The 115,993-nt window shown below is 50.4% G+C and overlaps 6 protein-coding genes and 1 long non-coding RNA gene across 9 annotated transcripts in view; 3 read left to right on the top strand and 4 right to left on the bottom strand.

Annotated features, from left to right (window-relative positions):
* Window positions 1-1,863: 1,863 nt before the first annotated feature.
* Window positions 1,864-8,151, top strand: CLN6 (CLN6 transmembrane ER protein). The gene is made up of 7 exons (XM_032122788.1): window positions 1,864-1,967; window positions 2,918-3,032; window positions 3,564-3,662; window positions 5,121-5,309; window positions 5,418-5,473; window positions 6,293-6,415; window positions 7,755-8,151. Exons 1-7 carry the CDS (start codon window positions 1,885-1,887, stop codon window positions 8,041-8,043), a joined length of 954 nt encoding a protein of 317 aa, XP_031978679.1. The 5' UTR covers window positions 1,864-1,884; the 3' UTR covers window positions 8,044-8,151.
* A 1,380-nt stretch (window positions 8,152-9,531) lies between these two features.
* Window positions 9,532-12,681, top strand: CALML4 (calmodulin like 4). Its single transcript, XM_032122789.1, has 5 exons — window positions 9,532-9,642; window positions 9,753-9,783; window positions 11,123-11,263; window positions 11,831-12,019; window positions 12,365-12,681. Exons 1-5 carry the CDS (start codon window positions 9,640-9,642, stop codon window positions 12,460-12,462), a joined length of 462 nt encoding a protein of 153 aa, XP_031978680.1. The 5' UTR covers window positions 9,532-9,639; the 3' UTR covers window positions 12,463-12,681.
* A 7,077-nt stretch (window positions 12,682-19,758) lies between these two features.
* PIAS1 (protein inhibitor of activated STAT 1) lies at window positions 19,759-69,021 on the bottom strand. 2 transcript variants are annotated; one of them, XM_032122785.1, is made up of 14 exons: window positions 68,970-69,021; window positions 47,470-47,914; window positions 35,838-35,922; window positions 35,219-35,266; window positions 34,111-34,201; window positions 33,138-33,272; window positions 30,001-30,106; window positions 28,624-28,697; window positions 24,833-24,993; window positions 23,085-23,215; window positions 22,645-22,822; window positions 21,600-21,742; window positions 21,350-21,387; window positions 19,759-20,294 (listed from the first exon to the last, which is right to left on the bottom strand). In XM_032122785.1, the coding sequence occupies exons 1-14, from the start codon at window positions 68,991-68,993 to the stop codon at window positions 19,998-20,000; spliced, it is 1,956 nt and encodes a 651-aa protein (XP_031978676.1). In that variant the 5' UTR covers window positions 68,994-69,021; the 3' UTR covers window positions 19,759-19,997. The 2 variants fall into 2 exon arrangements, with proteins under 2 accessions (XP_031978676.1, XP_031978677.1); XM_032122786.1 differs by having other exon boundaries at window positions 19,759-20,094; window positions 68,970-68,993.
* Window positions 69,022-79,212: 10,191 nt separating this feature from the next.
* LOC116450739 lies at window positions 79,213-85,759 on the bottom strand. The gene is made up of 3 exons (XR_004242956.1): window positions 85,295-85,759; window positions 83,797-83,896; window positions 79,213-79,548 (listed from the first exon to the last, which is right to left on the bottom strand). It is a non-coding gene; the product is annotated as an uncharacterized LOC116450739 (long non-coding RNA).
* Window positions 85,760-88,311: 2,552 nt separating this feature from the next.
* SKOR1 (SKI family transcriptional corepressor 1) lies at window positions 88,312-93,988 on the bottom strand. The gene is made up of 9 exons (XM_032123406.1): window positions 93,631-93,988; window positions 90,808-92,801; window positions 90,637-90,733; window positions 90,152-90,259; window positions 89,982-90,053; window positions 89,670-89,744; window positions 89,507-89,581; window positions 88,975-89,040; window positions 88,312-88,902 (listed from the first exon to the last, which is right to left on the bottom strand). Exons 2-9 carry the CDS (start codon window positions 92,782-92,784, stop codon window positions 88,805-88,807), a joined length of 2,568 nt encoding a protein of 855 aa, XP_031979297.1. The 5' UTR covers window positions 92,785-92,801; window positions 93,631-93,988; the 3' UTR covers window positions 88,312-88,804.
* A 339-nt stretch (window positions 93,989-94,327) lies between these two features.
* Window positions 94,328-95,460, top strand: LOC116450567 (basic salivary proline-rich protein 2-like). Its single transcript, XM_032123180.1, has 3 exons — window positions 94,328-94,609; window positions 94,788-95,001; window positions 95,132-95,460. Exons 1-3 carry the CDS (start codon window positions 94,328-94,330, stop codon window positions 95,458-95,460), a joined length of 825 nt encoding a protein of 274 aa, XP_031979071.1.
* Window positions 95,461-101,835: 6,375 nt separating this feature from the next.
* Window positions 101,836-115,993, bottom strand: part of MAP2K5 (mitogen-activated protein kinase kinase 5) — a 119,898-nt gene continuing 105,740 nt past the window's right edge. For both annotated transcript variants that reach the window (XM_032122633.1, XM_032122634.1), the window contains one exon: window positions 101,836-102,336. In XM_032122633.1, the coding sequence (XP_031978524.1) occupies window positions 102,235-102,336 (102 nt within the window). In that variant the 3' untranslated portion in view covers window positions 101,836-102,234. The remainder of the gene's footprint in view (window positions 102,337-115,993) is intronic.

Below are 115,993 nucleotides of genomic sequence, written 5' to 3'. Positions count from 1 at the left end.
AACGTGAACCTCAACTGGTGCAGTTTAAGAAAATGTCTTCTAATCCCATCCCCTGTTCCCTGGGAGCAGAGCCCAACCCTCCCTGGCTGCCCCCTCCTGTCAGGGAGGTGTGGAGAGCAAGGGTGGGGTGCGTTGGGTTGGGTTGGAATTTACTCAACTGGATTAGGCTGGGCCGGGCTGGGCTCAGCTGGACTGGGTCGGGCTGAGCTGGCTGGGCAGGGTTTAGTTGGGCTGGGTTGGTTGGGTTGGGCTGGCTTTGGTTCAATTTGGGTTTTTCAGGCCAGACCAGCAGTTGCCATCACCTCGGCCATGCCCTCACCCCACCCAGCCCGTGGTGCCCGTCCCCAGCACACGCAGGACCCTCACCTCTGGTTTTGGGGACACCATCACCTCGTCACACACCTGTCACCTCAACCCCCTGCTGGGCCACCTTCCCTGGCTGCTGGCAGCCCTTCCGGAGGTGCCCCACGCCGGGATGGCCACACGAGCCACCGGCAGTAAGGGGACACCACCCTGGGCCCCGTCTGCCGCCCCATTGTCCTGTGGGGGATCCGGTCTCAGCCCCATTAATTGTTAATTTGGAGTCCTGCAACCGGAGCCGCAGCTCTTTGTGGGATGTGCATTATTCATGGAGCAGCAGCCGGAGCCCAGGGGACACGAGGGGACACGAGGCAGGCTGTGGTCAGCCCTGGCTCCCAGGATCAGCTGTTCAGAGCCACGTACCCGTGTCAGGCACAGGGCAACAAGCAGGGTCCTGGTAAGATTAAGTGGAACCTGGCTCCGTTATCTCGATGATCTCCTCCACTTTCCAGGGATACCTTTCCCAGGTGCCACCCGTGTTCCGCTGCCACTGCTCCTCGTGAGGGACCAAAATCTCAGTTCTGCTGGTTCTGGGAGCCCCCTCAGCTCCAGTGGGACCAACTCCCGGAATTCCAGGCCACAATTCCTCAGTGGAAGACTGAGGCACAGCTCCCAGTGATTGTCCTGTTACCATTCCACGTCACACTGTGCACATCCAAGGGAACGGGGACAGGGAGTGGTCACACAGAACTCCCATCCCAGGGATGCTGGAGCCTCCGTGTCCAAACCAAGCCCTCGAGCTGCCCAGGAGCCAAAAGGATTTGGTGCCTCCAACCTTCTTTACTTGAGGGTGGTGAGGCCCTGGCCGTGGCTGCCACATCCCTGCATGTGTCCAAGGCCAGGCTGGATGGGGCTTGGAGCACCCTGGGATAGCCCTGGGGGAATGTCACTGCCCCTGGTAGGATGCAGCTTCCGATTCAGACCCAAAAATCCCAGGGAGCACAAATTTAGTCCCGAAGGGTGCAAATCCCTCCCTGCCTCCCACTTCCCCTGCCTGTGAGCCACCCCAGCCGGATGGATTTATCCAGCCAAAACCGGGAGCAGGGAACAGAGCAGGGCCCCACTGTCCATGCGCTTTGTGCCGTGATCCAGCGACATGGAAACTCGGGAAAACCAGCGTTCGCTCGCGGCCACCAGCCAGATCCACGGGGAGCTCCACTCCTCATTCCCACTGCACGGAACGCCCTGAGCGTTCCCTGCCAGCCTCTCCCCGCTCTGATCCCAGTCCCGGCACGGGGCCGCGCATCAGAGCCAGGGGCTCCCCACGCCCGGCACACACGGGGTTAAAGGCCGGCCGCCGCTCTCCCGGCGCTGGGGGCGGCGGGGCCGGGCCGGGAGCGCTGCGGGAGCGGGGCCCGCGCTGCCCCCGCCCCGGGGCGGGCCCGGGGCCGCCCCCGCGCAGCCGCCGCTGCTCCGCGGGCCGGGCCGGGAGCGGGAGCGGGGAGCGGCAGCGGCAGCGCCGCCGACACCGGGACAGGCAGCGGGAGCGGCTCCGGGAGCGGGGCCGGAGCCCCGGCCGGGCTCATGCAGGGCTCGGCGCGGCGCCGGCCGTTCCCGGCCGCGGCCCCGGGGTCCCCCCCGCCCGCCGGGCCGCTCTACCCGGGCAGGTGAGCGCGGCCGGGGCTCGGGGGGGCTGGGAACGGGAAAATCCGCCCCTCATTCCCTGCGGATCCTCACCCCATTCCTCCCCCCGGCTCACCCTGCCCCGCGGCCGCAGGACAGCCCAGCCCCATCCCGGGTACCACCGCGGCCGGGATGCGGCGGGGTCCGGTGCATCCCCAGGGTCGGAGTCCCCCAGGGTTCCCCCACTCGGCTTTGTCCAGGACATCCCGGCTTACCTGGGTTGTTCCAGCCGATCCAGGGTTTGACAGCCTCTTCCAGGGAGCCGCAGCATTCCCAGCTCACCCAGGGTACCCCATCCTCACCCTCCAGCTCTCAGGGTTCATTGAACCGTCCCAGAATGGTTTGGGGTGGAAGGGACCCTAAAGATCCTCTCGTTCCATGGGCAGGGACACCTTCCATGGCCTTTGGACCATGGCTCAGGCAGCCCAAGCCCGAGGCTCATCCCGCTGATCCCGTTCTGGTCTCGGCACCAGGAGAGCGATCGATCCGCTTTTCCTGGAGGGACGGGAAGGTGCTGGAGAGGTATTTCATGGAAAGGCTCCAGCGGGGTTGGATCCGGCCTCTGCAGAGGCAGAGGATGTTCGGGGCAGGAGCTGAAGGTGATGGTGCATCCCGAGCATCCCGGTGCTGGAATTCCACCGGGCATGGCTGCATTTTTAGCACTCAGCTCAACTCCTGGGAGTTGGGATTTTGCTTCATCATGCAAAAGTTAAAAATAGTTGCACTTCGTTCAGCACTTTTCACCTTGCTGAAGAGACCAGGAAGAGTCTTCCCACAGGGACGGGTCAGGGATGGCAACAGCTCCGTGCTCCTCTGTCCTGCCTGCTCCTCAGCTTGGTTATCCCGCAGATCCCAGAGCCAGGGAAGCACAGGATAACAGCTCTGCCTCCTCCCAGAGCTGCTCCATGGCTTCGTGTCCCTCTGTCCCCTCCAGGCACGGGGCGGTGAAGGCTGAGGACACCTTCAAGACGTCCCCGTTCCACCTGGACCTGTGGTTCTACTTCACCCTGCAGAACTGGGTGCTGGATTTCGGGCGCCCCATTGCCATGGTGAGTGAGGGCACAGGGCCAGGCAGTCCCCAGGGCTGTCCCTGTCCTGGAGGAGCTGGGACCCTGTTCTGGTGTCACTGGGGCCGAGCCAGCCCCAGTCTCCCGGGAATCCTGTTCCCTGTTGTCTCTCCACACCTTTGTTTTCACACCAAAAGGGACCTGGGAGGTTCCTCCTGCCCTTCCCTGTTCCTTGCCTGGATCCCAGAGCTTCCAGCTGGAGCAGGCAGAAGTGGCCGTTCCATTTAAATGGAATTTTTCTAGCTGGAAGCCAGCAGGAGGTTCAGGAAGATCCACAGCTGCAGGATCCCAAATGCCTTCCTTGGCCCCACAGCTTCCCAGCACCGGGCAGGGATAGGAGTGAAAACTTCCAGAGGGTGGTTTTTGGGAAGTTTGCTCCAAGAAGAGCTGCCCAGCTTGGTCCCTACCAGCCCCCTGAAAGTCAGCTGACCATTCCCAAGCAATCCAGATGTTCTCCCTCTCCCTGTCCCTCACCCATAATCATGGATGTCCTGCTCTTCCCTCTCTCCTCAGATTATCCTCCCTCTGGAATGGTTTCCTCTGAACAAGCCCAGTGCTGGGGATTATTTCCACATGGCTTACAACGTTATCACACCCTTCCTGCTGCTGAAGGTAACCCTGGGAATGTTCAGGCCTTTCCCATTCCCAGTTTTGCAAAGGTTCTGAGGTTTTTAGGATGTTGCTTATTCCCAAACTCCTGCCAGCGAGGAGGAATTCCCCACTCCGGGAAGGATTTGTGATGCCACCTTTTAAAGAGCACCTGGACACCCCTAATTTCCTGCATATCCAAAGCAAATCATTCCCCCCTGGAATTCTGGCTCCAGGAGGAGTCAGAGCCCTTCTCCCAAATGATATTTTTAGGACAACATCCATCCTTGGCTTCAAAGACAGCTGGAAGTGGAGTGGATTTTCTAAATTGTTCAGGGCTTAATTACACTTGGTCTTTGACACTGGAATTGTGGCTGGAGCTGGAATTTATCTGGCTCCAGCTGCCAACCTCTGGATCCCATAAACCATTCATGAGGTTAAGTTCCGTCAGATCGTTAGGAACCTTTCCCTGTGAAACACTTAGGAGAAAGCAATTATAAATATATTTTAACCCTCATTAGCTGGGAATTGAATTATGGCCTGAGACAGAAACGATTCTCTCCCGAGATTCTGGGAGACTTTAAACGCTGCTGGAAAAATGGGAATAGCCAGGATGTGGGAGCTGGCCCTTCCCAGGCGATTTCTGCAGGCTGGGGGCTCCGTTTGCTGCCTGGGAGCTCAGCACCAAGGGCTCATCCACAGAAGAATTCCAGGGGTTATTTGGGATGCGTTTCCCTGGATGTGTCCCACCCTCCAGGACCTTGTGCTCTCCTTGGCCTCCGGTGACGTCCGTGCCGCAGTCACGGGGAAAGGGAAAGTTAAGCCTCAAAATTAAACACAAATAAGGAGCTTTTCCCTGCCTGGGGAGGGCTGCAAAGCTGATTTAGGGACGGGGGGGCCTGGCTGATCCTGATGCTGGGACAATCCCAAACCCCTGGAGCTGGGATCTGGGTTGGGAGAGCTTCCCTGCTTTGCAGGCTGAGTGTGGAGCTGCTTCCTGGAATTCCTGCTCCTGTTGCAAGGCTTGTCCCAGGCCCTGAGCCAGCCTGGGATGGGGCAGGGAGAGCCCAGGACTGGAGGTGCTGCCCAAAAAGTGGCCCCAGCTGGTTTTGTGGCACCCAGCTCCTCCTGGCTGTGGGGTCAAACAGCTCGTCCCGTAGGAGCTGAATGCCTTTCCCTCGGGAAGAAAGTGAAAAGAGCCCCAGAACGTTCACTTGGAGAATCCCAGAGTGTCGGGAAGGGGAGGGAAGTGTGAGGACAGAGTGTGCTGGAGGCTCTCCTGCCACTGGAGGGCACATCCAACCTTCCGATCCTCTCCAGAGCTGGGAAAGCCACGGCCTTTCCTCCCTCATTTATGGGTTTTGCTCATTTATGATCAAAAAACTGCTCTGAGTGCTCTGGCAGAGGCACCAAAGCCCCAAAACTCGGCTGCCGTGTCCCCGCTGCCCCCTCCAGCCGCTCACCCCCTCCCTGTGCCTCCAGCTCATCGAGAGGTCCCCCAAAACCCTGCCCAGGTCCATGGTCTACGTCAGCATCATCACCTTCGTGATGGGCGCCAGCATCCACCTGGTGGGAGACTCGGTGAACCACCGGCTCATCTTCAGCGGGTACCAGCACCACCTGTCCGTCAGGGAGAACCCCATCATCAGGAACCTCAAGCCTGAGACCCTGGTAAGAGGCTGGGCTGGGCTGGGCTGGGCTGGGAGGATGCAGCTGCTGAAAGGTGGAATCGCCGTGCTCGTTGCTAACCCCACGTTTAACCCCTGTGCCCTGCTGCAGATCGACTCCTTCGAGCTGCTCTACTACTACGACGAGTATTTGGGGCACTCCATGTGGTGAGTGGTTCCCAGCAAGTCCAGAGGGCCTGGGGTGGCGCAGGGGGAAGGGCAGAGCATGGCTTAAAGGGGGGGAAAAACGGGAGCCAAAGCTGGCTGGGGATAAAGTTCCACTGGCCAGGGGGATTAGAGTGGATCTGGGCCCTGGAAAATCCCCTCTGGTCAGGGATATTTCTGGGATGGGGCAGCTGTAGGGCCAGAGAACAGCTGGTCCTTCCAGGGGGTGTCCAGGTGGAGAGAAGGTTCCTCTGGCTGCCACCACCCCCGGCTGTGCCCCAAACACCCTGAGACCCCAGGAAGGCCTGGCTGTGCCTTGATCCACTGCCAGGAAATCCCAGGGCTGCTCAGAACACAGGGAAGTCTCTCCCCATCAGGCTTTCCTGGCTGCCTTGCTGTTCCTCGAGTGCTGTGAAGGGAGAAACCCCCTTGTTCTAAAGGAAAAAAGGGCTCGGGGGGGTTTTGCTCCATGTCCTGCTGTCCTGCAGGACCCAGCATGGGGCTCCCAGAGCCGGGGAAGGGAACAACTGGAATTGTTCAGGGTAGCACTGGAGCTCAGCATTTGCCCTGATCAGCAAACTGGGGCTTTTCCTGCCGGAGCCTGGGAGTTCTCCTGATCTGCAGGAGCACTGGGAGCAGCCAGGACAGAGGCAGCCCTCAGCAGGCCCTTTGTGTCTCAGAGCACGAGATTCCCCTGCTGCTCCATCCCCAGATGACTCCCCAGGCTCAGCACAGGAGTTGCTCTGCGTGTGGGTTGGATTTGGGGGGGGTTCAACCCCATTCCAGGCTCCCCCCAGCGCTGGGAATTGTTGATCCTTGCAGGTACATCCCGTTTTTCCTGATCCTCTTCATCTATTTCACCGGCTGCTTCACCCCCGTGGCAGAGCAGAGCAGGATGCCCGTGGCTGCCGTGCTCCTCATGGGGCCCAGCAGCCTCTACTACTGGTGAGTGGCTCCTGTCCCCTCTGCGTGAGGAGGGAACCCCCCAGGGACAGCCAGGAGTATCCCGGGAATACCCCCAGGAGAGCTTCTCCATTCCCCGGGGTTCCCCAGGGCTCTGCAGGGCTGGAAAATCAAATTAAACCTTATGGAAATTTGTAGCCACTTCAATCTCTGGAAGCTGGGACAGAGCCAGGGCCACCCAGGACAGCGCCAGGGCCACCCAGGACAATCCAGGGCCACCCAGGACAGCCCCAGAGCCACCCAGGACAGCGCCAGGGCCACCCAGGACAGCCCCAGAGCCACCCAGGACAACCCCAGAGCCACCCAGGACAACCCCAGAGCCACCCAGGACAATCCAGGGCCACCCAGCCAGATTCCTGTCCATGTCTGGGGGTTCCTGCAGCCACAGCTGCTGTTGCTGGCCCCACTGCAGTGCCGGCTCTGCTCTCGGGCCGTTCCGTGGCGATTTTGGGGTGGTCCCCAGGTGCCTGCAGTGCTCCCACTTGTCCCAGCGGGTCGGGGGCAGTGGGGACGCCCCTGGCAGCTCCCTGGGGGTGCTCAGGCGCTGCCTCCTCTCTCTCTGCCGTGGCCTCAGGAGCGAGGCTGATCCAGTTCCCATTTCCCATTTCCAGCAGCCTCTACCCCCTGCTGAGGCAGCTTTCCCACAGGAAATTCCTTTGGGAGACTCAGAATCAGCCGGGTGATTTGGTCAGCTCCCCTGCACTTCCTTTGGATGGATCAAGGTGGATCTCTGTGGGGTTGGAGAGCCAGGAGTGCAATTCCTCCTTCCCTTGCTGCCTCCCAGGCAGGGCAGAGCAAGGGGGAATTCCCCACTCCGGGAAGGATTTGTGATGCTGCTTTTTAAAGAGCACCTGGACACACCTCAGCTTCCTGCATATCCAAAGCAAATCCCTTCCCCCTGGAATTCTGGCTCCGGGAGGAGTCAGAGCCCTTCTCCCAGATGGTATTTTTAGGACAACATCCATCCTTGGCTTTAAAGACAGCTGGAAGTGGAGTGGATTTTCCATTCCCCAGCAGTGGATTTGGGGCTAAATGAGCACAAGAACCCCAAACTGGAGCCTGAATCCGGCTCTGGCTCTGCCTTGGAGCATCCCAGCCACAAACTGAGCCCAGCAGCTTCTCCCATCTGGGAATGCTTCCCTGTATCCATGCTCTTCCCAAGGCCACAGCTCAGGTCTTCAGTTCCTGATAAGGAATGTGAAAACAAATCAGGGAGAGGAAGCAGCACAGCTTTGTCGGGATGAGGAGCAGATCCCAGGGAAGCTGGGAATGCTGCTCTCCCTGCTCCCCCGGGGTCACCAGAGGTGCTTTTCCTCGGCAGGTACCTGGTGACAGAGGGCCAGATCTTCATCCTCTACATCTTCACCTTCTTCGCCATGATGGCTTTGGTGATGCACCAGAAGCGGAAGGGGCTGGTGCTGGACAGCAACGGGCTCTTCCTCTTCTACTCCTTCATCATCGCCCTTCTCCTCATCGCGGGCTGGGTGGGGTGGCTCTGGAACGACAAAATCCTCAGGAAGAAATATCCCGGCGTGATCTACATCCCCGAGCCCTGGGCCTTCTACACGCTGCACATGAGCAACCTCCACGCGGCCAGGGAGAGCTTCTGAGTTTTGATATTTGAGAGGGGTTTGGAAAGGGGAGGGGAGGGGGGCAATAGAACTCTAGTTTTTCTAATGTAGATTGATGTATTTCGAATAAATTCCTGACCAGCGGTAGCTGCTGTGTCATGACTCCGGGCCACGGACGGGGTTCCCAAAAAAGCCAGGGTTAATTTAACACGGTGGCTTTCCCTGGGTTTGCCCTCCCGATTCCACAGCCCAGCTCCGCGCTGGACTGCCTCAGGTCACCAAATCCCTCCTGGCTCCTGCTGAGTCCTGACATTCCCATCATCATCCCGGCCTGGAATGGGAGTGGTTTCCCGGCACGGAGCCGGAGCTGCTCCTCCCACGGGCGGGGATCCGCGCTCGGAGCTGCTCCCTGCAGCCCAGGGAGCCTCGCGGGGCTGGCCCCGCGCTGCCCCGCACAGGAACGGGGTAGGAGACGCCAATTCCCCAGAAACGGCCCCAAATCCATCAGGCAGGGGCTGAATCCAGGGATCTGTGCAGCAGCACCGTCAGCTCTTGCTCAAAAGATGAGAATTCCTCAGGATTCCTCACAAACGGCCCCAAAATCCATCAGGCAGGGCTGAACTCCAGGGATCTGTGCAGCAGCACCTCCTGCTCTCACAAAAGGGCCAATTCCCCACAAACGGCCTCAAAATCCATCAGGCAGGGGGTGGATTTCAAGGGTCTGTGCAGCAGCACCTCCAGCTCTCGCTCAGACATGAGAATTCCTCAGAATTCCTCAAAAACGCGGCCCAAAAGGAGCATCAGGGAGGGGGTGATGCCTGGGCAGCTCCCCCCTCTCCAGCCGCGGGGATGGAGCTCCCGCAGCTCCCGCTGCATCCCCGGGACCCGCCAGGTCTGAACAATCCCTGTCAGAGCTCGCGTGACGCAGCCCCGGCGGGGGAAGGAGGAAAGCTCCCAGGGAAACACGGAATAAAAACGTGGGAGAAGCTCGGTGACTCACGGGAAGCGCTGGAGGGAGCAGCTCCATCCCAGCGGGTTTAGGGACCTTGGATGGTCACTGGGAAGGGTCCAGTCCGTGTGTGGCCAGTAAATATTTTATCCGTGGGTCTGGCTGTCCACCACGCCTGGCTCCAGGTGCTTCATCCCCCTCTGGGTATTCAATCCTAATAAATAAAACCTCAGAGAGCTTTTAAACCTTCTCCACCTGTCCGTGAGTATTTCAGGGGCACATCCCGACCTCCATCCCCTACAAACCCTCCTGAAGATCCATAAATCCCCCTCACCCTTCCCCAGAGGCCCCAGAAAATTCCAGCGGGGCTGGATTTTCCTCCTTTCCCGGCAGCAAAGCTCAGTGTGGCTCTTTGGGATTACCAAAGCTGTGCCCAAGCAGCGCGGCCCCAAACAACCCCAAAGCCCCATCCCGAGGCTCGGGAAGATCCCTTTTCCCGGGAGGAGCAGGAGCTGCGCTGGGAGCAGCAGGCTCAGGCCCCGTAGCCATGGCAGCGGGTATTTATTACAGCCCGGCCGCCTCCGCCCGGGGCTGCCGGACTTTAGCCCTTAATCAACCGCAGAAGTGGCAGCAGCCGCCTCCGCTCCTGCCAGGAGCCCTAAACCCCGCGGATCGCCCCCAAAATCATGGTGAGTGACGCGCTGCGGGCGGAGCCGACCCTTCTCTCTGCGCCCCTAAATCAGATTTTAAAGCTGTTTGGTTTTTTTCTCTCTCCTCTTTCCTCCCCTTCCTGCTCCAGGCAAAGTTTCTGTCCCAGGATCAAATTAATGGTGAGTGCGGGTTTGTCCTGGGCCGGGGGTTAATTAGCAAGATTAAGATTGTAAATGTATAAAAATGGTATTTCCCTCAAAAATGTCTCAGTCTGGGCTTGTTCTCCCTCACTCCCCCTCCTCCCGGCTCTCCCGGGATCTGCGTGCTCGGAAAACAGGGAAATCTCCCCAGTCCCTCTAAAATATTGCACCGATTGCACTGGGACCAACAGAGAGGGACCGGCCCCTCCCAATCCCACAGGGACCGGGAGAAATTCCAGGTGCCCCATCCCAGTTCCTGGAGGGTTTTGGTGCCGTGGGAGCGGAGGAGGAGGAGGAGGAGGAGGAAGGAGGCGGCACAGGAGATCCAAATTCCCATCGCGACCCACCCTGGGAATGGGGATCCGCGCCGGGGGCTGGGATTGCTCCGGGAATGGCCGAAGAAAGCTGAAATAAGAGTATTATGGCAAATCTGATAATCTGCGGCTCCGCGCAGGGATTGGCGAGGGGAGGAGGAGGCGGCCGGGGCAGGGGAGGCCACGGACCCCGCGGGCACCCCCGGGGCACCCCCGGAGCATCCCCGGGGCACCCACGGGGCACCCCCGGGGCACCCCGACAGCAGCGAGGGCGGGGGGCAGCGGGGACAAGGACGGGGGGTGGCACAGAACCAGGCTGATTTTCCCCGCTCAGCACAACTCGTCCGGCAGCGCCCAGCGGGACCAGGAGGGAGCCGGGAGCGCGGGGAGCGGGGTGGGAAGGGGCGTGAGAGCTCCCGGCCGTATCTAGGTCAGCTGCAAGCCGGGCTTTGCTGCTGGAAAAGTGGGAAGGCCGTGGGCGAGCGGGATGAGAGGGGGAGATGCGGGAGAGCTCGGCGTCCTCCAGCTCCAACATCTTCCCCCTCCAGCATCCTCCCCCTCCAGCATCCTCCCCCTCCAGCATCCTCCTCCTCCAGCATCCTCCCCCTCCAGCATCCTCCTCCTCCAGCATCCTCCCCCTCCAGCATCCTCCCCCTCCAGCATCCTCCCCCTCAGTCCTCGAGGCTTTCCCTCAGCGCCCTCTCCTACCCCCTGAAGGCAGGAAAACCACTTTTCACCAACATCCTCCCGTTTCCCGGTTCCCCTCCCAGCCCTGCTTCCCAAGGCTGGAGGGCCCCAATTAGCGCCGCAATTCCCAAGGCTCGGCTTTAATTGCCCCTGGCACTTGGCGGGGTCCTCCCGCCGTGCCCATCACCCTCCTGGAAAGGAGCCACCCCCGAAGCCGACACCAGATCCCGGCTGGAATCCTGCCAAGGCCGCCGGGCCGCGGGAGCGGGGCTCAATGGGATCTCACATGGCATAACCGAGTTTCGGTTTTTAATTAGAGTTCAAGGAATGTTTTTCCCTGTACGACAAGAAGCAGAAAGGCAAGATCAAAGCCTCGGAGCTGCTGGCCGTGATGAGGTGCCTGGGAGCCAGCCCCACGCCAGGGGAGGTGCAGAGACACCTGCACCTGCACAGGATCGGTGAGCCACGGGCACAGCCACCAAAAACATGGATTAAGGGTGGGAAAACACGGTTTTTCTGGAGTCAGGATGCTCCAGGCACAGCCAGGAGGGAACATCTACCCAGAGCGGTTGGGATGTGCTAAATCCAGCCCACGGGTTAAAACAGTGCCATTAAAATCCCCAAAAATGTGGGAGACAAACATATTAATATGGATTTTGAGGTTGGGAAACTGTCCGGGCCAGGCAGCAGAGGGGGGAGAGCACAGAAGGATGCTCAGCTGCAGGCCTGTCGGAAAAACTCAAAGCACAAAGTCCAAGGAATTGTGAGATCGGATGCGGGGGGGATTAAAAATTCAGGATCCAAGTTTGGAGCACAAACTGAACGAAGTTATAAATGGGATTTGAGGAGAAAAAACCCCAATTGTGGTGTGCCCTGAGCCAGACCAGGCGTGGGGAAAGGAAACCTCAAGGTCAGGGAGAAGAAGCCCCAGGAAAGGGAACTGGGGGGAAGAGGAGGGGGATGCTTAATCCTGGATCCGGCCCCAAATGGAGCCATTCCCAAAGGATCTGCCCTTCCTTTTCCAGACAGGAACGCAGAGCTGGACTTCTCCACCTTCCTGAACATCATGTACAGGCAGATGAAGCAGGAGGAGCCCGAGAAGGAGATCCTGACGGCCCTGGCCATGATCGACCGGCAGAAGAGAGGGGTCATCACCGTGCCCGAGCTCCGGGCCAAGCTCACCCGGCTGGGTGAGAAGCTTTCCGAGGAAGAAGGTATCCTGCAATTCCCACAGGGATCAAATCCATCTTCCCTTCCCTTCCCCTCCCTCCCTTCCTCCCCACACCCATCCAGTTTGTCAGAGATTTGGCTCCAAGGGGCACAATAAACCCCCAAACCCATTTGGATTCATTTGTGACTCTTTCCCCTGAGGAGCTCAGAAAGATGGGTATCTCTGCTCCAGAGAATTTTACATGGAATTAAAATCCGAGTGTTAATTGAGCCAGTTTGAAACTCCCCTGGCTGCCACCTCCTCTTGACCCCAGAGGTGATTTCCAACAAAAACACCCCAGACCCCAAATCCTGGATTTTCCATGCTGACGGTATTTTCCTGCTTTCAGTCGATGACCTGCTGAAAGAGGCCAAAGTTGGGCCAAACGGAACCATCCGATACGAAGAATTTGTGCGCCTCATTTGCCTCCCTTTGGCCGACTACTGAAACCCAGAGTGAGATCAGCTACGAGCAGGACCCCGAAGGGTTTTATTCCTATTTTTCCCAGTTTTCAGCTGGACTCAGGAACCACCATTTGCCTTTTGAAACCTGATTTTGCCTTCATTTAGTGCAGCCACTTCCATAGGCTCTGCCACTTCCACTCCTCCCTCATTCCTGGAGAAACAAGATGTGAGCTGTTACTGGAATAAACGGAATAGAACAACACCTGTCAAGCTGGAAAAAGTTATTTTAAAAAGCATTTAAATCTTGGGCTTGTGGGAGAAGGAACTCGTGGTCGGGGTCTCCTGGTTCTCCAAGAAGTCAGCACGACCCAGCGGGTGTTTGGTGTCCCCACACTCCGGGCTGGGTGCCAGGGACAAGCAGGGCCAGGGAAATTCCCTTTCTCCACGCCAGGAAAAAGCTCCCCAGCTCCAGACCGATTAAAACTCCTCTGGATCCTTACTGTTATCCCACCTGTGTCTCAGAGCAAGTCCACAAAGGGGTGTCTGGAATTCCGAGCAGGTTCTCCCTGGATTCAGCCTGGAAATTTCACAGTGATCATGGCACCAACAGCAACCTGGAAAACTCTCTGGAAGAGCCCATGTTCCCAGAAATCTGCTCTGGCTTCTGCTCCAGGAGCCTCTTCCTCTCCCTCCAGCCCTTTCTTAATCCTGAATCTCCTCTTTGCCCCATCAGTGAAATAAGCAGGAATTAAATCCTGGCAGCCACAGCAGATCCAAGGGATTGGGAAGGAATTCTTCCATGGGAGGGTGGGGAGGGGCTGGGCTGGAACTCCCAGAGAAGTTGTGGCTGCCCCTGGATCCCTGGAATGTCCAAGGCCAGGTTGGACGGGGCTTGGAGCAGCCCCATAGTGGGATAGGGGAAGGTGTCCCTGCCCATGGAATGAGATGGAATCTAAGGTCCTTCCAACCCAAATTATCCCACGATTCCGAGATTCATCCATCCCTGCGGAGCAGCTGGAACACTCCAAGGCCGCCACCCCCCAGGAATGTCACACAAAGCTGGGAAGAAATTGAAAAAACCCCAAAATGTCAGCAAATCCCAACCTTCCAAATCCGTAACAGGGTCCCTGTGAGGGGAAAACAGGGATTATGCTCATGGAATATCACATGGAGGGGGGGAAGGTAGGGAAGATTAAATGACATTGCTGAACTCCACCCGAGCCATGGAAGCAGATCCACGAATTTCAGTCCTGCAGTTAAGGAAAATGCCAGGTTCTGCCCGAGCTCCTGATCCAAGCCCTGATCCCTGCAGTTCTCCCAACGGTCCCAAACCCAGGGAGCTCAGACTGGGATCCATCCCCACATTCCTGGCTCTCTGAACAGCTTCCTTCCAGGGAAAAGGAACTTTGCCCCATGGAATACTGACACCTGCCACACCCCTCAGCTCTTAATCGGCTCTTCCTGCTCCAGTGATAGGAAACATTCCAGAAAGAGCGGAAAATCGCAGCTACAAACAGCTCAGCACTCGGACACCGCTCCAGGAAAGCGGCACACCCGGATCAGAGCCGGGATCCCCTGGGAAAACCAGGAGCAGGCGGAACCCAGAGCCGAAGGTGGGATTTCCCTGCGCGCTCTGTTGCCACCCTCAATTAATCCCAGGGTTTAGATAAAGCTGGGAATGCAGCTCTGCTCACGCTGGAGCTCTCCCGACCCTGGATCCACCAGGAAAGGCCTGGTTTGTGGAGCTGACGGAACAAGGAATTCACGGAGAGCGTTTGTTCCCAGATTCCAACGGATCCCATCCATCCTCAGCCCCATCCCTCCCCATTCCCGGGATTTGACTCCCAAATCCTGGCGGCTGCAGGCGATGGCAGAGCGTGGCACGGGCACTGAGCGACTCCCAGTCACTTGGGATTGCTCCAGAACGGCTCCTGCTGCGAAAATATTCCCAAAGAAAAGCTGGCAGGGAGGAGCCGCCCTTCGCATGCACTGCCGGGACAAAGCAGCGCTGTCACAGCCCCAAATCATCCCCCAAAAAAGCATTCCGGGGTCCAAAAAAACCCGGGAAAAACCCCTCTTCCCACTCCCTCCCCTTTCCCCCGTCAGGAAACACAGAACAGCCGAACGCTTTTTATTCCACCTACAGCTTTCCACAGGAACAGGAAACACTCAGACCAGGCTGCTTTGGGCTTGGCGGTGCTTTTTCCCCGTGCAGATAATCGATATTTTCACTCGGTACTTCTACACAAACTGACACTGGTGTACACCCGTAAAAGCCAGGGGGGGTTGGAATGCCCTATGGAAAGCCAGGAGAAGGGGTTTAAGGCAAGGGATGACAGCTCTCGACTCACGGAATTCACGGCCACTTCTCACACGCCGCTTGTTTACATCTCCCCCTTTGTTAACCCGGGAGCAGCGGCGCTTTCGGGGCCCACCAGCAGCCTGCCCTCGTCAGACACCTACGTTCTGTTAAAAAAGAGTGATTAAACAACACGGAAAAAGCAAACCCGCTTCTGTTTAAAACGTGCTTCAAACCCTGACACGGTCGGTTGCAACAAAGAACGAGTTTTCACCACGTTCTCCTCACACTCCTGGGCCCTGCAGGTCCTCGAGAGCCCAAGGAAACCTTGGGCCATCCCACCTGCAGAACCCAGGGAGAGGAAGGGAAGCCTGGAGCTGCTGTTGGATCACCCTGGGAGTGGCAGGAAGGGTTATGGGGTGGTTTAGGGGCATTTTCCAGCTGCTGAAGGATGGGAGGGGCGCTCAAAGGCACCTGCACCCTGCTCCTGCTGCACGGACACACGGAGCTGTCCTGACAGGTGTGCACATCCCAAATGGGAGAGAACATCCCCAAAACACCCGTGTGCACATCCCAAATGGGAGAGAATGTCCCCAAAACACCCGTGTGCACATCCCAAATGGGAGAGAACGTCCCCAAAACACCCGTGTGCACATCCCAAATGGGAGAGAACGTCCCCAATACACCCGTGTGCACATCCCAAATGGGAGAGAACGTCCCCAAAACACCCGTGTGCACATCTCAGACAGGTGTGTGCACACCCCAAACACGTGTGGATCTCCCAGACACGTGTGTGAATGTCCCCCCCCCACAGAGCAGTGTCCGTATCCCTGTGCATCCCACAGACAGATGTGCACATCCCAGACGTGTCTGCACATCCCACACGTGTGTGCGTCCCCGACACGTGTGAACGTTCCACAGACACGTCTGTGACCACCCCACACACGTGTGCACATCCCAGAGATGTGCACATTCCAGACACGCTGCACACCCCACACGTCTGTGCACACCCCACACATCTGTGCACACCCCACACGTCTGTCTGTGCACACCCCGCAGCCATGTCCGTGCACACCCCACACGTCTGTGCACACCCCACACATCTGTGCACACCCCACACATCTGTGCACACCCCGCAGCCATGTCTGTCTGTGCACACCCCACACATCTGTGCACACCCCGCAGCCATGTCTGTCTGTGCACACCCCACACATCTGTGCACACCCCGCAGCCATGTCTGTCTGTGCACACCCCACACATCTGTGCACACCCTGCAGCCATGTCTGTCTGTGCACACCCCACACGTCTGTGCACACCCCACACGTCTGTGCACACCCCACACGTGTGCCTGTGCACACCCCACACATCTGTGCACACCCCACACATCTGTGCACACCCCACACGTCTGTGCACACCCCACACGTCTGTCTGTGCACACCCCACACATCTGTGCACACCCCACACATCTGTGCACACCCCGCAGCCATGTCTGTCTGTGCACACCCCACACATCTGTGCACACCCCGCAGCCATGTCTGTCTGTGCACACCCCACACATCTGTGCACACCCCACACGTCTGTGCACACCCCACACGTCTGTGCACACCCCACACGTCTGTGCACACCCCACACGTCTGTCTGTGCACACCCCACACGTCTGTGCACACCCCACACATCTGTGCACACCCCGCAGCCATTTCTGTCTGTGCACACCCCACACGTCTGTGCACACCCCACACATCTGTGCACACCCCACACATCTGTGCACACCCCACACGTGTGCCTGTGCACACCCCACACATCTGTGCACACCCCACACATCTGTGCACACCCCACACATCTGTGCACACCCCGCAGCCATTTCTGTCTGTGCACACCCCACACATCTGTGCACACCCCACACGTCTGTGCACAGCCCACACATCTGTGCACACCCCGCAGCCATTTCTGTCTGTGCACACCCCACACGTGTGTGCACACCCCGCAGCCATTTCTGTCTGTGCACACCCCACACGTGTGCCTGTGCACACCCCACACATCTGTGCACACCCCACACATCTGTGCACACCCCACACGTGTGCCTGTGCACACCCCACACATCTGTGCACACCCCACACATCTGTGCACACCCCACACGTGTGCCTGTGCACACCCCACACATCTGTGCACACCCCGCAGCCATTTCTGTCTGTGCACACCCCACACGTGTGTGCACACCCCGCAGCCATGTCCGTGCACACCCCGCTCCTGCCGTGGCACAGCCCGAGGACAAGAAGCCGCAATTCCAAGGATCCGGAGCAGGAGCGCAGCCCAGGCCACCCAGAGGAGAGCTGGGGACGCAAAGAGCCGGGGTTTGGGGAGACCAGACTGAGACTTCTGGCAGGCACCGCTCGCTGTGGTCAGAGGCGCAGAGGAATTCCAGCTGCGGGAATGCCGGAGCGTGGAGCAGGAATACTCACACAGCCCTCGCTGTCCCTCCTGAGCAGAGCACTGAGGTCACGCAGGCCGGCAGTGACCCTGGAGCCTTCCTCCCACCGGGATCACAGGGAATGAGGAACGGCAAGCCGAGCTCCCATTCCCAAAGTGCCAAATCCTGGGATACCAACACCGCCACATTCCGCTTTCCATGGGATTAACATGGTTCCGATCCCGCTGCCACAAGCGGCACAAGCTGTTCTTGGGGTCAAGGCCATGGGAAGGTGGGAAAAGCAGCCATGAGCAATCCCAAATCCCTGCCAGGTGTTCCAGGAGCTCCCGGAAATCCAGGGCACTCCCACTAAAATCGCTCCAGGTTATCCGTGATTAACTGGACAAGAGCTTCTCCTAGCAGAGGTTTAATCACTCCAAAATCAGACTGTTTCAAAAATAAGTCTTTCCCATTTTCTATCCTTTTATTTCTTTTTTAACTGACATTTAATAAATTATAAAATCGGTGTATGGTGAAATATATATATCAGCCAGATATGTATGAAATACACATGCATGGGAAAAACTATTTAACTCACCTGGAACTCACACACACGGATCTATAAATACATATATACACACACATATACATATAAACACAAACAGTTCCGTTTTCCAAAATTCAAGTCAACTATTTAGTGGCAGAGGGATGCTGTAAAAACACTAAAAACAATTTTGATGCCACATAATGTGAACCTTTCAAATAACCATACGACTGATCAGACAGCAATACCTAATGCTACTTGGATTAAAGGTTTTCTTTTTTTTTGCTTTTTTTTTCCTGTTTTTTTATCATTTTTTCCTGTTTTTTTTTTTCCTTTTTTTTTTTTTTAATCAATGCAAGATTCAGTTTTTTGTTTTGAGACGACTTCATAGGCAAAAGGTGGCCCTTGTCAATGCTCGAAGCGACTATTTGCAATCAACAGTTTTTTTGGACATGAAAAAATTCAGACAAGAATCTGCTAATTTTAGTATTCCTTAACTCTCTTTCCTGATAAACTCGTTACCTGCACTTTCAACCAGTTATAAAAATATTTTTCACACCAGAGGAAATATTTACTCTCTCTGACATGGACTTTGGGACACAAGAATCACTTCCTTCCCTCCCCCTTTCTCTGACTTTAAAGAATCTCCTGAAAAAAAACTGCATTCCAGCTATTTACACATTCCACTCCTTAAGAAGAACGGATCAGCCCAAATGACCCAAAAAAAAAAAAAATTTTCCTATGTCATGCACAACTTAAAGAAAAAAAAAAATGAGAAAAGAAACCAGGAAGTAAATACGGCTCCAACAGACTGAAAAAATCCGGGAAATCCAAAGAATTCCAAGGAAAGTGAATTTTGAAAGCCACTACCCCTAAGAGAGCTGGAAAGGGAGCAACACTCTGGGATGTGGGGGTTTTAGTGGTGGGTTTGGGGTTCAGACTCACACTGAACACGGCATATTCATGGGGCGACTGAACTCAGCACAGGGCACCAAGAGCATCACCGGCTGCACAGACCATGCAAGGGTGTGCTGCAGTTTCTATTTGCTTCTTGCAGGCTGGTGACAAGCTCACCTGGAAGCAGCCATTGGATCTACTGCACTAAAATGAGGATTTTCCAGCCAGACAAGCCAGGCCTGGGCTGCCAAGGCCGTCTCTAGGCACGGCTAAGCCAAAGCAGAAGCAGCTCCACGAGGTAACACTGACACATGCTCAGGATTTTGCTGATAAGATTTGAGGTTATCTGAACAGGATTGGAGTTCTTAGAAACAAAACCCCTCCAGCCCAAGTGATGCTTTGATGTGGGGCTCCACTGCACAAAAATGCTCCATCTCGTCCCACAGGTCATTCCTCAGCCTGGGATTAGATGGAGTCAGGCCCTCAGGAGTAACTGAACATGGAGCTGTGGAATATTCTGAGTTGGGAGGGACTCACAAGGATCTAAGTCCTTGCACAGGGCACCCCAAATTCCCACCCTGTGCCTGGGAGTGTTGTCCAAACATTCCTGGAGCTCTGGCAGCCTTGGGAACATCAGCATTCCCTGGGGAGCCTGGTGAGCACCCCAGCACCCTCTGGGGGAAGAACTTTCCCTGATGTCCAACCTGAACCTCCCGCTCAGCTTCGTGTCACTCCCTGGAGCCCTGTCACGGGTGAGTTTGCAACATTCCTGACTAAAGCACGGAATTAAAAAGGAGAATTTGCCTGGATAGAGGGGCACATGGAACCAGAAATGACAAAAAATCCCAAAAAACCAAACCCACTCCTGAAAGGCTCCGGCCTGCAAACAGAGCAGGGTCTGCTCTGCTTCCGGCGTAAGAAAATCTGCACTCAGTATGGGACGGGGAATTAGATTCCACCAGCAAAGGGAAAAAAACCCTCTCCCAAGCTTGAACTTTAGAAGTTCAGCTCCTTTCCTGTTTCTGTAACTGTGAAGAAAATAATGCCATTTGTGTCCGAACTATAGGGGAAAAAAAAAAAAAAAAAGGAAAAGAAACTCACATGACAAATGCACAGGTGTAAAATCTTCAGCATCCAGAAAAATGAACTGAAGCTCCTTGTTTTTGTTAAATTTTTTTTTTTCTCTTTTGTCTTTTTTTTTTCTTATTTTTACCAGTGAGGCCATCTTAGGTTTATATACAAAAGTAAAACTGAAAATAGACTTTTTTTTTGTTCTCTGTACACGTAAATTTTTTTTTTCCCCCTTTTTAAAAAAGGAAAAAAAAACCACCTTGTCTTAATGTTTTTTTTTTTTTTGAACAGAAAGGAAAACCAAGCACAAAGATTTCCTCTGTCCCCCCATTGCCCACCCCCAGAAAAAAAAAAAAAAAATCAGTCCAATGAGATAATGTCTGGTATGATACCAAAGATTGAGGCCGTGTCCGTGCTGCTCCTACTCGCGACGGGGTGCCCGTGATTCTCCCGCAGGCTGTTGGAGGAAACAAGACTGCTGTTACTGCCACTGTTGCTACCATTCGTGGCTGGCAGGGAGCTGCTTCCTCCTGCATTGAGCTGATCCAGAAACATCTGGGATGAAGTGTAGGGAAAAAAACGGGAGTGTAAAAGTTCCTGATCATCGGACGCGGAAACGGCCGCGGCTGCGGCGGCGAGGAGGGAGGTGTTGTAATGCTGGGGGGAGAAACAACAGTTAGATTTCAGATATTGCAGCAGACTTGGCATTCAGAGCAGCACAGAAAGAAGGGATTTTGGTCAAGCTGAGGTTCTGGCAGCTCCTGGGTTTCACAGCAGTTCAGCCAGTGCAAGGATGTAATGAATTTTTAGCTCTGCAGCCCCGCATTCCTGAAGCCAAAAGGAACTGGGAATGCTGGGGTTGAATGACAGGGAATGGGACCAGAGAACCCAAACCAGAAAAAAGGACAAGCAGCAGCACTTCTGGGTTGGTTTTTTTTTTTTTTTTTGCTCTTCAAAAAATTCCTTGGGGGCAAAATTCCCCCAAGTTCATTTTGCCAGCCCCCAAAAGTCAGGGTCAGCCACAGCTGTGCTGATCCCTGCTGGGAGCAAGGCAGAATCCTGGGAAAACGCATGTAGGGACAGCTTGGTCCCATGGGATGGAGCAAGGGATGTCCCACGTTATCCTCTCTGCTGCACCCCTGAAGGGCAGGAGCTTGAGCTGTCAAAAATCCCATTTAAACCAACCTCCCTGCAGGGGGAACTTTGCTCTCCATGCTCCATGCCATTATGATGGAACACCCAGGCTGCCCAGCCTTGTTCCCTATTATCTCTCCACTGGCAGAACCAGAGCAGCACTCCTTGGACCACAGTAATTCTCAGGATCTTGAACACCAAGCCAGGTTTCCTGAATCCAAATTCCACAGCAGGCTCTGCTCTTCATTAGGATCTGAAAGTACCCCTCAACTTTTAATGCAATTTTCCCACTTGGGAGTGCAGAAAGGGCAGGTGAGACATCCCAGCTCTCTTTTTTTTGGAGGGAAAGGGATCAAGCTGCACGTTCAGCCATGGCTGAGGATCCCTGCCAGCCCCTGGCTCCCAAAATGCCTCATGCCACCCCTGTGCTCAGACAATGCTCCTGTTTGCTCCTATGTGTACAAAACAAAGCTGCAGCCTCGCTGTTCTCACACCTCCACCCCACAGCTGCTGCTTCCCACACAGCACATCCTGCCTGGAAGAGTGTTTGCCACAGGACTCGGTTCTCCCTGACTTACCTGATTGTCTCCTGACAGGAAAGGGAAGAAATCTAAACCTGTGAAGAGACAAAAAACACAATTAAGCTTCTCAAAACAACAACAAAAAAGCACCTCTCCATTTTTTCACCATTCATTTTGAAATAAAACCAGCCCAACACTGATAAAACTTCAGGTTCTCTTCACTAACAGAGATACTAAACTAATTTTTTAAAAATTTTAGAATTAATATTAGTGCTTGGAGAGTTGTACAGGTCCAGACAGAACTCACCTTGCAAGTCATAAGGCATGGGTGTCATATGGAATGGATGCCTGTAGTCTTGGATAAGTGATGTGTTGATGTAGCTGGTGTCCACAGCAGGAAGGCTTGGGGTTCTTGACACAGGAGAAGCTTGGTGGGGTAAATTTAAAATGCTGGAAGGAAAAAAAGGCTTTTTAGAAGCATAAAATACACTCCTGGTTTATTGCTGTCCCATCAGGGGATGCTTATTGGCTTATTTTCACACTGAACTTCAATTCAAAATGCGTTCTGAGCTTCTTGAAAGATGCGCAGCAATTTCAAAGCTTTGCATGAGCATCACACATCCCCCAAGCTTTCATCTCCTCACAGTATCTTACCAGGAAAATTAGTTCAGTCCAAGGCAGCTGGAATTTAGGAAAGGAAAGTTCAGTCTCAACCAGCTGAAAGTGTAAATGGTGCTGGGATCTCTATAAAGACGATACAGATATTCCCAAGGCAGGACAAGACAATCCTGAAGGAATATTGAACCCCCACCGCCACAGGAATCTGTGTGACCCCACAGCACCGATACCCTACAAGGTAATTCCAACGGGAGAAAAGGCCGTGAGGGGTTTCAGTGATCACTGAGTCACTCCCATGATGGAGCAGGAACCACTTCACCACGGATCCCTGGATATTTATACACACAAGGAGCTGTTTCCAGCCTGGCTGCTCAGGTAAAGGTGCCCAGGTACTCCTGGCATTCCCCATTCCCGTGCCGCTCCAAACCCCACCCTCCACCCCTGCTCCTCCCTGCTCTCTCCCCGTGTGCTGCTTCGTGCGCAAGAAGAACATCCCCAGACTTGCAGAACCCACACTTTTAGCCACAACCCTTTGCACCATCCCACAAACACAACTAAAATATTTTATTGTGTTCCACACTTAACTCAAAGCTGTGATTCCAACCTTAGGCCTTGTGACCCGAGAGCAAATCCACGAGCTACCGAATGAGGATATAACCCAAGCACAGAACTTTCTAGAGACGATTTATTTTGAAATTTCTGACTTCTCTCTGCATTGTTTGTTTTGTTCTCACCCCTTGTTATTTATTGGTGATGCTGGAGATATGGAGGGACAGCTCCTCTTGGCAGAGGGCTCCTCCTCCTCCTCATCTGACGAGCTGTCGATGGTCAAGTCGATCACTTCCACTTTCTTGTTTTTATTGGACTGCTGGTGAGAGGACACCTGGTGTTCCAAGGAAGAGCTGATGCATCCTGCACAAAGCCAACACGAGAAGCTACAATTAGCAGATCACAGCTCATTAAAAAGCTCTAAGTCATGAAGATAAATAAACTACACAATGGTGGTAGCTTCAAACTTTACCATCAGCCCCAAACAGGTGCTACTCAATTAGCTGATCTCACAAATGAGCAAAGCTGTAAATATACGTTTAAAAATGAGCATTTTCAGAGGTTAAAGGAACATCAATCCTTAGGGGATCCCAGTGTCCTTCACACCCCCCCAACCATGGCTCACCATCAACTCCGTTGTAAGATGCAGTCACCTCCTGCACCTCCTTCTTCGATCTCATGGGAGCCCAGGATCCATCCTCCTTAAACTGGATTTCATCACAATCTGTACAAAACTTCAGGATTTCCATGAACAACCTGTCCATCAAAAATATTTAATATCAGGCCTAAAGAAGAGCTTTTATTAGTCAGTGTAAGTCTGAATTGGTGTGAAACCAAAAGCTTTCATTGTTCTGCTCTTCTCTCAGCTGCTTCCTTGAGAAAAAGGAATCATTGAAAAAATTCCAATCAAATAAAAATCTGCACATTTATTTAAAACCCCTGGGAGCAGAATCCTGCAGAGCTCGTGACACAGAACTCTCCATGTCCCAAAACAAAGGAATTATGTGAATGAGAGTTTAAAAAAAAATCTCCTTCTCACCTCCTCTGACAAAATTTTCCTGAGGAAACCTCTCTTAAAGGGGTCCCTGCAGCTGAGGGTTTAAGGACTTGTATTTCCTGACACTTCCTAACAAATGCTGAGCATGGGAATCTCAACTTGCAGCCTCTTCTCCCACAGGCACCTCCTAAAACTTTGGGATCCTGGCACCACATCACTCCCAGTGGGAATTCCAGCTTCTGACCAGGGCCATTCATGTGGTTCTGCAGGAAAGAGCTTGGCTTTAATTAGAGACAGTTCCCTCTTTCCCAGATTGGAGCATTTTCCAGAAATAACCTTCTCTTTGGGATGCTCTAATTAGATCAGCTCATCTCCAACATCTGCACCTGGCAACACGAGGAGAAATAAGGAAAATGTGGTGTTTGCATTATTCCCACTTTCTGTCTTCACTATTTTAGGCAGAAACCTCGACAAGGAGCCCCCCAGCTCTTTGATCTGAGGTGGAGGACCCATAAATCTGGGCATCCAGGAGTCCAAAACAGACTGAGTGTCTCTTCAAGAGCTTTTTGCAAGGCTCTCAAGGGACCCTGAGTGACCTCATGCTTCACTGGCAAAATGAAGCACACACTCCCTAATAAAGACTCATCATTGATGAGGTGGTTTTCTAAAACTCTGGGGTTTTTTCAGGGTTTTCAGCTTTGCTTTTGGGGTTTTTATTTGTTTGTTTCATCAGTTTTGGGTTTTTTTTTAAATATTGAGAGTATCCTCAGAGGCCTCTACTTGTTCTCTCCCTTTATCACCCTTTAAAAAAACAAGATTCCTCTCTTAAGAAATTAAAATGCAAACCCAGAAATACACACTTGGCACAACAAGAGATTTATTTTTTTTTTTAGTGTTTTGCAAGTAGGCAGTACCAGGGAATCAATCTCTGTGTCACTTTCTATAGATAGCAACTCCCCAAGTGTGAAATTGTACACGGAATTGTACAGGCACTCGGAGGGGTGGCAGGATTTATTTGCTCTAACGTGGCTGTCTCTTATCAACTCTGCCAGATTGGTACAGTTGCTCCATTAAAAGAAAATACAACATGTGCTGTTTTCACCTAGGAATTCAGCACTACGGAACATGGTGGGGGGAAAAAAGCATTTTCAGCAGGATAGCTCAGGAATTTACTGAGGATTGGAAGGAATAGATTTCATTGTTATCAACTTGAACAGTCAGAGAGTCAGAGGAGCACAATTCTTGAATGAGAGGGAGCTGGTCAGGACTTCTTGACCAGCAGCAGGAAGTTAAATATGGGGAGTTAAAAAAGGAGGGAGATCACCTTGATTTCAGACAGGAGGAACATGCTGGAATTTGATCTCAGCTTTACTCACCCATCAATAATGAGATGTTCGTAGGGAGCCTTCTTGTCACACACGGGGCAAACCCAGGTTGGCTTCTTCTCATTCATTTGGATGTAGAGAGTGGCATCAAAACACTGCAGGTGGGAACAAGTCAGGGCCCTGCAGGGGATGGTGAGGCGCATTTTGCCAAGCTGTAAGAGAAAGAAACCAGGATTTTATTACCTCGGTGTGGAACTAACCAACAGGGCTTTTCTGCCTGAAAAGAGAAAAGAGCCAGGTTGAGTTTAATCCAGAAAGAACTCTCAGAAATCCGAGTTTTGATTGAACTATGTCACATACACACTTGCCTCCTTCCTGTAAGTTTGTAGTGGCATAAAAGTGACTAAAAATCACATTTTGAAGTATATTTCATCAAGGGAACCGAAGAACACGTCCTGCCATATTCCCCTAACAACATACAGGGCCCACTGAGCACCCGTAAATACCAGTGTCCTGCACAGAGCACAAACAGAATTATGCTTCATTATCGTGAAAGTATCATTACACTGAGTGGAAAGCAGACAGTGAAAGGAATTTCATCTTAATCTGAAATAAAAATCTCCTCACGAAACCCCCCAGCATTTGGTTTGAGGCCAAGTGCTTACGCTGCAGATCGGGAGGGGCTTGGACTGGCCACACTAAAGGTGAGAAGCAGCAATGTCTAAACAAGACTTTCACCACATGAAAACCCAACAAAACAATCATTTATGGAGAACTGCTTATGCCGGGTAGTTTGAAGTTCGATATTTGACTAAAATATACACAAGGCCTCCATCTGAGCAGCCTCAGCCAATTCCAGTGGTGGCTGGGAGTGGAGCAGGTTGGGAGCGTGCCTCAATCCAGCCCCGTGGCCAGGCTGATCCTGAGCAGTACAAGAAGGATGCCACAGGATGGCACCACAATATCCCCAAAGCAAAAACAACATCAAGAACAAAGGCTCTATTCACAGGCCACCACTTCCTCCATGATGATGATGATGATTTTTATTCCCTGTGAACAGAACCCCTCTGCCCCACTCCTGGCAAATCCAGCGTGGTCTCGCTTCTTTTCCTTCCCTCTGGCTCTCAGTCGCTGTCACCAAGGCCCAGCAGATGGGAGGGGGCAGAGAATTCCCTGGGGAGCCCCAGGCTGGTGGCAGAGGCTCAGCCCACGGCAGGAGATGCTCTGTGTGCCATGTGTTTGGCACCCCCTCCCCCGAATCCGTGACCAAGCACATTATTCCTATCCCAAAATCAACTCCCAGAGCAGCCAGGCCCCCGATCCGTGTCTGTCAGGAATTCTCATCTCCCAGATGGTGGGGCAATGGCTCATTTGTCTTTTGGGCACAGTCCCCCAGCTCAGGGAGCATCAGAGGGAAAACCTGGATGCTTCAAATAAAAAGTAAGGAAGGTCGAAGACAGGTGCTGCAGGAAGGACATAAAAACCCATTTCCTGAGGGAAACAAGCAGAGTTAAAAACCAGGAAGGTTTTCCCAAGGTTTTGGTATAAAACCTCTGCCTGTGACTTCCCTGAGGTGGGATTTAACCACACTCAGAGTTAACAGGTTGATGCTCTTTTCCCATTTTTAGCATTGAACCTCCTGGATAAGCTCTGCCACAACGGCTAAGCTGTGTCAGAACTGACAGAAAAAAGCAGGGATGCATCCCAACTTTGGAAAAGCTGCATTGCCCAACACTGGGACTGTTTGATTCCCGCCTGTTGGCAGCCAAAGAAACACTGCATTAATTTCTTTTACAAGCACACAAAACATTTCTATCTTTCCCTGCTAAAAAACAGGAGTTCAGGATTTGTAAACAAAGCTGCAAAACCTCCAGTAAACCCCTGGATTTGGAATTTTTCTTCAGTTAAATATTTGGTCCGGCTGCAGAGCCTGGAGATTTATTTATTTGTACTTCCAGGGGCAAAAAGGAACATGAATTCAAGTGTGTTCCTGAGCTCCGGGCTCAGAGCAGCCCCTCTGCCTGCTGGATCCTGCATGGGTGCCAAATTCCAAGGAAGCTCTGAGCAGCCTGGAGGGCAGAATTAAAATTATAAAGACTAAACCCACCTCCCTCATTTGTTCTCCTGGATACTCCCAAGGAGAATCACACCCAGGGGAGGGGAGAGCAGCACCCTCCCATTCCCAGAGTGATGCTAAATTCCTTAATTTTCCATTTTGCTGCTGGAGACCAAATCAGCATTTTCAGGGTGCACCTTCAGAGCATTTAAAGCTTAGAAAACAACCACAAAATACAGACAAAAAATTCTCCCTGAGCCAAAGGCTTGCAAATCAAATCAGCAAGTGAAAATACAGGGCTGTAAATGAAATTCCATTCAGACCTGAGGAGAATCAAGGTAAAACCTTTCTGTTGGAAGGTGCAGTCTCTGCCCCAAAGAGCCTGGGATGGATTATTCCAAGAGCTACTGGGAAATCAGGCAGCACTGAAGGAGGAAAAAGTGGAGGAAAAAAAGGAACCCAAAAGCACTGCAGAGGAATTTTATCAGTGATGGAGGCAATCAGGACAAACAAGAAATTCCCATGGAATGATCTATAAAGCAACACCTTGACAAATCAAATAAGCTGAATAAAAATCTGTAATTCCACCAGATGCATGAAGACTGACTTAAAATAATTCATCAATACTTCAGTGTTCCAAAATACGACATGGCAGTTACAGGTTTTTGAGATTATCAGCTCTACAGATCAGGATTTTATCTGGTAAATGCAATCTGTATCTTTCTCACAGATTAATTTTATCTTCCTTAAAAATTCCTTATCTTCCTTAGCTAGAATCAATGCTGATATGGAAAAAGGAATAAAATTGAAGATCATGACAATACCACATTCAAAGATTTACAAGAACGTTATATATATATATATATATATATATATATAAAATAACCACACTGTTAATTGTGCTTTTTATGAAGCAATTACACCTCTAAAAGTTTCTCTTTTTAGAGTTTAAGAACATATTAAATAACCTGAAAAATAAGCTCCAATTTTGCAAGAATAAAGCCAAGTTTTCTTGTTTAGATTTTAAACCTGAGAATTTCGTGTCAAGCCTGAGCAGATTGAGGCAAAGCAGGAAACAGATGTATCCTTAATCTTGACAAGAATTTCAATAGCTGGGCTGCAATAAAGGGACTCTGTCAATCAATACAGAGAGTCAAGGATTCTGAAGGTGCCCTGCACCTGAAACAAGCCCCAGAGATTCAAAGAAGCACATATCACATTAATGTTGGGCATTTACCACTGATAACACAAATCCAGGCAGAAAACAGCGCAGCTACTTGGTTAAAAAACAACAAATAGGTCGAGATACATCTCTGCCACTTGCATGTTCACTGGAATTCTTTTCTCTCACCTCAAATTGGATCAAAACATTTTGTTTGAACAACCTCCAAGACACTGCTTTGTTTTTAAGTGCAGATTATTAAATATTCCAAGCGTACATTTGCACATCACCCATTTCAGATTCAAGGTGCTCAATACCACATTCACCCCCTTTCCCCCTGAGAGAGGTTTTATCAATCCAAGCCCAACCTGCACACTCAGATGATCCAGTGACAGATTTAAATGTGTGCTTACATATATTTTGAGTAACATTTTCAAGCTAATGGAACACTCCTTTTCCCAGGGGTATTTCACAGGCTTTTAAGCACAGTGAGAGAGAATTTCAGCTGCTCTCTGTCCTGACAAAGTTAAACCAGGTAAACACAAGGTAACCTCTCCCACACACATCCCGCAACAGCCACATTTCAATCAGAATCACTTTGGAGGGAATAAAAAACCAACTTACTGGACAAAGAAGAGACACTCTTAAGCTGGTAGTTGCTATTTCACTGTCTGGATCAGCAGTTAGTTTCTCTTTAACTGGTATTTAAAGAAGAAAAAGTTTATTTTAGGTTAATTCAAACATGAATTGGATGAAAAAGAAATAAAACAAGTCTGAAATGTGTGTGGTAAACTTCCAGTTCAAGACCCCTAGAAAATATGTTTATCCAGAGATAAACTCAGGTCTCAACTCTTCTACATGCAACTTTGCACTGATCATTTTTTAATACCTACCAACAGATAAAGCACATTAATTTCACCTCTAACTTCAAGCTGAAGTTGTTCAACTTGTTAACAATTCTCACATGAATAGGCACCACTAAAACCCCCCAAAATCCTCATCAAGCAATCCTGTGACTTAAAACTGAAAAGCAAATTGAGCAGTAGGAAGTCAGAAGTACCATGACAAAATCTGAGATTTAAGTAACTGCAGTGAAATATCAAAGTCTTTCACTTCTGGAGTCTTTCATCCTCTATTTTGGTGTGCAAGGCCTGTTTTATAAGCAGTCATTGGTTAAATGAACGAGTCAGTCCCATTTTATTCCTGCTCTAAGAACTGCACCTACACCCTCATTCTCAACTTGCAGAGCAGCAGCCACCTGGAACTCTCTATATTTTTGGGCATTTAAATCATCAAACTGCATTAGGACAAGTTAATGCCCAGCACTTTTATTTACTGCTGGACTCATTTCTTCCCTTGTGGAGAAGGTACAAGCCCTTATCTGAGCATTACAGAGTAACAACAGCGATCAGGTGGCTGGGATTTCACCCTCTCCCTGAAAACCAAACACGCAGCAGTTTGTGCTGGCATTTTTATGACACAAACTTCCACCAGCTTGTTGTCAGAGCAAACACTAAGGCAGCAAATCTCACACCCGAGTGAGGAGGGGGTTGGGAGGAGCTCTGGGCTGGCCACTCTCTCCAGGCTCACTCCACAGCTCAGTGCCAAGGGAACAGAACCAGCTCGATGGAGCCGTTCCTGCCCAGCATCCAGGTCCAGGGTGAGGCCTTCAGCGCAGCCTGCCCAAGGTACTGAATGAGCACTTCTCTGTAGAAATACAGTTGTGCCATTCTGCACAAACAAAGCCAGGATGGCTGAGCTGAAAGAGATTCTCTTGCATTTTTCCCCTCACAGTGTCAACAGGGTTCCTGGACTGGCTCCTAGTGCAAACAAAGGCCTCTGAGTCTTTGAATTGGAACTGAATACAAAGAACACCACTATCAGATTCCCAAAGCCCAGAAGGCTGTAGGAAGTCCAAAGCTTGGTTAGTACAGTCCTGATTCCAAATGTGCCTTTACAAAAGTGATTTCTCCTTTTTGAACAAGCCCAGCAGACACATACTCAGTGCTCTGGAGTGATCCGGGTTCCGGATTCCCTTGGCCCGCAACCGCTGCAGGAGCACCGTGGAGGAGAGCTGCTTCACCAGGTACACGGCCATGGAATAGTTCTGGAAAACACCAAACACATCAGAGCAAACCCTGGCTGCAGCACAGGCAGCCTGGAGATAGTTTGGTATGGGATTGCAGGTGGCAAAGTTCTCAGAGAAACCCTTCAGGAAATTCACGGGGCTGGAGTTTCAGAGGCAACGAAAGTGACTTCACACTTCACTGAGGCTGAGATGCAAACCAGGCTTTTATAGCAGCATTTAGGACACTTCTGGAAGTTCTACATCTATTTCACACATGCAGCCTATCCCTCTAAACAGGATAATTTTACATGGATAACGTACTGCCCGTGTGTCAGTGCACTGAATTTTATATGGATAATGTTCAGCACTGCACTTGTGGCAGTGGTTTAATTTTATATGGGTAATGTTCAGCACTGCACTCATGGCAGTGCACTGAATTTTACACAGATAATGTTAAATATTGCACTTGTGGCAGTGCATTTAAGGAAAGCTGTCAGTTCAAATATCATTAGAAGTTTTTTTTAATAAAAGCTTATTTTGGTTTCAAAATAGGAAAATGAGCAGTGATGCTTCTTCAAAAGATGCACCATCTGCAGTATCTGGAAGCACTGGTCATCTTCTCTTCCTGCACTCAGCTGTCTCTGAAATGTGAACTGCACCACCAGAGAAGAACAGGAAAAAGGCAGTTCAGGAGTTCAAGGGCTGAGAGGGGCCAAGATGTGCTCTGGAGACCCAGCCCAAGTCCCCACTCCCAGCCTGTCCAAGGGCTGGGTCACTTCCCCACCAGTCTCCACAGATCTGACCATGCCAAAGTTCTTTATCAGGGTCAGGAAAAGCCATGGATGCTCCCTTCTGCCTCTACAGGAAATCCTTTGGGATCCACGCAGGTCAGAGGCAGAACCCAGCTCTGTCAGGTCCCATAACTCAGGTGAGCCTTCCCTCATGGAATGAGCTCTTCCTGCCAGGGAGTTCAATTCATAGCCTGGATTTCTGAAGCTCTCATTTTTCTTAGAATCTCCAAAAAAATCAGGTTATAAATGTCTTTCTAAAAATGTGATTCAGCAGCAACACCTCTCAATCCCCAGAATGGAAAGGACCAAATCTGTCTTCTCACATTAGGGTACATCAATTATTTTTTGATTTAAACATTGGCTAAACCTGGAGCTGCATTCATACAATTTAAATTGAAAAATAAAAGGCTTCCCCCAGCAACTGCCACACGTTTCCACTTAAAAAAATCCATGTAATTGTGACATCTCCCATCCTTTATTTAGGATCTGAAGGCAGGATTTCAGTGATATATCTCACCACAAAATCGCACAAATTGAAATAGCATCAGAAACACCACGTTTTAAATATTTTATTCTCGAAATGAATGCTTCTCACATCGTTAAAAACCACTACTGCTTTAACTTGTTTGTTTAATGCCTCAATTAGGAGAGAAGTTAGAAAAATGCTAATTAACGTTGTGAAATTATTTACCGACAGCTTGAATCTACAAAGGCAGGAACTTGCCCGAGGCATCCTGTACAGAAGGCTCTTGAAACAGATTGTGTAAAAATCACAATGAGGACTCCAGCAAAGGTAGGGAGCACCAGTTGGGACATGCAAGTGATTCTTGAGGGAAGGGGGAGAGAGGAACTCAAATTTTGTGCTGCACAGGCACAGCCAAATAAAAAATAATTCCTCACATTTCACTGTCAAAGTCTCGAAGAATCAGTTTAAGAAGGATTGTGTCTTACAAAATCGGAAGGGATCTTAAAGCTCACCCCATTCCACCCCTGCCATGGGCAGGGACACCTTCCACAGACCAGGCTGCTCCAAGCCCATCCCACCTGGCTTTGGACACTTCTGGGATCTAATGCTTACTTATGCCAGAAGTTATCCAAAATGTTCTTTATAACCGATTTATCTGTGAAACCTGAGAACCAGCCAGTTCCCAAGGGACTAACTCCAACCTGGGGCTCTTCTTGTCCCTAAATCCTGAATTCTGAATCCCTCAGAGCAGCATCCAGGATCCATCCACCTGCATGGAGGCACGTCAGCAGTGTCAACCAAAGCAGGCTGATTTGTAACTGCTTATTTCTGGTACCTGCAGTTCTCATTAGATAAAAGAGGATTTTTTACAAAAATCACTCAGCCATCCTTTATCCCATAATCTGAATGGAGATTGTTTTCCGCTCCACAAGAAATCCATCATGAAATACCATCCTGGTGTTTTATAACTGCCTATTGTGCCTGACTGGAGTGTAAGCATTTTTCCACGCTGGTTCAGGAATCCTGGGCTTTGCACGCTGACAAATTCTTGGACAAAGTTTCACCTCAGGACAATTCTGGGGACTTCTAAAAACAGGATGGGGGCAGTGGCAGCAGCACACGGTGCCTCTGGAATGCCCATCCAGCAGCTTTGCTGCCAGCACTGAAAGCAACTCACTAATTCATGGGCTGATTTATTGAAGTCCCTTTTTGCAGCATGTTCCAGATTTAATTAGTCCAGTGGAACATCAGCAATTTTCTAACACCGGTTGTAACGTTCTCCCCACAGACACAAAAAAGTGATAAAAACATGAGGTTTTAGATCTGAAGGATGAGGAGAGCAGCTGGGAGAGGAGAAATGTAGGAAAGGCCAATGAAATCAGCTGGGCTGTGCTGTTCTGTGCCCACACTCACAGCTCTAATGCGCCACTCTGTGCTCAACGTCACCCGCTCCTTGCAAGTCCAAGCCAAGGTTTGTCAAGCCCCTGAAGTCAGGAAGAGCTTCAAAGTCTGAAGTTTGGCCAAATCAACAAACAAAAGGTTTAGAGGATGCCTTGATCTCTTTATCTGGGCCCTCCCTGAGCCACAAAGATTTGGGGGGGAGGGGGGAGTGAGGAGGGAGAGATCCCACCCCAAACGTGAGGGGGGGATCTGAGGGAGCACGTGAGGGATCTGAGGGAGCACGTCCCGACCGCCCGGCACCACAGAATTCCAGCTGAACAAGGACACTCTGTGGCTACCCCAGCAAGGATCTCCTGCACAGTTAAACCTGCTCATCTCTCAAAGACATACAAGAGACCCCAGAGCCACTCACTCTGCCAATCTCTGCAGTCCAGGACACGACGATGGTGTTGGGGACCGTGGTGGACAAGCGGACGAGTGAGGTAATGTTGATTGGTCGGCTGGGGCGCTTTGGTTCAACACCATTTTTGGTTGGTGGCAGATAGCCCTAAAAACCAAAAGATTTCATCTCTCAGGAAAAAGAATTCAACAGAGCTTTTGCCTCCTGCCCCTCCCACCACAACCCAATACACCTGGACCGGGCTCCATGTTTAATTCAAAGGGAGAAGGATCAGACAATAAAATACCAACTATTCTACAAGATCTTTCTCCTGACAGAAATCCAAAATCCTAACCCTGCCCACAGAATATTGAAGGCAACTTTGCCACCTCTCCTGTCTCAGCAAAACTAAACAAAAAAACCCCTAAACTTTGGACCAGAGGTTCTAAAATGCAATCCTTTTTCCTCTGCTCATGTTAATTTAAGACATTTAAGATTTTAATTAAGACTTATTTTTACTTAATAACAACATGTGATCTTGAAAAGGGAGTTTTCAACTTCCATCTTCATAAAATCACTGAATCATTAAGGCTGGAAAATGCCTCAAAATCCTCAGGTCCAAGTTTTGACTGAATACCACCTTGTCAAGTAAATCCAAAGTCGCTTTTGAACCCTTCCAGGTTTCAATCCTTAACCACTCTCCCAGGGAAGGAATTCTTCCTAATATCCAGCTCCTGCACTGGAGCCTGCCTGGCTCACACTGCCCAGCCCAGCCCAGCCCCTGTGCTGCCCAGGACTGGCAGCTGCTGTTGGGCAAACACCAAAATTTCCTGTCTTTTGGGAATTCATCTTCTGGATCTACTGGCTAAAACAGTTTCCTTGATCTTTCCATTCCAGCGCTCCAGAATATGAAAACAAAGGTAGGGATAAATTTTCAGGCTAATTTCTGGCAGATAATTCCTAATAGTGCATCCCAAAATGTGTATTGAAAGAACATCTTACTTACTGGAAGGCTGCATGGTTTCCCATTTACTTTCACACATAGATTGGGTGGGAAGTGATCTTCTTGTGGACAACTGGTTTCTGATAAACAAAACCTAAAAGCAAAGAGCTGCTATCATCTTTCACTTTTAAAGTGATTTAAAGATTGTCTTTTCCTGCAAGGAATTGTTCTTCCACTGAGCTATGAAATCATGACAAGTCTTGCTAAGCACAGTCTCAAATGATGTCAATTAAGCAGGAAAGCCCCCCAAAATGACAGAGGTTCATTCAAGAAGGCTGTAGGTTCCTCCTCAGATTCCCTGAATTCCTCAGCCTGACTCGTTCCCATAGGCAGGTTCCTGTCACAACAGACAATCCCAATTTCTTTGCTGCCTTTTCTCCAGCCTGACCTCTCCACGGTCAGACCAAGGTGTCACAAGTGACATTTTCCACTGTCCCAGCTGCAGTTCCAGCAAACCAGGCAGCTGCTGAGCACAGCCACGGACTCCTCAGGCCTCTGATGTTGAGTTTATTTACTGAAGTTCAAAGAGGCGCTCTTGCTGCTGGATCCCCAGCAGGACCCACCCTTCCTGCTCCCAGCCCGGCTCACGGACAATGGGCATTCCAAGGAGCAGCAAGAACCTCTCAGCTCCCCTGGATTCCTTCCAGGGACCTGCCCCGTCCATGTCCATATCCCATCAGGGGCTGGATAACCAACCTGCTGCTCCCAAAGAGGGGGAGCTGCCTTCTGGCCCTGTTTTCCCTGATTCCCTCCTCAGCCCTTGGTCCCTCCCACCCCACCCGGCTGAGAGAGAGGATTTCATCAATTTGTGGTACACCTGCCAAAACCCCCAAATTAACCAGGCTGTGATTCCCAAAGTGCCTAAAGAAGCAGACCTCGGGATGCCCATGGAATACTGAGCTTGGCATCCCTGCTAGGAAAAACAACCCTCCCTGCTCATGGATTCTTCAGGCCCAGGCACATGGAATGCAAACGTGGAGTTACAGGAAGGAGGATTCGCTGACAAGAAAATCAACCAGGATGAGGCTCTTCTCCATCCAGGAATTCCCAACCTGCTGGGCAGGATCTGAATCCTAAAATCCAACAGCAGCACAGGCAATAAAATACCTACCTTAGCTGGACCTGTACTGTGAAGTCACATTTGGTCCCAGAAATATCCCTGGAAACAAGAGAACGTGGGTTAAAACATCCTATTTCCACAAGAGATCCCTCAATATTGCAATACAGATTCCTTAAGAGTTTGCTGGAAGTTCAATTTATGGAAAACACTTCTTTTTTACCCCAAAAAAAGTGTAAAACACACACTTTCAGGTGTATGTATAATGTACACCAGACTTTGATACTTGTGCTCAAACCACCACTCTCAAGACAAGCTCAAAGGAACAGTTTTTATTTTTCAAGGTAAACAAATAAATCCTCATCTGACCTATATAATTTCCTTTTTTTTGGTAAACTATGAAGTTCTGAGGGGTAAAGTATCACCTTTATAGTGAATTAACAGAGAAGGAAGGGCTGCAGGAAGCAGAATTCTGGATTTGCAGAGAACTTCGGGCCAGAGAAACCCACCCAAAACTCACTGGCGGTGCTGAATTCTCTCCTCCTCACCCTTTTGCTCCCCATACAAAGGGGAAAAGAGGAAATACCCCCCTCCCATTTCCAAGTTAGGGATATGGAAAGCTGGCTCCTTTGGGTGGTTTATCGGGATTTAAAGGCTGCTGGAGCTCACTCACATGGAACTGCTGATCTGCTGCACTTGCTGTGGCGTCAGCGCGAAGGCAAAGCAGGTTTCTCGAAACCTCTGACTGTTATCTGAGGCTGCAGGAGAACAGAGAGCATCAAAACCAGCCCAGACAATCAGTCAATAATTGAAGAAAGTGTCTACATTTCTAACACACGTTTTTATGGCCAGCCCAGCAGTGTGAGGCACATCTGCTTCTCTGAACAGCTTTAGAGCCAATGAGGAAGTTGCCACTGAAAGCCTCCTGTAAATAAAAATACAATGAACAAACTTTATATGCCTATAAAGTGTACATTAAAATAGGGATGAAGATAACGGCAGAGCTGAGGCAAATCAAGGCTTTTTATCACTGTAATTTAATGTCAAATGTGCTCTGATATTAAAAAAAAAAATATCTTAGGACTTCTCATCAATCACTTTTTTATTTCCCTCACTGCAGCAGATCATGGCTTGGCCTGTAGAAGTTCACAGAGGGGCTGAAGTACAACATGTGGGACATCTCACAGTTCAGTTCAGTATTTTATGGACTGAAAGGCACCAAATATATCTGTAATAAGCCAAGAACTCATGAGATCTGCAACTATAAAATCTGATTTTGAAGCCTTTCCACTCTGCTGAACCAAACACTGCTCAAGAGTAAATGCTCCTGCTGGAAATTAATGTTAAATATCTCTAAAATAGTGCTTTTAGCTAAAACTCAACCCTTCACAGGGCCACTGCAGCAATGAAAAGAGTTTTTTAAATAATAAATTAAAAGAAAGCATCACCTCCCCAGAGAATTACTCCGCACACTCACCAACACACACCCAAGCGCACTTGTGCAAGCAGCTTTCCACTCAATCTCATTATTCTTAATAACTTTATGGGGTTCTGAATAAACATCCAGTGCACTGAACACTCGACAAATTTACCCTTTTTTGGTTTACTATCATGCACTTCTTGACTCATCCCTGAGTGACAGCAGAGTGAACACTTCAGGGTGAGACTTGAGAGATTTTGTTCCAAACAGCGTGTGGTGGGCTGGAACCAACAATAGCGAAGGCACTGCCTGAGTATAAATATTACCAGCAGCAACCTCCCAAAATTACATCTCTATCCATCCCGCCTGACAGTGCTGCAAAATCCTTCCATTTATTCCACTACTTGCTGCTGCTCCCAAGCTGGATGAGCAGGAACGGGGAACAGAAAGTTGCTGCTTGGAGGAGCACAGGGAATCTTTGGAAAAGCATGAAGTTTTATGAAGAACTTGTATTTTGAAATGTATACATTTCCTCCCAGCCAGCACAGCGAGCACAATGTCTGCAGGAAATACAAACACAATGTGTACAATTAACAATGAAAACCTGCTTTCACACGTGCTCCTCGATAGAATTTGACACCTATTTTTAGCTATAAATGGAAAGATCACCATTACAAACTCTAATTAACAAAAGTTGAATTAGCAAAGCTAATGCACTGCAGAGAAATGAGGGAATTCCAGTTATTATTTCCGAGTTTTCCATAGTTTTATCTGCTGGGTTGATTTTTCTCCCAGGTAATATTTGCTTTAGCCTGGAAATTGTCAACTTTGGCTTTATTAGAAAAGTCCTGGAAGGTTTTTTGGGAACTTTTGGTGTGAACTCCAGCACTTTATTAATTAAAAACTGCTGAGCATTTAACTAATGCCACCTTCATTTAAAGCTTAATTATCCAGAGAAGTCAACCAGCAGCTATCAAAATTCTAACCCTGCCTTTCCCACGCTTTTCCTTTCCCCTGCCCATCTTTGTGCTTGGTTTGGTTCTGCAGCAGCTCCAGTTTAGGGAATGCAGCAGGGAAATGGGCAAACAGGAGGAACTGGAAGTGCGTGCAGCAGGAAAACTGTGACACAGTTTGGTCCAGAGGTTCACATTCAATCCTTTTTCCCCTGCTCATGTTGATAGAAGATTTATTTTTACTGAATAGTGATATGAAAAGAGGGTTTTGAACTTCCATATTCACAGGATCACTGAATTTTTAAGGTTGGAGAAGACCCCCAAGATCACCAGGCCCAACTCTGACTGACCACCACCTCATCAACTAAATCAAAACTTGATTTTTGAGCCCTTCCAGGGTTAGTGATTCCACACTTCCCTGGGGAAGCTGTTTCAATACTTAACCACTCTCCCAGGAAAGAAATTTCTCCCAATATCCAGCTGTTGTATTGGTCAAATTAAAGCATTTATACATTTAATTGGGAGAAAATGTAGAAGGAGATCCCTGAGTGCTGCCACGGGAGCTTTCCCCATTCCAGCTCTCCTCACGGTACATGCCAGGACAGAAAACAGCTTCTGCTTCAATCAAAAACGAAATAAAAAAAATCCTTGGACATTTCTTCTTGAGATTTGGGTGTTTTTTTGTCTTTTCAGTGTCTTTTGTGCAGTTAATGTTGCATCCTCAAAGAGGAGACTTTGCAAGGGCAAGGAGTGACAGGACAAGGGGTAATGGGTTTAACTGAAGGAGGGCAGGGTTAGATGGGATACTGGGAAGGAATTCCTGGCTGGGAGGGTGGTGAAGGGCTGGGCTGGAATTCCCAGAGAAGCTGTGGCTGCCCCTGGATCCCTACAAGTGTCCAAGGCCAGGCTGGCCGGGGCTTGGAGCAGGCTGGGATAGGGGAAGGTGTCCCTGCCCATGGCAGGGGTGGGATGGGACTTCAGGCCCCTTCCAACCCAAACCCTCCTGGAACTCTGTGCTGTGCCCTTGTTCTACTGACTGGGAGCAAAGCCTGGGAGCTGCTGGATCCCTGATTCCAGAGCTCTGATTCCCTGGAAAGCAGCACTGCCACCCCCAAGCTCTCCATACGTTGTTTTGTGTACAGCCCTTGCTGTGATTACCACGGGAGCATGGCCAAATTGCAAAGAGGAAAGAAAAAAACCTGTTAATTAGGCAAAGATGCTCCAAAAGGCAATCAAAATATTTCAAAACTCTTGACAGACTGAGCAGAACAGGCAGAGGAAGATAGACCAGAAGCTACATTAAACTACAACCGAGTTATGGTCAGGCTCCTCAGCTACTCTGAGGATACCACTCTGCCCCTTGGATGTGTAGTTGCATCTAAAAGGGAGATGAAATCTGGTTTTTCTTTGTGGCTTTCTCTAATCTTCTCCCTTATCAGCTTTTCATGCCCATATCTAGTCCTTCTAGATCTGCTTAGCCTACAAATGATGCATGAAAATCCCAACAAACCACAAGAAACAGAGCTCATTTAGCAGCTTTTCCATGAAACACGGAGCTTCCATCTTTATCTCTGGCTCCAACTCCTCTATTCCCAAAGACTTGAGATTTTCCAAGGCAGAGACATTGGAAATCTGGAATTTCAGAGCGCAGAAAGGCTGACAGATTTCTATTAATTCATCTGGTGTATCTGCTGTGTTTAAAACACCATACAGATCCTGGCAAGTCAAGCACATAATTTAAAGTTCTGGAGGATGATTAAAACCAGAAACATGCAAATATATCGTCTTAGACAATAAAATCATTCTGATGGCTACAAACACAACCATGCCCTGCAAACAACCATTATTATTTAACAAAAGAAAGGTAAAAATAGATCTGCAATTGAAAACCAAGTGGATGAAAATAGAATTTATAATCCAATAAAGCTGGAATCAAGCCAGGACAACAGAGTTAATATGAACATTCTTCAGAAAGATGCCAGGAATGTTTTTTGGGGGTTGGGTTTGCTGTTTCTTTTCCATAACTATGATTTATTAAACATGAAAACACTTTCTTTAGCTCTCTCTGAATGGAAAAGAGCTTGGAAGAGTCAAGAGTGCAAAATGCTTAAAAAGTTACAGAGTTTCTTCTCCCAAGCTCTTCTTTTCCTAATTCGCTCTCACCACCATTTCCTGAATTACTCCAGGTTTACCTCACTCCAGGAATGATCCAAACAGCACCTGGGGTTGGTACAGATTAACTGAGGGACACAATTGTGCCTTGCTGGTTGAGGATTTTCTTAAAACATTTTACTCAGGTAAAAAGTTTTCAAAATTTAAGGGAAAACTGTTTCAATATATGGCATCCACAGGGCCAAAACACTTTAAATCCTATAGGAATATATATATAAAAATATATATATATACACACACACACACTGTATATATAGGTGTGTGTATATACACACAATCAATAGATCACCTATTTAATAAACAAAAATGACACAGAAAAGGCATTTTCTACTAATTCTGCTCTTTATTTTGGAAAACCCCTCCAGCACCAGAGTGAAAAAAAAGAACCCATCTTGAGTGGCTGCATTTTCTACAGCTCTAAAAATATTCTGTTCCACCTCACCAGTACCCAGGGCTAAAAATAGCCACACAATCTTTCTGCAGTAAAATACCTCTTGCTGTCTTGAGAAAAAGCTACTCTCTCAATTTCCATTCAGGCACAAACACCCTCAAATCTTTCATGAATTTTCTGGGATCACAGAGCGGAGGTGGTGATGCTTCCTAACACAGCTGACCAATAAACTGAGGTTCATCTTCCCACCATTATCACCCAGTGCAGCTTATTAAGCTGGAGGGAATATATTACAGAGAGGCTTGGACTGAAATTAAGTTTGTACTTTACACCACAGTTGTTACCTAAGATACCACTGAATGGGCCCTTTCCCAATGATTCCCAATAATTGTGTTGATTTCCAAAGGCAAAACCAGTTGTGTTAAGGAAGAGTATGAGCAGCAGAGGAAATTTTTGCTGCATGCTATAAGAAAAACAAGGGATGCCTAATTGGTTATTCACTAACCTAACAGTCTGGATTAGCTACATTTGTCAAAATATTAACCACAAATACGGAATAGCTGTCTGGAACTTCCTCATGAGGGGCAGCTCTGCTCTCTGTGACCAGGCACAGGACGAGGCAAGCTGAGTGAGGGGTTTGGGATGGAGTTCAGGGAAAGGTTTTTCCCCTGGGGGTGCTGGGCACTGACCAGGCTCCCCAGGGAATGGGCACGGCCCCGAGGCTGCCAGAGCTCCAGGAATGTGGGACAACGCTCCCAAGGATGCACAGGGTGGGATTTTGGGGTGTCTGTGCAGGACCAGGAGCTGGACTGGATAATCCTGCTGGGTCCTTCCCAACTCAGGATATTCCCCAATTCTTGCTTTTCCTCCCCAGACAGGTGATGCCTCATTTTGCTTTTCCTTTAAACAACAGAAGGCATCACATTAATTTATGCTCAGTCCTCTATCAAATATCACTGCTGAAAATTTAATCCCTGCCTCCCAACCAGAAAAATGACTGTGCTTAGAGGAGGGCACAGAAAACATGGAGCTTTGAAAATGTTAAAATGCAGAGAGGCTTTGAGCCCTGCTCCAGGGCAGCAGAAGGCAGGAAATCCGTAACACAACACCACAGCACGGCTCCTCATCGCTCCGGCTGTCCGGAGCCTCCTGGATCGCTCTGCCCAGGGCTCACTTATCCAGCTGTGTTTGGAAGCAGGAGCCAAGGCTGGGGTTGAGCTCTAATGGCTGTAGGGAAGCACGATCCAAGTGGGTCTGTGGGAGAAAAATGCTGAGAGGATTCACCTTAATGGGGGATCTCATCTCAGGCTGCACCACGAGGCCTTTAAAGCCACCCCAATTTCTGGAGTTCCCGGGTAACCGAGTGTTTATTTACACATCAACACTTCCTGCCTCTGAACCACAACCTCTCAGCCCCAAGCTCTGTCATCTTCTGGAACCAGCAGTGCTTTCAAACCACCACCTACCATTCCCTGCACTTCCTGCTGCCCTTAAATGCAGCTGCAGTGAGCAGGATGGGGCTGGGCGCAGCCAGATCCCTCCTGGAGCCACCCTCTCCCTGGAAAAGCCTCTCAGCCATCACTAAAGCCACGCCAGCCCATGCCGAAGGAGGGCTCTGCATCCCAATATCCAATATCTGACATCCCTCAGCCATGTCCTGCACAAGCTGTGGGGTTCAGGAGCTCTGAGCTCATGTCCAGCACCAAGAGAAATCCCAAATTCCCACTGCTTTTTGTCACACCTTGGCCATTCCACTTCATTTCCATCACTTATCACAACGGATGCTGCATCCTCAACCTTTCAAAACACTCCAAAACTACTTGAGGGGAAGCATTTTAGTAAACACTCAAATCCTTCTTTCCTTGATGAGCTCTTCTCCCACCTCCACAGGTCACAACTGTGCCCACAAGCAGCCCGAGAAAAGTGAAGTGACAGAACCACGTTCTCCACCTTAGAACAGATGAAAAACTGAACCCTGGCTCTGGTCAGCTGCTGCATTTATCCCTTCAAATCATTTTTAGATTCTGTTCAACTCACAGTTAATCCTCAGGAGGAACAGGCAGAGCCACCCTGGGGGTGGGAAAGGAAGGGAGTAAAGAGATGTGAAGGAGCTTATTTGAAATTGTGCCTAAACATATATATGAAAATAGCCTGGAAATACTCCAAGGGCTACAATTAATCCATAAATATTATGTATTTTATAACTCTTTCAGATATGTTGTATAAACAGAATACAGAACAGATCAGCTGGAAATTATGTGCAATTGGACAGACACTTATGTTTGATTATTCTTTAAATCACTCATGGCGTAGAGCATTTCTGAAGACCTGCAGGAAGATTAGGGGACACTTCCATGCCAACATTCCATGCCCAAAGTCTCCACTCTCCCAACCCACCTCTGTGGATGGATTCCAACTCTCCTCTCACCCTCCTAGGGCCGTGGATCTCCACTCCACATCCATCATTTTTCCAGAGTGAAGGAACATCACTGGATCCCCCTTATTCAAGTTCAGCCCCTCGATTCCTTCAGACACCTGAATTATGTCCCACAACTCAAAAGCTGCTTTCATGCCTCAGTAATTTAACTTTTATTCCTAAAAGCACCAAGTCAGACACTTCAAAGGAGCAGCACCAAGTCAGCACTGCCACCTCCCTGCATGGATCACAGTTCTGGAGAAGTTTTCCTCTCAACAAGGAAGTTTCTTTCCTCAGGCACAGCGCGGGATTGTTGGGATGTCCTGCGCAGGGCCAGGAGATGGATTTTGTTCCCTGCTCCTCCTGATTATGGTTCCGTGGAAGCCAAGTGGCTTCCCAGCTCCATTCACAGCAGAGCAGCTGTGTCTGGAAACATCCACATCCTGTCAGGGCCTGGAATCTTGGGACATCCACATCCTGTTGGGGCCTGGAATATCGGTGACCTCAGCTCTACGCATGAGGAGATTGAGCAATCAGCTGAAGAGAGCCTCAATAAATGACACTCCTTGTTTTTAGCACAGGAGTTACCCAGTTGGTTAAAGCTCTCTCAGACTTTAAAGAAACACTCTTGACTGTGGAAAGCTTAACTTGAGGCCCAGCGCACGCAAATCCAAAAGAAGAACCCCAAGTGCACTGTAATTCCAGTGCAGCCCCAGCACAGAGCTAATATTTCACCCCCTTCTTGCACAATGAAAAGCTGCAGGGCCGGAAGTCAGAGAGCTCAAAGCTGAGTTGAGAATATAGTGTTTTGTTGAACTTCCTCCCCCAAAGTACATTTCAAAAATAATAAACACAGAAGACAGTAAAAGCGTGACTTTCATATAAACCGTAACAGCAATTGCACAGAGCAAGAGATCAGCTCACTGATAGAGGAAAAGGAGAAATACTTGCCAAGCAAAACTTTCTTGTTTCCAACCCAGCTTTCTTGTGCACTGAATTGTTTAATTGTTTAATGGCTGTACCTTGAACTGCAGGCACCCTAAAGATTTCAGGCAGCTCGGTTGCAAGGTCTGGCTCCATGTCCAAGGCACCAGGATCACTCACAGCCAAAGGAAATTCATGGTAAGTGCAGGTCAGGAGAACAAATGCTGGTTGGGGAACATGGACTCAATCCCTGAGGGGGAAATTCTGCTGCCGGGAGAAATCCTGATGGTAGAGTCCAGAAATCAAGAAATTAAACTGAGACCTCCATCCAGAGAAGCCTCAGTAGAGGCACTGGAAGCTCTGATGGTACCTGGAGTCTGGAATTCTCCTAGCTCTGAGGGATAATGACTGATCTGTGCCTCTTCCTTCCAGGAGGCTGCAGGTAAAAATTCTAATTCCTCTGGCTCTGATCCAACTTTCAGTGAGTGCTGTGTTCATATCACTGAGAGCTGAAGCACAGCAAATAAACTGCAGGATGATGATCCTTCTGCCATTTGGACTGATTTTAAAGAGGAGGAGAGCTCACAGCCTCTTTAATCCTTTCAATTGGAAAAAAAAAAAAGCTTCATTCCCCTTACAGGTAAGTGAAGGCCCCTAAGCCAGTTAAAATGTTTTTTGGAACGACTACACAGCTAAAGCAATTAGGAATGACATTTGCTGTAACAAGACACATTTTTAAGATGTTACTTAACTATCTCATGTCCCTTCCATAATAATCTGGCAAATTCTGGTCCTTGTTACTCACAGTAAACACACTTCACCACACAAAAGAGATCTTATCTGTGTGTTAGGAGTTACTTTTAGAAAATGTGCTTAAAAAACAACCAATTAGCAACGTCTGGGCTCTGGGGGCTGGAAATGGGAGAATTAAGTGAGAGCTGCAGCTTCACTTGACAAACAACCTAAATTCTCCTCTTTAAGAGATCCTATTAAAAAACAACAGAGAAGCACAGTAATAAGGCAACTTGCATGCATTCCACCAAGGCCAGAGTGGACAGCTTTTCCTCCAAAAATAAAAAAGCCATAGAATCACTTCAAATGGTGGTTAACCACGGCAGAGAGCTCAGTGCACATTCACCCACCAGCACACATTTGCAGAACAAGGAGCCTTCCTGGCTGGCTTGGACACAAACCCATCCCATCTCGATGCTTTCTCCACTTGGCAGTGAGGGTGACTAATAAAATGTGGATCAAATTCAACAGCTCCACAGCAAATGAACAAATGTCTCTTTGTCTCACATCAGCAATGCCCAAGGAAGGACTGGACGTGGCACTCAGAGCCTGGGCTGGTGACAAGGTGCTGATCAAAGGTTGGACTCCATGATCTTGGAGGGCTTTTCCAATGTCAGTGATCCTGGGATTCAGCCAGCCACGCTCAATAGGTGCTGGTGAGAAGGGTGCAGATGGATAAATCCTGCATTCCATGAATCCAGCCCAGCAAGCAGCCAGCATCCACGTGAATCCTGGGCCAGAGCCGCACTCAAGTGGAAGGAGGTAACATCTATTCCCTCCTGTTCCTGACGTTACAAATCAGAGTTAGCAGATTTCATTTCCTCATCTGTTCCTCACATTAGCTGTGTGCTACCCACCCACCCAAAGAAATATTTGGGTACAGAATGCCTGTTCGAGTTCCCTGCTGGGCAACTCCCTGCCCTGAGGCTCTCTCCAATTACTGCTTCTCCAATCAACCATCACTTCTCAAAGGGACAGAAAACGATAGCAAACCTTCCCAGCTGGACTTGGGAACAACCAGGGGCAATCTCACCCAAGGATGTGCTTTGCCCAGTTTTAGGTAATGACTGTCATCCCAGAAGGATCTGAAACTTGAATTAGACAAATTCTCTCTCGCACACACATTTTCTTTCTCTTCCAGTAGGTTCTATTTCAAGCAGGCAGAGAATTATTCCAAACCCCACATCAGGTCATCAGTTCATCCTTGTGGGGGAGGGCAGCAGAGTAAATTCAAAAGTTCTTTATCCCTATCCCATGAGTAATCTGATGGGAAAAAGCAAGCAGAAGATGCTGAAACGCTGGCTGAATGCCAGGTTCTGAGCGTCTGCAGTAGGATCTGCCAGTGGAAAACAAACCAGGGAACCTACACATTGGACACTTGAGGAAACCCACACTGCTGGCAGCAGCGAGAAGGATGCTCAAACCATCTGGGGCAAATATTCTACAAATCATTTCAGACTTTGCAAAGTATCAGTAATCAACAGAGAACACGAATCCAAGTCTGAACAGGGTGGTGAGGCCCTGGCACAGGGTGCCCAGAGAAGCTGTGGCTGCCCCTGGATCCCTGGAAGTATCCAAGGCCAGGTTGGACAAGGCTTGGAGCAGCCTGGGATAGTGGAAGGTGTGGGGATGGGACTGGATGGGCTTTAAGGTCCCTTCCAACCCAAACCATTCCAGGATTCTGTGATATGCACGGACACTGCAGCTCTTCCCCCAAATGCTCCAGTAAAAAGGTTTTTAACAGGATTGTTTCAGACAAACAGAATTCCCATACAAAACAAAAGCCCCCAACACTCCTGAAGTTAACAGAAAGGACAGGGATTGCTTCCAAAGGTATCTATCCGCTTGGAATTTCACTTCCTTTTTCTCACCCTGACACTGCACAAAGGGGAAAAATATCCCATTGTCCATCAACTCCTGAGGCACTGAGACCTGGCAGGGAGTGAATTACGATCCCTGCATTTGGGGCTGGCCTGTCAGACGGAGAGCTGACAGCAAAGTGCTCTCCCCACATGCAGGAATCAATGCACACCATCATTCCTGCACTGGAATGTCTTGTGGAAATTACAGCCTTATTTTGAAGTATTTATAATGGAAAAGCAATGAGACACATACCAAGTAGCTAATTAGCTCACACCACCAGCATTGCCTGGAATGGTTATTAATCAATTAGGGTTTAGATTAAAGCTAAATAGATACAGTGCACCTCTGGAAAGAATACCTGAACCAGAAGATTAAATTACCAAAAACTCTCTGCTTTTCCTTCAATTACAGCAGCTAAACCAAAAAAATATGCAAGCAACCGTGCCAGATCCTTTAGAAATGCACAGACAACCCTCAGCACTCACACATCAGGCCTCCCACATCCCCACAGCCCTTCAGACTGTCACTGGAAAGTACCTGCTCAGCTTTGTTTACAAGGGATTTCTTCTGCAAAGGACTTTTTTTTCTCACTCACCCACCCTCTCTTCCCAGATCTCCTCTCACAAATCTGCTCCTCCAACCAGCAGTGAATCTTTCCTGGGGTTTCAAGCCAGCAGAAGGTTCCACGAGCAGCCCCTCAGAAATCACCAGAACTGTTGCATTTAGGCAATATTTAAGAGTATTAAAAGTTAACCATGCTGTGAAGTGCTACGTGGAGCCAGAGAAATCACACATTATATAATGCTCTGGAAGCAGCAGATCCTTCTCAGCAGCTCCACCAGTGATTTATACCTTCATACAAAAAATCAGTTGCAAGAAAAGTAGCCACAACTGCAAAAGAACCACAAGCCTCCCTAAATTCAGATGTTCAGATTGTAATGGATCCAGCAAATTTCCAGCCTGGCATTCCTTCCCTGCACAGAAGAGAACATTTTAGAAGCTTGATGGATTTGGGGGTAGTTTTGTTTAGTTTGGGGTTTTTTTTTTTAATAATGAAACTCTGTGGTTTATAAGAACTACTGAAAGCAGACTGGTTTTTTTTTTCATTTTTTTCTAAGATTTAGTTTGCTTCTTGTCAAAGTCCCCCCTTAAAAATAACGGATGTTTAAACCATATTTAGAGGCTCAGCTAAAGCAACTAATGAGTGTTACGTAAGACGTCTCTCCATGTAGAACAATCTGTTCCAAAAGTTACCAAAAATAGCAATTCTCTAAACACTGGTATGATGCAATATTTAACCAGTTGCTGCACCAGCAGCTGAATTGGGCCATTATTCCCCAAACACCACCAAGTGTCGGGACGAGGTTTTCTTACCTAGGCTGGTGGGTTTGATCAGCTCATCCAACAAGTCATAAAAAGGGAGTTTCTGCAGTTTGATGTCGGGGTGCACGGGGTGCAGGGCCGAGGTGAGGTGGGGCAGTTCCAGTTCGTGTTTGGGTCCCAGGAGTGACACGGGGAGCAAGGGGGACGTGGCGGGGTGGCCGTCGTAGCCGAGCTGTGGAATGGTGGATGGCGACAGCGTGGCCGGCATGGAGCTCGAGTGCACACTGGGGATGGACAGGTCTGCTGGGGTCATGATTTTCTGGGGGAACCTTCTCCTATAGAGTTCTTTGATTTTCATCTGGACGGCGGGGCTGCAGCCAGCCTTGAGCAAGTGCAGGGCTTTCGTCAGCAGTTCGTGTTTGCGGCCGTGCTTGTTCCTCCCCGCGTAGCCCAGCAGCACCTGCAGTTCCGAAACTCGAAGGCTCATAACCATTTGCTTCAAAGAAACAAAACAAAGAATTAATACTCAACTTCCAGCATCCGCAGCAACACTAGAAAGTGCCTGAAGCCCATTAAGAGTGAAGGCACGGCGCCACTGCTCTGCCCCCTTTTACAGTGCTCACAGGTATTTATTTTAAAGTCTGCAATGAGAGATTTTTAAAGGCATTTCCATTCTGTGGGGAAAAAACCTGAGAAAAGGACAAGTTGCCAGTGCAAAACAAAGGTTGTAACTCGAATCAATTTTTAGTCACTTGCTAGAATCTCTGATGCTAACTATTTTTTATTGCTCTAGCTGGATGTAAAAGAAGTTATACGTTGACAATATCCAAGCTGTGCCAATCCTCAACTCCAGACACCCCTTCCAAGTGCCTCCCTCACTTTCTGCCATGCAGCAGAACTAATCCACACAGGTTCAAAGAAAGGAGATCAATGACATTAAAAGTAGAGTGAATATAATCCCACTTGTGTGCAACCCCATGCCATCATTCCTGGGTTAAAGGAAACTTCTTCCCATTCCATCTCTGCGCTTCTCCCATCAGAGCTGCGTGTCCTGTTTCGGATGGGGGAGCTGGACTTTGCCTTCTATTAATTAGCATCTTCATTAACACAGCCACTCAGTGTCTCCCAATATGATCTAATGAATCAAACTGGTACAACTTGTCACCTGTTTCACTTCTCCAGGAACTGAGAAAAACACTTCCCAAACCAGTGAAACCAGTAATCACCAGTGCGCATCAGCAAGGCAGGCAGGAGCCAGAAAATCAACTTCGGCACCTGGTTTTTATTGAAAAATGTATTTCAGCACTTGACAGCAGCTTGTTCATCATCAGATGGCCTGAGACAACAGCTGGAATGATGATATCCCTGCAGAATTTTGGATTCCCAAGGAATCACAAGGAAGTGAAATGCCTAAAGCCCACTGACGTGACTGGCTGCCCTTCTGCATGAAATACCCTGAATATTTTGTAGTCAATCCCAAAAGATCCAATTCCAAACAATACTTGATGTAAATATTTGAGACCAAAGCACCTAATTCAGCACACGAGGGTTCTGCAATTTCCCAGCCACTGAAGGATGGAGGCCCAAACCAGAATTTCCATTTGGAATCTCTGAATTTAACTACAAATGCTCCCATCCTCTCTGGTCCTTCAAACTGTGCAAGGCATTCATTCAGTCTCAAACACTGCTCTGATTTTATTCACGTTCATTCTTAAACCTGAAGTGCCAAGATTAGAAAGGTGCTGCCCCTGGCTTTAGCACAACCAGCCTGAAACGCCCATCACTTCCTCAAAGCTCCACCACCTGCAAGAGATCTTCACTGCCCAGGTGCCCACAGGAGGTTTTTCCCTCCACTGAAACTGGTCCTGTTATTTAAAAGCCCTGAATGAGATGATTCACGTCTTCAATGAGGTTTGCATCAGCCACACTGAACTCAAGTTTGCCACAAGATTTCTGCTCTGCTGAACCACAGCACCAGAGCTCAGGAATCTCGCTGCTAATCCTAGATAAGCCTTGCTGCAGCCTTCCACAAACCCTTTGGGTAGAAATGGAGTTGGTTTTTTTTCCCCAAGAACTTTCTTCACACTTAACTGTGGGACTGTCACAGAGCTACTAATGAGAACAGACGAGGTACTTGGTAAGAAATGAAGATGTCTTAAAAGAATAAGGCATTTCAGTTCCAATCTGAAGTGTTGACAGCTGAAAGGAAAGTGAAACAAATAGATCTGAAACATGGAAAAACACTATTTATAATGCTTTACAAACACTTCTTCAACAGAATGAGTAGTTAGAGCTGATGGGTTTAATGCCATCACCATTAAAAGTCGCTTCCTGAACAGCCAGAACCTCTCAGAGCTTCACTCTGCTCTTGTTTTGTAATAAACTCACGGGCCCAGTTTGCAAAGAGCACAAGAGAATTAAGAAATAATTGAGGCAACAGAGAAGCTCCTGCTCCATGCGGGATGATTTCTGTTTTTAAGGTAAAGGCGAGCTGGAATGAGCATACAGAATGCAGGGTCCACGGTGGAGCCAGACCCAGAGACCAAAACAAACAAAATTCCCACATCTTCCCCACCCTGGCACATTCCTCGCACACGAGGACAAGAACAATTCTGTTTGCAGTGTTCAGGGCACCAACAGAGCCACCCTTAAAACCAGCAGTGAAGCCGTGTGGGTTCATTACAGCTCCTCACTTTACAGACAAACCCTTCCTCCACAGCAAAGGGAGGCAATGCCTTAAACCACCCCACCTTGCACAGGGCTTTGCTGGGGGATTGTGTCCCTCAGGGGCACCGGGAAGCCGAGCTGGGAAAGGTCTCGCACAACATGAACAGGAATATTCCTGTCCCCTCCTCCAACCCAGCCGTGTTTTATTTGAGGACACAACCCAGCTCCACCAGCAGAAATCCAAGCCCTCTCCAGGTTCCAATCCCTTGGTCCATGGCATCCTGACCCTGGAACAGGCAGGATAGTACAGCAGGGAAACAACCCAAGTGCTGCCAGACACACCAAGTAAATACATGAAAAAGCTGCAACTTGTCACGTTTTCTCTGTCACATCTCACCTCATCACAATTCCAACCCCTCGCTGGCTCAGTTGCAGCAGCAAAGCTGAAGGGCAAAGACACAAAGCGTTTTGCTTCAGGAAATCTTGCTTTTCTTTCCTGTTGCCTGCAGCAATTTAGTGAAAAGATCACTGGCACCTGCCAGGTACAAAGCCCACCACAAAGAGCCTGGCCCCAACAACAGCAAATACCCACAGCACAAATAACTGCCCCCACCTCTGGCTGCCGAGCAGAATCGCCAAAATGTTTGGACTTCTCTTTCCTAACAGGAACAAAAGTAACAAAACCACAAAGAAAAGCTGAACTGCTTTGGATATGCACGTTTTTCCCAAGGACTGGCTGCAGAGAAATCCTGCACGCTGCAATTGCAGGTGTTTAGTAATGGGAATCCCCATTCCTACACATATCACAGCAGTGCACAAGAAACTGATGCTATTTAGCTCTAAAAAGGTTGAGGTTTTTGCCAGACTGGTTGCCAACAAACCCCAGCATCAAACACACATTAGTATTGTGCATTTTGGAACCTGTCATACTCAGGGAATACCCGAAACCCAAAGAGAGGACGAGGCTGGTGAGAGACATCGTTCAGAGAGTGAAAGAAGCTTTCCAGAAACCCGACCTAGCTCAGGTTGGTGGCACATTTCTGTCCCGACTCCCTGTGAAGACCTTCCTGGAGTGAAGGACTCTGTGATCTCTAAACACAATCTGACATTTCCTGCTCGACAACACAACACAACCACGTGCTGCTCCACCAAACCTGCATTAGTCATGGATTCCTTATCCGTGCTCCCTCTCCAACGTTCTCATCCCAACTCCGACACCACAGTCCTTCCCAAATCCCTCCGGGAATTTTGCTGCCATCAAACAAGTCCCGTGTAATTGTCTGCGTGAGGTGGGAAAGAAGCCAGGTTATTTTGCCACCTCCCAGTTTCCAACTGTGTCCAACCTGGGCCATTTTTCTGGCTGTGTCATCCCAAGCATTTGATGCCGTTCCCACTGCTGCAGGAGTAGGAGCATCCCCAATTTCTCTGTGTTGAGGAAACATTCTGGAACAACCCACCTGGGAACAAGGAGAATTCCCTGCTCCACAACTACTTCAGATAACCAAGAAGGTTTGGAAAAAGACAGTTAAAAGTTTATGAGAGTAATCCATGGGCAGCACTGACATCATTCCCCACTGCTCTCTGGTGCTTATCCAGAGGAAAGGGATGTCCTACCTACAGCTCTTTTCCAAAATAATCATTACATTCTTTTAAAAGCTATTAGAGATGGAAACTGTTTAAGGTAAGAATCATTTACTTCGATTTTCTCTGCAAGGGCAATAGCAGAGATGAAATCTTGGCTTTCCACACAAGCCCAGTTGTTCCACCCAAGGAAAGATTCCCAAACTGGGCAGATTCCCAGCTCAAGGAATTCCAACCCTTAGCACAGGTTAACAGGTCAGAGCAGAGAAAATTGTTTTCAGGAATTACATCTTGTCTCCATGACTTCCGAGAGTTAGGAATTAAGCTTAAAAATAAATTAAAAATAAATAAAATTTAAGTGTTGGTGCCTCTGGATAAGAAATTCCCTGGAAAACCTGTGGCTGGTCTCACAGGCACCAATTATTCAGGGGAATGAGCAAATGCAGGCAGGCAATATCATTCCTGGCCTGGAAAACACAGGGAGGTTTAAACTCTGCTTTGAAATGCAGGAAGAGGAGCTGCAAGTGCTGCTGCTGGAGAAAGATCAGACCCAGGTTATCTGCTGAGATCCAACACCACGCACGGGGAACCTGCATCTTCTTCCCCCCATTTTTAGAAGGGAGGGACTTGTCTGAGAGGTGAAAACCAGGCAGCAGCCAGTATTTATTTATATTTTTAATAAACTGAGCAGTGTCCACAGAGTGACGGACAAGACTGAGCATTTTTCACCCGTCCAGAAGCACAAGAACTGCCTGCAAAGCAAAACATCTAATCCCACTGTTTGAGCTGGATTTTTTAGAGAAGATATTTCTCCATCTCCAGTTGTCAGCCCCAGGATCTATGTGGAGAATCCTACAAGTTATTCCTGGATGTTTATGATAAGCAGAAGCAGGGAATAAGCTCCAAAACACATTCTAATGATTTGCCAGCACAACAAGAAGCATTTGGCTGGGGCCCACACCACATTCTGTGCCTAAAGCAATCCAACAGGTCCTCCCCAATCCTCCAAGCATTAACACGAAAGGTGAAGGGGGAAAAAAATAGGAATGAAAAGAAAAAATCACCTCAGACCCCAGACAAAAGATGGAAGAGAGTAAGTAAAAGGAGAAAAAGAAAAGGGAGATCACCTGTTTATAAACAGCAACTTCAGGCAGTGACAGTAAATTTCTTGTTATTAAAAACACAGTGATTAGCTTTAGTGATCTTTTAGTAATTAAGAGTCATTATGACAGAAGAGAGCAAGCTCTGCAGCAAATTCCTTCGAAGGTGAAAGACAACACAAATGGAAATTTCCCCCCTATGAAAAAGGAATTCCATAATCACTTCCAAAAGGCAGGTAAAAAAATAAAAATTGGTCTTTTTCTCTCTCTAATAAAAGCAATGAGGAAGTGTTAGATGAGTATGGAAATGGTTCTGAATTAATCCCACTAAACTCCAACCCCCAGCTGTAAAAATACAGCTCCTGCATGCTCTGAGCAGCCTCTTTAACCCCTGAGGGCAATTTTCTGCAGAAGGAAGCTCTCTACACTCTGACTAAACTCTTGGCTTCTTGGATATTTAAGATTTGTGAAACTGAACAATCAGGAAGGTAAAAATATCTCCATTTTTAATAAACCACATTCCCTAGCCCTAAATTCCACCTGCAAGGCTCACCAAGGAAGCTCTCAAGGCTGAACTATAAAAACTGAACTCAGTCTCCTGAAAATCTGCAAGAGGGAGTGAAACAAATCCCGGGAAGCTCGAGTGCCTCGATGGCAGGCTGTGACTTCCTGCATTTGTCTCAGGCAACCAAAACAGCCACAGGTTGAAGTCCCTGTAATTCAAACCAGAGGGGAGGCAAAGGCACAGAAGAACGGTCATAAATATGCAACATCCTCCAAGCTTTAAGGAGGCTACCGGCTTTCATCAAGAAAAACTCTTTTTGCTGGGGTGGGACCTCCGAGGCTTTGGGAATGAAGGCAGCACCAAAGGAACAAGTACAAGGCAGTAGCAGGTACAAATATTATTTGCTTTTTGTTGCACACACAAGAGGATTGAGTATTTCTTAGTTAAAGAAACCTCTATTTACACGGTGTATCAGTGCTCATAAAGGACAGGTGGTAATTGTAGGAGCAAATCTACTCATCTGAACAGCTGGCAAGAAAAACAGGCTTGAAACCAGTAAAAATCAGTCAACAAAATGCTGCTGGAAATGCCAAAACAGCCTGGGCAGAGCTGCTGATGGCACCTCCAGAGACCTGGGCTTCCTTAAGCTCAAACTGTATTCATGATTTTCCCCAAGCACTGCATTCCCTGCCACGGCAGCTGAGAAAGCACCCGTAAAGCTGGAGCCATCAGGTGTTATTTACCTCTGCAGGCTCACAAACAAGAGATTTCCTTGTGAATCACACGGGTGCTGCAGATCTTTTATACGACCCTTGAACCAACCTGCCTGAACGATGAAGCTCTCTCAGCCTTAATGATTCTGTGATTGTGCAATTTTAAACCCAGATCCTACAACTTTAAGATCAGTGCTAATACTAAGAATCTGTCAGGGAGGAGATCATAAAAACTGCAGCAGTTCAGGTGGAAGCTTCTGGACAGGATCTCCCACCAAAATCCTTCTGTATGAGCCCATGGAAGCACATCACCACTGAACTTGGAATTCCACGGATAATTAACCCAAGGAATATTCCCCTCACCTGGTCCTGGCAAACACTTCTTGTTTATATCTATTACGTTGGTAAAACCTGCCTATCCCCAAATTCAGTAAGTTTCAGGAAGGTCAGTGATGCTGTTTCATACCTAAACACCAATAAATTCTGTAAATTCCAGCCAGAGCCCTCCATCTCATCCCACACCAGTGATGTCACCAAGTTCTTTGGGATGTCTATCACTGCCTGGATTCAAAAACCCCACAGTGATAAAAGCACCAAAACTCAGTGACGAGTGACAGGATCTTGGAAAAGCAAACACAGAGGCAGCTCCAGCCCCCTGAGCTGCTGCTGGTAACAGGCAGAGTTTGGAATTTTCAACATAATCCCCGTGTCTTAAAGGTTGTCTTATGCTTTTGGCAGATGCTTGTGGTATTTTGCTGTGCTCTGGGACATGGGAAATACCTTCTAAAAGCATTGACACATAAAACCTGGCATATTAGTGCAGGCAATTGCCCTTCTGGACCTCCATTCCAGCCCTTCTCCTACAGGTTATTTCCTCCAGGAGGGAGAACCAGCCAAACCAGGTGACCACACACCCCAAATTCAGTACTGAACACTTAACCCCATGGGGGTTTTTTGTTTGGTGACAATGAGGATGCACCAACCATGCTGGGCAGAGATGCTGGGGCAGGGACTTGCTCCAGCTGTGAGAGATTTGTTAGGAAAAGTCTGCCAAGACTTAAGTCATGTCTAAAGTGGGCTTGATTTAAAGCAAGTCACATTTTATCTTAATCCGTAACGAAAGCTTTACCGGTCTCAGGAGACTTTCCCCGCTAGGTGAACGATATTATTACTTTTGGTATTAAATAAGGTTGCTGACACAGTGGTAATCTCCATTTTCTTGGAGACTCCAGGTTTTTTCAGCCATGCTCAAACTTAATTGTCCCTGGTGTCTTTCTCTTTGCAGCTGGGAATTCCTTTTGCTGGAATGATTTCCATGACAAGTAACGGCAGAAACACCAGTTTGGGAAATCCTGGCTCTGACACAGGAGCCTCTCTGCAGGCAAACAACTCACACCTAAGGCTAAGAGTGAACACAGTTATTTGGGAGAGGGTCATTGCCAGACAAATTTACTTTTTATTAAGAATATTCTTCACTGAGCCTTCCTGGCTGACAGAAGAGCCAACTCCTATGGAATGAGGAGCAGTGGAGCCCCAGCCAGCTGCAAACAGATGTGTAAAGAGCTTCCTAAACACACTGTGTCCTCTTAGAATCACTGTGACAAAGGTTTACAGCGTTCTAATCAAGATATAACAACTGTTAGAGCACTCAGGAACAGTCTGAAATGCTGTCTCTTTGTATAAAAAAAGACAGGACCAAGAAGCCACGTGGGAGGTCACAAATTCACATTAATTTCCCTTCCCTCAGTGATTTAAAAAAATAAAACATCCACTTCAGAATCTACCACTAACACAAAATAAACCGTCACACCAACTCTCTGAGTGATCTGGGATTTACAGACAGGATTGTCCTGTCAGACTCCCTTCCAGCCATGCTTTCCCAACACAACCCCAGCGAACAGCTCTGGTTACTTTCTAAATATCTCAAATACCTGCATGAAGCACACGGAGCTTTTGCAAGTCAATTTTGAGGGAAAGCTGGAGAAGAATGCACCTGGAATTCAGTGAATGTACTCACTGCAACGTGGATAAAGAGGCAGCTTCCAGGAGCAGCTTCCAGAGCCTCTTAGCAGCAGGACACACACCAAGACCAACATTCCTACACGCAGGGTTTGATGTTTGCCTGCAAAGCTTTGTGAATCTCTGCTGCATCAACAGACATTATTACTTGGCTTGTGTTTGTCAACTTAAACAGCACTTGATTAAAACTAATTATTGCCGTAAGAGGTGCAGGTTTTCCTCCAAGATTTTAAAAGTAAAATCTTGCTATCTGCACCTTGCACAGTGATTTATTCTCCACGTGCTGTAAGTTATCACCCAGCGCTGAAAAATTAGTTATCCACTAAAACTTTGCTCTTAATTAGCTCTGAATGAGATAACACTTCAAGATATGAGATTATGCACTCAAAGATATCCAAACTGTCCCTTTTTTTCTCCTCATTCGTCCCATTTTCTAGGATGCAGCACAGGAGACAGACTACATCATCCCTGACTATTATTCTGGTATCTCAAGAAGGTTTAATTAAGAATCGTATTAAATTTGGATACTGATTTGCAAAGTACTGAACAGCAGGGTGAAGGCAGTACATAATTGAATCTCATTTCCCTGAAAAGTAACCAATGGCTCTGTTAATGCCCCAAGAGAGGGGAAACTGCAAAACTGGAGTGATCAGCTCACAATTCACACTCGAAAAAGAAAGAAAACCCATGAAAGCCAAAACGGAACATGACAAAATAAATGGGTCCTTTTGGAATTTGAGGCAAACTTCCCTTCTGAGAAATGAATTCCCAGGGTTTGGGAACTGGTTTGGAGCCTGGGCCTTGTCAGTGGGTACCAGGGACCATGATCACCGTGGTCACATCCATCCCACAGGATGCACCAGGATGTTTGGTTGGGATTTTAGCTGGAATACAGAAAGGCCTCCAGTAACAGGTCAAAAACATCTTAAAATGGGGGAGGCAGGAAGGAAGGAAAGGCGGAAGGAAGGGAGAACAGGAAAACAACGAGATAAGATAAAACATCAGGTATGGGAAATAATAATTTACCACGAAAAGACTCCCCTTCCCAAAGGAAATAAATCTGCTGACAACAAATCCCTCTGAAATACACTGGCCAAACACCCCATTCCCTTCTAATAGCACTGAGAATAATAATTCATTACTACCAACAATTAGCCTGAGTTGTTATCACAGAAATGAGCCACGGAGCCACAAGCTCCCACTGTGTCAATAAGCTGAGAACAAGGATTCCATCAAGCAATCACCCTGGCCTCTGCATGGTAAAAGCCAAGTTTAAAAGAGAGAGCTACTATTCCACATTTCTTTATTTCCTAAGGTCTTCAAACCCATGCACAGCAATTACGTCAGGCAGCCAAAGTACACAGCTTTTTTTTTTTAAGCAGTCATATGGCAGTAAGTCATCAAGATTAATTAAAAGCTTGAAGAATCCTGAGAAATTGTCTTTTTACATTCCATTTTTATTCTATTTAAATAAAGGATTTGCACCTCTGAAATGGTTTTCCACTGTATTGGTTAAGAATGATATTGTTATATTAGAAGAATTACTTTCTTTTTTATAGAAGCAGCTACCTGCAAACCTACAGGTTCAGGATTTTAGGTACCAGCACCAAGAAACCATGAGGCTGGAATTATTTATTGCAAGCAACAAGATGATATAAAATTAGCATTTACACATCACATATTGACACAGATTAATTTTAAAGTGCTAAAATGTATTTTTAGAGAAATCAGCAGCGAAACTTCTGTGATGCAAATCCAAGCCCAGGTGAAAATCCTGGCAGGGAGAAGTTCAGCTCCCCCTGAAAACCTCCCTGAGCCCGTCCTCAACCCAGTTCCCAGCGCGGCGGACTGGGGATCCTGGGTCAGTCAGTTAATGAGACACGGATGACTTCTCTGGCTGCTGCTGCCAGCACTAAAGAATCAGGGAGACTGTCAGGAATCCCAGGGATTTCATTCCAAGAAGCAGCACAGCTTGGAAGGAGAGCGAGGGGGCGGCAGCCGTGCCAAGGCCTGAATGCGGATCCCGGGGCTGGCGCTCAAAGAGCCCCGGGCACAAAGAAAGGGAGAAGGGAAAGCAGGAAGTTCAGTTTTTCATATCACCCACAACGCAGGGCTTCTTCCCACTATGTAAAAATGCAGAAAGATGACAGAAGAATAGCAGAGGAAGCAGATCTTCCTGCTTTTCTCCAGCCTTCAATGAGGAGAAAGAAACGGCTTTGAATGAGCGTGCAGCCAGAGAGAGACTGAGAAGATGCATCTTAAGCAAGGCCTGAACTCCTGGCAAAGCTGAGCTGAACCCCACAATCCTACTTCACCCCTCAGAATTCGGGATACTCTCTCCTTCCAGCTTCCAGAGCTGTCCATGCCAGAAAACTGCATTTTTCTGTGTATTAGCAGCGTGTTACCTATAGGCTCAAGCATGCAGTGAGTTAGAACACTATATATACTCTGTATGCAATATTTTCCTGGCCCACACAGAGCACAGCAGGGCCTACAGAAACATTTTCCTGCTACTCTGGCACATGCTAAGGACACTTGCTTGGTGGGAAGAGGGATATTTCATTTCCCAGGGCCCCAACCCACCACCTCATCCTCCAGACACTTTTTCTAACAACCAGACTAAGACTGAACACAATTAATTTATTCCCACAATAACCCCTACCCTGCATGGAAACAAACCACTTGATGGAATGAGGGATTTTTAAGAAGCCAAGTTTCAGCCACACCTATGATTTAAAATCCGTGAAAACCATTGCAAGTAAACTTCAAGCACGATCCTGCATTCACTCGGCTTCAGCCACGAGAACAAACCAGGATCCAAAGAGCTGCCTAAGAAAATTCTGATAGCAAAGTTATCAAAATCCCGACCAAGCGAGAGGTGCAGTTTCTGCAGCGCTGACTGCAGAGTCAGACACTCCCTCACTTTTCCAAGCCTTCCTCCCCCCATTCCCATCCCACTCTCGGGGCAGAGGGAGAAGGATGCTCCACTCACTGCTCCTTTTCGTCCTGACTGACCAAACCACTGCCCCACCTCATTAACCACCCTCATCCAAATCCCACTCTGAATAGGAATTTGCATATAGACAAGTCTTTTGCAGCTCATTAGTGGCCTCTGAATAACTCTCACACGTTCATGAATTTATGTCCTGCCTGTCCCTTTTACACACACGGGCCACAGGCACAGGGGCACGAGGGATTATTTAGGGTCCCGTGACAAAACAAGGCATTTCCCGGGTTTCAGCAGGGAATTTTAGTATGAATTATCTTCACCTTTGTGCCTCCTGATCCGCTCACTAGATAACAACGTACAGCTCCTATTTCCAGGTAACGATGTTCCAATTGCTTCACTGCTCAGCCTCTATGTCAAAAGGAAAAATATTGGGGAAAAATAAAAATAAAGGCATCGAGACACCATCATGTGGGCCCAAATAATTAAGGAGTCCCTGAAGTTAATCAGTTATTATTTAGCTCAAGCCCTTTACCAAACTGTGTGAATGTCCTCTGAAAAACAAAGGCACATTTTACCAAACTTTTCGAGTGAACTGAACATAGGAAACAAGTTCCAACACATCTCTGCTTCCCCTTAAAACAGCTTGGCACCACCTCAGAGTCCTCCATGTGTTTAAAAACAACAGAATAGCACAGGTCAAAGGAAACTATGAAAATCCAGTCTGCACACACAAGCTGAGTATTCCTCCAGCATTAGTAACTTCTTCAAAAAAATAAAACCAGGCCCTAGATCCTCAGTTGCTATTCAAAGTTCTTCTGTTACCATCGCGGCTGAGCTGTTCCAAGAGCAAACAATAGAGGAAGGTCATGCGTGGAGTTCTGCACTGGCACACTCGGCTTAACCTGTTCCTGAACATCCAAGAAAACCTAGGGATCAGCAGGGTTTTAAGGATGAAGCATCACTGGCAGAGCCCAGTTTAATGTCCATCACTTAAGTGATGCCTGTGGGAAAAGCAGAGCAGCCAGCCCAGAGCTTTACAGAGCTCGGGGGTGACCTTTGCCACAGCTGGGCCCAAGATAAACACAGGTATGAAAACATCAGCTCAGCTGCAAGCACACAAATCACTGGGAGAAATCATTGGAAAGGGAGCAGAGAGCAAATAAGAAATCGTTCTAAATTATATAAATTCCTGCTTCACCCAAAGCTCCAAGTGCGGGTGGGTTTGGTGGTCTCATCATAAAAAAATAAATATATATGCACACACGGGAAGTGGAAACATTCTTAGGATGGCACAGGTCCAGCACAACTCCCCTAATGAAGAAATAACGAAAGCTAAGAGTTTTCAACCTCAAAATAGAGGACCTGGTGACAGCTATGATCCAATCTAGAAAACCTAGAGCAGCACACAGAGATGGACAGGGATGAGCTGTTTGCCCTCCTCCATCACACACCAGCCACGGATGGAAGCAGGCTCAAAATGACACGAGCAGGGTCCTCACACTGCAAAGAGCAGAACAGAAATTCCTCCCAAAACACTGCAAACAAAATCAGATTATAAAGGTTCAAGAGAAACCTAGGCAGGCACTTGGAAACAGATTTATTATGGCTCGTCCAGCCCACTGGATCCAGAGGGGTGAGCTGAAGTGGCTGGAGATGGAGGAATATGGCAGGAAGGGGACAGGTATTTCTCCCACTTTGCCCTGTTGCTGCTCTCCCCACTGACTCATTTCCAGAAGCTGCAGGAGGACAACACCAGGCAGAATTGGTCTGAACCACCACAGCCACTTTTCCATTCCAAAGAATCAGTTTGTAACACATTTATTTTTAGCCATTTCCTCCGAAACCCAAGTGACATTGTCGAGGGCCTCGAATAAAAATGTTACTGCAGAACAGAAAGAGTCAAATTTTAACAGCAAAGAGGTAAAAGTAGGAATTAACTGAATGAAGACCTGGGTGGACACCCTTTAGAAAAATATTATCTAAAATCCTTGTGATTCAAACCAACAACAGTTCTGATACTTGGTTTAAAAAAATTTGAAGCCCTGCCATGGAGTGGCCTCAGCAGATTCACAGATGAGATGCTGTTAAATCAACACAGAACCTACCAAAAGGAACAGCTTTGTTTCTGTCCCACGTTTCTCATCCTTGTGCCGTGCATTTCTAGGTGCACTCACAGCTCCATCCACAGCCTGAGCAGAGCTGGCTCCAACAGCTTTTCCAAGAAGCTGAAAATCTACACAAATACTTGGACTGCTTCAAAGCCTCTTATTTTGCACCAGGGAAACAAGATACAACATCTGCACAAAAGTGAGATCATTTTGTCAAGGGAGTCTCGAGAAACAATATGAGGAATGAATGTATCAAAAACATTCTCATCCCCACAACTTTTTACAGGACTCTCCTGCAGTTCAGATTACAGATTTTACCTGAACCAAATTATCCCTATTGCATTTGGCTTCTGCTTTTTTTTTTTTTTAAATATGGAATAGTGTGCTGCACCTAGGCTAAACTGCCAAGGAAAACTCAGTTTGCTGCTATTTTCATCTCATATTCTATTTTGCACACGAACTAATCATTTTTCAGTTGAGTATCTTGTGTAAATCCAGCTTAGAAGAGCCAGGCCTCTGAGGTCTGCCCACCACAAACTTCTGAGAACATTTATCACATGTTTGCACACTCCACTGACTGTGGCCACAAAAGATGCAACTTCAGGTGTTGCAGCCAAGCAAGGAGATCGAGCTCAGTTTTCCATCTGCTTTAGAACCATGTATTTAATGGAAAAGGGGAAAAGAGTGGGAGAGCTTGGTATCCCAAGCTTCAAAATGGACAGCAATTTCATGGAGCCTCCTGGAAGAGCTGCCCACTGTGTGTCACCTTCTCCACTCTGAATGTCCACTGCTTATGAAATTTAATTTTTTGGCAGCAATTTCCACCTTTTCCACTGGTACCAGTGGACAGTCTCAGGAACTACTTTTGCACACTGCCGAGGATGTCCCCTAACAGAAATCCTCAGGAGTAAAAACTCCTCGAGAATGACATCATGGCGTGGAATCACCTGTCCAAATCCCATTCCCAAACAATCTGCTTTGTCACAGATGTGAGGTCCAGCAGGATGACCTGGCAGGAGGCTGGGGAACAGGGCTCATTCAAAGAAGGCTTTGGAGCAACCTCCTGGCGACCTTCCAGCATGTCAAGGAAAGAGAGCCATGATCTTCCTACTGGAACACAGCACAAGCTGAAGGAAGAGGCTCAGGATGGATATTAAAAAACACCAAACCAACCTGTTTTCACCATGAGAACAGTTATGCCGTGGAAGAGGTTGCCCACAGAGGTGGTGCCATCTCCATCCTCAGACGCTTCACCAGACTGGATCAAGTCCTGAGTGACCTGTTCTGACCTCTCAGCTGATCCTGCTTCCAGCAGAGGTTGGGCTGGAGATTTCCTACAGTCCCTTCAAATCAGAATCACCAAGGGATCTATGATCAGGATCAAGGGAGCAAGAAGGTGTCAAACAAAGTAACACCATGAAAAACCAATAGGAGTGTCTTGCTGAACTCTGGCTTGAAGAATTTAGTATGACAATTTATACCAGGGCTGGAAACTGGGAAAAAGCACTCAGAATACACCATAAACACGTAAGGCACAGGGAAGGATGTTATCTACGGAGATAAAGGGATGCATCATTTATTAAGGAAGAGTTGCTGGCCGTGTCAGCCTCAAAGCAGGGCAGAGACTGGAACGCCTCCCGCTCCCTGTCCCACTGTCAGACGTCCTTCCCGGGTGGAAACCGGCCACTGGAGCACTTCCGGCAGCCCAGGCAGGCCTGGCCGGAGCAGAGGAGGCAGAGCCATGCATGTTTATTAGCATGTGTCCAGCAAGCTCATTCCCATCTCCTAACCCAAACAAGGGAAGTTCACTGCAGAGCCATCTGAACATGAGGTGACCAGCACTCATCTCTGTCCCCTAAATAAACTTCCACATGGCCACGGAGTCTTTGCTCTGCTGCAGAGCCCAGGGCTCCATCAGTCCCAAGCAAAGCCTTTAAAGGCTCCTTTTCCTTCTCGTTAATTATCATGCCACTTCCCATATAAATCTCTTGTATATCATCTCCTATAGACATGAAGGTCAAGCTTAGGCTGACCTCTGGTCTAATTGTACCCTGGCTTTTCATTTCTTTGTTTCCCATATTCCACACAAGCCCATAATACCCACCCTCTGCTAACTCCCACTCTTCCCTAGCCTTGGAATCCAAGCTTCAGAGCACTCTGCTGTCCCCCCAGTGCTTGCTAACACAACAGACCAGCAGAGACATCCACAGCCAGCCCTAATCCCAAAAGGAGAATAAGATTAAGCAAATTGCTGACCAACTCCTGGATCAATACAGCTGCACCAGCCACGGGAGCCTCAGCCAAAGAGGCAGAAGAAAAGACAATACAGAGGTTTGAACCGCAGCACAGGGAGAACAATAATATCCTGTTAACCTGGTTTCACGGGGTTCTGCCTGCCACTGAAAATCTGCAAGAGCAGAACAAGGCCTGATAAAACCAACATCTCCTGGCCCCATCCTCAACTCCGTATATTCTCAAAGGTTTAATACCTTCTAGTTTGTCTTGCAGCCCCCAAGCTTTTAATTTACTTTGAAATAGTCACATTTTATGGCAGCGACTATGTTTGAAATGGCTTTGATAGCATTGAGTAAAATTACAGAAATAAGCGGTCTTTTGTAAGCTCCTTTCTCCTCCTCATCCCCCTCCCTAGTAAAAGATTCTACTTTTAAGAAAGGCATTTGTTTCCCTGAACAGACTGCTATTGAAGGTACTATGTGCAACTTCTGCGTCATAAAATCCAATCATCTCCACTTTAAAAAGCCCAAACCGATGCTCTCAGCACTTACTGGTCTGCACAGAGCTGGACCAGTGACAGAGCAACGAGGCAATCGATACCTGAGCTTCACCGAGAGGATTCCAAAATCCATCTGCCCCATCACATTTCCCCTTTTCTCCCCCACTGAGAACAGGACAAACATTTCTCTGTGATTTTTGCAGGCACAGTTCTGTTAATCAGAGGTGAAGGGGGACAGCACAAGACACACAAGGTATTTACAGACAAGTTTTTCACATAAAAGCCATGTTTGCATTCTCTGAAATCCAGGGTTTTCAAAAGGCTTTTACTACTTTTTACGGAGGGTGATAAAGCCGAGTTTTCCATTAGAAGGGCACCTGTAAAGCAAACATCTCTACACTGGAAGCACAGCAGCAAAAGCAAACATTTCTGACACAACTTCAGGTCTGTAGGTGAAATTCTTGCCCTCATGGAGCCAAAGACCAACGCCCTGTGTAAGAGAAAAGCCACGAGAGATCCAATCCATTCTCCAGCCACAAATCCTCTGGAACACTGAGTGATCCAAAAATTAACCCTTCCAAAATGCTGATTCTCAGCAACCAAGGGACTATTGCTTCAAATTCCATACTTTCAGCAGAGTCCAGTGAAGGCCACTGGATGGAATCCACCAGCCCAACTCACTCTAAGCTTTAGGACAAACAAGGATTCCAGGAGACGCTCCAGCGAAAGGCATCAGGATGGGAAAGGGCTGGGGGTATCTCAGAACAATTACAGGCAGCACTCGGGTCTCAAGTGCCTGAAGTTCTGTTTTGGTTTTCACTCTAATGGCACTACAGAGGGAACTGATGAGACATTGATTTCTCCGAGAAGAGATTCCAGGAACTCGATCCCACAGTGCCAAGCACATTAGCGACAAGTCTGCCCTTCCCTGGCCTCTGGTGGATGCAGGGCAGGGTATAAACCACAGCACTCAGAGGCTGCATCCCTATAAATAACTTCAATATCAGAGGTATCTGAACTGTCCACACCCTGCTCCATGGGATGTTTTTAACTATTTGTCTTGTGTGCCTGATCCATGAGCATTCTTATCAATGGCCAGGCAGTCGTGGGCACTTCCCCTCCCTGCAGGAACACTTTTCTCATGCAAGAAACCTAAATAAGATGCATCTGCTACCTGCTTGTAACTGGAATTTCTAAATATCTTTATAAGCAAAAGAAAAATGATCTGTAAATCAATTAAAAACAACTGCTACGAAATGCTGGTGCTGATACCTTCCTCCCTTCCTTCTCACAAGAATTTCACTTGCACAGACCCACAGATCCTTCCAGGATGGGGAAGGTTTATCCACAAGTGCACTGACACTGTATTTATGTGCACACGACAATCTGCAGCTTATTGGCAATAAAAAGGGGTTACGGATTGGGGCTTCGACAGTTCAGCTGCCAATTGTATCCCTCTGATATCTGCAACCCCAGTGCTGATGACCAAAAGCTCAGAAGAAGATACCCAGACCAAAAACCAGTTAAAAAACCAATTCTGCTGACACACACCAAATTACAGCGCGAACGAATGTAATCCATGGAGTCGGTACCAATGAAAAGTAGATTATATTTACTTTAATCTCAGCAACATGCAACCCCAGTAACTTATAAAAGGATTAAGCAAAAATAGTTCATAATGCAGAAGTGTAAAATTCTAATTGAACACTGAAGTAGGTAGATTACACTTATTAGAACTGGGGATGCAATTGCACAGGTCCATTTGTCACTGCTGTCACTCCCTGAAAGCACTGCTGTCCCCCTCCAGAACTGCTTCCCTCGATTTTGGGGAGGGGTATTTCCCAACTGAGCATTTCTAAGTGGCTTGTTTTCCTCACCATTGTGTGGAAATGCTGTGATGAATTTTCATTCAAACTCTCGGCTCACTTTTTTTTTTTTTTAAAGTATAAATTATGTCTAACAAGAAACACACCAGGGATCTCTTCAATCCCCAAAGGCACTTTCTTAAAAGGAGAGAGAACAAAGGAGAAAACCTCCCAGCATGTGCTTTCCAAACCAGCTTCTTAGGACAGTATCAAGAATGACAATACTTGAACATAAGCTTTTCTTTTTCATTCTTTGATCCATGTTTAATTGAATTGATTATTGCAAACTGTGTAATGATTTCCAAAATGCTGGAGTAGAAGGCAAAGATCACAACAATCTAATAACCAATTTAAAGAGATGTAAGAAATATTGAAGGAAAGATTTAATCACTCAAGTATACTCCTTCCAATTAGAAAGAGCTTTAAATAGCTTACCTTGAGATAAATTAGAGTCTGTGTGCAATTAGACAGGAATAGTAATTAAGATCAGGAAAATTCACATATGCCTCAGCCTCAGAGTGAGGGAGAACTCTGAAGAACAAACTTTCCAGTTACCTTCTTTCAGCAGCAGAAAGGATAACATACTGCTTCAATTTACCCAAACCTTCCCGAGTCCTGAGGAACTCGGTAACCTCACAAGTCTGGGATCTGCAAAGTATGTTTGATCTTATCTGGTTATTGTTTTTCCAATAGAACAAACAATCCCAAATGGGGCAAAAAGGCTGAAACAGTCTTGCTTGTGGTAAGAAAATACATTACAGGAAGGGCAATTTCATGATTAAAACTCCATGAAAAAATGTGGCAAGGAGGACTGACCACTGTTTTTCTGGAGGGAGCAAGAACTTTAATTTTCCTTTGGCAATAGCACCCATCATATCACATTCCCTAATTCTCACATGTGACACTCCCCACATGTAACCCCCGGGTTCTTTGCACAGGAAGGCAACAAAGTTTTAGAAACTTGTAAGTTTTTCTGACAAACTTTTTTCTGGCCAGGCAAAAGAGTCCCTGCCCAAATATTACAGTTGATTTCAGTTTTTAAAGATCACTAAATCTGAAATCAATCCCATTTGCTAACTAATCAGAGGAGAACCATAAAAGGTTTTACCTAAGAAAATTAAAATAATTAAAGGAATTCACTGGCCATTCTTCAAACAGCAGAGTCTTCATCACAAACCCTCCCTTAGTTTCCTTTCAACTCCCAAAAACAGAACTTAAAAGCATGTTTTCTGGGGATTTACTCCCGCTTAAAAAATACCCAGTGCCCCCAACCACGATGTCAGGGCTTTCCATGAGCCAGATTTTTCCAAGGAGCGCTCACCTCCTGCAGTACTTCAGGACCCGTGCTGTCCTGGAGAGCTGCAGGGTGACAGCTACAACCCCAAGCAGATTTTGTGCCCCCTCTCCTTCCTGACAGAGCAGGACCCACCCACACACCTTTTGTAATTCTATGCAGTCTAAAGACAAAAGAAGGAGAATGTCCTGAGGTCTTCAAAGTATGAATTTATGAAGCAACTGTTTCTTTCTTATGCAAACTGCCAAGCTCTCACAGCTACAGAAAAAAGCCCAACTGTTCATAGAGTGCTATCCTACAGTCCCTGCCTGCAAGTACCACTCCATAACCTGAGCAGAAAACTGAAATTGAGAATAAAATAGTCAGTTTGGCATTTACCCTCCACACCCCTGAGGCAGCAATGGCACTTTAGGAAACATGAATTTAAAAAATTGTGATTTCTCTCTACCGGTTCTCAAGAAGGAGACTTCAAAGAGCGATCAATTACGAGGTTTGGAATGACTTTATTCCCTATCTCCCATCTCTTTTAACTCCTTTTGAGTCAGTCTTGCTAATAAAGGCATCACATAAACCCAAACTGGCTGCTGTGCACCCCGCAACTCTCAGAGTTAGTTACCAAAACACATTATTCCATTTGCCACGCTAAAATTAACAAAAGTTGAGCGCTGGAATCACATCTTAACCCTTTGATCTCGTTATGCGGGAAGCACAGTTTGAAAAGAAAAAAGGCTTAAGGACTACACAGCTCAAGCAATACAATATGGTCTGAAGATACCCAGAGAAACGAAGGCCAGAGGAGGATTTAAAGGAGGATCTGAAGGGTCCCGACCCACAGAAGTCAGAACACACTCAAGATTTTATATTTCTTTACCTGCTGACAGCTCCTCAAGCATCTAAAAATGAAAGCGCACAATACCTTTGATACACAGAAAACTGAGATCTACCAAACCTCTAGGGAAAGACGAAATATTTCCTTAGTCATACTTGACATATTCGGTAGTTTATGTTGCACATTTAACACACTTGTACACATTTAACATCCACCTGATTTGTGCCGTTCACTCTGTGAACTTTAAAGGAGGAGGCAGGAGCCCTCCGGGTGAATAACGACCCTGTGACAACTGCAAGGAAACTCTGAAACTTTTACCACCCTGCTGGGTGTGCAGGGCACAGTCTGCACCCACACACGGCCTCAAAGCGCCTGCAAAGTTTCGGGGGGTCTTTTCCTTGGATTGTTGTACGTGTACACAGCGGATACCCCACCACCCTCTATCCTACGAGTGCTGTTCCTCAAAATTGCTGTTTCTTTTGCGCGCTAGGAAATCCAAAGTTCCGCGGTCGGCAGAGCTGCTCCCACTCCTGCCCCCCGGGTGAGCCCCCAAAACCCCCCAAAAATCCCCCAAACCCAGCGACCCCCGCCTGGGGAGCGCCGGCCCCGCTCCGGGGTGGCTCGGAGCGCCCCGTTTCCATGTGTTTCGCAGGATGACAGGGACCGCCGCCAGCTCAACACCGCGGAACTCCTCCACATCTGCTTGTGACGTTCTTTATTTACCCGAGGGGCGGCGAGCCGCGCTCTCCGGAGCGGTCCCCCCGCTGTCACCGCGGGCGCCGCCGCTGCCGGGGGTCGCTCCCGCCGGACTCCCCTGCAAACTTCGCGGGGCGCCGGGGCTCCGTCCCCCGCCCCGGGAGCGGCCGCGCCGCCCCGCGCCGGCACCCGCGGGGGCTCCCCCGGTCGCCGCCCTCAGCCCGCGGCGGCGCAGCCCAACCCGGCGGGCGCGGAGCGGAGCCGCCCGCGCTGCCCCGGCTGCCGGCGGGGCCGCCCGGCGGAGCGCGGCCGGCGAGGGGGGGCGGCGAGGGGAGGCAGCTCCGCGCTCCGCTCCCCGCCCGCCCCGCCCCTCAGTCCCCGCTGCCGGCGGGGCTCCGCCGCGGCCGCCCCGGCGGGACTCGTCTCGCCCCGGGTCGGTCTCGGCCGCGGCCCCGGCGGCGCCGCGGGGGGACCCGGAGCTGCGCTTTACCTTTAGTTCCGCACTGTCCGCCATCTTGCGACTCTGCGCGCAGGCGCAGTGAACCCCGCCGGGACACCGCCCCCCCCCGCCGCCCCGCCCGCCCGCAGCGCGCAGCGTTTGAATCGCGGCGCCATTTTGTGCCTCCTCGGGCGGGGGGTCCCCGCCGGGCAGCGCCGGCCGGAGCTCTCGGCTCGGGGCCGCGGCACCGCCCGGGCCCTCGGCGGGGTTCCCGAGCTGCCCCGGGGACACCGTGTGGCCGCCGCCCTGCCCGCAAAGTTTCGCTCTGCGCAGCGCGGCCCCCGCGGTGCCGCCGTCCCCGCTGCGCGCTCCCGGAGGGACCCGCGCCCCGGCTCCCCTCAGCCTGGCGGGGACTCTCCGGATCGCCACAGGGAAGCGGTGGATGCGCATTCCTGCTGTAATAAATATGTTGATTAAAATCGGGTTTTGCAACTCCGCTTCCTGCTACTTAATCCGTGGGTTTAAGACCTTTAGGAGCCGAAAGGGATGGGGTTGGGGTACCTCAGCGGGTGCTCGGGTAACCTCCGGCTCCTGGTCCGCATCAAGCGGCAAATGATGAGTTTTATTTCGGGGAATTACAAGTTTTATTTCCATGGGCTACTGCGAACAAGTTCAGGGAATCATTGTGAGCTTGCCCGGGTTTTCCTGTTACCTAGGAACAGCAGTACAGGTGTTTTAGGAGTCCTAAACAGCAGGGATTTGAGATCCAAATATGCCCATTTCGTGTCAATTTTGAGTAAAATTTGTGTTCTTACAAGAGCAAACCAGATAGTGCAGAGGGGAAAATACCTACCAAAATTCTGCCTTGACAAGTTGATGGCATCAGTTGTGAATTTGGGTGGATTAAATATTAGTATTTAAGTCACTGTAGCTTGATTCAATTTCTTTCTACCAGTGTGTTAATTCTATAAATATAGATCACCATGACAATTTCTCCCTTGGCCTTCATCTTAGTCCACAGAATAGGACAAAGGAGACAAAATTTCCTACTTTTCCATAGCTGCCATACAATCCATCATCGTACATTCAGAAAGCGCTCGGATTATGGGCACTGAAAGACAAAATAAAGCTTTAATGTCTCAACTCTGCAGATTAAAACAAGGCGTGCTTGGTTCCATGCAGGGAACCTGTGCTAAGATAACCATGGGTGGTAATTATGGAACTAAAATTTATAACATTTGACTCAAAGGGTTACCCAGGATTTAAAATTACGTAGTTTGTGTTGAGGGGAGAATGGGACAGAGATGTCAAATGTCTTTAAGGAGCTTTTTGATACGATGCTGTTTATTGGTAAGGATATTTATATGAAGTCCTGATTCCCTGAATGAAGAAAACTCATAGTAAGTAGGGATGACGATGGATTCATATCAGGATGTGTCACATTCCATTGATCGGGGGCAAAATTCTATGGATGTTGACCAAGGTGGGCAGACCACATATGCTTAACTTAGAAAAGGAACATACATGCATTGTATGTGTTCAATAAATAGCTTTTTGATGCCATCCTGGCTTTGGTAAGAATATATATGAAGTCCTGATATGCTTAGCAAAGAAAACAACTCGTATCTCTTTCCAAACATTTCATTTCCAAGCGTTTCACCCAGAAATATTCTCCAGACTGACAGAAAACTGGGGGCACTCCTCGCTGACACCCCTCTTTTTCTTTTCCAGGCCATGCCTCCATCCCATTTCCATGGATGCCCAGAGTCCGCTGTTCTCGTGGAGTTCTGCGACACATCAAACGAAGCATTCAGAAAATGAGCAGCAATTAGAGGAGGCTGATGAGCAACACTCCGATACTCTGGCTTAATCCCGCGTGTAATGAAGACTTATCTCAGTGTCTGCAACGCTGGTTTGGGGAGGGGGCAGGGTGCTCGGCAAGACAGCTAAAAACATAAAAGTCAGATGACTCCAGCACGCCCACAGGTCCCATAATTAGCCCGTCTATTTCAGTGGCCTGAGCCAGCCCAGTGGAGAGCCCTTCCTCTGAAATGATTAAATATGTGTAATAATCGTGATCTAATGTGATCAATGAGTTTGCGTCAAGCTGAAAGGATTTGGCAAAAAAGATCTATAATTGTGTGAAAGCAAATGCTTGTTTTATTTCAATTACTTTTTTCCCCCTGAATGAGGCTGCTGCACAGCAAACAGTTTTTCCTCTGCTTCTTCACTTCCTACCAAATTCAGTGGGATGTGGACATGTGCTTAAAGTGTTTTGCTAAATCATGGCATAACACTATCAAACTTGACACATGGCCATAAACCACAGCGTCCTCTTTCAAAACTTGCTTTAAATAAAATAGGCTGAGAATGGCTTCGGCTGCATTAAAATAAGGAAGCAAACTAAAACTGGGGATACAGAAAATCAGGTTTAAAATGGTTCTGCCAGGGTTTTTACAGACAAACCTCATCCAGGCTCTTCATTTTGTCAGTTTGGGCTTTTTGATAGTCACTCCCTTTTCAATGCAGAATATACTTGAGCATGAAGAAGGAACTTAATGAGAAAAACAATCTGCGCTTCTATTTTTAGGCTATTATTTACATGTAATGAAATTTTGTTCCTCTCTACTCTCGAGACTCAGATGATGGTTTATTGCCAAAAAAAGCCTTTGTCAACACACAGTAATTTCCAGAGGTGCTCTCAGTGGCTCCAGCTGTGGCAGTGATGGCAACACTCAGATCTGTCAGGATTCTCCCTTCATTTCCAAAGGACATACAGGGATGCAACTGGAGTAGGGGAGAACACCCCCAAAACATTCCTCCAGTTGTCCTGCTTCTGAGCTAAAGCTACAATATTTTTTGACTTTTAACCTCTGTGGAGAGAGAAAAATGAAAGATCAAGATTTCCCTCAACCATTCAAAATTTCAATATTTTCAGGTCCCAATTTTCAAAAGTTACATTTCCCCCTTTTGGCCATATGGCAGTAAAAGAAATGACCTGAGAATCTGCCTCCCACCCCCATTTCTTTTATTTTCCTCTTCTGTAACTTCCCCAAAAGTGTCTCATGTCACATAACTCACGTGCTCAAAGCCATGTTCAGACACAATAATATTTTTTGAACAGATATGCATTTTTTCTGCTAACATGTTGTTTTCATTAGTCCAAGTCTTCAAGAATTTTCCCTCTTTGTCTAATAATCCAAACTTTCTGCTTAAAAGTAATACTGGGGCATTTCTGAGCCTGAATAGAACTTATTTAATGATAGACTCTCAGTTAGACTCAGTTACTTTTTCTTGATAGAAAGCACGGCCAAGCCATTAAAATCCCTTTATTGCTGAGGTTGTTGCAGGCATGAAATGTGTGAAATGCCCTTTTCTGAGGGAGAAAAAGCAGTATATTTTAGTGAAAAGTACTTGGCTGCAAGAGAAGACAATGGAGTAGCCAATAGCTGATAAAATAAATCCATTTTTGTCTTTATAACAACATACGTGGCACTGCTCAATGTGCTGAGCAGGAAGTTCATGGGGAGTGACTGAGATTTGGCTGGCACAAACATCTCCCCCGAAATCCACATCCAAGAGCAATATTAGATCAAATTATATATATTATGTTTCCATCCTCTCACAAATTGGGCCCAAACAAGGGCTGCTACCTTGAAAAGAAAGTTTCCTGACAGCTTTGCTGCCTGCGTTATGACAATTCCCAGAGGGGGAGTTGAAATCTGGAATCAGGGAGAGATCCTGGACCATTTTGGGAATGTCACCTCTGAGCTGTGGCCTAGCAGCGGCACTGCACGATGGAAAGCACATGCAAATGAGTTTCTGCAATCCATAATTACGTGAGCAGTGTCACGGTGTGACGCATCCCTCATCTCCCCGCTTCCTGTTGTTTCCTTTCTCCAGTATCATGGTTCTACTCACGGAGTAAGGTTTACACCAGCGAGTACTCACAGCTGCCATGGCCACGGCACCAGCTCTCCCTCACTGCGATTTCTGCAAATCTTCGCCAACACTGAGTTGCTCTCCTCGATTTGTGAGTGCCCAGTGCACTCAGATTGCACTCCCAGCCTGGAATGACACATTCCAAGCCCGGCTCCCTCCGCGCTCCACAGCTCCACAAAGCCTTGCAGCTGCGAGACAATGGCCATGGGCACAACAATCAGCACATTCTTTCCAAGGATTTGCTTCTCCGTTCTTGCCCCAACTCTCGGGATGATGTGGGGAATGAGATGAGCTTTGAGGTGCCTTCCAACCCAAACCATTCCAGGATTGTGGAAGTTCATGGGGGTCTGGTTTTGTACTGGGATGAGGTGTTATGGGCAGCCCAAGGGAAGGTGACAGCACTTCCCTGGCCTTGCATCCACTTTATCTTCGTTTTACTCATCTAAAATTAACTTTTGTGGCTTTTCCCTGGGAAAACTGCCCCTGTTGGGTGGATCTGCTCACTTTTCTACAGGCGTTTGCTTGAATTGTTGTATTTTTCCTTTTTTATTTTGAAATTAAAACTAGAATAGTTCTCTCTCCGAGAAGAAATGGTCATTCCTGAGATATTCATCTCCAGTTGTAAAAGCATTTCCTTTGGCCGAGTTAAATCCACTTTTTTTGTCAACAAAATTCCATTTCCATGAATCACAATTGGGATTTTTTTTTTGGTCATTAACACCCATTTTCATAATTTGTGGATGCCGTACAAGAGGAAAGAGTAAAAAGCAACCACAGCAGGTCATGAGGAGCTGAGAAATTCTGCATCAAAGCCAGGCGATACTTAAAACATCAGATCCTCCAGAAGCTTGAAATTGGCCAAGAACTATTCAAACATGAGGAGAAGGCTACAGAAAGCTGCATTTATTTCCAAAATATCATCAAAGAGGTGAGGGAGGCTTTTAATTGCACTCTGCAGACTCAAAGCATCAACAAACCCAGGGTTTCACTGGGAGAAGCTCTTTCATTCCAATTAAAAGTGATTTTTTAAGGCCCCAGTGCTTAAGTCAGAAGTTGTTTCTACAGATACTGAACGATTCTTAATAAGCAAAGTCTGTGGTAATAAAATAAATAAAAATAATTCAGGTGCTACGTTTCCCAGAACATGGAGAGCGAGTCCTTGTCAGGATGTCCCGTGTTACTGCCCCATCCCTCCACTCAGTGCCTGTAAAACACTGACAATTTCATATAATCCAGATTTATATCAATTTTTCACAGAGAGTGATCTAGAAAAAGGCCTGTTACAATTCGAATCCCTTTCCTGTCCTACAGTTCCCATTATGGACCGCGCGTGGGATTCCTGTAGAGCTATAGGAGGGGATTATGCTCAAAACTTCCAGGTCTTGTGCCAGAAGAGGAGGATAAACTGAGAATAAAGCAGCAGCAGCCAGGCTGTGCCCCAAGATGGGCTCAGCTATGAAAAAAATCTTCATTTTTTACCCAATCACTCTTCCTACAGCATCCCTTGAGTCATGGGAATGCTGCGAATAAAGCCGAGCTCCAGCAGCAAGCAGAGTTCATTTCAGACGGCTCATATGAAAACAACCCAGCTAATTATACCGCAGTAATTACCTGAAAATTATATGTATGTTGTTTTTCCACCAGTCAATACTGCTATTTTTGAACTTCTCATTGTTCTCATGGCCTGCTGGAGTCACGTTGTCTCTAAATCCTCTTTTTGTCTCATCACTCACTCACCTCTGGATGGGGAGGGTGTTTTGGGAGACGTTTCACCTGCAGCATGTGCTCTTCAGCTCAGATCTCCACCGGTGCTGCGTTTGAGAAAGTATTTCCATTTCAATGGCCTTTTAAATAAGGATTACGAGATTCTGACTCTACAATAGGACTCGAAACCAACATCCCATTAAGATTTCCTCCTGCACATCAAAAATCCTGAAAGCTCCTGGGTTCCTGAGTGTGATCGTTGTGATTTGGAAGAGTTTCATTTCCTCCCCTGCCCTGGGTGGGGCTCGTGATCGTTGTCTGGGTTTTTTCTTTTAAGAGCCACCAATAAAAGCACCTGAAACACCTGAGTGTCACACCCCACTCCCAGGAAGGGAATGCTGTCAGGCAGCAAGGCTGGGAAAATGGGAGGCAGGAATTTTTGGATCAGTCCCAAAAAACTCCTGCCATATCAGCTGGTTTTGCCCAAAACCATGGGGTGAAACGCACTCAGGCTGCCTCCTTTGGGAAATGAAGATGCTGGTACTAACAGGTATCTCCCTGGACTGCTGAGAGGAAATTAATTAACATTTGGAAAAGCACTTTGAGATTCTTGGATGAAAGATGTTGGAGCTGGAATGCTGGCAACATTCAAATAAGTTGGAATAACGTTAATATTTATTGCATCCAGTGCTTTCATCTTCAAAGCTCTTTACCAACATCAGTGAGTTAACAAAGAAAATATTAATAAAGATTATATTTACCCATAAAATTACCCTCCCAAAGCATATATAAATAGAACTGCCTCCAGTTAAAAAATGTTATTAAAAGAAAAGCTAAGCCCCAGCTCCAGTATCAAGCACTAAATCCCTGGTGGGGCTGTCCATGGCAAACCAACTTGGAACGAGGAATTATTAGTTTATACTTTTAATGAGGCTAATTGGACCCTAGGCCTAATCCAGCAGTGCTGGGAGTGCATCACCCGCTACCAGGGTGAAAAACCAGGATGGCAAAGGAGAAGGAAGAGCAGTGGTTAGAAAATGCCTCTGCTTTGCCAGAGAGGTTGGTGAGCAGGAATTCCAGAATCCCTGAGGTTGGAAAAGCCCTCCGAGGCCATCGAGTCCAATCTGTGCCCCATCCCCACCTTGTCCCCAGCCCGGAGCACTGAGAGCCACATCCAGGAATTCCTTGGGCACCTGCGGGGATGGGCACTGCAGACCTCCCTGAGATGGCATTTCCCTGTGCAGGAGGATGTTGTGCCTCAAAGCGTTTGTTGTGTCTTTGGGATGAACTCGGGGAAGGGAGGAACGCTCTGTTCCATGGGACCGAGAGGCGGAACCCGGGGGAGTTCCAATGTATGGAACTCAGGGCAGCCCAGACTAAGCTATCCCAGTGCAGCTCCAAGGAATTGCACACTCCTTTTTCATGCTGCAGTATATTTTCACTGGCGCAGGCAGAACTCTCCCATTATCACTGGGAGGCGTGGCCCGGCAATTTACGGAAAACCAGTAAATGAGAGAGCCCTTCCAAGCGCGTTATCTGCATTGATTTCAGAGCAGCACTCACAGAACAGCCAGGGCCCTCTCCCTTTGGGCTTCATTTCCCACTCGCCTTCCCCAGCTCCATCTCTTCAGCTGTAAAGATAAATAAAACCGGGGGGAAGCATTCTGTTGTTGTTTCCCCCCCCACAGCCCTGCTTTATTCCCGATTCCACCCATTTCCATAGGTCTCCTCGAGCAGAGGCTCCCTGCGCTGATGGACTCGGATGCATTCCAGCACATAATGGGCTGTAACAGATTTTTTAAAAATCCATGGTGCGCTGCACAGGCTCTGGAGGTCATTTTAGGCAGCCCATCAATGCCGAGTATAAATATTTCTGGTCAGCGTGTTCTCTGCACACCGATCCGGGCTCTGCACTTGCCAGATGTGCGTGCCACAAACCCAAAGCCGTTCCCTATTTTTTCCAGGCTTACTGTGAAAAACACCACATTATCTGGGAAGTGTTTTGTAGCCCAGTCTTGTCAAGACTGTGGCTGTTTCTCCAGAGCTGGCTGAAGGCTTTACAAACTCAGTCACACATTAAACTGCCCCAGTTAATCTGCTGTACAATGACGGCCAGGCAGAGCTTCAAATATGTTTCGTTTTGGAGAGAAATCAAATGTTACCTTTGGGAAATATGCTTATTATTAGCATTAGACATAGCTTTTGGGCTCCTTCCAATAACTTTGTTGAATTACAGGCGTTTTGTTGCTGGGCTGTCTTTGTGTCCTGTATTTATGGCCATGGTTGGACAGACACCGGGTTTTAGTGTTTCTGCTGCTCCGGCCACGATCAGAGACATTTGCAAACATTAATTATTGCCCTGACGCCTCACACCTGGCCGGGAGCCAGGTAAGGGCATATCACGTCTCAGATGCGGGCAGCACATTCAGGCACAGGTAGCCTTTTGCAGGCTAGAGAAAAGCACGTGAGCAGGAGCCAGCGTCTCTCTGAGCAAACACGCCGGAGCTGCAGAAAGCATTTTAACGACAGGCGAGACCCACGGCCAGACAAACAGCCAAGGTCTTTTTCTCACCATGTGATCTTTCCATAATCCTCCATTTCTCTCCTAGATCAACAGGTTCCTCTTTATTTGTCATTGTCAGCGCCCAGCACAAAGAGCCTTTTGTCTGCAGCTCTGACCCAAACACACAAGACCTTTTTTTGTCCGTTCTTGGGCATATGCTTTCAAACGGACTAATGGCTTTCCGAGCTATAAAGCAGAACCTTGACCCCACGAGGGGAGATGGTTGTGTGACAACATCTCCCTGTTTTGACATCATAATTTATCCCTGCTGCAGCACGAGCCAGCAAAAATACTTGAACCTGATCCGCTCCAAAGCTCCTGCTATGGATACCGGCGCTGGAATCGCCAGCAGCTCCTGACACCGGAGCTCGGAGCAGGGAGAACCTGAGCCAGGCAGTAGCTGCCTCTTTCCCTCCTCTTCTACTTCATTAGCGGTGCGGGGAAGTTATCGCACCTCCTTTGAACATCCCAGCAGGAGTCACCCCACATGATTCCTGCCGGAGCCCTGGCGCTGCTTCCTGGCGCTCTGCACGGCTGCATCCATGGATGCCGCTCTGGGAATGCCTTGCTGAGGGGACAAGCCACCAGACAATGAGGAGAAGTTATTTATTTGCCCTGTTTTCCCAATTTCCTGGGATTTGTCACTACACTGCACTCCAGCTGCCTAATTGGGAAGGGTGGGAAAAGCTACTGCGGGCTTGGAGGAACCTTGTGAGGAATATCCTGCAGGTACCACGGTCTGAAAAGAGTTCATACCCTTGAACTGGCACTTGTTCCGGACTGTCACAGAAACCCTTTTGTTTTCCAATGAAAACAGCTCCGGAGCCAAATTCCTACCTGTCTCTTGCAGGGTGTGTCTCTGCCACATCACAGAGTAGGGTTTTGCTCGAGGTAAACCTGTCCTGGGTTTAGGGTAGGTCAAGGGTGGCTTAGGCGTGCTAAGGACAAGGGGAACTAACGTTTTTTGTTATTATTTCACTTCTTTCACCAAAGATTTGCGTTGACAAATCTTCCTCCCGGAGCCCGGGGCGGGGGGGTGTGACGGGTTTCACTTTCCCGTGCATTTAACGGAGCTGGTGGGGTTGCGAAAGCGGAGCCTCAGCGTTTGCTGCTGCTCCCGATGAGGGAGGGGAAGGGGAAGAGCTTCTTATCTCCCCCTCGAGCCCTTATCTGAGCCTGCCAGCTGGGTGACGTTGGGACAGGGGAGGGGCAGGATGAGGGGAGGACAGACAACATCTCCTACAAGGAAATAAAACTGTGAGAGAAGGGGGTTTCTGCACCCAAAACACCTCTTGTGTCACCCAAAACACCTCTTGTGTCACCCAAAACACCTCTTGTGTCACCCCCTGCTGCAGATCCGGGGCTCAGGGGGAGAAGGGAGCAGCGCTCCCCGGCCTGGAGAACAACAAGGACCAGGCTGTGCCCGTGGTCCTCGGCAGGGCAGGGTGGCACCTGCAGCATCACCACGGGCTCGTGGCCCTCGGGCTCTGCAGCAGCACAGGAATATCTCCAAAGAAAAACTCTCCCTGGATTTGCCCTTGCCAACACCACAAACCACCCTTGACACAGCGTTTGTGCCCCAAATATTGAGCCTGGAGAAAAGCAGGCTCCTGGTAGAGCCTAAAGATGCTCCAGGAGAGCTGGAGAGGGACTTGGAGGGACAGGACACAGGGAATGGCTTCCCACTGCCAGAGGGCAGGGATGGATGGGGTATTGGGAAGGAATTGCTCCCTCGAGGATGGGGAGGGAGCAGCTGGAATGGAATTCCCAGAGCAGCTGTGGCTGCCCCTGGATCCCTGGAAGTGTCCAAGGCCAGGCTGGATAGGGCTTGGAGCAGCCTGGGATAGGGAAAGGTGTCCCTGCCCATGGCAGGGGTGGCACTGGATGAGCTTTCAGGTCCCTCCAGCCCCAATCATTCCAGAATTCCATGATAATTCTGGCTTCAACCTGATCAGCATTACTTTAGGGCAGCATGATTTAAGGTTCGATACCTCAGACAGAGCCACCACCCAAGTTACAAAAACAAATCATCTGCGATTCCTAATACGATTGGAAAAAAAAAAGAAGAAAAAAACCAGGCAGAAATGCGTTGACAGAATTTCCTTCAGAACCTCTGCTACATGAAAATGAACACCAAAGCTTTTAATTTAGCTGAGATTTCACTCCGAAGAGAAAGACGTACAATTTGTTCAGGACGAGTTGACAGATGGGAAAATTAAGTCCTCCGTTATTGTTCCATTTGCTGGATGCAAAAAATACTTAACACTTGCAGAGGGCTTGGAGGATGGGAAGAGCTCTGAAATATCAGCTGTCTGGACAAAAATTAGAGACAGAAGTGTCTGGGGCCGATCCTGGGAGATGCCACATGCTTCCAGCTACTCCAGAAATCAGCTTTTTCCTGAGCATTCCTCAGCCATCTCCCTGTGGGGAAGCAAAGGAATAAATGGGTGAATTTAGTATTAGACCTAAAAAGCAGAATTACACAAGATCCTTTCAGTTTGATGTCTCCACCCAGCAAACTCTTTCAAAACAGTAAGTTCTCTCTTTCAGTCAAATTTTCCTTTTTTTTATTTTTTCAAGTTGGAAGCCTTTAGCTAAAATATCTTTCTTTTCTCTGCTAATAAAGAAAGCCTGTTCGCACTGTTTTTCCCTTTCCCATTGAAGATGTCCTGCAGTTTTCCCCCATCTGGGGACCCGAATTCTTTAAAATGATACCAAGAAATAATTGGCACCTCTCGGCCAAATCGCTGCGGAGCGACGGCGCGGCCGGTCCCGCGCTCACATCTGGGCTGTCTCCAGCGATGAATTATGGATTAATGGCACAGACTGGGGCAGACTGGAGGCCGAATTCCCTTCTGGGAAGCAGGGTTATGATGGAGCTGTGGTACCAGGGATGTTCCCATACGCCACAGTCAAAACCAGCTACAAAATGATGGCCAGGAAGGGGGTTTGAAACAAAAAACCACCCAACCCGCAGCAATATCAATTATTCCGTGCATCACCTCGTGGTTTAAAGCCCTGGGTCTGGTTTGAGGTGCTCCGAGCCGAGGACAGCCCGTGCTCAGGACGCCGTGTTCCAATACAAACAGAGGGAATTGCTGGTGGTTAATTGGAGCTGTTCCTCTTTATCAGCCGGGCAGGCACAGCCCGTTCGTTCTGCTCCCCTGGCGGCCGGGGAGGGGCCTCTTATCGGCCCCGCAGCTTCACAGAGGCTTGGGAAAAGCCACGTTCCTGGTGGCCAGCACCTCTCCTGAGGAGCTACCCGTCCAGGAAAACTCCAGGGATGGGGAAGGACTGGATACAGCCAGGGTTATTCCCTTGCTGATGTCCTGCATTTAGAGTTCGTCCCAAACCTTTAGGTTTTGCAGAAGGGATCATGGAATCATTACGGCTGGAAAATCCCTCCGAGACCGAGTCCAATCGCCAACCCAGCCCTGCCAAGCCGCCACTAAACCGCGCCCCCAAGTGCCGCGTGTGCGCAGCGGTACCCTAGAGGGACAGTGGCTCAGCAGGATGCCGGGTTGCCATCGTTCCCTCGGGATCCATCCCAGGAGCACATCGGCCTTGCCTGGCTCGGAAGGAAAGTCTCACTGAAGGTAACAAGGAGCACTTGAGGGCTCAACCCTCAATCCCGTCCCAGATCCTGGAGCTCCCAGCCACCTCCAGCTTCCTTTAGGTGAAACCCCACTTGCGCTTTTAGCCTTTTTCCTGTTCTTTCAACCATTTCTTTGCCCATGGACATTTCCTTTGAGGGGAAATAAAAAAGAAAATCCCCAATTTAAACCCAGCCTATTGTTTTCACGGAACTGAGCTGCAGCAGGACCTCAGAACGTGGTTGTGATTTGCCACATCTGTTATTTTTATGCATTGTTTTCGTGCCAAGAGTTTCATGAAAGGTGTTATATAACCCCTCCGTATCACAGAATCCGGCACGTTGCCACAGTCAGGAGCCCACGTGAGCGTTTCAGCCACAATCCTGCCCGGGGGTTTTATGTTTCTGAACATCTTTTAGCCCAGCCAGGCAGAGACACGAAGATCAAGTGCGGCTGTGGTTTCCTCCTTTCACAAGCAGACTCTGCTGTTGTTTCCTGATGGACAAGTTGATGGAATCATGGAATCATGGAGCTGTTTGAATTGGAGGGATTTTAAGGATCATCCCATTCCATGGGCAGGGACACCTTCCCCTATCCCAGGCTGCTCCAAGCCCCAGTGTCCAACCTGTCCTTGGACACTCCCAGCGATCCAAGGGCAGCCACAGCTGCTCTGGGAATTCCATCCCAGCCACTCCCCACCCTCCCAGGAAGCAATTCCTTCCCAACATCCCATCTAAATCTTCTCTCAGGAGGTTTCACACTCTCCAGTTATTCTGCAAGGTCCTTGGAATCTTCATGAGGATTCGCAAAGTTCCGTGAGATTTGGTTGCCTTCTAGCCAGCAGAGGATACAGAAAATGGTGATGGTTGGACTCTGGGATTTTGGAGGTCTGTTCCAACCTTGATGATTCTGTCAGGTGTTCACCTCAGAAGTTTGGCAAAAGGGTTCTCCACTTCCAGCATTTTCTGGCACAAGCTCAGCTAATAAAGCAAATCCAGTGGGCAGGAACCTTCAGAGGCTCGTGGGTTCTCCTTCTGAACATCTTCCAGTTCTGATCACTCACAGTCTTCACTGCGTGGATGTAAATCAACTCAAAGATGGTCTAAAGCCAACACAGGTGCATCATCTTCCATGTCTCCTACCTGTAATGTTCTGCCTTCCTCCTACAGGTTAGACCCTCCCAACGTGGCCCTTCCACCTCCCTGTGACCAAAATCCCAAATCTCAAAGGCACAGGACGTGCCAAAAATTGAGCCAGCAGGGCAGAAGACTGGCCTGGCTGAATGAGGAGCTTTCACTGGAATTAAAGGGGGGAAAAAAGCATTTATGACCTTGGAAGATGGGGCAGGGAACTCGGGAAGAGTGCAAGGATCCTGTTGGGTCACGTCGAGAGAAGCGAGGAAGATGGAAGCTCAGCTGGAGCTCGATCACTGTTGTGAACAACAATAAAAAGCGTTGTTATAGATCACACCAACAGCGAGAGGGCCAAGGAAAATCTCCCTCCTTGACTGGATGCGGAGGGAATGCTCCCAAGGATGAGGGAAAGGCTGAGGGACTTCATTGCCTTCTTTGCCTCAGGCTTCAGCAGAAGGACCTGGTGTCCTTCCCAACCAGTCGCTGGGCTGGGAGACAGGAATGGGGAGAACAGACCTGGAATCCGGGAGGAGTCAGTCAGGGACCTGCTGAGCCACTCATCAGTCTCTGGATGGATGGGATTCATCCAGAGGCTCTGGGGGAGCTCCCCAAGCCCCTCTCCATCGTCTGTGCTCAGCCCTGGCTCACAGGGAGGTCCCAGACGATGGAGGTGCCAGGGTTGCACTCACCCACAGGAAGGGCCAGGAGGAGGATCTGGGGAATTCCAGGCCTGTCAGCCTGACCTCGGTACCAGGGAAGGAACACGGGGAAGAATTTCTGCATGGAAAGGGTTGTGCCCCAAATGATGCACATCGGGTTGAAGCAAGAATTATCATGGAATCACAGAATGGTTGGGGTTGGAAGAGACCTCCAAGTTCATCCCATTCCACTCCTGCCATGGGCAGGGACACTTTCTGCTGTCCCAGGCTGCTCCAACCCAGCCTTGGACACTGTGAGGGATCCAGGGGCAGCCACAGCTTCTCTGGGAATTCCATCTCAGCCCCTCCCCACCCTCCCAGCGGGGAATTCCTTCCCAGTATCCCATCTGTCCCTGCCCTCTGGCAGCAGGAAGCCATTCCCTGTGTCCTGTCCCTCCATGCCTTGTCCCCAGTCCCTCTCCAGCTCTCCCGGAGCCCCTTTAGGCCCTGGAAGGGGCTCTAAGATATTCCCAGAACCTTCTCTTCTGCAGGTGAACATTCCCAGCTCTCCCAGCCTGTCTGAAGAACCCTGCAGGGGAGACTCATCCACCTGGGAGCAGGGACAAGCGGGAGTTTGGTTGTGGCAGAGCTTTGCTGTGCAAGGAGCAGATTTCCTGGGACACACTCCACAGTTCTGCCACAGGTGAGACACCGAGAACTTTGGAAATTTCCAGCCTGGCACTGCTTTGAATGAAAGGCTCCATCTCATTCTCCTGGGTCAGATATTCTGCGTGCAGTTTCTAATTTGGACCACAGCTCTGGAAAACTTGATTAGAGCTGTGAAAACGGAATTTTTATTAGGGAGAGCGGAGCTCTTGCCAAGGTTTATTTTTCAAGGGAGTAAGACCTAATCCTAGAAGTAGTTCCAGGGCTGTGCTAGTCTGGATGCCCTTGCACTGGTTTATGGCAATTACGCAGCCAGAGCTGGACGCACCGGTGATGTTTGCTTTGGACAAGTTGCTGCAGATGGTAACCAGCTCCAACTGTACTCCTCAACGTGGAGCAGGCATCACTGGAAATCCATTTTCTCCCAGGTTTCTCCTTTTTTCCCCCCCTTTTCTCTTTCATTTTTACACAATAAGCATGTTCCCAAATCCATCCTACCTGAAAACAACAAAGCATTTGAAGTGGGGAGCAGAGTAACGGCCCTGTGTTCAGACATAATCCCCACACAGACACATCTGCCAGCTTCCAAAGCCCAAATTCCCGCAAAATCCAGCAAAACCCCCCCGTTCAGGTGGATACCTTCCAGGGAATAGCACATCGGTTTCCTCCAGGGAGCCCACAAAGGTTATGGCGTGGAGTGACCCTCAGGAGGGAGCTTTCCGTCCGCGCCGGGTCCAGGCTGAGCGAAGCCATAAATCCAGGAATGTGTGGGAAAAGAGCAAATTAAAATGTGCTAGACTTGGCAGGGCCCTTTGTGAGCGAAGAGCTTGGGGAAGGTGACATTAATGGCCCTACCAGCTGAAGGCTGCTCTCAGTCCCGGAGCCAGGGGAGCACAAGGAGCACCACAGGATTCCCAAAAAAGTGCTCCTGTCCTCTCCCAAAAGGGTTTTCCTTGGGGGCAAGAGTTCTGCAGCACTTCCCGCCTGTGCCAGGGGATCAGGGAGGGAATTCTGCCCCTCACCTGGAGGGGTGTCCGGTGTCCTGGGACAAGAGGGACGTGAAGCTCCTGGAGCAAGCCCAGTGGGTGACTGCAAAGATGGGGGGGACTGGAGCATCCCCCTTATGAGGACAGGATGAGGGAGATTGAGCTGCTCAGCCTGGAGCAGAGAGCTCCAAAATAACATCAAATATCAGATCTCCAAAATGAGAAGATCTGAACAATCCCTCCAAAACGAGCAGATCCCACAACTTCATTAAGAGTCAGAAAGGAGATCAAAGGCAAGGATTGTCAGCTTTTAAGGGGGAAAAAACACCCAGGAAAATGTGGTTTAAGTTTCCAAGAGAGCCACGGAGTTCACTTTGTGAAAATAAAAGTGGTTCTGTAAGCACGGCAGAGCCGCCCTGCGCACTCCTTTCTCTCACCACACAGCAACACACAAAAAGTCGTGTTTGCACCCAAAATTCAATCAATTTAATCCAACCCACATCTCCTCACACGTGGACACGCCTGTTCACGCACACCTCCTTGCTGTCCTGTTCAGACTTGTCCCTAAAACACTGGATTCCCACCCAAAGGACACCAGCCAGAAGCATCACTTCTCAAATTCAATGGGTTTCCCCAAAAAAATGGAGATAAGGCAGGAGGAACCTCCAGCCAGGCAAGGACTAAACACACCCCTTGTCCCCAGCCAGAGCCTAAAATAGCTGGGATTTTTCCCAAGAAAGAGCTTTTTGGGTTTGTGGGCAGCCAACAGCTCATGGCACATTTTGGTCACCACTGAACCCTCCAGGTCCACGTCAGCCCCCTGGACAAACACATCCATGGTGGGCAGCTCCAGGGAATCTGCCTGCATCCCTGTGGCACCACGGCATCATCCCCAAAGGGCCACAGCAGTGCTGGGACTGGGAAAAAACAACTGGGACTCCCAAAGTCTGGGAGAGGAGAAGGATCCCGAGCGGGTGGTGCAGAATGTTTGGGAGAGGACACCCTGGGAAGGTGATGGGGCAAATCCCGCCGGAATGCATTCCCGGGGGCCAAGAGGATGGTGGCTGGGAACAGACAGTGCAGCTTCCCCGGGAACAAATCGTTCCTGGAGGCCCTCTGGGATGAAAGGAGAAATCAGGGGGTTTATTTACCTTGGCTTCAGCAAGGCTTTTGGCACAGCTTCCATCGGATCCTCGTGGCCAAACCAGTGAGCTAGGGAGCGGATTGGGAACGAGCAGAACTGGCCAGGCTGCCGGGCTGTGGCCAGGGCACAAAGTCCAGCTGGCACCCAGGGAGCAGTGCCATCCCTCAGGATCAATACTGTCCTTACTGGCCACCCGGCTGATGGGACACCGGGACTGGGAAGAGCAGTCGGTGCTGGCGAGGACGGGACCATTCAGAGGGACTGGGACAGGCTGGAGAAGGGACTGGGACCTGGGGAGGGCAGATGGCGCGTCCTGCCCCAGGCTGGGATCAGCCCACGCGCCAGGAGCCGCCTGTGCTTCCCCTCCGGCTCAGCCTCGCGTTCCCGAGGGGCACTTTTGGCAGTTTCCATGGAAGTAGCACAAAACCTCCGTTCAAACCCGGACAAACTCCGGAGAGGAGCGCTGAGCTGAGCGACGCTGCGACCGCCACCTCCTGGCGTCTGCATGGAATCGGGGATTGGGGTGGGAAGGACCTTACCGAGCATCCAGTGCCACCCCTGCCATGGGCGGGGACACCTTCCGCTATCCCAGCCTGCTCCAAGCCCCGTCCAGCCTGGCCTTGGGCACTGCCAGGGATCCAGGGGCAGCCACAGCTTCTCTGGGCACCCTGTGCCGGGGCCTCACACCCTCACAGGGAGCAATTCCTTCCCAGTACCCCATCTAAAACTCATCGCACAGGGAACAGCAGAGGTTTGGCACATTCCCACCCAATCCCATCCATTCCCACCCCCTGCCTAAACCTGGCACTTGGCATCGCTGCTGGAGACCCTCCTGAGCGCATCCCCGGTCCCAAACCACCCACAGCCCGGGGAATCCCCTCCTGCGAGGAAAGCCCCTGCAGTTCGATCCCAGCACCCGCGTGACGGCCCAAAGCACTTCCCGAAGGGAGAAAATCGCTCCTGGGATTTTTCCGGGGGGGTCTCTGGTGTCTGCAGCCCCCGAAGTGGGAGCTGCTCTGCAGAGGGGACTTCCAGCTCGGGCCATGTGGCAGCAGGACCCGTTCTGTCACCGAGAGCCACCGCGTCTGCTCCCAGCAACTGAGAGGGAAGCAGCATATGGGGACAAGCCCTGGCCAGGCTGGAGGTCTGTGAGCAGCTCCTCGGAGCTGCTCTGCCACTGGCCTGAAAGAGCAACTCCATCAGCTACAGCGAGCAGACCTTCTGCTTCCCCCAATTCTAAATTCATCACAGGCTCAAACACAGACACTCCAGGCTTCTTCCTGCTTTAATTATTTAAAAATCCTGACTCTGGCTGTTTATTTTCAGGGGCTATTATCGCGTTCAACTATTTTGAGCCTAAAAAAAAAAGAATAAAATATTTGAAGCCTTTCCCTCACTCTGACGGTGAAGTTTAATTCACTCTAATTATTTCATATTACTTAGACTGTAATAGTTTCATAATTTCTAGTATATTAAGCACTTAATACGTTGTGTCATTTCAAGTCGCATATTAAATTCTGCAAAGCACATTTTAATGAGCGCTAAGTAGTGGGGAAATATTAATACAACGCAATGGTTCATTTTTGTGCCCACGTGGGGAGGCACCACCGGGGCAGGTGGGCACAGCAGGGGCTGGATGAATTGTGGGCTGGAGAGGCACCCAGGCCAGCTCCTCTGGGCCACCTCCGTGAGGTGCCAGCAACGACCCAGAGAGGCACAGCGGAAAATGCAAAGGAAAAGCTTCAGCTTCTCCTCTACAAACTCCAAAAAAGCCCAACTGTTTCATTCCCTCAAGTGAGCACCTCTCAGCTTGCAGACCCTTCATCCACCTTCCTGGGTCTCACATCCCCTCCGTGTCCCGGCAAGAGGATCCTTCCCCTGCGCTCACGTGCACGGAGGTGCCCCCAGCCCTGCAGCTCCCATTCGCGATGGTGTCACACACAGGATGTCTCGTGCAGGATGTCTGTGTCCGAAGGAGAGAATCCCAGAATGGCTTGGAAGAGACCCTAAGGCTCCTCTCATTCCACCACCTGCCATAGGCAGGGAACCTTCCACTGTCCCAGGGTGCTCCAAGCCCCGTCCAAGCTGGCCTGGAACATTTCAGGGACGGGGCAAAGAAGCCTTGAGAACTTTCTCTGAGACTCACAAAAACAAGAACCCACAAACCTCATCTGGGCTTCCGCCCCAAGGGTTTTTTAACCTTCATCCCACCCAACCGTGTCCACCTGCCCTGGCTGGGAAGGGCTTCCTCACCCTCGGGCGGTGGGTGGAGGATGCTGCTGCTCCTGCTCCTGCATCCCGAGGTCGGGAATTGGAGGGAGAAGGGGGCAGCTGCACCTCCGGCTGCGCCCACGCGGTGGCGGCCCAGGCCGTGGAACGGCCTAATGAGCCCAGGAACTAATCACCGGCAGCTCCTGCTCTGCGGAGCTCCCGGGGCCGGCTCACACCGCAGCGGCCCCGCGATGGGCAGCGCGCAGCCCCCGGGGCATCTCCCCAGCCACCCTCTGCCCCGGTCCCGGTTCCCGGGATACCGCCGATCCCCGGGACGCTCCCTGGCCCCGCATCCCTTCCCCGCCGGGGCCCCGCGGTGCCCGGTGCCTCCCTCCCGCGGCTCCCGGCGCGTCTCCCGCCGGCTACCTCCCACCCCCGGAGCTTCCCAGGGCCCCGGTGCAGCCTCACCCCGCCCCGGTCCCGGTCCCGGTCCCGGTCCCGATCCCGGCCCCGCTGCGGAGCCAGGTTAATTCTGGGCTAAGGACGGGTATTTCGGGCTAATAGGTGTGCGCGCACCTCCGCGCCCGCTCTCCGAGCTCATTAATGTAATACCTTCATGTGTGAAACGAGCATATAAATGGGCATTAATGAGCTCCGGCGGCGGCGGGGAGGAGGGGAGGAGCGGGCAGCCCGGCGGGGGAGCGGGCAGCACCCCCGGCTCAGCCCCGGTACCGGGGGCAGCCGTGCGAGCCCCTCCCGCCGCCTGCCCGGCCGGGGACCCCCGAGCCCCGGGCCAGCCCCACGCACCAGGCGTCTTCTTAAAGTCTGTTTTTATTAAAGAACCGAAATCACGTACAGAGGGGGCTGTCCCCAGAGCGGGCGAGCGTTGTTCGGCCTCCGGAGTCGCGGGCCGCCCGTTAAAGTGCCGTTACATCCAGAATTTACCGGGAGCGGGGAAGGAGGGGGCCCGGGAGAGGGGGGGATCAATATACATCATAAATAAATAAAAATCCGACAAATACTGTACCAAGAGAATCACAGTACATTTATATCCATTGCACATCGCCACTTTTGTTTCCAGTCTGGACAAGGGTGGAAGAAGCGGACACACAGGGAGGGAGGGGGAGGCGGAGCGGGGGGGCCGGGAGGGCCCGGCTGCCCCCGGCCGGCCCGGGGCCGCCCCCCGCCGTATTGCCAGTCCGAGGAAAGCCGGGCTCCGAGTCCTCTATGTACAAGTGTCTCCTCGTGGAAATGGCTTGTGTGGGCTCTGCCCGCATGGCTTCGGGGGTGGGGGGCCGAGGGGGGCTCACTGGGGCAGCAGCGGCGGCTTGAAGGAGCAGTTCCCCGTGCAGTGCCGCGGGGTCAGCATTTTGCAGGAGAAGTGATGCAGCGCGTCGTGAGCCTCTGCAAGGGACCGAGCCGTCACCCCCGGGCCCCCCCTCAGACCTCTGTGCCCCCCCAGTGCTCCCCCGGTACCTTTCAACTTCTGCTGGATGGCGTAGCGCGCTTTCCGCTCCTGGTCCAGCTCGTTGCACAGCGTGTCTGGGATGGGGGAGCGTCACGGCCCCGTCGGGGATGCGCCCGCCCCGAGGGCACCCGAAACGGGAGGGAAACGAGGGGAGATGGGCGAAAGGCCGGGCACGGCTCCCCGGCGTGCCAGGTAAGTAATTTTACAGCTCGGGTTTTAATTTAGCCCGTGCGGAAGTGACTGCGAGAGGGAAGGTTCGTTCTCTGCCCTGTCACGGTGCCTCGCAGCCGTTTGCGGGGCAGCTCGAAATCCCGAGAGGAATTGGAGGGCAAGAAAAGATACAGAGTAGAACAAAACAAAAAAAATCCCCAACAAACCAAAACAAACAAAAAAACCCCCCAAAATAAACAAAAAAAAACCCTATCCAAGCGAACAAAAAAGCAGAAATAAAAAAAATTAAATAAAAATTTTAAAAAGGAATAAAAGAGAGAGGAGAAAAGGAAATTAAAAAAATAAAAGTACTAATGGGCTCGGCCTTACCTCGGACGATCTGCAGCTGCTGCACCATCTCTTCCCGGTACGCCAGCTCCCGCTTCATCTGGTCCTGGAAGTTATCTGTGGGCCGGGGGGTCAGCACCGCGTCCGGTGCGGGGCCCGCTCCCCGGCCGGGGCGGGGCGTGGGCAGGGGACGGGGCACCGGTACCTTTCAGGCTCTGGAAGTCCCTCTCCAGCTTTTTCCTCAGCTCCATTTGCTCCAGGACCAGTTTTTGTAACTCATCTGTTTAAAAATACACGGCGGGGTTGAGGGGAGCCCGCACTTTTCCATCTGGAGGCGGCTCGGCGCGGCGCTAATCGCATTACGTTACATTAATCACAGGAGTTAATCACTCCTGCACAAAACACAAATACCTTGAGCCGCGGGGAGAGGCCGGGGGGTGCCACAAACCCCCCCCGCCCCGTCGGGCCGCCGAGCCCCGCACCCCTCGCCCCGCTCCGGGCCGCGACCCCGCCTCACCTCGGGCCAAGTTCTCGATGTCCTTTTCCACGAGCTGCGTCCCGGTGACATCCATGGCGAGCCCTTCCTCGCCTGCGGGAGGCCAGAGCGCCGTCAGCCCCGCCGGGGGTTCCGCGCACCGCGCATGGCCCGCGGAGGGGCCGCGCATCGCCCCGCGGAGCGGTGCTTACCTCTGTCGGTATTTACAGGGCTGGGATGAGAGACATTCCTTTGGTCCTGATAGGATTTTCTGGTCTCTAAATCCTCTGCCGCGGAGTGATTGTCTTCTTTATCTTGCTCTTAAAGTTAATAAACCGATTTTCAGCCATAAGCAATGAAAGTATGGTCCTGATATATCCTTAATTACATAATTACGGACAAAGCCCTCGTTAAAACCTTCTTAGCGGGCATCCTAATCGCTTTGCTGTTGGAAAGTAGCTTGTGGGCAGGAGCTTGGCTGCGCCAGCCCATCCCCGCCGCACCGGCCGCGGCCCCGGCGGCATCCCCGGGCCCGGGGCGGCCCCAGCCCCCGTTCCCCCCCGGAACCCGTTTGTTTCGCTTTTCTCCCGAAAGCCCCCAAACGAAAGCGGCCCTTCGGGTCCCCTCCCCGGGGTTGAGCCGCCCTCGGGGCCGCGCCCTCGGTGCGCAGCGGCCGCCCGGCCCCGGCCCGCGTTACCCTTCGCCTCGGGGGTGCAGAGGAAGGCGGCGGGGGCTCCCAGGGAGGCTGCGGGCTTCAGCGGCTGCAGGTGCTCCCCCCTCTCCGGCGCGAACACCTACAAAAGAGCGAGTCAGGACCGCGGGCGGCCCCGCGGGGACCCCAGAGGGCAGATCCCCCCCGGCCCCGCACCTCGTAGGCGCCGCTGCTGCCGCTCCGCTCGGGGCTGCCGTCGGGGGCCTGGCCGCCCTCCTGCGCGCCCGCCTCGCCCGTCTTCTCCTCGGGCCCGTCGGCGCCGGCGGGCGGCGGCGGCTCCTCGGGCCCGGCCAGCAGCCGCGGCGGCGGCGGCTCCCGGCCCTCGGCGGGGGCCACGGCGGGGACGGCGGCGGCTTCCTCCTCCTCGTCCTCCGGGAAGCGGTTGGACTCCACGTCCACCTCGGGCTCCTCGGCCGTGTCCCCCCCGGGGGACAGCGAGCGGTAGCTGGAGCTGCCCTCGCTGAGGAAGTCCGGCGAGAGGTAGCCGGGGCCGCGGGGGCCCGCGCCGCCGAACGCCTCGCGGGTGCCGTAGAGCTTGGCGATGCTCTCGGCGTCCTTCACCACGGGGCGGAAGGCGGACAGGTAACTGCCCTTCCTGGGTAGCGGCAGCGGGGCGAGCAGCGCCTCGTCCCCGGAGCGCTCCTCCTCGCCCGCCGCCCGCGACAGGGCGCTGGGGCAGCGCTCGCCCTCCGCGCCCGCGCCCTCCTGGGGGGTGGCGCTGCTCCGGCCGCTGCCCGAGGGCTCCGAGCCCTCCAGCTCCCCGTGCCGCCCCGCCAGCCCCGCCGGCTCGGCCGCCGCCGCCGCCGCCGCTGCCGCCGCCGCCACCACCACGGCGGTGGCGGCCGCCTTGGCCGGGCTCTGCGCGGGGTAGGGCGGCACGGGCAGGCTGCCGGCGGCCGGCCAGAACACGGGGAACGAGGGGTAGACGCCGGTGTCCTTGGCGGCGCCGGGCTGGTGGGGCGGCTGGGCCGGCTGGTGCGGGTGGGGGTGCGGGGGCCCCCAGAACATACCGGGGGGCAGCGCGCCGCCCTTGCCCGCCTCGCCGCCCCCCGCGCCGCCCAGCGCCTCCTCCTGCTTCTTGGGGCACAGTCCGAACGCGGCGGCGGGGAAGCCGTAGGGATGGGGGAAGAGCGGCGGCGGCAGCTTCTGCAGCATCCCGAAGCCCTTGCTGGGCACCGGGATCACCGGGTAGCTGCGCACCGCGCCCGCCCCGCTGTGCGCGCCCGCGGCCCCGCCGTGCGCCGCCGCCAGCCCCAGCGCGCCGCGCTCGCCCGCCGCCTCCTGCCCGCTGCACCGGAGGCTCTTGTGCGCCGGGGCGAGCTCGGGGCCGGCGGGCGGCGGCGGGTGCAGGGCGGCCTTGGCGGCGGGGGAGCCGGCCCCGGGCCCGCCGGCGGCCGCCCCTTGCAGGGAGAAGGTCCGCTTGCGGGTGCCGCCGTTGAACATGGCCTTGACATCCTCCCAGGCGTGCGACAGCTCCTCCGTGGCCGTCTTGTCGCTGAGCTTGAGGTGGCGGCGCCAGGAGTTGAAGTTGGCGGCGTCGGGCTGGGTGTACTTGGAGTCCGGGGTGCGGTGGGAGTGGAAGATGAACTTGTTGGGCGAGAAGTACATGCTGCAGTAGCTGCACTTGATGCACTTGGCGCGGGAGCTGTTGTAGCGGGCCGGGATGAAGCTGCCCCGGGAGCCCCAGGCGCACTCGTGCACCACGTCGAAGGCGAAGTTCTCGGGCAGCTTGGGCGGCTTGTGCTCGCCCAGGAAGGACTTGCAGAGCCGCTCCGCCTCCCTCTTGGTGATCATGCCGCAGCGGCGGGAGGAGATGGGCATGGCCCCGGCCCGCCGCAGGATCTCCAGCTGCACCGGCGTGCACTGCACGCAGGTGATGCCCAGGGCCACCCGCCGGTTGTGGATCTCATTGTAGCTGTAGTTCTTGAGCAGCGTGTTGGAGATCTGCGCCAGGCAGAGCCGCTCCTGCCCGTCGATGACCAGGGACACGATGGGCACGCCGTACAGGGAGGTCTCACCCACTTGGTTGGGCTTGAGGGTATTGGAGCCCTGGTACGGCTGCAGCTCTTGCTTTGAATTTGGGGAGGAGCTTGCATCTCTCCCATTTCCCATCTGACTGGCGATCGCCTCCATTCCCCCCCCAAACGCCCCTGCAAAACAAAATCGGGGAAAGGCGCAGGTTAGAGGCGCTCCCGGGGCCCCGCCGCCGCTCCCGGCCCGCCGCTCCCGGGGCCCGCTCCGCGGCCCGGCCGATCCCCGCCGCGCGGCCCAGCCGCTCCTCGTTCGGCGCCACCGGCCCCGACCGGGAGCCCCTCGGGCGCTGCCGCAGGACCCTCCCCGACCGGAGGGGTCTGGCGGGGCCGGAGCGCATCCCCCGCGCCGCGGCCGCCGGTACCGAGCGCCGCCGCATCCGCCCGCCGGGCGCGGCCCCGCGTCTGAGCGGCCCCGGGAGCCCGGGGCAAGGGCATCCTGGGGGGGTCACCACCTCCGCTTCCTCCCTCGCCGAGTCCCCGGGAGGTGCCGCGTCCCTTCCCTTTGTGCCGGCTCGCCGGGCCGTGCCGTGCCGGTTTGCGGCGGGCTCCGGGCGGGCTCCAACGAAACGCGCCGGAGGATGCGGCCAGGGCGTCCCGGGGCCCCGAGCCCCGGGCCGGAGCGGGCGGGCCCAAACTTGGCGCTCGGTGCCCGCGGGCGGAGCGGGGCGGCGGGCGCGGTGGCCCGGAGCCCCTTTGTCGTGTCCCCGGCAGGCGATTAGGCGCGGGCGGATTAGGGGCCGGGGCGGGCAGCACCCGCCGCACGTAGCAGAAGGGCAGCAGCGAGCCAGGCAAATTGGCTTAGCTGGGAAGGCTCCCGGTGCTTAAGCCGCTTCCGTGGTAATTACACAAAATAACGGGGAGCGACTCCCGAAAACGCGCCCCGCTTTCCGCCCCCCCCCCCCCCACCTCATCCCCATCCCCTCCTCCGCCGCCCGCTCGCACTCACCGCGCCGCGGAGCCCGGCTGGACGTGCAGGCTCTGCTCGGGACTAGGGGCCGCAGCCCGGAGCCGGGGCCGCCATCGGCCGGGGGGGCCCGTCCGCACCGAGCCCGTTCCCGGGGCAGCCGAAGCTGCGGGGCGCGGGGCGGGCGGGCAGCGGGCGCGCCCTTCACCGACGCCTCGGGGCCGCCGCCCGCCCCGCCGCCGCCGCGTCCGCCCGGGCGAGATGCAACAAGAGCGAGTGACCAGCCGCGCCACCGAGGGAGGATCCGGATCCGTACTTGGAGACGCTGCACATTGATCCGGTGACAGCTAAAATAACGGGAAGACACACCCACTTAGCACCAGCATATTTACATTAACGGCCTCCGGGACCCCGCCGCCGTCAATCACCGATGCGCTCCAGTCAATCACGGCGCGGCTTTAAGGCACGGCGGAACGGGGAGGGAGCGGGAGGGGGGGGGAGGGCGTGGGGGCCGCCACCGAGCGGGGACCCGCCCGGGCTGCCCGAGGTAAGAACGGGGATCAGCCCCGCGCCGCACCTGCGTGGGGCTCCGCGCCCCCGTGTCCCCCCCCCGCGCCCGCCTCCCGCGGTGCCGCCATCCCGGGGGGAGCAATGCTCGTTGAAAGTTTGCGTGGGGAGCGGGCGGTAACGAAAAGAGGAGCCCGGGGGGAGCGGCGGAGGGACCCCATCGAAATCGGGGATGCGCTGCTACCGCGCATCCCTCTCGCAGCCAGGATGCGCGCTCCGGTGCGGGGCGCGGGTGCGGGAGCGGTACCGGGGCCGAGGGGGGGGACATTGGGCGGCAACGAAATCGCCGGGAGGAGAGGGCGGAGGGGGGCGAGCTCGTGTTTTTCGTTCCCCACGGGGGCTCACGCCACACCGGCAGGACCGGCCGACACCGGGGCGGTTTAGGGGACCCGGCGCTCCGGTGTCCGCCGGTTCTGCCAGCGTGGCGGGGGCCTCTAGCCGCATCCCTGCCCGGGTTGGGTTCCCGCATGCGGCGCTCGTCACGGCCACGTTAATTAAACTGTAATTAATCATCGCGTCCGGCCGCGATCGGCGTAATTACACTGATCACACAGAAGTTAATAACGGCGCGGATAGCCCCCAGCTATCACTTTTGTGTTTGCCCCCGCGCCTTCCTTCCCCGCCATCACCAGCGGCACCGGGAGGATGCGGCGGAGCCGCCGCAGAGCGAAGCGCGGGTGCGGAGCCACCCTTCTCCTCCGCGGCTGAACCGAGCCCCGGCCGCCCTCCCACGCGGGACAGCGGCCGCGGCTCCCCCCGGGCCGCCCCGTCGGGGGGGACGCGGACCGGGTGCTGCCGGCCGGGCCTTGCGGCGCGGCCTTCCCGCAATGATCGCAACCCGAGCCGGTAATTATTCCTCGCCTTTTAATTATTTATCCTCCCCAGCCCTCGCTCCTCGAGCCATACGGAGGTAGGAGCCCCGCTGTCCCGCTCGCCACCGCGTTCCGGGTGTTCCCACGGCGTTCGACACCCGCAGAGCTGCGGAAGCGGCTGCGAGGCCACGCCGGGCTGCGAGGCACCGGGAGCGGGCGGCCGCGCGGACCGAGCCGGTACCGCGAGGAGAGGGGGGGGCTCCGGGAGGATGCGGCTCTGCCCCGATCCCCTCCGCCGTGCCCGGGCTGTGCCGCTGCCCCGGTGCCCGCAGAACTCGGCCGGAGCCCGGAGCGGCGGAGGCGACCCCCGGCTCGCCCCGACGGCGGCGCGGAGCCCCGGGGCGGGGAACAGCCCCGGGCCCCACCCCGGCCTCGCCGCCCCGGCCGCGCTCCCCGCCGGCGCCCCACTCCTCGCAGTCGCCGTATCTTTTAACAGTTGAATTGACTGCAGTTTTTGTCAGTTAATTAGGTTTAATTTACATAATTAGTACAGTATAAAGAGTATTGGGGATAATCAGGAGGTACGTCTCGCTTACTGTGTAAACACGGATTCGGAATTAAAAATCAGATGTAATTAAGGCGTGTGCGCGCGGCTTTTAATTGTAATGAATTTCTAATTAACGCTCAACGATCGCCGCACGCGAGAGCCGGGACGTTTGCGGGCGCCGCCGCCCCCCAAACCGGGGACCCCGCCGGGGACAACCCCGGGGCCGGGGGGCGCGGAGGGGCCGCGGCCGGCGGGGAGGGCGCTGCGCCCCGACGGGACCCCTCACCCTTCCCCGTTCCCCGGGCCGGTGCCGCTGGCAGCCGAAGCCGGTGGATAATTTAGGTTAAAACTTAGGGAGCCGTGTCACGGGTGTATAAATAAATAATCACGCGTGGCGGGCGCGGAAGGCCCCGCGCTCCTGGAGGGCTGAGCCGAGATTGCCACATAAATCACGGCGGTCTAATTCAGTGGAAGTTTAATAAACGCCTCCTATTGGAAATGAATGTTCCCCATTTAACAGTTGTATCAGCACCATATAAAACCATGACCCCAATAAATTTAATTTTAGAGGCCGATCAATCCGGGCTTCTCTCCATCGATCCGCGGCGGCTCTGCACCTCCGCAGCCTCTTCCGCGGCCCTGCCCGCCGAGGCGGGGGAAGGAGCGTTTCGATTAGACTCTTTATTAGGAAAAGATTGCTCCGAGAGGCCTGAAAATTAAACGGTGACATTTTAATTACTGGACATTGACAAAGGGAGCGGGCGGCGGCTCTCTGCAGGCCGGGCACACTCCGCCTGACCCGGCTGCTGAGCCCCCGCGGGGCGGGGGGAGCACCGGGACCGTGCGGGGCTCCTGCCCTGCGATCCCCGGGGAGCCTGGGGGTTCCTCTCGGTGCGCCCCGGGATCCCTTCCTAGAGCTGGGCACACCTGACCAAAGCCCCGATGCACCTTCTCTGTGTGCCCCGGCTCTCCCACCGTGCACCCCCTTTTTCTACGGCCACCACCTCTCCCACCATGACCACTCCCTTGGCCCCTCACACTCTGCATACCCACAACACAACCCCCGGCTCTCCCCAGTTTGCCTCAGGCCCCTCGCTGTCCAACCCTCGCAGCTGCTGCCACCTTGTCCCCTGCCCCTCGCCTCTCTGGCCACCCAAACCCTCCCCGCACCATCCCTGCGGCTCAAAACCTTCCCGATTTCCCTGGGCCGGAGCGGCCGTGCGGCTGCAGAGGAACGCGGCGTGCGGGATCGATAGACACGACTTTATTGAGCAGGTTAAACCAAACACCTTCGCAGGGATGGAGCGGGACGAGCCGAGGGCAGCAATTCCCTCCGCCTGTGCCGTGCCGGGCCAGCCGGGCTCCCTCCGGGATGGACACGCACTCACCTGCATGTGGGCCTGGCCGCTCTGCCTCGGCTGCGGGGAAGTTTTCCTCCTCCTGCCCATAAAAGCCCCAGACATCCATTTGCCATTAAACACCTCCCGGGCTCCCCGGCTCTGACAAACCTTGAACTTGCACCGCGGGCCCGGCGCCGGCAGCAGCCGCAGCGGGGGACCGGGAGGCGGCCGCCGCTCCAGGAGGCAGGAAGGCTCAATCCATAAATCCTGTCCTGAGCGCACACGTGTGGTTTATGGACGTACCCTCTGCTGAAGGTAACGCAGCCCCGGGTCAGCGCAGCTCCTCGGCAGCCGCGCCGGCTGCAGCTTCCCGACGGGAAAGGCACAGGATCACAGACTCGCTGTGGCTGCTTTGAGTTAGGAGAGACCTTAAAGCTCCTCTCGTTCCAACCCCACCTCCATGGGCAGGGACACCTTCCACTAGAGCAGCTTGCACAACCTTTTTTTATTCGATGTGACCAAATACTGTAATCGGAGATTTTTAAATTTCCTTTCCCCCGTTAGGTTTTCCCAGTCCAGGCTGGCAGTGCAGTGCTGGTGGGCTGGGGGAGCTTCAGGGGATCCTGAAGTTCAGGGGATACCCCCCATCGCTCCAGATTTCTGCCCCACGGTGCCTGTGAGCCCCCCGGGAATGCTGAAGATGAGTTATCCTAAAATACCGGTTACGTTCAGGATCTCAGCATCATTCAGTGGGCTCCAGCTCCTCCCCAGGAGAGCCCCTCTGCCCCCAGGCCTGGCTGTCACCACAGGGACGTCGCTGCCACCCAGCTGCAGCACCCGGGGCTCGGGCTGGTCCCTACCTGGTTCCCCCGGGCAGAGTCACCCATAAACACCCTGCCAGGGCTGCAGAGGGGCACCCTCCGGAGAGCCTGAGGGGCCGCAGCTGGATCCTCTGCAGGACCTTGGGACAGCTGGGATGTGTTTGTTCCCTGATGGACCGGCCCGTGGCAGCTGGGCAAGGACGGGTCCCCCGCGGGTGTCCCCGAGTTTATCTCTGTGTTATCTCTGCGGGTGCCACGTCCCAACGGCAGCGCGGCACGGGGCTGTCTCCAAGAAGCTGAGCAGCCTGGGGGCCCCTGGAGCACCCTGGAGATGGGATTTGCTGCTCCTGTTCCCTGCCCAAAGAGGCCGTTCTGTGTGTGTGCCCTGGGCCCCCGGGAGCAGCCGCCGACAGCCCCCGCAGAGCGGAGCCACGACCGGGAACAGTCCCTGACCTGCCTCCGCCCTCCTGTCCCTCCCCAGCCGAGGCTGCGGCTCCCGGGGGAGGCCCAGGAGCAGCTCCTGTGGGATGTGACGGCTCCTGGATTGTCCTGCCCGGGGGCAGCGCTGGGCAGAGGGAGCACAGCGGGAGCCACGAAGCCGAGCGAGGCCAGTGCCCGCTGCGGTGGCATCGCCCCCTCCTCGCCCCCAGCCAAAGCCCCTCTGGCACCACGGAGCAGCTTCTCCCGTAGATCTCCCAGAGCCTTCGCTCTCCACCAGCGGATTTTGCTCCCTGCAGGAGTTTTTTTCATTCCAGCAAAGCCCCAAATTCCCAGGTTTTGCTTCATATGTTGCCCACACTCTCCCTGCACCACCACCTCCCGTGGTGCATCCCTTTCCTATGGATGCCTCCAGGTGAACTTTCCCTGCAGGACCACGCAGCTCCGGGAGACAGGAAAACACACACGCCCTTCCCAGCTTCAATCCTCCCGTTTGCTTTTCCTCTCGGGTATCCGAGGGATCAGATGAAGCTCCCGAGAGCTGCTTCTGGTGATTGCTCCGTTATTAACGCGATCGCATTGCCGGCGTTAAGCCGAGGGACAGGCACAGGTAAAGGACCCCTCGCAGCTCCGGCCTTTCAGGCTGTTCTTTGGAAAACAAAGACACTTTGCCTTTGGAATGCTGACAGCGGGATGGGTTTGGCCCCGGGATAAGAGAAACAAAATATTTGCCAATTCTGTGCTGAGTTTAAAGGCAAAATTCCACGGGCTCTTCTCACAGGAGCTTTGCCTGGCAATGGGAAATGTGGGAAATGTTGGAAGTTTTGGCATAGATGGGACATAATCCGTTTTTCCCACATCCATATTCCCATGGGAATCATCCCATGAGGTTATAGCAGGGGAGACAGGGAGGTGAGACTGGTGTGGGGCTGCTGGGGGAGCCCTAAATGAGCTGCTGGGATGAGGAGTGGGATTGGGGGGGGGGGGGGGGGGGTCACTCTGCATCTGCAGGATCCTCTGCTGAGTTACAGCGTTCATTACACACCCCTGATGCCATCTTCCGAGCAGGACTCAGCTGTAGGGTGGAACATTGCTGCATGTCCTGTAACCTTTCCAGCCAAGAAATGCCCCGATTCAGAGCCTGAAACATTGCAGCAGGAAAGAGGAGAGAGGGAAAGCGTCCCCAGGCCGCCCCAGCTCCGGGTCAGCTCCTGCCTGCATGGAGAGCAGCACTGCTGAGCCCCTTTGCAGCACCCAGCACTTCCAGCCCTGCCTGGAAAATCTCCCTGGGGGTTCATTCCCCTCCCTGGAGATTTTGGGGGCAGGATGGCGTTGCGCATAAGGCAGAGCCCGGGGCATGTTTCCTGTCTTGGCCACCTCAAAGTCATCTTTGAGTGCACTGAGGCAGGATTTCCTCGGCCCCAAAGCAGCCCGGGGGCTGCACCCCAGGGGATCCCTTCAGGCAGGTTTGGGGGTCCCTGCACTGCTGAGGTGCACCATGCCGGGCTCACCTGGATCCCACAAGCCTGGGATGGGCACAGACCTTGCTGTGGGTGCGGGCACCCAGCAGAGCTAAACCCTGGCCCAATTTACTGCACTGCCCCTTGCCCTCACCTGTGCCCCTCCGTGCTGATGGGTGGTGGCAGGAATTGGGGTCCACACCTCCCGTGGGGACAAACCACCCCCAGACCCCATATCCAAGCAGGAGGTGGTGGTTTGGGAAGGTCTGAGCTCGCTGCTGCTCAGCTGGGAATGCCAGCAAGGCTGAGAGGAGCTGGTTAATCCCAAACTCCCCTCCTCTGCTCTCTCGTCCAGCCCTATTCCCTCCAAACGTGGTGCTGGGAGTGGGGCAGATGAGCAGATCCCTGGCTGCACTGAATCCAAAGATTTGGGAGAGGAAAGGTGACGGAGGCCCCAAAGTTCCCCGATAGCTGGATTGATTACACTGATGAACCAGCAAGTGAATTGTAACTCTGGCAGCACCTTAGCCAGGAGATTCTTCCCAGCTGCATCAGCTCCACCCCACACGGATTTTCAGGGTGAGTCTTCCCCTCCGGATCTCCCTGCCCGGAGAAGCAGGAGGAAAACCCTTGGGTTTGCCGAGTTTTAAACTGAATCCGAGAGAGAGCCCTTTTATCCAGGGAAAGCTAACGCACACGGTTAGGGATAAATAAATGGCAGCGCCGCCGACGCCGTGGCTGGCTCACAGCGAGGGAATTTGTCTCACTTTAGCAGAAGGACCTGGAGGAACGGGGGCTGTTGGCTCATTCATTGCGCTGTTATCTGCCAGCGAGGTTGTGACATCAGAGCAATTAAGACAAACTTTAGTCTGTAAGTTCATGCCTGCAACCTCTACACTTCAAAAGAAGACAAACGATCCCTCCAAGGAAGGAAACAAAGTCTTTTCCAGGCTGCTTCCAGAACAGCATTTAGGATTTGCAGTGGTTCGGGAGGAATATTTCACTGAACTGTGGGAGGGTTGGAGCTGCAGGTATAAAATAAACTACCTGAGCCTTTTTTTTTTAGCAAAAGTTTATTTCTAATGCAAAGACAAGCAAACAAACCCCAGCCTCCTCCCACCCAGCTCACTCACCCCAAACCTGCCTCTCACATCTGTGTTTTATTGTTTTTTTTCCTTTTAATAAGCATCTTAACAAGGACTGATCCGATCTGTGTCGGTCTGTTGCGGGAACATCCAGCAGAGACATTGAAATCATTCCTGGAACAGCAAACCTGGAGCTTGTGCTTGACCCAGCTGCAGCCACCCTGCAGCGACTCCAAGGGATGAAAATCAGGGATCAAGGTAGAGCTGAGGAAGGCAAGAGGCTTCCAGGCAAGCCAGGAGCTGCTGGGATAGTAAGGAAAACCCTGCAGCCATTCCTGGGACATGAGGGTCCCTCCGTGCTGGCCCTCTGCCCCCACAGTCCCAGGGGATGCTGCACAAGCAGGAGCTGTGGCCCGTGGCTTCCTCGGGAGGATCTCACCCCACCACTGCTGCTGCTCTCTGCAAATTCCAGGGGCTGCTCTTCCTCTGCAGCCAGAGGCCACAGCTCCTGCAGGGATCTTCAGTGGCACTTACTCCCTGTTCAGGAGAATCATGGAATCCACAATGGTTTGGGAGGGACTTAAAGCCCATCTCATTCCAGCCCCTGCCATGGCAGGGACACCTTCCACTATCCCAGGCTGCTCCAAGCCTCACCCAGCCTGGCCTGGAACATTCCAGGGATGGAGCAGCCACAGCTTCTCTGGCCATTTAGGGCCTCCCCACCTTCCCAGGGGGGAATTCCTTCCCAGTATCCCATCCATCCCTGCCCTCTGGCAGTGGGAAGCCATTCCCTGTGTCCTGTCCCTCCATCCCTTGTCCCCAGTCCCACTCCAGCTCTCCTGGAGCCCCTTTAGGCCCTGGAAGGGGCTCTGAGCTCTCCCTGGAGCCTTCCCTTCTCCAGGTGAGCATTCCTAGCTCTCCCAGCCTGGCTCCAGAGCAGAGCACTGCCCTCTTTCACCTCACCTTTCCACCTCAGGAAACCCTTTCTGGTTCAGGGATCAGCCTGCAGAGCCTGACCATGGATGCTCCTGATGTTTGACCCTCCCAGCAATCCTGATCCCCAGCAGCTGGCACTGGGAGCAGCAAGGGGCATTCCCCGTCATTCAGTGGTGTGATGCTGACCTCCCTGACACCCCTCACCTCCTCATAGGGTGGGCAGGCCCAGGTATTTCTCTTCTTCTGTTTGCTTTTGTTTTACACTTAAACCCAGCATTTTGTGGCTGCCTGGACTCGGAGACAGCCACCAACTCCTCAGGAAACCCTCTGGACACTTGGACAGGAGCAACAGTTAAAAAATACTCTGGAGTCAGGAAATAGTACATTCAGTAACCCAAAAATAGAGATAGAAAATACTTGCTTTAAGGCTGTGTACAGTATAACTGAAGATAATCTGGAAATTGCTCAGCAACAAAAGAAACGTGGGAAGAAAATTCCTTAATGTGAAAAGGCAGCCAACAAATACCCTGATTTTGTTGATGCTTCTAGGGAATATTTGGAGCAAAACATGATCTGGATAAACTGTGAGTCCAAGGCTGGTGATCCTGGTCCAGGAAGAGCTCTTGGGACGCCGCAGAGCTCACTGTGGTCCCTGGGATCGCCGCTCCTCCAGCATCCTGCACACCCACATGGACACGACCTCGGCGTTGCCGTCGTTGTACTGCACGATGAAGGGGTGGCCCTGCGAAGGGGGACAGGCAGGGTTAGCCAGGAGAAACACAGCCCTTCTGGAAAAAAAACCACACTGGAGCATCCTGTGGCTACAGCCATAAAAATGCAGTGAAGCACTGATTCAAACCAGCGAGCTTCCTCCTGCATCCGTGTTATCCACAGCACCTGCTCCGAGCAGGAGGAGGCAGCCCTGACTCCTCGCGGAGGCCTCGGCCCAGCACTCCCTGGAAATGCTCATTACTTTTTGTTGATACTCCATTTTCTCGTTGTGTTTTGACCCAGCCCCCTTTCCAGGACAGCTGTGCAGTTGCTGAAGGGTGTTTGGGTAAAATGATACCCCCAAAAAACCCCCACTAATCTGCGCCTCTGCTTGTAAAGGTGCGCCATCTCCTAAAATTCCTCTCTTTTACAGTGCCCTGTGCATCCTTCACGTGCACTGACCTTCCAGGGCCTACAGGGGATCCACGAGAGCTGGAGAGGGACTTTGGCCAAGGCAGGGAGTGACAGGACAAGGTGTTTTGCCCAGCACTGGGGTGGTTTTGGGTGGAAAAGTGCAGGAATAAGGTAAATGCTTTTATCTCCAACACAGCCCTAAACAAAACAGCCAAGGACACCACAGAGAAGCAGGAGAGAACAATCAGGAGGCACAGACAGGGCAGAGCAGATGCATGGGGGCAATTAAACCCAGCTATTCCAGCCAGTGCCTTCTCCATGAATCTCCTTTAGGATGGAGAGATCCCCGCAGCCAGAGCCATCCCACACCCAGGATATCCCTGCATTTAAGCTGCTCCAAATGAAATTTCAGCTATGAAGCCTCAGCCCTCCACATTGCTCACCCTGCTTGCTTTGTTTTATGAGGATATTCCACCAAAACCTGCAGGCTTCCACACTTTTCTCCCCAGGAATAAGTTTAATTTTGAACTACTCTTCAGATTTCCCATATTTTCAGAATCTGGTGGTTGATTTTTCTGAGCTGTTTTTAAATTGGGAATAGGAGAACAGAGACTTCCACCGAAGCTCAGTAGGACCCATCTTTGCAAATCTTGGTGCACAACCTGCAGCATTTTCAGGTCAGGCACCGCAAACAAGGAGGACACAAGCAGCCCAAAGATGTCCAGTGCTCATGGATGGCCTGTGCCAAAAGCTACTGCCAAACCCACCTCGCTGCTTTTAATACCTGACCTCACTCAGCAGCACCTGCAACTGCAATAAAAACATTTATCAAAGAACCACACAGAGCTGGGGATAATGCAGGAGTCCGTCAAACCTGGCCTTGGCCTCTTTGCAGCAAGATTTGGAGTGAAAAATCAGAACAAACTACAAAAGAGGGACTTGCAGTTGGCTCAGCTCCCAAAAATGTCTCAGGGAATTATTTAAGTTTTCCTCCAAGGTCTCCAGCACTGCAGCTGCAGCGGTTTCCTCTCTCAGAAACCTCTCTGTAAGCTCAGCCCTGCTCTCCACATTTTGTCATTACTTGCACCTACTCCCACATTCCCCCCTTTTCAGGCACCCAGAGCAGTACCATTACCCAAAGCACAAAGACCTCAGAAAGCAGTGCCTTAAACTGGAGATGCCTCCGAAAAGGATGGAGGAGAGCAGGGGCAGGGAGATGAGACAGGGAGGGAAGATAGAATAAGGGAAAAAACCTGGATAAAAATCCAAAACACTAAAGCAGCAATGCAGCTGCACCGCGGCAGCTCTGGTGCAGCAGGACAGAGCTGTCACCTCAGAGAGGAGGCAGTGAAAGCCCCAGCAGTTTGGACACTGTCAATAAATCCTGGTGGCTGTCTCAGCCACAAATACAAGTCCCAGCCCTGACTTCAGGAGCGAGCAATATGTTCTCACCCAAACCCAGCAACCTGCTGTACTTAAATATTCCTGTAGGGATTTATTGCAAGGGAAGACTGGGAAAAGGTAAATGTGTGGAAACTTGAAATGCATTTTCTGTTGCAGGGACCAGTTCCTGGTGAGGTGACACTGCCTGGTGTGGCACGCACAGCTTTATTTTTGGGGACACATGATCCCATCCCTGTGTATTTCGTATTTCCTCAGAGTCCTACACATGTTCACAACAAAGCAATAACCACCTCCTTCCCAATTTTTAAAAATACCTGGAAATCAGCACAGCCAGCAGGAAACAGGTTGAAAATCCAGCACCAAGCTGGTTTTTCTTACTGGCCTGGTACTGGTGTGCCTTGCCCTGGCTCGGTGGGATGCACTGGGAATCCTGCAGGCACTGGGAAGCGGCTGCTGGAGTGCACAGAGCTTGGAGCTGGAAAGGTCAGGCAGGACAGGGCCAGGGCTGGCCACGAGTGAGTGTCAGCCAGCCTAATTTTGTGTGTCAACCCCGAAAATTAGATAAACAATGACAAACCAGGCTTTTTAAATGAACTTGTCTCATCTGGTTCTCTTGATAAAGGGTACATTTCTCAAGTTGCAGTGTCCCACCAGACAGGTTAACTCTTTCACAGGGGAGCTCCTCGCAGAGGGGGATGTGAATGATTTAAATATCTGACAGGAAATTAAAAGGGCACTGCCCCCCTGAACACACAGCCCTGGTAATTCCAACCCATTGCTCACCAGCCATCAATCATTTAGCCCAGTCAATTAAATCGCCATAATTCAAGGGTAAAAGTTCCATGATTTTACCTACCCCTAAAATTCAGCAATTTGCTTTCATGGCCTTCTCCTCTGGCCGAAAAAATCTTTGTTTCTGATAATAACCCAGCCTGAGCTTATTGCCACAGACTCTGCGTGGCACCCTGGGAAGGGCTGCACATCCATGGGCCTTTTCCAGCTCCGAGTGCCCACGTGCAGCTCTGCTCCAGGTGGATGAACTGTCCAGGAGAGATGAAATTCCCCCTGAGACACAGCATCATCACCCACAGCCCCAACTCTGGGCTCCCTGAATCCCTTCAGCCCCTCAGTCTGAAGCACAGGTACCAGCTTACACTGCCTCTCACACAAATCCAGGGAAGAGCAAAGCTCCCATAAACAGGATCCTCTGACCATAAAATGTTTGTGTTTGAAGAGCACCAAGGAGGTTTAGGCCGATGCCAAAGGGCAGGCAGACCATAAATAACACCCCTCAAGCAAAGCCTGGGATTTCAGAGCACTGTCCAGGCACAAAAGAAGTGAGTGATAATGGGAGACTGGTTTAAAGGTCCAGGAAACAGGCAGTTACCAGCCTAGAATGGTGGCAAAGCACACTCCCAATGTGAAATGGCAGCCAGCCACCAATTTCCTTGGAAATCTCCAAAAATGATAGGGTGGTGTTTCCTGGGACACAGAACACGAGAGGGATGAGGACAGGGCAGGAACCTGAATCCCAAATGGGTCAGGGATATTGCTGGAGTACCTCAGATCTAACCCTCATCACCTCCTTATATTTTTTTCCCTGGGACAGTGAGAGATTGAATGGGAAGGGCAGCAAATTAGGAATGACAAGAAAATTCCTCATGCTTATGCAAGGAAGGTTGGGAAATGAGTGGCACTGCTTTGGTTGCAATGGCGCCACCCTTTTCACAACTATTTTTCCAGGAACCCTCCCAGCCTGAGCAGCTGGAGGCCTGTGCTCCATTTATTACCAAGCAGCACAGACAAATTCTGCATTCCATTTTAAAATTTTGAACTCAGCACAACAAAAAAACCCACAATAAAAAGATCCCAACTGTTGCAGACACAGCCTATCAAGACAATGGCAGTGCCCTTAGACAGCATTTCAAATACAGTTTATTAGTGTGTGATATGAAAAGGGTATTTTTATTGCATGATATAATGCAATGGGACCTTGGGCGCTCTGCAGAAGGACCTTGCACTCAGAAGTGTAATGAACCCATAGTCCAAAAAACATTATACTCTACATTAACCTATCATTAATGGCACATTAGGGCTGGGGGCATTGCACGCTCGCTGGTCAGGGCTCCATCAGGACAGTGTGCAGGAAACCACAGTCTTCACAGGCTTAAAACAAATAGAGAAAATAAATATCACTGCTGGCTACAGGCTGCTCTAAGGGAAGCTCACTGGCTGCTTAACCTGCAGTTTTGTCAAGGGGGGATGAGGAGGGCGATGCAGCAGTTTATTAGTGGTGTTGGCATGCTCTGAGTGCATCAGATGCAGCAACACTGAGCTTTTCCTGTGAAAACACAGCACCTGTTAAGAATGAAGTGAAAACTGGAAGCTGCTCCCCTTCCCTGCCACTCCCTAATTCCTGGTGATAGTTGTAAGGCTTCCCTGGCACTAGGAGCTGGGAATGGGAAGAGCATCCTCTGACCCAGCTCTCCACCGAACAGATCCCAGCTCTCCTGGGATCTGTTTTGCCTCTGCACCCATTTCACCTGAGCAGAATTCCAGCCCCTCAGCAGAATTCCAGCCCTGCCAGCTCTAACTCCATGTGAACCGTGACCAAACCAACAAATTCCTTATACTCCCAGAGCAGGTGCGATGTTCCATGCCTTCCCCCACTCCAGGTGGCTCTGTTCAAAGGAAAGCCACAGTGCAAATGTTAAATCAGGAAAGCCTGGCTGGCAGCTCACCCCTCCCACTCCAAAAAATTCCAACTTGGCTGTCCAACAGCACATCCCAGTTGGTTCTCCCGTTGCTGCTGAGGTGTCTGTGCTATTTACAGCTCTTGTAATTAACTGAGGGCATGGACTTGAGGGGAAATTCTTGCCCATTCTCATGTTTACTGGGAGACAAGTCGGACCTCCAACAGGACAAACACAAAGCTCAGCTCTGGAGCTGCACCAGCTTCCCAGGACTCCTGGAAACACCAAGTGCTGAGTAACCCAAAACCACCCCGAACTGACCCCGGGTCCCCCTGCAGTGACCTCAGCACGTGTTAGGATTTCATCACTCCACCCCTGCCTCCAGTGCTGGAGGATTTTCCATCTTGAGCTGCTGCCTCCAAGGACAAGCCACACTAAATGCTGTTCTAATTATCTGTGCCAGCTATCCCCAGTATCCAACTGCGGCTCCCACAGCCAGGAATAGCAGTGAGGAATCCTCAGGCCAATACTCTCACTGCCGACTCCCAAAACATTGTTAATTCACAGGCACAGAAGGTGGCAGGGCATCCTCAGGGGATGCTCCACGCGGCTTCCAAGGCTTCAGCGGGGTAAAAACTCCGAAGGCTGAACACAGGTTAATCCACGGAGACACAGAAGGTACCCATGGGTGAAAGGACCCTGCAAGACACTGTTTGAGTGTGATCCAGCTGCTCCATCTCTCGTTTTCCTTTTGAAATTTTGGTTGGGTTTTTTTAAACCTTTTAAGAAAAGTGTGAACACCTGAAGTGCTTGGAACAGCAGGGACTGGGAAGCTCAGTGTGTGTGTCTGCAAAGTGTCCCCGGTGTCCCAAAGCTGCAGCAAGGTCAGCTGCAGCCTCCCTGTCTCTTCCATACGGCACCTGCAGCAATGGGATTGCAGATCGCAGATCAAGCTTAACCCTAAAATTCCAGCTGCTCCTCGGGACTTGCAAGGCTGTGCTTGATCTGGGACCGAGTGTTTGCTGTCCCAGTTCTCTCTCCCTATTCCTGTCCTCGGAACAGCGACTATTGAGGGCAAGGACTGCGCTCGCTGCGCTGGAGACGCCTCCAGCATCCCCAGAGCCTGTGCTCGGCTGGGTGCTGGAGACAAAGCCCCGCAGCAGGGGGTGGAGTCATGGAATCACAGAATCACGGAATGGCCTGGGTTGGAAGGACCTCAAAGCCCATCCAGTCCCACCCCTGCCCTGGGCAGGGACACCTCCCACTACCCCAGGCTGCTCCAAGCCCTGTCCAACCTTGGACACTCTCAGCATCGACCAGTGGCGTTTTCTGGGGGGAGATGACGCAGGAACAACAACATAACCATTAGGAAAACCAAGTCTGATTATTCTCCGGGAAGTTTCTGCCCCCTCCTCACTCTCACAGCTGAGAGCAGAGCCCAGCCTGCTCAGCAGCTCCACGTGGAATGTCGGGAAGTGGGGAGTTTTGTTTGTTGCGTGGCCTCCCTAACATACACTGTAATTAAAATGTTGATTACTAAACAGTTTAAATATATGACAGACAATGCAGTTAAAGCCTACAGTTAGGTCAATATGTGATTTAGATTTGCCATTTAAAAACTCTCATTTAAATTTTGCATACATTAATCACTACCATACTTCAATGTTCTGATATCCACCTGACTACACTATTAAAATAAAACTTGCTGCCCCAGGGAAATCCTACTTATTCTTAATTGTTTCGAGGCTTTGATGGGCTTTTAATCTAAGATTAATTTATGCAATTTTAAATAACTCTTCTTATGATTAATAAGCTTGAAAATTAAAAGGAGTCTAAAGCAATTATAATGAGCATTTGGTCATAACCTCATTAGGAGAAGGAGTGAAGGATACAGCTCTGGAATTCTTACAAGACTACAATTTAAGGTTACTTTCAGAGGAGTCAAACATAGTTCTTGAAATTGCAAAGGCAGATTAGCCTAGGTCAGCCTTAGAACTATGGCTACCCAGATTAGCACACTAATGATTTTATCCCTCTGATGATATGCAAGACAGTGAAAAGATGATACAAAACAAAGATAAATGGATAACACAACTAAGCAGTGAAGCCTTGCAGTTATATTTCTTCCTTACCATTTTTTTTAATTTGAGAAGTATTCTTTCTGTAGGTCTTTTCCCCCTATTATTTATCTATTTTAGACTGACTTTCACCAATGCATTTTTCATTTTTATATGAAAAAGTTGACTGCAAGCAATTTTCAGCTGGTTTAGTTTCATTGAGGCACCAAAACTCTTCTGCAATTTACACAATTTGTTCAAATAACAACAGTCCCCAGGCCTGGCGGATGGACCAAGGGGAAGAACAGCTTAACTTAGACCTCTACACCTTAACCTGAAGAGCCACTGTCTACACACCTCACCTGAACTTCCATTTTTAAACAGCCACCCAGATCCCTCGTTATGATTAAAGTATTGTTTTTCCAAGCTTTGGATGGCTGGTGACCCCAAACCAGACCTCTGAGACCCCTCGTGCATTTGACTGATGTGTCCAAGCTGGCAACTCATCCCCAGACAAAGGGTCAAGAGGGAATTTTCAGGTCAGAACAGTGGGAACTGGAGCAGCTCCACTCCACAGGGTGGAGCTGACTTCAAACTACTCAACCCCTCCTACTGCAGGACCCTGGGTCTGCTATTTGTTCCCCTCCTGTGCTATAGACTGGTCTTAAATTTACTACAGAGTTTAGGGTTTGGCTGTGGCACAGAGGAATCTATTTGCCCATCTGCAGATCATTCTTTCCACAGCAGTTTTGCTTTTGATATTTGTTGTTAAACCGATAACTGTCCTTGGCATTCCTCGTGCTGCTCAGCTAAAAACGAGCCAGCTCCCAGCTAAGGTATTTCAGTTTCTGTGTTATGACTCTTAAAACAAACTAAAGCAACCGAAATCTAATTGGAGTTTACTTCTGCAAGTGCTGCTGAGGTTAAGAAGAGCTGTAGAAGAGGAATGGGGAGAGTGGCCCAAGGCTGATAGAGTCTGTCACCATTAGCAAGCTGTCGACAACAGAAGCAGATCTGCCGAGTGAAACGGTTGGTGCAACATTTTAGGGATGGAAGAGGTTTGACTTTTGCCCAGCTCTGGTCTGGTTTGCAGCCTCAGTGCCCATTAGTAGCTGGAGCTCATTAGGTGTGTGCCTGGAGCACATCTTCTGGAATGGTTTCATTTGAAATCAATGCAATTCATGAGCTTCAAGACCTGTCTGTGATGAGAATGAAAGAGTGGGGGCTTGCAAAGAGCAGAGATTCACACCAGAAAGGCACACCTGACCTGAACTCTGATGCTGATGGAGCTGCACCTGCAGAAGTGTCCTCAGCTCCAGCACAGGAATGGTCTCGGTGACACCGAATGGAGCTCGTCAGGAATTAAAAGCTGATACAGTATTTCCCTCAAATGAGGACTGAATGTTCCCTACAGCACTTCCTTCAAATGAGGACTAAGTGTTCGCCTAGACTGGGAGAGAAGGGTGAAGAAAACAACTGTTTTCCCCAAGTTTTTCTACTGAGAAAAAAAAAAATTGCTAAGCAAATTACTAAGCTGAAGTAAACTGAAACAATCTCCTAAATGTTTTTCACCCAAACCTTGGAGAAGAAAATGCTGTATGCATACACACACACAAATAACAACAATTAACAAAAGCAAAAAAACCCCTGAAAATGATGTGGCTGGAAGCAAAACGGGAGAACGAAACAGCTCGTACTTCGTTAGCATTTTTGTGATGAAGTTTCTGCAAATGAACAAGTTGTTTTTAAAAGTACCACTACGATCATCCTGCATTCCACGGCTACATACTGCCTGCACGGAGTGCAAAACAACATCCCTGTGTTTGCCAGGCTTTGTAAAGGGACTAAATAAAGTATTAAATGATCGAGGTGAATGCGCTGCCAAATCCCCTCATCTGAGGAGCAGAGAAAGCTCAGGTATGAAATGATGTTGGAATAAATGCACAGAGCCCTGCTGAAAACACGGAGAAGGCAGAATATATCACCACTAGTAGGATTGGGAAAAAAAATAGAAATTCCTTTGAATCTCTCCCAAGGTCACTGAACAACAACTGAGGCCATGAACACCATTTCCACTCTCAGAGTTGTATTTTAATCCAACAGGGAGCCTTTCCCTGGTGGAAACCTGGCTCTCCCCAGCCCAGCAGGCACATGCTCATCCCGATTTACACCAGCTGAGTGTTTCCCCCAACCTCTCCCATCAAATCCGAGCAAGCAGATGCACATTTATGGGACAATGAACTTTTCCACGGCTGTGTTTTGGTGTTCCAGCCTGATTAAAGCTGCGTGTTCTGAGCGCTGCCCCGGGTGGGAGCGCGAGCAGCCGGCTCTGGAGGGGAGGCCATGGCTTAAAAAATAAATAAATAAAAAACCCCATGTTTAATTTAAAAATTAGAAACTGGAGCAGGCTGTGAGCACAGAGGTTGATTGAAACAAAATTTAAATTCCTGTCAAGCCCATTTAAACACAGGGGCCCTTCATAGGCAATTAGCTGCTCCCTGTGAAGGCTGAGTGAGGCCGGGCCTGGTCACTGTGAGGAGCCGAGAAAAATTAACTAAAATCAGGCGCTATGAAATATTTAGCCTCCTAGTTTATCACCGGGGTTTGGAAGTGTAAACAAGACAAAAATCGATTCCTCGGTGCCCTCCAATCAATCCCCCAAAATGGCGAGGGCATCTGTTTCTGCTCAATTTTGTTTACTCTGGCAGATTTGCCTTAATTGCGGTTGTTTATCTCCCGTTGTCCCCGGGGCCCTAATCTCCCGATTACTAATACTTAACACTCATTTCACATCTAAAGCTACTTCTAATCCTCAACAGGTTTCTGGGGCTCTTAAAATTATGGAGGCGAGGGAGATTTCTCTTTGTGAGAGGCGCATTTTGCGACCCGCGACCAGCTGGGCCCAATCGTCACCAGGGATGGCGGCAACAAAGGTGCTAAAAGGCTCTTTCACAGGCTCCGCCGCTCCGCCGGGAATGCCACGGAGAAAAAAGGCCTTTGATGGGGAAAAAAGAAAAAAACCCACCCTGAACAAGGGGACTCTAACAGTCCAGCCAAATAAAGTTACTGTCATAATCAAGCGCTGTCAATCACAATGAAAATCCAATTAAAAAATCTTTCAGCACGGCCCCTCTTCAGGAGAAAAATGTCCCCTATTTATATGCGTTTTTTTTTTTTTTTTTTTTTTTGTGTCAACTGCACAAATTAGAAAGTCGTATTAATTGATTTTTTACTACTTTAGGCCCTGATCCTCCAGCTGAATTTCTGCGGATGGAAGAATCAAGCGGCACAAATCTGATTAAGGGATTTGAGGCATAATGCACACAGGTCACTAAGAAGCCATATCTCTATCTCCGGCTTTATACTCTGCTTATTCATAGGCAATTATTACTCTTATTTAATACTGCAGGAGTGTCCTGAGGTGCTAATTGGACTAGAGACCCACAAGTAGCTGGTACTGCACAAGCACCAGCCATTTTAATCTATGCAGAGTGTCTGAATACATTTAAAATACCAATTTCATTACACAAATAAAAATCGTACATGGATTTCAACAGTTGCCTGTTAGAGCAAATTCCTTGATGGATTTGGAATGAATAGAAAGGACAATATTCTGGGATTTAAAGATATGGGTCTTATTTTGGAACTCCAAACAGATTTATTTTTATATATTTTTAAAAAATAAATACGTAGGGAAGACAGCTGACATAAAATATCAACAAGGCACATGCACAACTTCTCAATATACAGTAATTGAAAGATTTGCAATTCTGCTACCAAAATGAGTGAGATGTAAATATTTGTCCCTGCGCCTGGAGAACTACTGAACAACCAGCAGTGCCAAATGAAACATTTGCTCAAATTAAACTGCAAAGCCCAGGAGACTCAAGTAACCAAAAAATATGAACTGTATCCCTCTAAGCTGTTGCCAATTTGTTTTTGTCCAATTTCCTTAGGTTTTCAACACCTCTTTGAGCCAAGTCAAGTTACTCCTTTTCACATTTCACTGGGAAGTGCTGCTATATTTGCAGCCCTAGGGCATGTTAGAAAGGGGAAGTCAGATGTTCCTGTTTGCTGTAGGAATTGGGTGATCCCATGGCAATGGGTGCAGAAGGCAGGGAATGAAGGTAACGCCTTCAAACCCCAGAGCTCACCCCTTAACCCTGTCACCATCTTCCTCTTGGGTAATTGCCGGAGTTAGTGGCACTGATAGAATGTATTTCTCCATTTCGAGAGCTGATTTCTCAAGCGACAAAGAAGAACAGCTCACACCCCCAAGGACAGGGACAGAGATGGCTTCTCCCCTCCCCCCCCCTTTTTTTTTGCAAGACAGAGGGGGAAATATCCCTGACCCACCTTTCCCAATTTCAGCTCAGTGAGCAATGTTGCCACCTGAAGAAACACATATTTTTCCTCTTAAGCTACCTTGAGCTCGGAAGATAATGAACACACAGTGACAGGAGCATCCTGAGCCCTGGTGTGAAATCCTTGCCTCAATATAAATTTTGATACTGCCTTCAGTGTGTCCAGGATTTGATCCAGAACTCCTTGTCCACTGTATGTCTGAACTGAGAGATTGAAGATCCAGTTTATTATTTATCACATATATTTCACGGTTGAACCGGATGATCCTAAAAAGCCTTTTCCAACCTAAACAATTCTGTATTTACAACAGCTAGAATACTTGGCTCTGTACTTTTTTCCTTGGGAAACCTGGAGAGAGCTCCTTCCTTCCCATCTGCATGTGTTTGGTGTCTGTCAGAACTTCCCCTTGTCATGGAGTGAGTGACTGGGATCGCTGTGACAGAGGAGAGTATGAACATTTGCAAACAAAGCCATTCATCACAGGCCCAAGCACAGACAATTTTATGCTGGACAAATCATCCCTGATGGGACATCCTGCACCAGCTCAGGATAAAAAAAGTGGCCAAAGAGGGAAAATTCTTGGCTCCCTGTGATCAGCAACGATGCCCAAACATCTGCATAGGTGCAGACAACAACCATGGACCTCTAAAGCTCATCCCACAAGATCTCTGGGGTGTGATTGTGAAAAACAAAGTGCAGAGAGCCCTCTGGTCTCTCCCAAAATCAGCACCATCCAAAACCCAGCCTGGCTACTCAGTGATGTCACTGCTCCAACGCTGCTGGGGGAAAGCCCTTTTACTGACAAACCTAAGCACCAGTGTTTTATTGGCTTTATTCGGGAGGTTTAGATGAAAATCCAGGCAGGATTATGCTGATCCTCCATTTGTTTGTTTAAACCATAAAAGTGTTTCCTGAGAGCTGAAAGCAGGGGTTTAACACAACGAACTGCAAATATGTTTCGCTGCTGTCCAGACCCTCTAAAACAAAGCTTCATAAAATACAGCTACTTAAAATGCAGCTACTTAAAAGCTTCACATTAATTTCCTGTAGTTGTTGGAGATGTGGGAAGAGCCAGCCAACACCCATTTTTGAGAGTCTCTAACATCTTGATCCATGTCTTAAAACATTTAAATACACAAACTACTGTTTATCTGGGAAAAACCCCCATCATAGCCAATAAAATCAGGGTGCCCGGTCTAGAGCCATTCCTGGAATGGAGAGAGGGATTGCTGGATGCATAGGAATGGGAAATTTCAAAACTGCATTAGGCATTAAAATAAATAAAATACCAAAGGAGAACATGTTTTCCAGCACGTCAGTGGCTTTGACACAAATGATGTACAATTTATCACACAACCTTCTAAATTAATAAAACACCAACATCAGAAGCATCAGGAATTTGAATTTTTAAAAGGAGAAAGCTCGTGGTTGTGTTTGAAATTGGACAACTTGAACAAAAATCATTACATCTGTGCAAAAGTGATCGAGTGCAGGAGGTGACTGGACCCTCTGCCCGATCTTTCCTTGAGAAATCCAGCAGCATCCTAAAGACTGTGTTTTGATGCCTCCACAGGAAAGCATAAGGGAATAACTGCTCTATTCCCGACTTGCGGTGTTTCCAATACAATTGCTTCACGTAAACGCCTTTCGTTTCAACAGCCAGATGTAGCACGGAAGAGTTCAATGCTGCACTAACAAAAAAAACCTCACCCAGAGACTCCAGCAATTCCAAAAAGCACCAACAATCTGCTGAAGAAAAGGCCAAGCTTGCAGCTAAAGAGATTTTAAACAATTACCAAAGCAGGGTAGTGATATCATAAAGGCAATTTCTGCGCTAGCTTGTTTTCTGCAACTCTCTTTGCCTCTGAACAGCTAGAACAGATAATAACTATTAGTAAATCAAACTCCTGCAATATCCAGCTGTGTCTCCCACATTTACATACAGATAGAATGGGTATATGTTTTTAATATGTATGCGAGCCGTACTTTTACCACAGCTGAAGTGCACGCTACAAAGGAGGAGGAGAATGGGAATGGAATCAGCATGAGATAATAAAGTGGCCTAGATAAAGTATTAGCCAGCGATTGATCTCAAACAGGGGATGTTGCTTCTCTCTGACCTGATTACTTACTATGCATAGATTCCATTAAATAGAGCTTAGAATGGAAAGCTTCGGGAAAGTACCGTAAATACAGTCACATCCACAGCCCGGGAGCCAGCCCAGCCTCAGGGTGCTTCCCTGGACTCTGGGCACTCTGGGCAGGAGTTTAAACCTTCCCTGGACTGCCACACCACAACTCCTAAACATGCACTGCCCTGGGAGCCAGGCCTGGGATGCCAGAAAACTCCGTGTTTCTGGCAAAAAACACAAGTGCAAAGGGGAAAAAATCTCTTTATACAGAAGAATTGTTGAGATTTTCATGCTAGAAAGGGAGAGGAGAGGCAGAGAGGAATATGCTGTGCAGTCTTCCCTGTGATAATACTGGAGTATATTCAATTTAATTGACTCTCTGCCTTTCTCTTAAGCAGGAACAAACTGGAGATAAAAGAGCAGCATTTTAGAGCAAGTTTAGAATGACCACTGGTAAATTCTAAGGTTGCTCCTTTCCCTGGATGGACAATTTTCTCATTACTTGGTGAAATTCCTTATTTCACTCCTGTGGAACAAGTCACTTAATTTGATTATGTACGTCCAGAAAAGCCAATGGGATATCTTGTTTGGGGATGGCTACATGGAAGAAAGGGCAGTGAGTA

The sequence above is a fragment of the Corvus moneduloides genome, chromosome 13 (genome assembly GCF_009650955.1).
Source record: "Corvus moneduloides isolate bCorMon1 chromosome 13, bCorMon1.pri, whole genome shotgun sequence".
Taxonomy (NCBI): domain Eukaryota; kingdom Metazoa; phylum Chordata; class Aves; order Passeriformes; family Corvidae; genus Corvus; species Corvus moneduloides.
This window is presented reverse-complemented; position numbering and strand designations above follow the sequence as displayed.

What these genes read in the sequence shown, in the direction of transcription:
- CLN6 (XM_032122788.1), top strand. Translation starts at nt 1,885, where the DNA reads ATGCAGGGCTCGGCGCGGCGCCGGCCGTTCCCGGCCGCGGCCCCGGGG. An exon ending in GGGCCGCTCTACCCGGGCAG is followed by an intron (nt 1,968 to 2,917) that starts GTGAGCGCGGCC and finishes TGTCCCCTCCAG; the next exon opens with GCACGGGGCGGTGAAGGCTG. An exon ending in CCCAGCAGCCTCTACTACTG is followed by an intron (nt 6,416 to 7,754) that starts GTGAGTGGCTCC and finishes TTTCCTCGGCAG; the next exon opens with GTACCTGGTGACAGAGGGCC.
- CALML4 (XM_032122789.1), top strand. An exon ending in GTCCCAGGATCAAATTAATG is followed by an intron (nt 9,784 to 11,122) that starts GTGAGTGCGGGT and finishes GTTTTTAATTAG; the next exon opens with AGTTCAAGGAATGTTTTTCC. An exon ending in GAAGCTTTCCGAGGAAGAAG is followed by an intron (nt 12,020 to 12,364) that starts GTATCCTGCAAT and finishes TCCTGCTTTCAG; the next exon opens with TCGATGACCTGCTGAAAGAG.
- PIAS1 (XM_032122785.1), bottom strand. Translation starts at nt 68,993, where the DNA reads ATGGCGGACAGTGCGGAACTAAAG. An exon ending in CGGACAGTGCGGAACTAAAG is followed by an intron (nt 47,915 to 68,969) that starts GTAAAGCGCAGC and finishes GTTTCTTTGAAG; the next exon opens with CAAATGGTTATGAGCCTTCG. An exon ending in GGATCACTCCAGAGCACTGA is followed by an intron (nt 28,698 to 30,000) that starts GTATGTGTCTGC and finishes TTTAAATACCAG; the next exon opens with TTAAAGAGAAACTAACTGCT.
- SKOR1 (XM_032123406.1), bottom strand. Translation starts at nt 92,784, where the DNA reads ATGGAGGCGATCGCCAGTCAGATGGGAAATGGGAGAGATGCAAGCTCC. An exon ending in GGACTTCCAGAGCCTGAAAG is followed by an intron (nt 89,582 to 89,669) that starts GTACCGGTGCCC and finishes CCCGGCCCACAG; the next exon opens with ATAACTTCCAGGACCAGATG. An exon ending in CATCCAGCAGAAGTTGAAAG is followed by an intron (nt 88,903 to 88,974) that starts GTACCGGGGGAG and finishes GGTCCCTTGCAG; the next exon opens with AGGCTCACGACGCGCTGCAT.
- LOC116450567 (XM_032123180.1), top strand. Translation starts at nt 94,328, where the DNA reads ATGCGCTGCTACCGCGCATCCCTCTCGCAGCCAGGATGCGCGCTCCGG. An exon ending in CTAGCCGCATCCCTGCCCGG is followed by an intron (nt 94,610 to 94,787) that starts GTTGGGTTCCCG and finishes CGCCATCACCAG; the next exon opens with CGGCACCGGGAGGATGCGGC. An exon ending in AATGATCGCAACCCGAGCCG is followed by an intron (nt 95,002 to 95,131) that starts GTAATTATTCCT and finishes CGACACCCGCAG; the next exon opens with AGCTGCGGAAGCGGCTGCGA.